This window comes from Lemur catta, chromosome 19 (genome assembly GCF_020740605.2).
Source record: "Lemur catta isolate mLemCat1 chromosome 19, mLemCat1.pri, whole genome shotgun sequence".
NCBI classification, from domain to species: Eukaryota; Metazoa; Chordata; class Mammalia; order Primates; family Lemuridae; genus Lemur; species Lemur catta.
This window is the reverse complement of record NC_059146.1, coordinates 5660664-5804842: the sequence shown is the minus strand read 5'-3', so window position 1 is coordinate 5804842 and position 144179 is coordinate 5660664. Positions and strand designations below refer to the sequence as shown.

Genomic DNA, 144179 nt, shown 5'->3' with positions numbered 1-144179 from the left:
GGTACTTTTGAGGTTTCTTGGTTTGGAAGATTGGAATCTTTCAACAAATAGTTACAGAAAATTCTGTTATTTTTTGTTCATATATACTTCTGTCAATTTTTTTTTTATCTCTTTCTGGAGTTCTAGACCATCTCACTCTACCCTCTATGTATTTTAACCTATCTCATCGTCTCTCTGTGATATCCTGGATAATTAAATGACATCTATTTTGCATTTCACTAATTCACTGCTCAGCTGTGTCAAATCTGTTTAACATATCCAATGAGTATTTTTATTGAAATTAAATTAAATTCACATAAGATAAAATTAACCATTTTAAAGTGCACAATTCAGTTGCTTTTAGTATATTCACAATATTGTGCAATGACTTCTATCTTGTTTCATTAAAACATTTTCATCAACCCAAAAGAAAACCCTATACTCATTAATCACTCACTCCCCGTTATTCCCTTCCTCCAGCCCCTGACAACCACCAATCTGCTTTCTGTCTCTGTGGATTTATCTATTCTGGATATTTCATATAAATAGAATCATACAATATGTGACCTGGTGTGTCTAACTTCTTTTCCTTAGCATAATGTTTTCAAGATTCATCCATGTTGTAGCATGTGTCAGAATTTCACTCTTCCTGTGGCTGAATAATATTCCACTGTATGTATGTACCACCTTTGGTTTATCCATTCATCTGTTGATTGACATTCGGGTTGTTTCCAGCTTTTGGCTATTGTGAATAGTGCTGCTATGAACATTTGTATACATATCTTTGTCTGAGTGCCTGCTTTGATGTTTTTTGAGGTAAATGGCTTTGGAGAATATTTGCTGGGTCAAATAGTATTATAATTCTATGTTTAAGATTTGAGTAACTGCCAACTGCAATGACTTTTTAAAGGTCAATTATTATAACTTTAATGTCTAGAAGTGTTCTTTGATTCTTTTTCAGAGTTCTTTGCTCATTTTTATGGTCTTTTGTAACTGCTCATATTTGCAAACCTCTCTTTAATTTTATGAAACTTACTATTAAATAGTCATATATAATAGCAACTTCAAGATTATTCTAATATCAAAAGTTTTATGAATCTGATTTTGCTGTCTATTGTTTCTACTGATTATCATTCATTTTGTTTAATTTGTGTATGTGTGTATTATAATTTTTGATTGAGAGATCATGTTCTGTGGAACTCTATTGGAATTCTTAGCAAGTAGGGTTATCTTTGCTTTTGCCAGTCATCTGGGTAGCCTATTAACCTAGAATCATGTTAAAATAAGCTCTCCACTATACCATACAGGTGGAACAAGTTTGGGATGCGTACCATGTGATGGAAGGTTTACAGTCATTCTCAGAGGAGAGGTATTTTTTCCTTGCCACCATCAGTAAGGTCAAGACAAGCAATGTCAAGAAAAGCAAGTTTCATGGCTCTACTCTTTTGTGCTCTGGGTTTACCTTTATTGAGTAAATAGGCCCCAAGGCAAAAAAAAAAAAATATTACCAGAGACAAAGGAAAACGATATAATAAAAAAGAGTTCAGTTCATATAATTCATAGCTTCCAAATATATAGAGCAAAGAATTGACAGAACTTTAAGAAAATGAGCAAATCAAATCCTTCCTCACAATCTGAAATTTTAATCTAACTCTCTCAGTAACTGATAGATCAAGCTAACAAAAATGTTATTAATAATAAGGACAAAGAACATTTGAATAGCACAGTCAACCAGCCTAATGGAATGTATTAATATACACATTGAACATTCCCTCTACCAATAGGAAAACACACACATTCCTTTCAAGGGGACATGGAACCTCGATGAAAACTGATCACATGCTAGGCCTAAGTTCATACTTATTGTGATGGCATTGTGATGTGTCAGTTTGGCTAGGCTGAACTACCTGTCTCAGAGTTCCCTTTCTTATAGGCTTCCAATTAGTGTGGGCCACATGGGAGAGTCACGTGCAATTTTAGGGGGCAGGAAGGAAGCAAAAGCCATTTTGCAGCTCACACAAAAGATCGTTGTTGCTGATCATTGTTGCCAGGTGTGCGTGTTTAGCTGTGTCAAAAGGCCGGCTTCAGCAGGACACCTTCATCACCATGATCAGATGATACAAGAACGGAATGGGTATCAATCAGTCTGTCCTCGTGGAAGTGCAGCCCATGCTTGTGCATTTCATCCTGACAGTGACCTTTCCATCCTGACTTCCTGCCCTGCAGACTTCACGCTCCAGCAGTGGACGAGAAGCAAACACCTTACAGAGGCTGCTTAACCAGCTCCCACATTGACTGTGGAAGACCCTCTCTTTGTAACAAATCTATACCTCCTGGCAGTGTCTTTCTCAGGTGAAGCTGTAATACACTCATGAAATGATATGAAGACTTGAGAAAATTAGTTAAATGGTTCAAGTCAGGCATATAATTCTTTAATTATGCAAGTGTTTTTAGACAAAATTGCAGACATTGGCTAAATACCTGGAAAATCACTCGAATTCTCACTTCTCTGCATTTGTAGAAACTGCCATTGGCAGTCTCCTTAAAAAGAACCTGATCCATGAATATGTACAATTATTATGTATCAATAAAAAAATTCAAAAAATACATTATAGTTATAATTAAATGTATAATTATAAAATAATAAAAGTTGCATAAGGGAAGTATATAAAAAATAAAAAAAAGAACCTGATGATACAACAAAAGCAAGTTATGCAGGCTTCTTTTAAAAATTCCACTTTAAACAATGATTTGTTACCGACCATTACACGTACATGTCTTCTTGGTTTCTTTTTAAAGAAGGGTCTTGCTGCTGGCTTGTGTTAAGTTCATTTAATAGTTCTAGGAGTGAGAAATCGATTGTTGTTGATTTAAGAACTAACATTCGGGAAGCATTTAATGCAAACACTATGCTAAAAACTTTAAATGTCTTGTCTTGTTAATCCTCATGAGAACCTATGAAACAGAGTATTTTACAGATGAAGAAACTGAGGTGTAGACCTAAGAAGCCATGTCTTCATGCATACAACTTGCATATGGCAGGGCTGGGAATGAAGCTCAATTCTTTCATCTCCAGAGCCTGTGCTCTTAGCCACCGCTGCTATTTCTTTGGGGCAAAAGATAAAGTTGTAAACATGTCTTACGGTTAATACTCTGTGGGCTTCAAAGCCTCAAAAGCTCTCAGTGTATCACTTCTCACACCAGGCCTGGTCCAGCCTTTTGTCTCACCAAGATACTTGTTCTTGTGTCAAAGTCACGTTCATGGGTATTTGTTGGCCAAACCAAGATATGTCAATGTGCAGTCAGATTCCAATGCCTCTGTGCCAGCAGTTCTCAAAGCATGATCCAATAATGCCTGGGGGTTCCCAGGATCCTTTCCAGGGGTTCGTGGAATTATGTGTTTTTTTTCCTCCCCAACATATCTGTGTGAAGCCAAATTTTCTTCCTGTACTCGAACCAAAACAACATATCACAACAGATTGAATGTGGAAGCAGATCTGAGAATCTAGCAGTCTTCTATTGAGCCAGACATTAAAGAGGTTTCCAAAAATGTAAGACAATGCCATTCTTCTCACTGATTTTTTGTTTTTAACATACAGGCATTTTTTGGTAAACTGTTATTTATATTAACATGTAATGGGGTTATTATTATTTAAAGAATTAATTATTAAATATTTAAATTTTTTTCCTATTTTTAATTTTTCATATGGTAAGTATTGAGAGATTTTAATCCTCACAAACAAAACCTCTTTGGGATTCTAAGTAATTTTCAAGAGTGTGCAGGGGTCCTAACACTACAAGGCTTGAGATCCTCTGTCCTGTGCAGCTTGAACACCGTTCCTGGGCATTAACTTTCCACCAATGTAACTTCTAGCTCTAGCCTTGTCCAACTCGAGCAAGATACTGAAATGAAGTCTGTGAACTGAGACCTATATTAAAATTATTCTTACCTTTATTCCTCACAATGACCCTGTGAGGCAAGTATGATTTTTTTGCAATGTAGGGTCAACACGACTAACTAAACCAAACCAAAAACCAATAAAATGAAACAAGAAAATTAAAAGAGTAACACTCCACAGCATATGTCATCAGGGCACTGCAAATTAAAACAACAATGAGATACCACTACATACATCATAGAAGGAAAGAAGTTTTTACTGAATATCTAAGCCTGTATTAAGCAGTATAATTGGTGTTGCCCCATTAGTCCTCCAGAACACACTTGAGGGTCGGTCGTATTCTCCCCACTTTGAGAGAAGAGGAAACTGAGGTTCTGAAAGGGTAAGCCACTGGTCCAAAGTCACAGGTGATGCATGTTCAGGCTGAGATTCTCCCCAGATCTGTCTGCCTGCAGAACTCCTGCTCTTCCCAGACTCCTCGTGAGCTTTCCCATTGGAGGGTCAAGGCAGGTAGAGGGTTCAAGGTCACAGCCCTCTTAAATACAAGACCTCCTTCTCTCAAAGGCTCTGACTTAGCCAACCCACCACACAAGGCAAAGAAGCAGGGAGAAGGCTGGGCTGGCCTCGTCGAGCTTTAGCTGAGTAATTTTTGATGATAACACTGGAAGACCAAGTATATCAGAAAGCGTGAGCCCCCAGATGACGGCAGACAGTCAAAGGAGACCCTGCCGCAGAGTAAGCCTTGTGTTCTCTGTTCTCGTACAATATAATTCGTCATTAAGTAGCTGCCAGTTTCTTCCAGATCACTGTATTATGCATGGGTTGCAGGGCTACCAATTAGTTTGAGCAAGTGCTAAAAATAAATAAATGATGAGGAGCCTTCTATTTTCATCCAGGATAATTAGGGCCTGCATTTGGGGTGACGAGGTGGCGTGGGGGCGGGGGGAGTCTGAGGAAACGTTAAAGACACCCTGTAGCCCTCCAACGCCACGCGGCAAAGCCAACGGTCCTCTCTGCAGCCTCTGTTTACAAATGGTCCAGTTGCCCCACCCGGGGCCCCTTCCTCGGGCCTGGGGCTGCAGCCTGGGGAGAGGCAGTTATGCGATGCTCATGATTTTATCCTTTCTTAAGATCCTCTTATATAACCGATTTGTTGTGCAATCGGGCAGTTGGCGGTTCGAGGAAGCTGGCCCGTACCTTAGATAAGAAATTGAATTATTCCAGGGGACGCTTGGAGTCAGGCAGGCTGGGAGACGCCGGGGCGAGAGCTGGGCCTCCCTCACAGGACAGGGCACCGTAGCTGAGAAGTTCCCTATACGTGAGCCACGTGGGTCCCCCGTTTCCTGAGCATCTGTATTTGGTGAGCCCTGGAAACCTCTTGCTTTCCCTCTGAAGGCCCCCTGCTTCCTCTTGGTAGAGTCAAAAACATGACCCAGTTGCAACAGAGGAACAAAATAGCAGTTTGGTAGGAGGAGGAGGAGAGGGGAGGGAGGCAGGGGGGTCAGAAGTCTCCATAATTAGAAGAAATGATCTCAGGGAATCACGCGAGTGTTCATGCACAAGTTCAAGGTCACATACCTGCAAGCACGTGCACACGCACACGCACAAACACACACGGCGGGACGATCGCTGGCAGCGGCAGACGCAGGGCAGAGGATGACAGGGGAGAAGCAGGAATCAAAGCTCATCAAGCTGAGAAGCCAAACGGTCTACAAATCGTCTGAGATGCTTTCTTTTCAGGAAAAAATTGGAACACATCCTGGAAACACTACATTAGAATGTTTATTTCCTGGCAGATTTGCTTCTCAGTCGTAATAGGATGGTAGTGGCCCTCAGTGCCCACGTCCCTACTGTCCCGCGTCCTCACGTGGGAGCTACCTGGAGCCCGGGGCTCCCGAGGGAGCTGCAGAGAAGCTGACACCTGTTCAGGGCCTTTTCGAAATCGGAGGTAATGACAGGGAAATGAATACAACAATTCATCCTCCCGTCATCTTATTTTAATTGAGCTCCATTTTCAAGTCCCGGGGGTGCGTGTGCCAGAATAAATGTCTTCTGTGTATGTGAGTTTTGATAAAAGAAGACAAGGCCACGCCATAAGATCCTACACCCAAGGGATCCCAGTGACATGATGGACACTCCAATCTCCGTATTTGTGGTCCCCACTGACCTTGAGTCATAGAGGGGTCACAATGTCCTGAGTTAGCCGTCTCTCCATTTGGCACTAGGTGTGCCTGTCCATAGCACCCTCCTCCTCTCCAAATAGAACCTGCTGGAAACCAAGTCCGGACCAGGAGGAGGGAGGCATCGGAACCTCGGGCTGCGAGGGTCACTTGCCCCAGGCCTTCTGCAAATAAAAAGCTGATGATTAGGACGAAGGGAGAAGACAGAAAGAGGAGGCTGCAAGAGACAGTGGTGTGGAGGTGAGAAAGGTAGAAAATGGAGGGGCGGGCGGAGCACGGCTGGAGGGGTATAAAGGAAGTGCGGGGACACCCTGGTGTGTAGGAATGAAACCAGATCCGGCTGGAATAAAACGACAAACCACTCTCACGAAAGGCAGCCCCCTAAGAGATGAGCTACCCCCAGGGCACAGCGCACACTGCACTCAGCACCACAACCTCTGTTTGCTGCGGGGACGACCCTCGTGCTCCCGACAGTGGCAGACTGTGGTCTTCCTGCGGGGATTTTCCAAGGCTTTTTAGGGGGAGAAAGTTGAAAAGAAGCAGAACAGCCAGGGAAAGACAAGAGGGGAAAGACTGAGATGTTAAAGGGGGTGTTCAGGGAGTTTTTCTCCAGGGATGTCTGCATGGTTCCCCAGGGCTTTGCAGTTGAAGCAGAATTTCAGGGGATGAGAAGAGGGGCTGAGTTTGGACCCAGTATGAGGTCGGCGAGGAGCAGAAGCCATCTGGGGAGGGCTCACATGATTTACGTGCAGGTTTCTCTCTGAAGACTGTGAGATGAGTTTTTAAAGCAAAATGATAATCCTTACAGCATCTCCTCTTGGTTTCTTAACTTCAGCAAGTACTTAGTTTGTCCTGAGGCCTGATTTCCAGCATATCTATCATATAATCTGTTAATAAATTCCTAAGTTTTAAGAGCCTGCTACACACCTGGAACCCAGCAAGGCAATTTGCAGGCTTTAAAACAAGCAGAAAAGATGGTAAATGGCCTCAGGCTGGTTATAGTCTCCTTGTACAGGACACAAAATATGGCAGTGCACGTGTGTATTATAATTATTCTAAGTACACGGGAGTTTAGAGAGTGGAAACAGCTGGAATAATATCCACCATTTGTTGATGACAAGGTCCTGTGCATATGCCAGTCTCAATGCTTTATAAACATATTAGTACTGTCAATCTTCCCAACAACCTAGCAGTATCGTTCTGCCCATTTCACAGGTAGGAAATTGAGGCTTAAAAAGGCCAGGGAAGTTTCCCATGTTCTCAACACAAGAAAGTATCTGAGGTGGGATTTAAAACTTACCAAGCTGACTTACACTGTGGTGTTTTAACCACGGTCAACACATCTACATTTCATGCGAGAGAAAAAAAAAAAAAGAAGGAAGAGGGAGGGACAAAGGCGTGTGCCGGTTGGGTTTTCCCTTTTATCAGGAAACAATGGCTCTCCCAGAATTTTCACCTAATAGAGTTGCTTGTTGGCGAAACTAAGTCATCCATCCCTAGATATAAACATAACAGGAAAGACATTTTTACCTGGGCCTATTGCTACCCATAACCCCCCTCCAAATAATTTGGAGCTCTTTTTTAAAAAAAATTATTTTTAATTATTATGGGTACATAATATTAATAGTTGTGTATCTTGCAGTTTTTTTAACAAGGGAGGAAGGGAAAATAGATACTTAACAGGCTACCAGAGGCATCTGCCTTGCTGAGCATCTTACACACATGATGCTGGAGTGAGGCGCTAAAGTCTGGGCAAGGATGTTGGAAGTAGGAATTAGAAGAAAATTTAAAAATTAAAATATTATGAAAGAAAAAATAACTCACTTGAAGATAGATTGAATCAAGGTCCTGAAAGAGAAGGATGAGTAAATGATTCCAAGGAGAATGGGAACGTGGAGGACAGTAAAAGGCAGACTGTATTGGTCAGAAGATGGGTGTGGCTTTGTCCGCGTCGAGTTTGAAATGAAGGTGGGACATCCAAGTAGGTACAGCCTCTGGGTAGGTGGAAATCACAAATCCTGAGGGCAAAGGGATCGCCAGGGCTGCAGATGCCAGCATTAAAATGATGCTGTAGTAATGGGTACGTTTTTCAAAGCAAAGAGCAAAACAGAAGAAAAACGGGGTCCAAGGACCTCAGAGCAGCAGCCCCTCTTAGATAAGAGGAAGAAAGTGACCTGAGAAAGTGAACAAAAAGTGTCTCCTAGAAATTCAGAGGAGCATCGGGACAGTGGGCTTTCACAGGGGACGGGGTGAGGGTGAGGTTCAAGGTGGAGGTGAATTGTCCAATGCAGTTGAGGAATTAAAGAGAAAGAGAACTAAGGCAGACCCCTGATTTGGCGAAAAGGAGATAATTATTATCTAGAGACAGCAGCATGAAGAAGAATGGAGGGGAACAGAAGTCAAAAGATAGCTGTTCTCAGCAGTGGCCCCGGGGGCTTTACGAAGTACATTTCGAATGACCGGTGGTTTGATTATGTCCCCTAATTATATATTAATTTGATGACACTGTGATTCTTTAAAATTTTGCTATTTTACACAGCGGGTCTGGCAACTCTTTATAAGCCTGAATATTCGTGAATCCCCTCATAGCAGTTCTCTGGTAATAGCAGAAAATATGTATTTTAGGAGATTACGTGGATTAGGTAAGGCGCAAGCGGAGAAGGAACGCTTTCGCATGCTGTGTTTTTGTTAATCCACAGTCCTCTTATGTGAAAAATCACCCACCTGCCCCGGCCCCGAAAGGCCCCCCCACGTGCTCCGTGCCCCACTTCAAAGACCTGGCACTTCCCGAAGTCCAGTTGCCTTTGAAGTCTTTGAAGTGTCTGCGGGAGAAACTGGGGAGATTTGAGACCAAAAGTGCCTCTAGGTCATCTGAGTGCCAAGTCGCCATCGCCACCTCTTGAGACTAAAGGCTATTTCTAAAGCATAACAGTTTTCCCCTTTTCTGTGAAAGAAGAACCATCCTGAGCTATGGATGCTGCAAGGGCAGGGGCCCAGCGTGTCGGCAAAGCTACAGACTGTGATTTGTCACCATGTGCAACATTCACACGTCTTTGAAATACCATTCAAATAATTTCTCAGTGAGCTGAGTCATTGGGAAAAGGCACAGATACCTCACAGTGGTCCCTCAGTTCAAGTCCTCAGAGGACATTAGGCAATGAGTTTCTCAAAGTGTTATTCTATAAGATGACTTTAGGTAACATAAGATGAACATGGATTAGTCAGCATAGGTTAAGTTGGGCTGCAGAAACAAAAGACCTATGAGAAAATCTTCAGCTTACAATAGCAAGCATTTATCTCTCACTCAGACATATATGGAGGCTGCCTGTGGGTTTCAGCTTTGCTTCATGTTTTCTTCATTTCAGGATGAGGCTGAAGCACAGCTCCTGTCTCACTCTTGAGGCAGAAGGAAAAAATCATGACAAGTCCAGCATCTTAAACTTCTGTTCAGCAGCAGCAGATGTCACTGGACAAAGCGAGTCCCGTCGCTGAGCCTTCCGCCACTAGAGCTGTAACTAGAACCTTCCCCAGCACAGCAGAGCTCAATAAGGCAGAGTAGTGAGCATTTTGAACAAATTACTTTAATTTTAATGTATTTGTTTTAATGTCTATCACAAAAATATAATCAAATCTTATTTCACAGGTAATTTTTTTCTAAAATACTTAAGTAAAAACATGAATCAATTTGAGGAGTAATTCTAAGTAAAAAAATGATACATTTGGTGTGAAAATATGACCAAAAAATCATGGCAGTGGTGTGCAAATGACTGGAGTTTGGAAAACACCACCCTAAAATGTCAGGTGGTGTCTCTTTTCCTATCTTAGTAAATAAAGCACATTCGACACACCTGGCTGCCTATTTGTTGACTAAGAAACCAACCACGACTCAGAATCCTTACCATGCACATCAGAGATTGTCTACCTGTACTTTAGATAGATACATATAGGAATCAAAGAACGTGTTATGGCCTGAATTGTGTGCCCCTAAAATTCATATATTGAATCCCTAACTTCCAATGTGACTGTATTTGAAGATAGGGTTTTTAGGGAGATAATTCAGATTAAACAAGATCATAAGATAGGACCCTAATCTACTAGGTCTGGTGACCTTACAAAAGAGGAAGAGATACCAGAGCTCTCTCTCTCTTTCTACACATACACAGAGAAGAGGTCATATGAGGACACAGTAGGAAGATGTCCTTCCACCAGCCAGGAAGTGGGGCCTCACTAGAAACCAAATTTTCTGCCACTTTGATCTTGGACTTCCAGCCTCCAGAACTGTGAGAACATAAATTTCTGTTGTTTAAACTACCCTGTCTTCGGGATTTTGCTATGACAGCCTGAGCTGACTAATACAGAGGGTAATATTAAACAAGCATTTGTAGAACCCTACTTATGTGCAAAAATGTTATACTAGCACCTGTAGAGGATATAGAAATAAATCGTATGTGTGCACTATCCTCAAGGGAAATTAAAGCATGTACATAAGCAATGATGAAGTTTACTTGCATAAAAACACAAGTACAGGTGCACCTTGTTTTATTGGGCTTCACTTTGTTGCATCTCACAGATTGCATTGTTTTCCCCAGGTTGAAGGTTTGTGTTAGCCTTGCATGGGTCAAGTTTATCAGTGCCATTTTTCTGACAGCATGTGCTCACTTCATGTCTTTGTGTCAGCATTTTTTAGCAATAAATTATTTTTTTAGTTAAGGTATATACATTTTTTAGACATAATGCTATTGCACATTTAATAGACTACAGTATGGTGTAAATGTAACTTTTATATGCACTGGGAAACCAAAGTGTGTGTGACTCGCTCTGTTGTAGTGTTTGCTTTACTGTGGTCTGGAACCAAACCCACAGTATCTCCGAAGTATGCCTGTACAGGTAAAATCCCCGAGAGTTCAGAGTGAGAGCCGGTGGAATTAAGGCAGGCTTGATAGCAGAGACGCCATTTTGAGTTTGGATGGAGTGTGGATAAGTGAAGTGCAGGAAAGAGCCTTCAGGGTGGAGGGCACAGAGGATGCACAGGCACAGGGTGGGGCAAGCTTGGGCAGGGAATGGAGTGGGAGAAGGGAACCTTAGGAGCCTAGTTGGAACCAGAGCATGAAGGGTCTTGAGCACATATGTTGGGAAATAAAGTGGGTGAAGAGGAATGAAGTGACAATGTAAGACAACCCAGAGTCTTCCAGACAATTCGCCCCGGAAGGCTGAGTCCTCCCACCCCCTCCCCACCACCACACCTTTCCACATCAACAGAGAGCTAACTCATCAGCTCCCAAGGCCTCCACCATATATGGCATTTTCAGGTATGGTCCAGCGTGGTGCCAGAGCCTATAGTAGCCTCTTTGCTGCCAGCTGTGCTCCACTCTGGCTGCACTTTGGAATTACGTAGGGAGCTTGGAAGAAAACACCACTGGTGTTCAGGCCTCATGCTAGACTAACTGAAACAAAACTCCTGCAGGTGGGAGCCAGGCATCGGCATTTTTTCCAGTCATCCTGATAATTCTGATGCACAGTGAGGGGTGAGAAAAAGTGAGCCAAGCCCTCCACGAGCACCGCATGACAATCGCACACTCTGTTGGTTGAGGATCTGGAGTGAGTCCTGCCAGCTGCCTCTGGCCCAGCTCTCTGCAGGGTGACTCAGCACCTCTCTGCATTTCAGGGATCTGGGAGTGTTCTTTATTTTACAATTTTTTTTAAAGTAAGGAAAATAAATATTTTTGCATAGAATCTGTACATCTAATGTATTTGGAAAAAAATACACCAAAATGTGGAGCATTCATTTTAGGGTAGTAGGATCGTAGGTAACTGTTACCTTTCTGTTTGCATGTTACATTTTCTATAGGCACCATGCATTCTAAAGCAGAAGTTAATTAAGCAATTACTTAATCGTATTTAGGAAACAATTCTGGAGTAACTTTTGACTTGAATGTGCAGGGAGCCCCCGAATCTCTAACAATATCCTAAGGAGAGCCTCCTGCCAGAAAGAAATTCTTGAGCCAAAAGAAAGTGAAGTTTGGGTGAAATTGGAAAAAAACAAAGAAGGAAGCAAAAGAGAAAACTTAAAAGGAGGTTAGAACAGAAAACCTAAGCAGTGCAGAACAGAATGGGAAAAATACAGGGGCTCGAAAGAATGAGAATTTCTCCTAAATGTGATGATGGTTCTGAGTCAGAGGTCAGCGGCAAATTTGATAACCACAATAAGAAATGTTTGGAATCCTAAACCCAGCACTGAACACGGAAAGTGAATTAATCTAGATCCTCAAACCGCAGGTCTCATTTATCTCGATGCTTCCCCTCCATCAAAACTGAGCTGATGAAAACTAAAGTTCAGCCCTCCAAGAAACGATTTGTTAAAGCCAAACTGGAGAGAACATTTGCAATTAAGAGAGGCATTTAGGTGGTAAATAGAACATGAATGATGGGCAGAGGAGAGAGAATTGGATAAAAAAAAAAATCTTCTAATGGCCATGATTTTATTCTTTAAATTATCTGGTTTGAGTAAAAATTTTCCAATCTGAAATACAGAAGCAACAAGAAAAGCTAACGCTGACAGCTTTATCCTTTGAAGATTAAATCTAAGCCACCAGCAATCCACAATCATCTCCCTGTCCAGTAGCTGAGTCCTTTTTCTAAGCCATGTCCTTTTGACACAAGTGACACGGACATGACTTTTAACCCAGTTAGAGTAGCTCTCTGGATGGCATTTTCTGTCCTTGCTCAGAGGGGACGTTTGCTGAAAGCTGACACTTCACCTTCTGGAAGGCAGAACAACTTTTGTGGTTCCTGGGCACCCTCGTCCCTTGTCACAGAATTGTCAGTGAACTGTCCCCAGCTGACGTTTGAACTGCTGGCTCCCTGGATCGGCAGAGAGCAATGTAAATTGGAGCTAAGGGGCTCTCCCCCGCTCATCTGGCTACCTCGGAGCAAAAAATTCTCAGTGCCCAGTTAGAAATTCCTCCGTAGAGGACTCTTCATGTCCTGCCCTGCCCTCCCCAAAGCCCACCCACATCACAAAGAGCTGGGGCCTGTTCAGTCCTGTCCCTGTATGAATAGACAGATGGAATAAGGGTGAGGGGTTTTTTGGGGGGGAAGGGGTTTGGTCAGTACTTTGTAGTAAGCACTCTGGGGAAAAATAGATTATTCCTAGTATTATATTCCCTTTATAACTCAATGCCTTAGTCCGTTTAGGCTGCTATAATAAAATATTATATCATAAACTGGGTAGCTCATAAACAACAAAAATTTATTTCTCATGGTTCTGGAGGCTGGGAAGTCCAAGATCAAGGCGCTGGCGGATTCAGTGTCTGGTGAGAGCCCCCTTTCTGGTTTGCAGATGGTGCCTTCTAGCTGTGTCCTCACGTGGTGGAAGGGTCCAGGCAGATCTCAGAGGTCTCTTTCATAAGGGCACTAATCCCATTCATGGGGCAGAGCCTCCCAACGGCCTTACCTCCTAATACCATCATATTGGCGATTAGGGTTCAACATATGAATTTGGGAGGGACACAAACATTCAGACCATAGCACCCAGTCTAACATGGGATAACCTTATTGCCACATAACATCATAGAAATTAGATGGAATCACGTTCTGTTTATGGTCTTCTGTGGATACAACAGAAATGCCAGGCTACAAGACTGGAAGGGACATTAAACATCAACTGGTTTGACCTTCCATACAGTGCTAACCTCCTTGGGCATTTTCCCAGCCTCTATCTTCATTAGTGGCAAGCTTCTTATATTCCACTATGATCCAGTTCTGGACAGCTGTGGGTGTTGGAAAATTCCTCTTTCCCTGTGTCTCCAAATTGGGGTTAGGTGCCCTTGTCTAGGTTCTTATTGCCACTTGTGTGACCATCATGACACTCATACCCATTGTCTTGTAATTGTTCCTTAGCATCCTGGGCTGCAGCCCCACCCTCTCCATGCTGTAAACTCCTTGAGGACAAGCACCACGTCCCTCTTCAACACCCACAGTGTATAGTACAAAGCATTTACTAGGTAATCAGGAGCTATTTGTTAGATGACTAAATAAATGAATGAATAGTGTTATCAAATGAAGACTAACCTAAAGCTGCCTCCTTGCATACTTTAAGTTTGGCCCAAAGGTTTCTGTGTGCACGGTGAACTGTAACCAAAGTGAATGTGTACACAGGCTACAGCCTACTCGTATGCCAATCACAAAGTGTCGGCCAATCGGACGCAGCCAGTTGTTGAGATGGTGCTCAAATAAGGCGAATGCTGAGCTGTGCCCAGTCCAGCTGTGTCTGAACCTCACTTCTGCTTTCTGCACAGCAGTTTCCCTTCGACGTCCATGAATTTCCTTCAACCATGCAGCAGCGCTGGAGTCTTTCTGATCCTATTCTGGTTTGGGAGCTGCCCAATCTGTGAATCATTCTTTGCTCAAACTCTGTTAAATTTAATTTGTCTAAGGGTTTTCATTTAACAATGTGCATGGGTCAGCATCCTTGTGTTCACCAGATAACACTAGGGGAGAATGACAGCTGTGTCAATATTATACAGCAAATTTGTGAGTACCTGCTAAGCCCTGTCTGCTCTGGGTGACTCAGTTTCCTATCTGTAACAAGAGGGGATTAGACTCCACTGTTTCCCACAAGAGGCAGTGGCAACCCTCCCTGGGGGGTGTATGGAAATATGTGGGGGCCTTTTTGGTTGTCACAAGGCTTCTCACCAGGATGCTACTGGCAGGGGCCAGGCATTCACAATGTCCCGAAATGTCTGGACAGTCTAACACCGCCACCCCTACCCCCACCAGTATCAACAGTGCCCCCATGAAGAACCACTGTGTAATGAACACAGGCTGTGAATCCGGGGCTAGGGTTCTAGTCCCACCAACTGGCTGTGTGACCTTGAGCATACTGACTCACCTCTCTGTGCGTGAACTTCTTTATCTGTCACAAGGGATTTCAAAAATTGCCTTATATTTTTACTTCCCAGTGTAAAATCAAATAATCATGGTGAAACCCTACAAAAAAATGTAGAAATGCCTCCTATTGTTACAGGAGGAGACAAGCAATTGGGCAGCATTTCTAGAAGTAGGAGGCATTGTCCGGAGCACTGCTGAGGGAGGAGTAGCATGGCACACGGACCACGCCCTCAGGGCCATGCTGTGATTGGAGGGAGAAGGGCGAGGGGCAGCAGGAAGGCAGGAAGTACCTCCCTGACCAGAGGAGGTGCTCACCTGGAAGGGGCACACTGCACCTCTGCCTGGAATTACCTTCCTTTGGATTTGTGCTGCAGACCTCCTGCTGCAGACACTGTTTAAAGCCGGAAATGAGATCATGCCACCCACTGCTTTAACCCCTGCAGTGGCTTCCCATTGCACAGAGGACACTGTCACGGCTCGCTAGGCAAAGAGACCTTTCTTTCCACCCTCATCTCAACCCGCCCTCTCTCCCTGCTCTCTGGCCACTGGGCTTCCAGCTGGTTTTAAACTTTGTTTTGTTTAGGATTAGACCAAGGTAGTTCTTGCCTCGGGGCCTTTCCTCATTTCCTCTGCCTGGAAGGCTCTGACTCCAGATCTTTGCATGGTCGCCTCCATCCCATCATTCAGGTCTAGACTCAATGTTACCTGCCGGAGAGACTTCCTGAAATAGCCTTCTCCAGCTCCGGGCTCGCCATCCTCCATCACTCCCCATTTTCTTCTTAGCATTTGTCTTGCTGTCTGAAGCTATTTGGATATTTATTTATTTACTTGCCTGTTTTCTGTCTCCTTTAAACAGGATGGAATTTGTATGAGAACAGAGACTGTCTACTTGTTCATTACTCTAACCTCGATGTTGAGAACGCTACTTGACAGAGAGTAAACATGCAGCATATATTTGATGAATAAAGAAATATTGAAAATATCCATGCATGGATGGATTCTTCCAGATTTAGCTCGGGCATCACCTCCTCCAGAAAGCTCTTCCTGACCGCTCCAAGTCCCTCATGCTCCAGGTTCACATGCCACTCACAGAGTTGACCAGCTCACCCAAAAGGGCAGGGACCATGTTTCTTTCATGTTTGTATCTTCCATTCCTCCATTCCATTCCAAGGCAATGGTCATTGCCTTGACCATATATCGTTGAACTAAACTGAACTGAACTAAGCCATGGCCATGGGCAGCTTTCGTTTTCTCCTTGGCAATATGGAATGAGGGAATTGTCTGCTCACCTCACAGTGAGCAAACCCCACAGCCCCCGAAGTCTTTAGCAGGGAGTCGCAAACGTGGCCAACTAACACCAAGCCATTAAGCAGTCAACTGCCTGGAAATTGCGAGTAGGATTGCAGACATTCCTAGCATCTGTTATAGACTTTCAGGATTTCCCTTTTTATTTTGATGAACAGATATGTTCTTAGAGAAATGCATGTAATTAAGATTTTGCCCTTTTAGATGGAAAATTATTTAAAATGCAAATTCAGAATTAACTCTGAAAGATTAATCTTTCAGATTAAAAGACTGAAAATATTTTCAATAGCTATTTTGTGCCAGACGCTATACTAGGTACTTGGAGATTTGTTACCTCACAACAGTTTAAAACATAAATTCTAAATATGCCCTGAGGATACGACGGAGGCTCCGAGTGGCTAAAAGCTTGCTCAAGGTCTCCCAGGTGACGTGAAGGAGAATCTGGGTGAGAATCCGTAACTCTTACATGTAAGTTCTGCATATCTTCAACAACAGCCTTGGAACCTAGCAGGAAATCACCCCTAACGCACCTGCTTTGTGGGTTTGCATTCTTGTGTGTTGGGCTTCCTTAGGGAGAGCAGCTCCAGAATTCTGGGAGCCCCACCCCGTAGTGCTCCATCCCCACGACTCAGCTCTTTTAACTGCTGGCAGGGATTTAGCACCAGAAACAAAACCGACTAGGTCTGACATATGGGTGTTCCTACTTGAACGACAGATCGTTTGTATTGCAAGTCCCTTTATAATAAAAATGAGGTACTTGGGAAGATCGAAAGCAATTTGGGCTTAAATCATTGTTGGCTTTGTGGACCAGGGAACATCAGCAAATAGACGAACATCTGCCTCCCTTAAAAATTATACCAAAAAAAAAAAAATGTCATCACTGGGCAAAAAACAAACCTCCACAAAATGGAATATTTTGGCTACAAATCCCTATAACAATAATCACATCGTCTGCAAATTCTGGCCATACATTATTAATACATTTTCAGAGAAAGGGTTTTTAGTAAGTGCAGGTTTTACGGAATTGACTTTCAGCCCCAATACTGTTTTATAGAGCTGTTGCAGGTTGAGTTTCCTCACTGGACGTGTTTTGGCAAGCGAGAGGTGAAGTGGTAGGTGAGACTGGAGAGAGAAGCTCAAGTTTGTTTTGGAATTCACGTATGTTTTAGAATGCTTGCATTACTACAATAACATATTAATCTTTAAAGCTAACATAAATGCCATATTCTCTTTAAATAGCCTTCCTGTTATTCCTCTTTGGCATCCCCTGTTCAGCATTCCTGTGGCATCCAGAGCAGTCAGGCAGTGTGGTGTCGTGAGCTGGGTCACAGGGTCTATCACCTGGGCACACTTCATTGTATAGAAAGTGTTGTGTCCAGATCTTGGCTCCACCCCTTGTCAATTGTGTGACCTAATGCAAGTTGCTTAACCTCTCTGAGCCTCAATTTCCTTACCTGTAAAATGGAGATAAAAGCACCTACTTCAGACTGTTGTTGCAAGAAGAAATGACATAATATATGTGAAAGTACCTGGAGTGGTTCTAGGACCTTGCAGACATCCCTTGTTTGCAAACTGTGGGATATAAAGTAACAGTTTGCGGGCAACTAAATCTTATATTAGCTCTTTGGACAAATTAGATGCATGGGTTCCTGTTGGACTCATCCATGGGCGGTCCTTGGGGTGTGTGTACATGTGTCCCTGGGGAAAAAGAGAGCTTGACTTATGGTGGATCCAGACCACCTGTGTAATGGTTAAGAGCATGAGTTCTGAAGACAGACTACATAGGTTTAAGTCCTTGCTTGGCCATGTACCTGCTGTGTGGCCTTTGGCACTTTTGCTACCCTCTCTGTACCACGGTTTCCTCATCTGTAGAAGGGGGGAAATAATTTAGGGTTGTTGTGAAGATCAGTGGAGTTTATATATATGCATATAAAGTACTTAGTGCCCACTGTTATCATTTAACCCTGTCTTTGTGGGTGAGCTGGAGACAGAGCTCTCTCTGGCTTCCAAACCCCCAAGGAAACAGCTGTGCCCTCTGTTTCTAGAATCAGCAGGAAGTGGCAGAGGAGAAAACTGTGGCAATTAAATGGACAGGGATTCCGGGAGACTCGTGCTCAAGGAAGTGCCAGGACGATGGTCCCCGTGGTGGCACAGGCAGTGGGACGATAGAAGCCCAGAGCCTAGGAGGGTGCAATAAGAGAGTCGGAACGGGACCAAGGATCTCTGCCAACACCCCGGGTGTAGTGGGCTGGGGACACAGGGACCCTCTCTGTCTACCACCGATGACTGTGGTGTTGAAAATAGGATATGAGGCTTGGGTTTGGGAACGTTGCAGGCTTCCAGGGTGACCCCAAGTGGAGATGCAGTTTGGACAGTGTAGAAGACCCCTGTGGATTCTCCGTGGCGTCTGCAGAAGTGATCAGACCTCTTTCCATAGCATTGTATTAAGGGCGCCAACGGTGGGGAGGGCAGAGTGTCCCAGTGGGTGCCTTTCCCCTGGGGCGGGAGGAACAAAGCAACCAGGACCTTTGTGGTGACATGGGGCGAAGGCCTCCAGTACAATAAGCAGGTGACAAATACTATATTTGGCTGCAGGCAACAGAAAAAGAATACAAGACTTAAGATAAAAACTATTTTTCTCTCTCCTGCCAACATCTGGAGACAGACTAGGGCAGTTATGGTACTCCACGATGTTAGGGACTTGAACTCTTTCTATTTTGTTAAATTGCTATGTGTAGGTTTCACCCAGTTCATCCAAGATGGCGGCGAGAGCCCCCACCATGCGTCCCGATTCCATCCAGGATGAAGGACAAGAGGATGCAGAAGTGCAACAACCTTCATTTTAAAGACGCTTCCAGGAAATTACACAGACCTCTTCTACTTGCTTTTCTTTGGCCATAACTTAGTCCCAGGGCTGCACTTAGCTGCCAGGGAAACTGAGAAATATAATCCTTACTCCAGGCAGCTACAAACCCAGCTAGAAATCTAAGACTGTATTATTGAGGACAAAGGGAGAAGAGATGTTTGGTAACGATAATTGGTCTCTGTCACAATGTGCAATATGTGTGCAGAGATTTTTGAAATAGGGATCATTATTATGTTACTTTTTATTCCAGGGTGGAAACTGAGGTTTGGTTTCTTCTTCAAGGGCCACACAGCTAGGAGGCAGCCAGGATTTGACCTGACCCTCAGTTTCTCTTGGATCCTAAAATCTCTGTTCTTAACGAGTAAGACTGACTGATTCTCACACAATCCAGGATCCTCCTCCTCCAGGCGATGGTGACAAACTACCCCAAATGCCCACTGGCGTCACCTTAGACTGCAGTCGCGGAGACCAGAGGTGAAGAAGAATGTTTTGTGTCTTACCACAATGGCGTGTGGAACCGGGTCTTGGAGAAAAGTATAGCGCCATCTTGCCAGCCCCGGGAGCCGCTCAGGGGCAGGCCAGAGAGAACAGTCTGGAATGTGTGTGGAGGGCTGTCCCACCTGAGAGTTAGGCCTCTATCGGATTTGTGACGAGAAAGCAAGGGGCTTGTCTACATGAAGAAACAAAAATAATGATCGCTGCATCTGGTTAGCTTACAGGTTTCCAGGGGAAAAGCAGTCTGACAGAAAAGTGGAAGGAGCAAATTTTAGACTGCGGTAGGAAAAAAAAGCTTTCACCAAAATGTCAGGGGAAAAAGAAGAGCCGGGAAGAGAGGCGTTAATAAGCGAGCCGGGGATAACGCTGGCAGCAGTGCTTAGAGGGGGAGCTGCTGGGCTGCTTTTTAAAAAAATGTTCATTTCTTTCTCTTTTTATTCAGCTCATTTATAGGTGTCCATTATAGAACACCCAATATTTTACAGGCAAATGGGATAAACAGAAAACATGGAAGGCGTCTCACTCCAATGAACGAGGCCGGGTCTGCCGCTAGAGGCGGCCGGGCGAGGGCGCAGGGTGTTGGAGAGAAAGAACATGTTCCCAAGGGGAAAAGCCGCCCCCTTCCACCCCGACAAGGGACGTGCTTGTACCTGAGTGAGGAAGGGCGGGTGCAGGGTGATCGGATCCAGACACCGCGGGGGCCGCAGGGTGAGAAACACCTAACGCTTACCCGGAAGCTACAACCTTTGCCAGATCTTTGTCCTAAGGGGGTCTTTACAGTGACTCTGGCTGGCGTTTTCTTTTTCTGGTCCAGAGGAGAGAAGAATGCCAGGACTCATCCACTGATGTTGCTCAAATGCGACAAATCCTTCCAGTGGCTGGGTGGGTGGGGGGTGAAGTAGTTGCCCTGGCGTGGTGTGCAGGGACTAGGGCGGTGGTGGCCCCCGCCCCCCGCCACGGATTCTCTGGCTGCTTGCCGGTATTGGAACACCTCCCTGTGCCGGCCCACCTTGGGGTTAAGGTATTGTTCGGCCAAAGCATCTGTTGAAAGGCAAGTGTCCCCTGTGTTTCTTAGATTACAGCACTAGAAAGGCCTGGAAGTTGGGCAGAGCTGGGAGGATACGGACAAGAGGAAGTAGCAGGAAAGGAGGAGGGCAAGGAGACGGGTCGGACCAGCACTGAACCCTTGAGATGGGAGGGGGTGGAGGAGGGTGGGACCAGTGTTATGAACGGGAAGGTGTGGGCGACCTAAAGGGTTGCAATTTCTGCCTCACAAGTTCTACCAGGGCCAGGCCTGTTCTCACCTAAGGGCTCTTGTTCTTCCTCCAGCCCACTTGTGAATTCACCTTTGAGTATACACCTCACTTTCTTTTAATTATTGAGACAATAAAATAGTAGCACAATCATTCACCACTGGTTCTTGGGAGGGAGGGATAATCAAACTCCTCTGAGAATCTGTTAAAAGCTGTGCTCTCACTTCTCAAAAAAGTAAATATATGCACAGCCACACAAAATATTATCTATATTTTCACTTGTTTTATGGACACCGTGGGAGCCCGTCTCTGGATCCCATAAGAGGCCTCTGTCTTTTGGTTAAAATCTTCTGATTTACTCTTTAATATCCCTGATACAGAGACTTCAATTTTTGTGCATTTCTTCTAAGCCTCCTTCCATATGCACACATAATTGTTATAGTGCAATCACAATCTACATACAATTTATGTGTTCTACTTTGTAAAATCTAACATTATCTTGTAAACATTTTTCTTTGTTGCTATATAGTCTTCATAATCATAAATTTGAAGGAATGTATAAAATTATATTGAATTGTTGCAGTATAATTTTCTTAACTGTTCCTCAATGATTAGGTGTTTAAATAGCTTCTAATTTTGTAGTATAAATAATACTGCATTGAATACCTTTATGCGTTTACCTTGCTTCTGTTGCATGTTTCCTTGAGACAAATTCTCAGCAGTGGTTTTACTGAATCAAAGGGTAAGAAATATGTTTATGGCTCCTAAAACAAGATGTCAGATTGCTTTCCAATGGGGTTATTATTTTTGCTACTTCCAGTAATATAGAAGTATCCAAATTTCACCACACCTTTACCTAAAATGGATATTATTACCGGGAAAAAAATTCTAATTTAACAGTGGTTAAAACATCAAGGGGACAGTCTGATATTGGGTTGCCAAGGGGTGAAGTGGAGAACGAGAAGGGTGTTGGGAGAGTGGGGAAGTCTGAGTCGATAACGGGAACGGATAAAGCTTCTCTGCTTTTAAATGGTAGGTGGAGCTGAGTGGGACATGTGAGTTGTGGAGCAGCACCCGCTGACTTAGCGAACAGTGCACTCCCACTGTCTGTCCAATCCCTCTCAGGCTTTCACTTCCAAATTCCACCAGTCAAAATGAAAACTGGGAGCTAGGGTTTGATCAGGACCAGCAGCGTTACTCTGTGCCACTTTATGAGGCCACTTTGACATAGTACATGTTGGTGGTCTGTCCTCATGAGCATCTTATTCTCTCAAAGTGCCTTCTGCTCTATAGCAACACGAGCCAATAGAAGCATAATGCAAGCCACGCATACGCAATTTTCAGTTTTCCAATAGCCAAGGGGAAAAAAGCAAAAAGAAACAAGTGAATTTCCTGACTTCAAAATATATTACAAAGCTATAGTTATTAAAATATTATGGTTCTGACATAAAGACAGACATATATATCAGTGGAACATAACAGAAAGCTCAGAAATAGATCTACACATATACAATCAACTGGTCTTTAACAAGGGTGCCAAGAATACACAATGGGGAAAGGACAGTGTCTTCAACAAGACACTGTTGGGAAAACTGGATTACAAAAGAATGAAATCAAGCCCTTATCTTACACCATACACAAAAATCAACTCAGAATGGATTGAAGACTCAAGTGTAAGACCTGAAACCATAAAACTCCTAGAAGGAAGAAAAGGTTTAGTACATAGGGCTTAACAGTGGTTTGGATATGAAACCAAACACAAACAAGAAAAGCAAAATAATGTACCGTGACTCATTTTAGTTTGTCTCAAACTAAAAACTCAAACTAAAAAGCCTTTGCACAACAAAGGAAACAATCGATAGAGTGAAAAGGCAACCTACAGAATTAAAAAAAGTATTTGCAAACCTTATCCAAAATAAATAATGAACTCCTACAACTCAATAGCAAAAAACCAAATAATCTGATTTAAAAATGGGCAAAGACAGATTTTTAAGTATAGATTTTAATACGATAACAAATGGTGCCTGTTATTAATAGGAGGACATTTCATCCCAGAGACAATAATCGACTCACTGATGTTCTCCTAGGTGGGGGGGCAGCCAGCCCTGGAACCCCGATCTGACCCACCTGCTGCCTTTCCATACAACCACACTCACGGCCAACTGTTCCTCCGGCACAATCCTTGCCAACAACACACCTGTTAGTGTGGGACAGGTATCAGCAGGCTGCAGGAACAGCCAAGGTAACTTTCTGAGAAAGTAAAATAGTTTTACCCAACTTACCCAAATTAGAGGAGGAAGAGTGGATTTCTTCCTCTAAACTGGCCGTGTCTCAGGCTGGAAGACTCTTCTGTCCAAACAGCTAGAAAATAACCATGTAATAAAATTAGTGGTCCAAAGTGACACTCACGGCCCATCTTTAACAGAATTTATGTCCTCACTCCCTTTCCTTGCTACCTTGGAAGAAATGTGCAGATGTACACATAGAGAGGGAGGTCAGTCGGAGCAGAGAATAGAACAGTGGTTACCAGGAGCCGGGGCAGGAGGCAGGGGGGAGATTGGAGCTGTTCTATTGCTATAAAGTTTCAGTTATGAAAAGTTAGTTCTAGAGATCGTCTGGACAGCATAATGGCTGTAGGGCAATACTGTATTATGCCCTTAAAATTTTATTAAGAGGGTAGATCTCATGTTAGGCGACTCCTATCACAAAAAAGTGTGTGTCCGCTGGGGCGGGAGCCAGGGACACAGGGAAACAAAAAGGGATGGGTATGTCTATGCCTTGGAGAAGTCTCAGTAAGGGAGAAAAGCTGGTCAAACTGCCTGCTCTGGCCACGGCCATGTGTTAATATGCTCTTCAGACCCAGGAGTGATCATGAAACAAGTACGGCAAGAACAGCAGGTCTGTAAACATCCCGATGACAATGGGAACAAACAGCTGGGCCGAGACCACGTGGGTTCAGGCAAATGTGCTCCTGCTCTCGATCCAAGTGCAAGATGAGCGGATGCAGGGGCGGCGGCAGCTGCGGCACAGCTGGACTCGGGAGGCAGGTGATAGCGTGACTTGCAAATCACGCTTGAAGAATTCATTCTACTGAGCTTGGACGTGAACACGGTCGCTCGGGCCCCAATCAGCTCACTCACTGCAGCCAAGAGGGAGGCAGAAACGCAAGCTGGCTAAGAGAGGCACCGGGCCGACTTCGGGTTGGACGTGGCTGTGTTTCAGGGAAGGAATGGCACAGGAAACGCACTATATTTGGAAATGGGTCTAAATTTAGCATGCTGGGCTGGCTGGGGGAGAGAGCGCGCTTGACTGAGAGACGCTTAAATGTATTCTGTAAGCGTGGAAGGCGTGTGTTGAGGCCTCTGCCACGGTGTTTCATAGAAAAGATTATTCTGACCTTTTCTGTCGGTCTAGCACTTTGGGTTTGCAAAGAGCCTTCTGTTCACTTCCACTTCACAAATGAGTAAATTAAGCTCAGAGAAACTAAGTAAACGCTGGATGTGTATGCATGCACGTAGACATGCTGTTAGTATATATGTATACTAATACTGTATTAATAATGTATCTATATACTATATGATAATACTATATATACATTTATTCAACAAATATTTGCTGCGTACAGCTGCCAGGCACTGAGCAGGCACCGAGTCAGCCAGGGTAAGGACATTGCCCCAGCTCTCAGGGAACTGAGAGTCTAGTAAGGAAGAAAACATTACGTAAACAATGACAACATAAATATACAACTAAAGTCCGGAGTAAGTGCTATGAAAGAAAAGCCGAAGGGGTCACAAGGGTGTCTAAGAAGAGGGTCTGGCCGTGCCTGGGGTGTCAGATGCTCCCCGGAGGAGGAAGGAGCCTGTGAGCTGAGTGACCCAGATGGGCAGGTGTTTACTGCGGTCTGTGTGCTGTGTCTGTTGAGAATCTGGAAATTAAAAACGCCGGTCTTGGGGGATTTCACCAGGTACAAGGGAGGAAGGAGGTCCTCCAAAAAGTACAAATTTCATCAAGTTAAATCATAACTCACAGCTCAAATCAAAAGGCGAGGACTTTGTGGAAGCCGAGGTCAATGTCCAGTGGGTTTTACTAAACGCCAAGAATGCAGCCTGCCGTAGAGCTGCCATGGAGTGCGGGTTCGCAACCTGTGCAGGTTGCAGAAAGATGGCAGCAAGAAGCACAAACCTTCCTTGTAGTTCTCAGAGTAATCCTTATTTTGATGTTTTCTGTAATCTCTCCTCTCCCTCCTCTCCTTTCTCTTCTCTGTGGCCATCCTCTTTCCTCTACCCCTTTTATTTTTCACTTCTATGGATTAGTATCAGCTATTCTATTAAGCTTGAATATAAATGCCTATTTTTTCATATTAAATTTTTCTCAGTGGTCTTTTAGGTTCCAAAATTTAGAAATGTATATATGACATTGCAAAACTTTTCCTAGATCAGAAAGGCAAGCTTTTATTTATATTTACGCACACACATACACACACTACAAAGAGTTAGGCTAGCATCAAAAAGTTTTCTAGTGTTCAACACTTCAGGTCATAAAAATTCTAGTAAGCTCAGCCCGCCTCTCCAAGCCTCTGTATGTTTACATCAATTAGCCTTGAGGGTCCTTTTTCTAAAGCAAACAGTAAAATCAACACGGTATTACAAGCTATTTTCTCAAGGGCAGAAAGTGTGAATTCTTGCTGCAGTAGCGCTTGAAGAAAGGGGAGCCTGCTTGCCCCTGGTTGCTCAAATTCAGCCATTTCCAGGAGGGAAGGGCATCCACAATTTGGCAGAGGAAGAAAAAAAAAAAAAGCCAGTGAAACCCAAGTGAAGTTTCAACACAGCGGTTGCCTTGGAACCCATTTGGAGGTTAACTTGCTCCTGTTTCTCCAGCATTTCCTTGCTTAAGGAAATTTGTACTCCAATTCCAGCCGCGTTCCAACTCCAATAAAACAGCGATAAGATGCCCTGGAGGGTTGCCGGCAAGCCTGCGGGTGCAAACGGGGTCAAATCACATCATGGGAACGAGACGGGATTTTTACATAGCTTGAGTGTTGACTGTTTTCCTCTTGCCAACAGTGGGGCATTTGTTCTCGTGGTTAAATAATTAAATAGGCAGTTTGTATTTATTTAACATACAGACTGCAGCCAATTCCCGCTGACAGCTACGAAAATAACCCCACATTTCCTGGTTCTGAATGGCTCAGAAGACTTCTCCCCGACTGCGGGGGGCATCACCGCAGAGCAAAACTCTCCTCCCAGTCTCTGAACACCTTTTTTCATCACTTCCAACAATAAATCAATTCACAGCATGGGATCCAAAAACAACAGCCTCCTGGGACTGGATGAGGGTCCTTCCTTTCTCTGACGCACTTCCCACTATCCTCACTGAGATGTCTTGAAACTACACTTGACCGTGGGTGGGAAAAAAAAGATCGACACGTTTTCCTCATTTGCACTTGTCCATTTAAAGAAAGTAAATTTTGAATTAATAATTTAAAGAGGAGGAAAAGGATGATAAGTTGGAGTAGAAAGTAGAAAGTGTGGAGAATTACGCCAATCAGGAAGTCAGGGATGAAAAGATAGTTAAATATCGGGGTGGGTAGTCTGTGGAGCTCTAGAACAATCCAAGACAGAGCAAGGGCTCTGGCTTTACCGAGGCAGTCATCGGGGGAGGGAAGAAACGGAGTAGCCAAGGACAGCGCCCTCTCCATGGGTGGAGGGTGGTGCTAAGAGAGATACTGGAACTGTTTACATACTATCAATGCTTTCACCCGATCACATGCACATAACATTTTTTCGGAAGAGATATAGACCAGATCCCTCTTGAAGTTTCCCGGGGCGCATAGTGTTTTCGGCAATTAGGCAGTATGTGCTAAAGACGTACCCCTAGAACCCCATTTAAGTGGGAGCAAGAGGCTATCTGCCCTGCCCCATTTGGCGACCCAACAGCCAGCTGCATGATGATGTGCAGGTACCACCACACCACATTGTCCTCCTGACGCGCCCACTGGCATGGCCACCATAGGACCCCCACGGGGGAAGATGCAACAAAAGGAAGCAGGAGAGGAGACCCCACAGCAGGAAGGAAGATGGCCTCATTCTTTTCCTTCTCACCGTTCCTCCTTGGCCTCTCACCCCATCTCCCTCCTGTGCAATTGACCTTTTGAGCGGTTGTTTCTGCAGATGGTAGATCCCGTGAAAGCCTCTTTGCTGACGATACTAAAACTAAGCATCGGGGAGTGAAAATGGCTCCACTTCGTCCTGATCAACTTCAGCAGCACCATAGAGACAAGAACTAAGGTAAATAAAACCATTTGCACAAGGAAGAAGGAGACGGCCTTTTAGGGTGGTACCGCAATTGCTCTGGAGTGTTGTGTCTGAAGCAGGTCTCTCTTCCTATGACCTGGGGATTTTCAACAGTCTGAATTCAGTTTCTTCATCTGTGAAATGGATCAACCCTACGTGTCCTTGTCACAGCATTGTTCTGAGGACTGAAAAGCACAGTGGAAATCAAAGTGCCCTGTGTTCTGTGATTCATCGCTAGTCATGTTCTATTAATTAACCTCACCCATAGTAGAGTTCATTTCTGTCTCTTCTGGAGATAGCAAACTATGGATCCAACTTTAGAAGGAGATTGTTTTTTAAGCTGTCACTCTTTCTCTCATTTTTTCCCTTGTAAAAAGCCCCCCAAAAGGCAGACGGTCCATTCATAGTGCATTCAGGAATGTCAATCATGAAGTCTTGACCTACTTTGGAATGAGAGGCAACATCTAAGTAAACCTTGGCATAATCTCTATTAGCTCAGCCACAGAAGCATATATTCTAGGCTTGGATGTCTCAGAAGCTGGGGCAGAGGACTCAGTGTGTTTCTAAAGCATAATAAAATAGATGTGGATGACAGAGGAGTGCATCACACCTGCTCATTATCTGGGGCCATAATCCTAGCAGGCCAGTTCCACTACTCACAGCCAAGAAACATTTCTGATTGCCGTCCAAATCTCCGTCCAGAAACCTGTTCCTGGCATATCACTCATGCCACTGTAATCAATTCCCTGGACCATGAATCAAGCAACTGCTGCCAGAAGCAACGGAGCCGCTGATTGTTGACTTTTTAAAGGGTCCCTCACTTCTCTCTGCATCTCATATCTTCCCTTCCCTCCTTCTTGCCCCACTACTGGGACCCTTCCTTTTCTCTCCATCTCTCTCTCCTCCCTCCAGTTTTTCCTTTTTCAGCACTTCAGCCGATCACAGATAATATTTTTCATATTTCTAAGCTTTCATCAGGATCAACACAGACAGCTTCACCCACAATTTCCATTTTCCTTCCATGTCCCACTAATTTCTTTCCAAGTAGGACTTGGGGACTGTGCCTAAATGGGGACTGAATACAACAAACCAGGAACCCAGTGATCCAAGCCCCAGCCCCGCTGTATAGCACACTCCAGCACAACACTCAGCAGAAAGCAAGTGTCCAGCCCTGCTCAAGAAGGAACATTTTTATTCCCTGCAGAGACTTAGCCTCTGTCAGAGGCATCCCCTGACATCCAGAATACAGAACTGGGAACTGGGTCATGCGCAAAGCAAGAAAAGACCCCAGGTTAGAGGTTATGGAAAACAAGGTAGGGAGAAAGAGCCAGTTAATCTACTGGCTGAGAGACAAAAAGCTAAATGGGATGGAGGAGCATTTTCTGGGGAGGAGTTTGGGAACAGGAACTGTGGAGCAAGGTGGGGCTACAGAAGAGCTGGGGAGAGGGAAAAAACAGATAGAAAAACTATTCCTGGGTTATAAGTTAGATCCTCATAACTTTTTTTAAGACATATAAATTAGAGGCTAAATTCTTTCCTGATGACTTTTGACTGTTGATCTGTAAGTCTTTGAATATAAGTCTGTCCAGAAACTGAGCCCCATGGTCAAGGAGACATAGAGGTTACACACTGGAGTTTAAGTAGTATAGAAACTTCCAAGCTGTCTCTGGATTAAGCTCAGACCAGTGAGGTTTAGGAAGGGTGATGATCTCAGGAATTTCCCCTACAATACCCTCTGATCAGATGAGTTTTTCACAGGACATCCATTTCAACACAATTGGAGAGAGACACATGGCAGCCCTGTGCATTTGATATTCGATACATCCTTCCTCCACTGAGAAGCTAATGCTCTAGTTCTGGGCTTACCTGAAGCCATCAGGAGATGTAAAACGTCCTAACAGTGTGCTGTGCTGAAAGTAAGTGGATTTTAGAGCTAGAAGGAGAATGGTCTCTCTCTGTAGTTCAGATGGCATTCAGAAATCCAATTACTGCTGGTTTTTTAAAGCAGAGTCTGTAATTGTGTTCAATACTACCAACTGCTCAGTTTAATAATAAAACAGGCTATTCTTAAGGCGGTCTGCAGTCATTAGGGAAAGTCTCGCTCTGTAGGATAAAATTTCTCTTTGGAGTAATGTACTTTATGTTTATATCATGTCTTTCATCCAAGCATTTTAAAATAGTTTGGGGTGATAGAAAATGTAATATTTAATAAATTAAGCGACATATGTCAATACGTAGCCCGGGCACAGAAACTAATTATTCCATGGAAGTGATGTTGGTATCTAATTTTATTCCATTTATGCTGTAAAAATATCATTATTAATAATTATGACAGCTATCATTTATGGAAAACAGAATGCTTATTCTGTTAAGTGTTAAGTACTTCACATGTATTGTCTTATTTAGTCTTCGTATGAATCTAATTCTGAATCTAATCCCACTCTACTGTGATTCTATGAGAAAAGCACTACTTTGAACCGTCTTTCAAGATGATATAAACTAGGGTCAGAGAGGTTAAGTAACTTTTCCTTTGTCACACAGCTATTAAAAGTGGTGGAGCATCTCTTATTGGGCAAGGACCAATTAATAAGAGTTCTGGTCATCAGTTTCCTTTTCCAATGTCATTTGCATGGCATGTCATGCAGACTCTCAGATCATGAAGAGATGGTCTCCTTAATCCTAGCACTGTGTGGCTGCAATCTTTGCCAATTCTTGAATGTGCCAAGGGCTCATTCTTTCCTTACACCTTGTAAGTAAATCACCCTGAAGGGTGATATTAAAAATATCGCAAATGACAACCCTTCTCAACTGTCAACCAGTTCTCTAGAATTACAGCTATGGCACATACTGTAGCCAAAAATTCCAAGATTTGAAGACATGAGGCTGTTATCTTTCCCCTGGATTGTTGCAATATCCTCCTGATTGGTCTGGCTTCTAGTTTTGTCTCCTACAACCTAATATTGATTGAGCATTTAGAATGATTGTCCTAAATGTAAAACCAAGTCAACTTCCCTCCTTAAAAGCCCCCAATGTTTCTCATCACATTTAGAATAAAATCCAGGGCGAAATGCTCTAAATGGTCTAGCCTCGCTTACCAATAATTTAAGCTCATCTCATGCCACTCCCTCCTTGGCCCACCCCGTTCCAGCCAGACTCACGCAGCTGGGCTCAGCTCTTCGCACACACCAGTTCTTCTTGCCTTCGTGCATACCATCCTCACCTCCTGCTGCAAGCTCTTACTTCTCTCCTCCCCATTCCCTCCCCCTATTTCTCAGGTCTCAAATGTTGTAAATGATCTTCAGTCTTGCACACACAATACCCGCATCGAAATTATATCCTTGCTACATTTTCTCTTAGCACTCTGTGCTTTTCCTCCATAAGCTTTTATCAATATTTATAGTTTTCTATTTTTTGAGCACTTCTTTGTCTAACGAGTGTCCCTCCAATGGGACTGTAAGGTCCATGAGGGACACTTCCACATCTCTTTGTTCACCACTGTATTCCCAGGGCCTGAGACATCGCCTGACTATATTAGAAGCCAATGAACTATGTGATACGTTGAGTGACTCTAAGTTTAATTGCTTATTGCCTCCTAATTGCTGTGCGATCTTTGGAAATGTATATTCAACTTCTTCTCTGAGTCTCAGTCTTTTCATCTGTTAAATGGGGCTCATAATACCTACATCCCAGGGTCTACATGGAGAAGATATATGATAATGTATATAAAATGCTTCATCAACTCTTAAACCTTGTATTATAAAATTTCGAACTTTAGAATCAGTATTACCCCACTGAAGCAAAGGGCATTTCCTCCAGGCTACTAGGCTAAACTTGCAGAGGGAGCAGGCTCTGGACAGCACGTTCGCAGGTTTCACAAGGCTTTAAACTGGGCTCGAGGCCCAGGACACGCGGAGGCTCAGCAAGGAGTGAAACAGGCCCAGCTTGTCCCCTGAGGAGCGCATGGGTCCCTTGCTTATTAATGGTTCATAAAGCCAGCCATCCCCTATCTGGCCTCTGGCCTCTTTCCTAACTGACTTCTCCCTCAGAGCACCAAGCCAAAGAGAAACCCACAAGGGCATGTGCATCAGCAGAGCGTACATCCTTGGAGGATCACAGTGGCTTGGGATTATTTTAAAGTACAAAAAAGTGGCAGAGCTCTGCAGGCACTTAACGCACACAGCTGCCATCGGTAATATCCATATGGACAGTAATCTCCATAACTATGTCCGGGAAAAGGGCAGGATGGAAACAGGCCACCTGACAGGGAAAGGGCCAGGGTGGGTACAGGTTCCCTTTAGAGACAAAGGTCTAATATGTATGTTTTCCTTTGACTTCCCTCTCCCCAGTGGGCAGACTGGTGCCCTGGGTATCAGCATTCTTGGAAACCCCTGGAAGTTCTCTAATCCCCTCCAGAACTTTGAGGTACACAGAGCACCTCAAAGCAGACTAGATCCATAGCCCTGTGTTTTTCCCTGGTTGATGTCTGATATACATGAGAAAATAATCCACGTTACAAATTGTATTCCAAAAACATAGTCATTTGGGATTCTTACCTGGTATTGAGGAGTAGACAGTATTTTTCCCAGCTTGCGGAAGAGCCCCAGGGTTTGCCAGACACTGGGAATCCATCCTCTCTTCCTCACCAATGTGGAATCCCACCCCCATGACCACGTCCTGCCTCAGACCCCTCACCTCTTGCTTGGGCCCCTGCAACGGACTCCTAACTAGACTCCCGGCTTCTGGTCTGGCCCCTGCTCCACGTCTCCCCCAGTCCATTCACACTTCGCCCAGAGTGACATTTCTGAAACAGCTCTGATCATGCAACTCCTGGCTTAAAGCACTTGGTTCTTGTGGTGAAGTCCACATGGTAACGTGGCCCATGAGGGCTGCCTCCTCACCAGCATCATCTCTTGTAATTCGTCCCCCCGACCCTGACCAACCGCCTGCCTCTACCCACCTCTTATTTTCAGCCATGGCTGCTCTTCCAGCTGGTCCCGAACAGGCTGTGCCTCTTGGGACTTTGGGTCCTCCTGTACCCATGAATTAGAAAGTTCACTTGCTCACTGTTCTTTATTCAAAATATTTTCCTTGAGCTCCTCCACTGTGCCTAACGTTGCACTTGGCAAATGCATAAGGCAAAATTCTTCCCTTGAGGAGCTGGCAGACCAGGGAGACAGATAGGTAAACAAATCATTAGAGTTCAAATGTTATAGAAGACAAAAGGGACAGATGGGATAGGAGCCCAGAAAAAGGGGCCACTGAGTTGGCCAGGAAGGGGACAAGGAAAGCTCCACAGGAAGAGAAGATGAATACCAATAATTAATAATAGCTTGTGTTTATTGAACATTTTGTGCTTTGTGCTCAGTGCTTTATGAACATTATCTTATCAAATTCAAAAGATAACCCTATGAGATGGATACTGTCAAGAGACGGGAGAACATTACGGTTGAGCACGTGAGCTGGACCTCAGTTCAAACCTTGGCTCTACCACTTAGAAAGCTTTTGGCTTCAGGTAAGTTATTTAACTCCCAGGACATTTCTGTCACCTCCAAAATGGAAATAATAATTTTCTAAAAACCAATTTTCTTATGTTTTTTAAACGAGAAAAATGTTTGTAAATACTCAGCATGGTACCTGGCACTTAGCAAGTGTTCATTAAAAGTTGGCTACTACTAACATCTTGGTCTGCAGAGAGGTTAAGTAATTTTCCCAAGGTCGCTCAGCTGGTAGATGCCAGACCCTGAATTCAAACCCAGAGCTGTCAGACTCCAGAGCACAGCTTCTAAACCAGGATGTTTCTTCTGGGTCTGAATGATGACTAGAACTTTGTGATGAGGATCTGAAAGTACTTCTCGATGTAGGAGTCGTAAAGAACAGAAGAGAAGGTAGTGCTGACACAGCGCCAGCCTGGGGACGGAGACTTGGAGCTGAAATCTGAAAATCGTGTGACTTGCCGGGAGAAGAAAGTGCTGAGGCCGACACTGCTCAGGCTGGGGGGCCATACCTGGTGGGAAGTGGCAGCAATTTACACTGTGCCCAAGGCTGGCTGCGGGCAGCTGGAGCAGCCTCTAGGACTGTAGAACCAACTCTCTCCCCGCCAGCTCCCTCTCACTCTGGTTGCTGCTGCTGGGGTCTGCCTTGACTGCTGAGCAGGACCCTCCCTGAACACCAGGGTGAGCCCCTCCCTGCCACTCTCACTAGCTCTAATAGGAGCTGCAGGGATGCATCAAAAAAAAAAAAAAAAAAAAAAACAGCAGAGCTGGGGATCCATTCTGCAAACTTTAATTGCTCCAACGGAGAAGTTATGGTGTAGCTATATAAAAGACCCTAATTATCTGTTACCCTAATAAAACAAGTTTCAAAGGGCCCACAAAGACCTATTTACCAAATGTGTAATCTGTAATTACAAATCATCCGTTGGGCAATGGATAGATGTTTTGAACCATGACTTGCAAGCTTATGTGCTTCTATGGAAGATGGTTTTCCTGAGTCCTTTTATGTTTGTTTCCAAACGGAATCATACGTTAAAAAGCTGATCATGGGAATAAGCTACCCACTGTTAGGGAACCCACATCAGGACGAAATATCTGAACTCCGATGAGTTTACTGATACAGATTATGATGTTGAGAATAGTCCCTGAATTGCAGTAAAGGCAATGGACTTGGGCCTTGAAAACTTGAAATGGGTTTGGGCCTTGCAATGGAGTCTACATTAATGAAATACTGTCTTAATTCAAAGACTGTCGGCTTTCAGTGTGTGTTATCCATGAAACCAGCTTATGCAGAATCTAGGCAAATAGATTCTGGCTTCTGAGATGAATGGGACCCCTGTGAGGTGGCTCATCCTTATATTCATTCATTCAGCCAATAAGTATTTGAATTGCACTTCACCTCTATGCCAGGTGCTGGCCAAGCAAGGAGGCTCCGACCGACAAGGTCCTGATCCCACGGAGCTTATATTTGGAAGTTGGAGTGAGATAGGGTAGATATAAGTTAACATATAATTTCAGAGATCGGTGATTGCTACTGAGAAACTAAAAAGCGGTAGTGGGATAGTGACTGTCCAGTAGGGGCTGGACAAACACTAAGAAAATGACTATTGGAACCCAGAGAAAAGGCAACCTGTATTGCATAGTTGCAGAAAGTTTGCCAAAACTGTCACCCACAGTCACAGGGAAAACAGAAAGGGTATTCAATTAATTAGTTGTTGTGGCTAAGAAAATTTCCAGATAGAATATTAAAAGTACCAATTTGTTTCATCTAGCTGCCTGTAATATATAAGAGAGAGGTTAACTAAAGAAAGAACTGTTCGATTTTCATGCAGAATTTAGAGAAATGCAGAAAGCTCAAATATTCTTTCTAGCCTGAAAAACATTCATAAATTAAGAGGTGTTCCTAAGCAAAAATCAAATCCAGGAAACTGCCTGTTAAAAATGGCCTCAGATTAAATTCAGATCAAATATGTGGTTGGAAAACTTTTTGTTAAGACCCATGGGATAATATAAGGTAGCACCTCGTAGATCCTCCCAGCTGGGCAGAAAGAGACATCTACTTCTATTCTTTAGACACTAAGAAACAAAGGCAAGTTTTTGAGTTTACATCTGATGAAATAAAAGGGATGCTTCTGAAAAACTCACCTGGCAGTACACTGTAGGATGGAGTTAGTGGAAAACCCTGAGAAGTGAGAAGACCAAATAGGAAATGCTCACCTTCCCGCTGATGATTCCTTCTGAAAGACAGTTGCATTCTGTCCATAACCCCTAGAATAACAGAAGATTCCACACCTATTAAAGTGCCTCCTATATAGTAGACAGACAAGAAGTATTGCTAATATTCACTTTATTGTGGTGGTCTGGAATCAAACCCACAATATCCCCAAGGCATGCCTGCAAGTGGAAATACATCCTGCGTTCATGGATTGGAAGACTCACTATTGTTAAGATGATGTTGTATAACAGGAAATATATGTGTCCCCTGCTCCAGGCACTAGGCTTCTGGAGTCCTTGAAATTTCTTAGGTGATAGGAGTGTCTTTTGTTATTCATAAGAAGCCCTTTTTGGTCATACTTGAGTTTACCCTAATGACTTAGGGTAAGGCCCCTAGATAGCCTCAGGATGGGGCTGGTCACCAAAAAGGCTTTCAGTCCCATGCACTGACCTCCAGGAAATGAGGCGGGGGTTGGAGTTAAGCTCTGTACAAACTCTTGAACATGGAGATTCGATGAGTTTCCAGGTTGGTGAAGGTGCTAGAGAGCTGGGTGTGCCTGGAGAGGGTGTGGAAGCTTTGTGTACCCCTCCCCCATACCTTGCCCTGTGCTTCTCTTCCACTTGGCTGTTCAGAGTTGTATCTTTTATAATAACTCAGTAAATATAAGTTTTTAAAAAATATTGTTAATGTAGAAGTGATCTTAAAATATTTTCAGAAGTTTTACCAGGAAGGATATGAATGGGACTAGACCAGCTCTCACAAAGACCCAGCTTCAAGTCAGCTTATGGGATTAGGATGATCCAACCCTATTCTAACAGCCTGCAGACCAAAAGCAAATCTTCAAAACGCATAAAGCAAAATTTGGCTCAACTAAAAGAGGAAACAGGAAAACTCCCAGCCACAGTGGGAGATTGTAACATATCTCTCTTAGTTATTGATAAAATAAGCAGACAAAAATGTTAATACAGACAGAAAGATTTCAATGACACTACTAATAAAATTGGCCTAATTTATAAATATAAGTAGATATAAATATATAAATGGATATTAATTGACCTACTTTATCTATATACTATACCCAACCACTGAGAATACATGTAGTTTTCAAACGCACAAGAAGCATTTACGTAAAGTGTCCAAATGCTGGACTACAAAGCAAGACTCAAAAATTTCAGAGGATTGAAATTTTATGAAGTATGTTCTCTGAGCACTGTAGAATTAAGCTAGACATCAATAACAAAAATCTCCCCAAATGTTTGGAAATTAAGTAAAAGATTAAATCAGAAAAAGAAGAGGAAATTAAAACTAAAGGGAGGAGAAGGCAGAAGATAATAAAGAGCAGAAATTAATGAAAGAAAAACAGATACAAAGGATTAAAAGTTGGTTCTCTGGAAAAATGAAAAAATTGTATAAACTGCTTGATAACCCAATTAAGAGAAAAAAAGTGATGCTCCAACAGCCAATCTTAATAATAATAAAAAAGTGAATGTCACTCTATACCTTGCAGACATTAAAAATATAATAAAAGGACATATTGAACAATTTTTGCCAATAAAGTACAAAGTTTAGATGGACTAGACAAATAGAAAAACAAAATCTACCAACACCCATCCTGGAATAAAAAGAAAATTGGAACAGGCATATATCTGTTAAAGTAATTGAATCTATAGTAAAATCCTTCCTGCAAAGAAAACTCAGACCCAGATGGCTTCATCAGTGAATTCTTCCAAATATTTAAGCTATTTTAGGAAGAAACAACATCAATCTTATATAAATTTTTCCTGAGAATAGAAAAAGAGGAAACATCTCCCAACTGGTTTTAGTAGACCAACAATACTTTGATATTAATTCCTAACAAGCACATTACAATGCAGGCCAGAGTCTCTCACAAACATAAATATAAAATTCCAAAAGTTGCAAAAAGAGTATTAGTAAATTGAATATGAGAAAGAATATACATCAAGGCTGAGCTGGGTTTATTCTAAGAATGCAAAGTTGATTTAACATTTGAAAACCAATAGCTGTGATTTACCATCTTAACAGAACAAAGGGAAAAATCATATGATCATCTTAATAGAAGCAGAAAAATCATTGCACAAAATTTAACAGCCACATATAATAAAAACTCTAAGCAAGCTAGAAATAGAAGTATGCTTCCTTAGCCTGGTGAAGACTATCTGAAAAAAGTCCTACAGAGCACTGAGCCTTGAACTCAGGAGTAAGGTAAGAATGCCCTTATCACTACTTCTAATCAATATTACACTGGAGGTCCTAGCCAGTACAGTATAATACATGCAATAAAGTAATAAAAAGAAATAAAAGGTAAAAGGATAAGGAGTCAAAAAATAGAGCTGTTATTATTTACAGATAGTATGATTTGTGTCCATACCCAAGAAATCTACATATAAATTTTTATAAACAGTAAGTTAATTTAGTATGATTTCTGAATATAAGATCAACAAAAGATCATTTGTATTTTTATATACCAGCCACAACTAGCAAATAAATTTTTCAAATATCTCAGCATCAAGACAATCAAATATCTAAGGCTAATTCTAATAAAAGCTGTTTAAGATCTATACACTGGAAAGTATAAAATGTTACTGAGAGAAATTAAAGAAATCCCAAATAAATTGAAGACTATGTCAGTTTTCATGAACCAGAAGATCAATATTATAAAGATGTTAATTCTCCTCAGATTGATCTACAGATTAAATGTGATGCCAATCAAAATCCCAGCAGGTAATTTTGTTAAAAATGAATGAGGCAATTCTAAATTTTATGTGAAATACAAAGGGTCAAGAATAGCCCCTTGCCCCCCAAAATTGTAAAGCATTTCAAATTTAGAGAACTTACGTTACCAGACATCTAGACTTATTACAAAGATCTGCTAATAATGGCAATGTAATATTTGTAAAACCATATACAAATTAACCAAAGAAACACAACCAAGAATACAGAACTAGATCTACACATACTTTATGGACAACAAAATACTTTATTGACAATAAAAGTGGCAAAGTAGAGCAGAGGAGAAGATATGGTCTTTTTGATAAATGGAGTCATGTCAACTGGATATCCATATGGGGGAAAAAATGCCTCCTGCCTCTTACCTTACACCATATACAAAAATCAATTCCAGGCAGATTGTAGTTTTAATGAGAAAGGTAAAACACTAAAGCTTCTAGAAAATAAAATATGAAACTATCTTCATGGCCTTGAAAAAGGAAAATATTTCTCAAACAGAACACAAAGAGCAATAATCATAAAGGCAACAATGAGTGTGTTATGCTGTCTTGAAACTTTGATATGCAAAAAGATATCAAGGTAGTGAAGAAGCAAGCAACAAAGAGAGATATTTGCAATCCATAAAACCAACAGAGGACTCCAATCCAGAATATTCAAAGACCTCCTTCAGGTCAGTAAGAAAATCTCAGAAAACTCAACACAGAAAACCCAATAAAACAATACACACAAAAGTCTTGGGCAGGAACTGTACAAACATGAATGGCCAAATGGCCAAAAGTCTAAGAAAAGGTCCTCAACCAAAGATATGCAGATTAAAACCACAATGAGATTATGTTACAAATGCTCCAGATTGGGTAAATTTTTAAAAGTCAGTAAATTACAGGTGGTAGAGAGATGTGGAGCAATAGGCACTCACTGGTGTGAGTGAAACTTAATGCAGCCACTCTGCTAGAATGTTTGGCATTATCTGCTACAGTTGAACACATGCATGCTCTGTGGACCCTGGAATGGCACTCCTAGAAATGCATGCCTGTGTTCAGGAAAGCATATGTATGAACGTGCTCATAGTAGTACTATCTTAGTTCAGGCTGCTACAACAAAAAACCATAGACCATAGACTCATTGGCTTAAACAACAGAAATGTATTTCTCTTTTTTTTTCTTTTTTTTTTGAGACAGAGTCTCACTCTGTTGCTCGGGCTAGAGTGCCATGGCGTCAGCCTAGCTCACAGCAACCTCAAACTCCTGGGCTCAAGAGATCCTCCTGCCTCAGCCTCCCGAGTAGCTGGGACTACACGCATGCGCCACCATGCCCAGCTTATTTTTCTATATATATTTTTAGCTGTCCATATAATTTCTTTCTATTTTTAGTAGAGAAGGGGTCTCGCTCTTGCTCAGGCTGGTCTCAAACTCCTGAGCTCAAACGATCCAGCCGCCTCGGGCTCCCAGAGTGCTAGGATTACAGGTGTGAGCCACCGCGCCTGGCCAGAAATGTATTTCTTACAGTTCTGGAGGCTGTTTTTCACACAGGAAGACTGAGGCACAGAAAAGTTAGTAACTTGCCCAAAGTCACACATCTGATAAAGGGATGGAGCTGGTATTCAATTCCAAGCCGTCTAGCTCCAAAGTCCCTCACCTCAAACATTATCTTGTTCAATAAATATTTATTGAGTAGCTACTATATTATAAGCATCATAAAGTCTCTTCCAGCTCCCCAGGGAGAACTAATTGTTCCCTTCTCTATGCTCCCAGCATTGTAAGATCCCCCAATCCCATTGTAAGAAATTATATATTTATAGGGCTGGGCAGTGGCTCACGCCTGTAATCCTAGCACTCTGGGAGGCCGAGGCAGGAGGATTGCTTGAGGCCAGGAGTTTGAGACCAGCCTGAGCAAGAATGAGACCCTGTCTCTACAAAAAATAGAAAAAATCATCTGGGCTTGGTGGTGTGCACCTGTAGTCCCAGCTACTTGGGAGGCTGAGGCAGGAGGGTTATTTGAGCCCAGGAGTTTGAGGTTGCAGTGAGCTATGATGATGCCACTGTACTCCAGCCAGGGCGACAGAGTGAGACTCTGTCTCAGAAAAAAAAAAAAAAAGAAAGAAAAGAAAAGAAATTATATATTTTATGTTTATATATTTCTGATCTGGCCCCCCCAGGAGCCCATGTACTTAAGGACACTGTCTATGCCCATCTATGACTGCCTGCCTCGCACCCAGTCTGGTGTCTCACACAGAACAGGTACACAGAAAACGTTTGTTGGATGGAAGACTGCTGAGATTAACAGATGGATTAATTAATTTCATTTCCTGCGACTTTGGAGCTAGTGCCTTAGATTCTAGACTTGTGGGCTTTCACATGGCTGGTATGGAAAATGCCAAAGCAGCAGTGAAGGACGCCAAAAGAGAAAGGGTGAGACTGCCCGTCTGTGTCCTGATTCATTTACCTCAAACACATGCATCCCAAGGCAAGTTTAGGGTAAAAAAAATTTTAATAAAAAAAAAAAAAGCAAAGGCAAGGGAGAAGGATCCCCAAAGCCAGGGTAGGAGGCATTGCACCATCGACTCCTGTTTCCCAAGGAGCTGTGCACATCCTAGAAGGGTCAGTTTTGTTGCTACATCTTTGGGTTCGGAGCCGATGGCTGGGGCCTCAGCTAGCACTTGCTGGCATCTAAGAGAGAAGCTTGTCGGGACAGCATGTAAGAGAAAGGTCACCACCTGTTCTCAGCAGCTTCAGCTGCGTTCTCAGCATCGCAGACCCTAGAGATCAACAAGTTCAGCGATTTTTCAAAACCTTTACTTGCTTTGAGTAGCAGAACTCCTCCTTCTAACCAGATATGTAAACCAGATGAATGTCGAGTACCTCTGGTCAAAACAAGGGTGGAGACCTGAGGCCCAGTGCACCCCTCTCCTCACACCCTCTGAGCGCGTTGAAAGCCGGCAGCTCACAGGTGGGATCAGACCGATCCGAAGGGTTTCCTCTGTTGTGCCTCTCTGCTTCCTTTCTAATAAATACGTCTGCTAAAAATAACAATTAAAACAATGCTGTATGTTTTCTAGTCTGTACAATTGTCAGGGCAACCTCTGAAGCCTACACCCAAAATGCTGCTGCTTGTTCTGCCAGACTAGCCTGAGATTAGACAGTGAAGCCCCGAGTTATGTCCTGCGCTTTTGCAGAATACTTGACAGGTCTAAAAACTCTTTTTCAGATGTGGCAGTATAATTTGTTCAGAGATTAATTTGTGTAACAGCACCTACCTTTTTTTTTTTTTTTTTTTTACATAGGCTTGCCTTCTAAAGCCTGGGTTCAGGCCAGGCACAGTGGCTCACGCCTGTAATCCTAGCACTCTGGGAGCCCGAGGCAGGAGAATCGCTTGAGGTCAGGAGTTCAAGACCAGCCTGAGCAAGAGCGAGACCCCGTCTCTACCAAAAATAGAAAAATTAGCTGGGCATCATGGCTTGTGCCTATAATCCCAGCTACTCGGGAGGTTGAGGCAGGAGGATTGCTTGAGCCCAGGAGTTTGAGGTTGCTGTGAGCTATGATAATGCCACTGCACTCTAGCCAAGGTAACAGCAAGACTCTGTCTCAAAAAAATAACTAAATAAATGAAGCTTGGGTTCAGAGAAGGCATTAACTAGGTTTTCCCAAAGGTGGTGAGGAGGCAAGTGGGACTTGAACAGAACAGTCAGTGAGTTTGGACATCAGTCTTTATGCTTCACAGAAGATCTAGAGGACACTGGTTAAAATAATGGCTGCTCCAGTAAGACCGTGTGTTCAGCACTGTACTGTCAACACTCAATATAGAGTCTCTCATTTAATTCTACAAACAGCCTATGAGCCAGGAGCTGTTCCTCGGAGAAGTTATATGAGTCCTCTAAAGTCTTATAGCCAATAGATGGCTGAGCTAGAATTAAAACTCAAGTCTTCCTGACTCCAAACGCTAATCATAACAATGTTCTTTTTACAATTTCCTTAATCTAGGGTATGAGTGCTCTGATTTGAGGATGTTGGATGACCCCAAAGTATAATTCGGCAAAAACATTTCTGGGGTTATGGCACGATATGACCTAATACATGAACACAGCTTTCTTCAATTCATGGATAGAACTTGAATTTCAAAGGAGAGGGCAGATGCACTGATGATTCTTTAGACAACTGTGCGTAACTATTGTTTCCATCAACCAGGTTTTCGATAGATTCTGAATGTCAGGGAGTCGGAGGTTACACCGCCTGACAAGTACCTGGAGTGTAGCTATTCTCGTTGTCAGTTAAGAGCAGGCTAATGCTTTACCGATCAGCCCAAACTGGAGTAAAGACTGACTGACATTCTTAGGAGGAGGGGGGTTGCATTCATTGGCGAGCAGTTCAAAACGAAAGTGATAACCTATTGTTATCTGAAGAGTGAATGTCTTATGCAACCCTGCTGTGGTTTGGTTTTATTTGAATCCTAGGCAGCCGATCCGTAGAAGCATGTGTGTGATGGGAAAATAATGCTTTTCTTCCAATTTCCTTTAGACATCTACAAAAAGCTAATAATCTCACTTTTAAAATACATTAAATAAAAACCAATCCGGGCACACTAATGTTCCTTCTACTTTCTTAGTCCATTTTTACTTACCAAAGTATACCATATTTTCAGATTTAACCTTCAGTGAGCACATGTACCTCAACTGACACTGCACTAGCCCTTCTCATATAAATTACCTTCATTTAATAAACTGAGTAAAATAGAATATCGCATACTCCCCCTGACTTAGTTTTAAACCCAAACAAGCAAATATATGCCATCCTCTACATTGGGTGGAAGTGAACCAAAAAAATATAAGACCTTAGACTTCCAATAGCCAATGTGACAAGGTCTTATATGAAAGCATCAGGTTTTTGGTATGTCTGTACTACAGGAAATTGTAAGTTTAATTTATATGTGGTGATCTGAAGTGCTAATCATGATGCATTATAAGTTAAAAATGTTAGTTGTAGAATATATATATATATATATAGCATGATCCTATTTCTTTAAATAACATACATATATGTATAAAAAGAAGAAAGGTATGGAAAGAACCATGTCAAAGTTAACATGGACAACCTAAAGGAGAATAAGAATTGAGAAAATCTTCTTAAAATAATAGTATATTACATAACGATTAAAAAGAAATTTGAAAACAAGAGCCTTCGTGCCAGAACAATCTGGAAAACCGGTAGGCACGGAAGACATGCTGCTTCTGCATCTTCTGGTGTGAGTCAACAGCGGAGTCTGGGTGCAAGTGGCTGGGGATGCCCCGAGGTGCCCACAAGACAGGAAGTCTTCCAGTAAGAGGAGACATCAGCCACAGTCCACCGCAGCGTGGCAGGGGGGCATTTTAAGCTGCTCAACTGCAGGGGACTTTTAGTGGTTTCCCGAACGTGGTCTGAAAAGCACTAGAATCTGAGGGGTAGCTGCGGGACAGGAGGAAGAGCTGGGTAAGAGGACTTCTGGGTCCCCTGTTGCTGCTGTCTGTTTTGCTTACTGGGATTTCACTTAACATGGGATTGAGGAGCAGCGATGACAACAAATGACCACAAACGTTGAAGTTGTCTGACTCCGCTGAGAGGGACCTTAGAGTCAAAGAAAATTCACTTAAACTCCTTGAATCTTAGTTTCCTCATCTTTGTAATGCAGAGAAATCCCTATCTCCTGGGGCTGTTGTGAGCATAAGATGAAATAATGCAGGTTAAGTGTGTAGTGCTTAATAAGTTGGGTCAGGGAAGTGGTAAATAATGGCACAGGTAAGGCCAGCCCATGGGCTTGGAACTCCTGACACTGTACCATTGTCTTCAGCTTCCCTGTCTCCCTCAGATATTATGCATTTCAGACACCTGGGTTAAATTATCACCAACATGTGCTCTGATTGTCTGTTCATCCTTGGAATTTCCTCTTTCTCTGTTTGAAAAATCCATCTCATTCTGCAGGGTCAGGAATCTAAATCCTTATCAGCCAGTCGAGTCCCGTGAAGCTCTGGTCCAGTAAGTGTCATGGTAGAGAAGACTCCCTCTTGCATCCTACGTCCAGGAATAATGTGAGGCCTGTTTGAACTGGGCTGACCTAGTAGTCTTTCTTGACCAAAATAGGAAAATAAATACACAGAGAGGCAGTTTGACATAGTGGTTCAGAATCCAAACTGTGAAGCCAGACACCTTGAATTTAAATCCTACCTTTGCCACTTCCTAGTTATGTAATCTTGGACAAGTTAATTGAACTCTCTCTGTCTTATTTTCCTCATCTGTAAAATAATAACTATTACATATTGTTGTTGAGAGGACTAGATTAATTAATGTATGTAAAGCACTGAGAATATAGTAAGAGCTATATACGGGTGCTACGTAAAAGTTAGCATGCACAATGAGTTCCCCATGCCCATGTCCAGGCAGACATCACTAATCAACTGCCACATTCTTTCTCATTGAACCTGCCTGAAGTCTCTGTATCCTTCTCAAGAAAGCCACCCAAGGTAGTTGCTAATTGATTAGCTCACCAAACCAAAACTATTTTTACATCACATTATAATGTCAACTGGAATATCTGGATGTAGCAGTAGAAAAAGTTAGTTCACCCATACCAGTTTTCTATACCAAACACTAAAATGTACCCGGAGTAGAGGACAATGATGCCATATAAGGGAGATTTGGCACACAGGCCTGCTGTGTGGACACAAGGTTTTCAGCTGCCCTAGATGCCTATTCACATGCTGAGACAAGCAGCCATGAAGAAAGTCCTTTTGCCTGTCCTCATTCTTCATTTGCTATAGAACAAGAGCGCCTGCTAAGCCACAGACCACAAAGAAAAAGGTCACTCTCATAAAACACACCATGGTCCTGCTGATGTGTTTGCAAAGGCACGCAAACTTCAAAGCCAACCATGTATGGAGACACGCAGGCGAGCCACTCAAGAACATTTATTTCAACTAGAAGCGTTTGCCCTGAGGACCCAGCCCTCGTGAGGTTAAACTCTTCACAGAAGAACCCACATCATAGACGCTGCATTTAACCAATGAACGTGGAATCAACAGCGGTGGAGACATATGGGTGAGAGCTTGTTAATTTACAACCAACAATAACGACTGTTGAATCGAGGGAAAGGCAGTATTTTCACCCCCACTCTCACTGCTCTGAAATCGCTGATTTGCCCTCTCTAGTGCTCCTCACTACACCGCAGACCCCACCCCTCTGTAAATCCAGCATTTCTTTTTCTCACAAGACTCCAATGAATAAGACTGTTCTTTGAAACAGAGAGGGCGAAACGTTCCTGGAGGACATGGGGAAGTTCACGTGGTACATAAGGAAGTCTGCAGACACACACTTGTGAAATCAACAGAAAATTCTGGAGCCTACATCAGTGTGGACTTCAGCCACATTCTCACCAACATTTTGGAGGAGTTAGTAATAGGTAGCAAATTGGTTGATTTGATTTTTTTACTTTCTCTTGTATTTTTGAAGGTAAGACAAAATGGCTGAAAAAATCACCCAAAGCTGAGAAGAGAACAATAAAGGACTTGTTCATATACCAACTAGATTGCTAAAGCTAGTGCACAGAATCCTAGGATTAGCGGTCAAACTAGAGCTTCCCTCTCAACTCCACCGCTCATAGCCACAAGGTTCAGAGCAAGATAGCAAACCTCCAGAGGCAAAGTAAAAGGGTGAATAATACATACCTCCTAGAATTGTTGTGAGGCTTCAATCAGGTAATGTGTATAAAATATAAAATATACAATAAGGATCCAGGTACATAATAAGCATTAGGTAAATGGTAGCTATCATTATCATCATCAGCATCACCACTGCTAATTATCCAACCAAGGCAACCTATCAATTGTCACTGTTATTTATGTGACCAAAACATCTAGAAAGATCCTAGAGATAATAAATGACCCAATGAGTGAGTGTGTGCTGTAAGAGAAAGTCAAATATGTGGTGTCATCTACTAGGGCAAAAATAAAGATGAAGTGCTGAAACACAGTCCAAGACCGAATATTCATCAAAAAAAGGTAATGGTGCCTGGTGGTTCAGCAATGGTATTATCCACTACAGCTTCAGGAAACCTGGTCAGTCAACTACAGCACATGTCTACTGCAACCAATTGGACAAAATGATGAGGATGCTTATGATTAAGCAGCCAAGATTGGTCAGTAGAGAAAGGCCAACCCTCTTACAAGACAACGCTCAATGACATGTCGTGAAAAACAACGCTGCTCAAAGTATAGCAGCTGGACTTGGAAACTCTGTCATCCACCATATTCACCAGACCTTGCACCAACTGACTACCCCTTCTTGCAGGCTTTGGATCACTTCCCTTTTTTTTTTTTTTTTTGAGACAGAGTCTCACTCTATTGCCAGGGCTAGAATGCCGTGGCATCAAATTAGCTCACAGCAACCTCAAACTCCTGGGCTCAAGGGATCCTCCTGCCTCAGCCTCCTAAGTAGCTGGGACTGCAGGCATGTGCCATCACACCCGGCTAATTTTTTTTTTTTTTTCCTATTTTAGTTGGTCACCTAACTTCTTTCAATTTTTTCAATAGAGACGGGGATCTTGCCTTGCTGAGGCGGGTCTTGAACTCCTGACCTCAAGTGATCCTACTGCCTCAGCCTCCCAAAATGCTAGGATTATAGGCATGAGCCACCATATCCGGCCTTTGGACCACTTCTTGCAAGGAAAAATACTCAATTCTCAACAAGTTGTAAAAAACACCTTTCAAGATTTCATTACCAGTCACTCTCCAGGCTTCTTCGCTGCTGGTATAAACAAGCTACCATTAAGATGGCAAAACTGTGTTAATAGTTCAGGCACATACTTTGATTAATTGTACTGCTTTTTGTTTGAAATATAATAAACTACACTTAATTAGAAATCAGACATTTCGTATTTGGTGGCCTAATGATTACATGTTGAGATTTAAATTTCACTGGGTATCCTCTATTTCATCTGGCAATCACAGTTTATACCAGGGGAGAGATATGAGAGCCAAAGATGGAGTTGGAAATTGTAGGTTGGTAGGTGACAGCCACATCCCAGAGATTGGATGAGACAGACCAGAGCTTAGGGAGAGCATGTCAGCTGAAAGAAAACAACCTTGGAACTCCAACTTTTAAAAGAGTGATGGTGGAAAACAGAGAGGAGGACCAGGGAGGGCAGGCAGGGAGTCAAGTTTGAAGAAGGAGGGGCCCCACATTGCATAAAGCCACATTTGTTCAGCAAGTACTGAGTGTCTATTATGTACCAGGTGCTGTTGTAAACATTGCTCTTGATAACGGAAGAAGAGAAAGTGCTCTGAAATAGGTATTTTGGAGATCATTCAAGAGTTTTTAGAGATCCAGTTTCATTACTCTGTTGAGGACCAAGTCACTGGCTGCAATCAAGGTTTTTGAGATTCTTCTTTTATGGGTTGAATTGTGTCCCTCTCAAATTCATATGTCGAACTCAAATCTATAACCTCCGGTACATCGGCATGTGACCTTATTGGAAATAAGGTCTTCGCAGATGCAATTAGTTAAGATTGGTAGGTAGGGATGCAGGTATGCGGGTGTCAAGGCAGGTGATGGGGGATGTGGTCAAGGGCCAAGGGTCGGGATCAATAAAAGCAGGGAAAAGAAGCCACCATCACAACAACTTGAAGTTAGGGACCTTTCCCGACTGGGAGCATGTGCAGGAGCTAGGAGCTCATGACCAAAGGTAACCTTTCCCTCATTAACATAGTAAAACTCACATCCCTAGTGCCATGACAGCTCCGGAGCCAGCCCTACAAGGACAGAAAATAGAAGGGTACATGATGCTGGGAATCTCCACCTACTTTCCCGAAAAGACATAAATATTCCATCCCCAGCTTAACATATTATTAGGGATTAGCATAAAGGACAGACCCTAACCCTGGAATGATGCTGTTCCTTTTTGGAGCAATTCACTCGCTCCTGACTTTGAGAGTGTTTTATTCTTTCTACAGTCTGTCTTTAAACTCAGGGTCGTCTCCACTCAAGGGACAGAAACGTTCCTGTCTCTGAAACTTACTTTTGCTTTGCGATAAAAGCTGCTTGTGTGGAAGCGTTGTCTGTCTGTCATCACCCTGTCACACTGGCCTTGCTTGCAGTTTTTCCAAGCAGGAGCCAAAGAACCAGTACAACACCTGTCAAAAACCACACCTGACAAGACGAGGTGATACAGAAATAGGGTGGGTCCCTAATCCGGTATCACTGGTGTCCTTATAAAAGGGGGACTGTGGACACAGACACACACAGGAGAGCACTATGCGAAGATGAAGGCAGAGTTCTAGAAGCCAAGGAATGCTAAAGACTGCCAGCAAACCACCAGAAGCTGTAAGAAAGGCATGGAATAGACCCTCACAAGCCTCAGAAAGGGGCTTCAACCCTGCTGACACCTCGACCTCAGACTTCCAGCCTCCAGAGCTGTGAGAGGATCAATTTCCATTGTGGAAGCCAGTCAGTCTGGAGTACTCTGTCATGGCAGCCCCAGCAGACCAACACTCTTTCCCTTCTAAAGGCTCCCTGGAGGGCTGCCCGGCTGGTCTCAAGCTCTCTCCTCTGGTGGGGTGTTCCCCATGCAGGTGCTGGTGCTGCTGACCTCCAAGGTCAAGTCTGGGCTGGTGTGGTCTTCCTCAGCCTTCAGCTTCTGCACCTCAAGCCCAGGGACTTCTTGGCAGCTTCAGCTCCTCTCCCCACGTCTGAACAAGGAAGGGAGCGCCTGCCACTTTCCCTTCCTCTCCGCCCTTCCCCACCTACCCAAGCCCTCCTGGTCTTTGCTTCTCTCCTCCTGGTTCCCACAAAGCAGCTGTGTGGGCCTTGGTAAGGCCGCCCAGGGGCACATTCGCAGTTCCCCTTTTCCTTCTCCCCAAAGCCCCTCGCCTCCCCAGTGTAAAGCGAAGCTACCCTCATGGGTCCCACTCTGGGTAAAAGTCGTCCTCTATGTCCTGTCTCTCCCTGACCGCCCTCTCCCAGGTGGCTCCCCTCACTCCCAACGCTGATGGAATGTTTAATTATTTATTGAGAAACCGTCAATTAACTACCCATGAAGCACTGTGCTAGCAGCTTCAGGGGTGTTTGAGATGAAGAGCACCTGCACCTCAAGCAAATGGAGACTTGGTAATAATTTAGGGGTGTCAGATAAGTCTGTCCTTGGGCTGAGTCCAGTTGACTTGTGTGGGCTGAGACTCCTAAAGCACCTTGGTTCAGGGGAAAGGACGGTGGCAGGTGAGTGGGACTAGCATGGGAAGACCCGGCATTTGCGATCACCCAAGTGCAGAGACTCAGATCCGGATGCAAACTCTGGCTCTGCGTACTGCTGAGCGAGCTTAGGCAAGTCTTAACTCCTGCAGCCTCTTGGGCAATTTAACCTGCGAGTGTGGATAATTCAATCCCTCAACAAGTAAATGATACCAGCAAAACCAGTGGCCCTGGCACATATGGGTATTTTATGTTAACTGACTTTAAATCTGGATATAGTGGGCACGGGACCACCTCAGACAAGAGCCAAAACAATTACAGTGCAAGGCAGGTATCGATTGTAAGAGCCAGAAATACGGAGAGGCGTGGGAATTCGGAGACAGCTTCCCAGTGAGATGATTTCACTGGTCTTGAAAGACTGGGGCGGGGGGGTTGGAGGGAAGAGGCAATGCAAAGTCCGAGAATGGGCACAGGGAAGAGCGTGGGGCTTATTCCTGGGCTTACGACGATGGGAGAGAAGCCGGGAAGAAAGGCCCGAGCAAGAGCAGGGAGAGCCTTGAACTCCTGGCTGAAACACTGGGATTTTAACAAAAACACAGGAATCTTTACAGCAAAGTCAAGTTTCGCAGCGCATTTGTACAATGTTGTTTGCATTTAAGAAAGACAACAACTAGAAGCAAATTTTTGACTGCATGATTCAATGCCAAGCAGTTAGCCTCTTCCTCCCTCCTACTTGACAAGGCTAATTGGCCGTGGCAAAACTTACCCATTAGGCATGTGGACAAGGTGGTCTTGACAGCTTCCTATTAATACACTGTGGCAGACACTCCTCTGGAACTGAGATTTCAGGAGCTCATCTGCCCAGGCTCACACAGCACAAGTGGTAGAGTCAGGGCTGGTACAGGGATTCAAACCAAGTTTAAGCCTGGGCACCAAGCACCTGATACTACTTTGCTATGAAAAGCTGGGCGGTGAGAGAAATTAGCTAGATTCGTAACACAGGGGCCTGGTGATTGCTTCTAACTCAAAATTTTACACACCAAAAAAGGCTAACTGACAGTGAAAACATTCGGAAAAAAAGACTTCTATGTTTTGTGATCCACTAGCGTTCATTGCTATCTTGTAATAAAATAATGGCGACCGCCTGAGTGAAGCGTGGGTCTGTTTGTCACTGATTGACACACTCCTGGCCACTCAGTGTCCTCCCGGCTTTACAAGAATTCTTTTCCACTACAGGTCACTGTTCACCCCTTCTGTTTTCTTTGAGGAGATGTTCTTTGCAGGTATAGATGTCACCTCAATAGAGGTGGTCGAGACTCAGGGTGTCTGGGTGCCTAACCCATTCTTTACGTAACTACGTGGTTCAGGGATGGTTCTGCGTTTCAGGCCGAGAACCCTCAGCCTCTAGAGCTTCCAGCGGTCCAGACAGTACTGCTTGGTCACCCAGAATGCTTCGCCCACGTGACAGTACCCAACTAAGAGGCAGAAAGCACGTTCCTCCAAGCAACTGAATGAAACTGAACTCTGTTCCAGAAGCAGCAGGAATAAGGATTGAGGTGGAGCAAGAATATCTCACTTTGAAATACCTCTCTTCACAACCCAAGCCAACCTCCTCCAACCACTTTCTTGGGATTCCTGAGGTCAGCTTTGTCAATCACTTTTTTCATATTAATTTTTAGATAATCTCATTTACGAGGAAATATGCCCATTGTATTAGATGAGACCATAAAATTGCTGTTATTTGACCATTATTTTGCCAACAAAAATGGTCATGTCACATGAATCAACCTAATAATAATCATGGCTATGTGTAAAATTTTCAACATGTCTTCTACATCTATTTTTCAATTTAAATAGAGACCTCGGATTTTAAGAATGAAATGAGAAAATACAGCACATATGAAAGTTCTTAATAAATGTTGGTTGAATCTTCAAGTCAATAAATCCTAGTGTGATTGGATAGCAGTGAATGTATTTTATGGAAACTGGGTATGAAACTTTCTAATGTTAAGGTGAATACACTTAAATATTTTAAAGTTTAACTTTCCCAAGCTTGTAATAATCAAAGAACCCATTTGATTTATATATTTACATTTTTATTAGAATTCTTCAGAACTGGCAACAATGGGACAACATTATAAGGAATAAAACACACGAAACACCAACATCCTTTAAACTTATACCGCTTACATATTTACACATAAAGTTACTGTATATATAAAAAATATTTTCAAGGACTCATGGGCTTGGGAATATTCCAAAGACATTATTGCTACATTTCAATATTTACAAAAAAAAGCCACAAAATAATCTCAAACAGTAAGCCACTGCAAAGAAACATCTGATGTAAGAAAAAATTATAAAAATATAAACTTTCAAGAATATCCAAGACAAAACTCTCAATGAAGTGCCCCTGAAGTACCTAGACATCTACAATAAACAACCACTTTTACTATAATCAAAGTCAATAGAAACGCAAAGGAATTTTACAGACAAAGTATGGCAAACAGCAACAATTTCTTAGATGACAACACAACCCCAAAACCTGTTAACTTTGGAAAAGGTGCGAGAGCATAGAACTTCAGTGCAAATGGTTACTTCCAGATAATGGTCACAGTTGTCTAAACGTAGTCTAAGGGACACAGGCGGGGGAAACCGCGAAGGCAGCATACCTGAATCTTGCAAGACAACACACAAACCTTGCCATGTGTACATTTACCTTTTATACTGGGCAGTGAGGAGGGGGAGAAACAGGTAGACTACAAGAATCATACCTAGGCTACAGTCTAAAGGGTAAAATTTATGTTTCAGTGGGACAGGAACATTACATAGGATCTAAGGAATGGGTACAGTATGCTGAGTCTAAATAACAGAGTGTCTTAAGTGCAGGTGGGCTGCAAGTAGGTACTGAAGCCTGCTTTGTATACGCTTTTATGGAAGCTTTTGGTAAGCTATTCTAGAAAGCTCTGTGAAGGGAAACAAGAGCAGTACGGATGATGAAAGCAAGTTACTTCTTGGGTACTGAAGGACCCTCTTGGACTTGGGGCAAGAATGCCCCCCTAAAATATCTGTCTACACGCACACACACACATACACACACACACTTCTACAGATACTGGCCTGGTGTCCAGGACATGCCTGTGAAGGAGGCTGAATCTACATTTTATCTCCTGCTACATTAGAATCCGAGCCAAGACAGCACCGTCTTCTCACTCCCAGGGAGCCAGGCAGTAAATCAGGAACTTTCTCAAACGACATCAAATCCATTGAGCACAATGCCATTCCGAAGCTCATAGGCTCGTTCTGGAGAATCTATAGAGCAAGTTCATCGGCTAAAAGAGGAGATTTTGTTAAGACTGTGCTTGGCTGTTACGTTTTTTTTTCCTTAAAAAAAAAAGTATTCTCTGTTTCCTTCAAACTTATATGGCTCGTGATCTGTCCCTACACACGGTGGCCATAATGCTAGGGTGGCACACAGAAACTAAACCTCGTGGGGTCCTGCCTCAAACACACGAACGTGGACAGTTTATAGATGAGTATATACAAACGCTGGCGGGGGAGGCCTTCTCTCCAATTCAACTCCCTAAAAGCAAACTCTGTGCAAAAACCAGGTCGGCAGTACAAAAGCCCATGCAGTGGTCTACAGCAGAGTATCTTTACTCATGCCTAGGGGACATTTTTTCATGCCCTGTGTCTCATTCCCAGCATGAAATTCTAGATTCCTTAAGCCCAGATGTTCACACGTCTGCCCTGTGTTCTAATCATGTTCTGTTTTCCATATAAAGGGTTTAGGTTTTAGCTTTTAATCTTGCTGCATCACCATAGCATCATGGATGGTTCTGAAGGCCAAATGTGACCACCACCACTTACTCACATAAACTATCAACCACACTCTTCGAACACAAACTGGAAAACCCTCGGAAAGAACGGCGGACATCTAGCCCATCCCTCCCTCTCTTTTTTCCAAATCAGAATTTTTTTTTCCTGTTTACAGTAGGAGCTACTTTGCTATTGGGAATATATACAGTTCGAACCTTTGCAAGGGGATGGTGGCTGACGACAAAAACCGTCAGCCACTAAAGTGTGCTTAGAAAGACAGGATTACAGTGGCTGCCCACCACCCTGGAGTAGGATGCGAGTCAAGGAAAACAAAAGAACCATCGTGGAAGCCAAAAGAATGGGGGATCGTTCCTGTACGGGGGACCCCGGACCCTCGTTCTGCTCAGACATCTTCCTGCACGAGCAGCGGCTGGGAGGAGGAAGCGGTGCTGCCGACAGAATTGATCCGCACGGAATGGTCCACCACGGCGTTCTGTGGGTTGGGGCTGCAGTTTGCTAAGTTGGAGTAAATCTGAGGAAGAGAAGTGCACAGTCAATACACCAGTCCCTACAGTGATACAGCGACAAAGGGCCCACTCACGGCATCAAAATCACAAATAACTGATGAAGACTCTTAAAAGAGAGGTGTTTTACAAGAACTCTGTGGCCCAAACCCAAGCCGTATTGACAAAACAAACCCAATCCCCCATTTTTCCCAAGGAAATCGCTTTACACAAGAAGTGGTGGCAAAACACGTGCCAGACTGGCTGTTCTGCTGGGACCCGTCTGGGAACAAGCACTATCTAACCTACTAAAAAGGGTTTATAAATCTCTACAGCCAACTACAACCCAGCAGCCCGTGTCATCTGAGAAACCCATGGCCCTTCCAGCACTGTCCTGCCAAGAATCAAAGCAACTGGGTGGAAAATGCTGTTTAAGTTGAAATATGCTTTGACACCCACAAAAACAAGCTTTAACCCAAAAATATCAGCGGTGTGCTATTGGCAAAGAGAGCTCCAAGCTCACAGCCCAGAAAAAAAAAAAAAGCAGCTTAAAAAAATCTGAGTCAAAGTAAGGATCACTAATTCTTCCTTAAAAGCAGGAGAGGAAATAATGGATTTGAGTTTTCCTTCCCCCATCCCCAAATCGCGGGGCGGGATCTTCCGACTTCAAACAGCTCCTCATTCTGTGTGGCTCTCGGCACGACAGCTATCTGCCATTGTCCCGCTATGCTTGTTTGATCAGAAGGCTTATTTCCCTGCAGTAACAAGCTGTCTTGTCTACGCTTTTCTTCTAGTTCATGTCACCCCAACCCTCCAGAGGATGAATGGCCCTGCCACGTGAGAGGGAGAACACACCAACCCCATGACCAGGATTTGGGGTGGGAGGGAAACATGGCAAATCTTTATGGAAACTTCTACTTCCACACTTCTGAGTACAAAGCCCTCCACCCCTTCCCCCTCCTCTTCTCACATCCTTCTTTGGCTCCGAGCAGGGGAGTCGGGCAGAAAAAACTGGTTTCCATTGCTTTACTTTCCCCCACCTGAAGCTGAATTTACAACCTAGGCCCTGGGAAGAAGGGGTGAGGAGGTTAGTCCTCACCCCTAAAACCTGCAAAGGAGGAACAGACCGAAAGGGGATTCTATGCCAGGCCAGAGGGTACTCACATGATTGGTGCTATCTGAAATCTGCTTCTCAATTAGCTGAACGATCTGCTTGAATGTTGGCCTTTTGAGAGGATCAGCATCCCAGCACGTCTTCATTATGTCATACCTGCAAAACCAGGGCCGTTTACTGTCCCTTCTCAGCGCCTTCAGACGTATGCCGTGCAAAAGCGTCCACAGTAATTCCAGAGCGAGGCAACTGGAATTACGTGTATGAAATGACACGTGCATAAAATAAAACACTGCACGTACGAACTGTTGCTGCAACTTTGTTTTTGGCGACAAGAGATTATGAAAATAAACGACAGAAATAAAAAGGAACCAAGTGACATTTCAAACTGTGCTGGTGAAAACCCTCAACATCTGGGTTTCTGTCTTTAAAAAGAAAACTAAAAGGGGAAACGTGATCTAGAGGAAAAACTTCTGGGCCCTCACATTTCGGCAGGTGCATGCTCAGGGCTGAGCATTCGGAAGCCTTCCTTGATCATCTTGTAGAACTTAGAATCGACCGGCATCCCAGGGTAAGGGCTGCTTCCTGAGGCACAAACAGTTTGCAAATCGAGTGTTAGTCACAACCAAGCAGGACACTAATAAAACCCCAGGAAGATGCTCAGTGTCTAACAAAGGTGTCTTTGGCAAGGATCATTTTACCTAAAGAAAACAGCTCCCACAGAAAAATCCCATAGGACCAGACATCGCTTTCAAATGTGTACACGCAGTTGAAAATGCTTTCGGGTGCCATCCACTTCACAGGCAGTCGAGCCTGCAATGGAAGCACAACAGATTCAAAAATATTAGTTAAAAAAAAAACCCTGAATATTAAAGATTCTTACAGATGTTACTCTGGACAATCCCCTGGCATAAAAGCAAGCGGTCGATCAGTAACAGTGACTTACGAAGACCGTGCCTATTCTGAGGTGGTGCAGTGGCAGGTTCAGAGCTGGAATTCAACAGCTGAACCGCACAACCTCAACTCTTTCCACTAAAATTCAGCTACACTTTCTGTGACTATTCCTCTTGGATATATTCTGGATCCCTGGATCTTATGATCTACCATAAAAAGCTAAATCAATCCTCCTCTTAATCCATTTAGGATTGAAAACTGGGAAGACAGTTTTTTTTTTTCTGGTCTTAAAGTTATTTTAGTCTTTTTTTTTTTTTTTAAAAGGCTTCCAGTATCCTTCCCCAGATCTTGTGCTAAAGCTGCTACTCGGGCTCTTAACCTGTGATCTATGGGTGTCCTGCATTCAGGAACCTGTGAACTTCAAAGAGAAAAAAATCACATCCTTATTTTCACTAACTTCTGAAGTCTAGCATTTCCTTGAATTACAAATGAAGGCAGTAATAAACCACAGTAGTATCAGCAGTTCCTGTAACTTTGTCACCAACAGTAATCACAGGTATCTTCACATCCTATTAGTGTTACAGGGGTCTCAATATTTACATTCGCCACCACTTGGAAAATACAGTAGTTTTTAGAACCACAGCTAGAACCTGTGACTTTATGTCATAAATACATGTGCCAACATATCACAAACTTACTTAATATTTTGATAACTACTGCAATTTAACTGCTTTTCTTGTTGATTCTATGTGTTTTATTTTAGGCATTGAAAACAGTATTATGACAAGGGCTCCCCAGGCTTCCCTGGACCGAAAGTGGCCACGGCATAAAAATGACCAAGAATTCACGTGAAATGGGAGAACTTTCAGAACACCTGACTCAACACCTGTCAGATTTCTCAAATGATGACAATGTAAATTTGGGGGTATAACTTGTGAGTTTCCTTGTTTTTAACTTGTCCCATAAATTCTTCTTACCCACCAGCCTGGTGAAAGTGATGTCTGTGATTGGTTAGTTTGACTGACTTGAGCTGGAGTCTAGGATCGGGAAGCCTGGTGGGGCCTAACCTCTCCTGCCAATTCCGACCAAGGTCGAAAACCAGTAGCAGGCTTGTAAGAAGCTGTGGCATAACCAACGTCACCATTATTTCCATTTCAAATAAAACACCTATAAAGAATAGTAAGAATGTGCTGGCACAGTCTAAGCACTTCACATACTGAACTCATTTAATTCTCACAACAACTTTACGAGGCTGGTGTCACTGTTATTCTCAAGTGGAGAAAATTATCCAACACCAAGACGCAGGTGTTGGATAATTCTTGACAATATTACACAGCCGCTAAATAATCTAAATAATGGAGCCAGATTAGGACTCGTCAAGACCGGACTTAGAGTTTGCTACCTTCCTCCTCTTGCCCTTTTGTAAATATTTAGAGACCTGGACAATGAACCACTTGTCATTCTTCCTTCCAAAATTGCACTGGGATGGAGAGAGGTTGTTTTTGTCAACACTCCTGATGATGCTATTTAGCCTCGGGGGAGTCTTTCCAGAAATGTGTGCTTTGGTCAGGAGCTAAACCCAGCGACACAGCTACAAAACCAAGTGGAGTGCAGCCTACCCCTCCAGATACCATGGTGATGAAGGAGAAAATATTATCTTATCATAAGGGACACAAAAATCTACCTCCAGGAATAAATCCGGACAGTGGAAATGGACCTAGGAAAACAGGCAGAGAAGAATCTACAGGGGGTTATGGTTTTCCATACCAGTGGGATGCAGCTCTGGAAATCATGGGCTCTGGGTTCAGCCTCTACTGACCTGTGTCACCTCTGATCAAAATCACTAAAACAGACTGCACCTTAGTTCTTCCAACTTTTAAAATAGGAAGACATTGTATTCTACGGGATGGGTCTGTTCTGAGGATACAATAAAAATTGGCAATAAAATAAAAGTACTCTGAAACAAAAATTACTATGTTCTATAAACCAATTATTACTTTTATTTATGAACCTATTTAATAGCTCTCCAATGATCACGAGTCCAACATTCTATACAGCTAACTTGAAACAGGATCTTCAATTTTAATCTTTTTCCTACAGCATGTCAATCTCAGGAAACTTCTCCTGCCATGACCTTCAGGCCCACATTTCTTACACTTGAGCAGAATCTAGTGCGTTGCTATTCTCAGGCTATGATGAAAATTAAGGCTATTTCTGTTTCCTTCACATGCCCCATAATTACACAATTAGAATTAGGAATTCTATTATTGAATTAGTTGTAGTAATGTTCAGCATGCCATGCACATTTTGCTGAAGTACCTTAATTTGACTGCTAAAATGTACGATATCTCAAGATAAGATTTGCATTATGAAAATCATGGGGGACAATTTTTATCCAAACTTGAAACTAGAAATCCTTTAGTTCGAGGTGGCAGTGAGCTATGATGCACTCCAGCCTGGGCGACAGAGGGAGACCTTCTCTTTAAAAAATAAATAAAATAAAAATCCTTTGCAGGACTGTCAAAGCAGAGAATAGGTACTCACGTTTCCTTTAACCACATAATTAGAATCATTCTTGATGTCTCTGGCTAGACCAAAGTCACAAATCTTTGTGATTCGACCATGGGTAAGGAGGATATTTCTGGCTGCCAAGTCTCTATGAATACACTATTAGGTTGGGGGAGAAAAGAAAACCATTTAAGTTCGTTTTTAACTTTTCACGAGTGAAAACTACTTTTTAATACTAGAGTGCTGCTTATATTATCAAAATCCAATACTTTTGTTTTACATTAAAGTATTTGGTATGCCAAAAATAAAAATCAAAATTATGCCTTGAATGATGTTCCCATTTTATGTTTCACATGATCAGGACCGTAATTACCATAATCGCTTTCAAAACCAATTCTAATAAATGCTTTTTTCTTGTCAGGACTGCTTTCATTCACGGGAAAATACATTGCAAAGAGCCATATCATATTTTTAAAACTGCAAATTCCTTTTGCATGCATCTCTTTGAATGTCCTTTCATAGAGTTCCTAAAATATCTTTGGAACTTCAATTTGACATCTCCCAAGGATGCAAGGAAGAGGATCTTTATTTCAGCCACCCTATATCCTCTTTTAGTTTGGTAATTGTTTGGAAATGTCACCAATGGCATTTAAGGGTAAGATCTAAAACCTCATTCTATTCGGTTAGTCCCGTTTCCTAGGGAATTCCTCTCACCCTTCCACAGACCACGTTCTTCCTTGCTTTGGTTCCATCATTCTCTTCCCATCCCCACCCCTTTACTTCCTGACACTTCATAAGCCATACAGACAATATTTGGGGTCTAACTTCAATAAAACTCAAGTATATGCTTCATCAAGCATGGCAACTATGAGGTACCCCCAGCATTTGCTGAAAAAAAAAAAAAAAATGATTCTCCGCTATCTTCTAAGAGCACAGCCTATATATCCTAAAAGCCAAAAGTTTTAAATGAATTCACTACATACAAGAAAAATTTCATGGAAAGCTCATTTAGACAGGCTTGCACTTTAAAGCTGATACGTTAGAACATGAATTCCAAAGACATAGCAGCTGAAACACGAAGAAACTAGATTTCCTCTGCTTTTGGTGACCACACTTCAAAATGACACTCTGCATTCTAACGCTCAGTTCTACGAATGACTCCCACTTACATTCTTGGAGGCGAGGAAAGCCATGCCCTTCGCCACCTGGTAAGAAAAGCTCAGCAAGTCTTCCAGGTCTAGGGCCAGCTCGTCGTCCTCCATGATGGCAGGAGTCACCTCTCTCTCTATGTATGAGCCTGTTCGGAAGAGAGAGGTTTTCTTAGCAATTAAAAGCTTAAAGGTTGAAAAGGAAAAGTGGTGAAATGACAATACCCAAGGCTGGTAAGGAATGCAATACTATGAACTTGCAGGCAAATCACCTCCCCAGTGCTGCGGGAAGGTAGATGTTGAATCACATAGTTAATATTCAACAATCCTGGGCTAGGTTACGATATCCTTAGAGGAGAGGAATGGTGGATTAATACAAAAATCCCATATCTAGAGTAAGACGTTCAGATAAAAACACACACACACACACACACACACACACACACACACACAGACACACACACACACACATGCTCTGACCCCAAACACCCTCTTGCAACTCTAACTCCTGCTGACCACTGGCATTGCCACAGGACTCTCTTGTAAAGGAGAAGTGGTCACTCTCAGGAATGACATCACATCTCACAGTGGTACGAGACATCCTCTGCCAGTGAACTTGCTTTTATTGCTTGGTAGGTACCCACCTATTCTCGCAGATCTCCTTTTGTCAGCCTTGGTTGGGACAACGTAAGAAACTCCAGGTTTCATGTCCATGTACTCATTGGTACTGTCATTGCTAGGAGAGAGGAAACATCCAAGTCACTACGGAGTCAAATGGGAAATACAGGGGACGCTGACAGGTCAGGCTCCCTCTCCTCGCCCCCTGTGGTACATAACGGACTGATTTTATTCAAGGAAAGTAATGTAAAGTTTGAATCCAAAGTTTGAAAATATTGTTCCATAAGACAGTTTTTAGTATTCAATATTAGGGTCCAATTCCTGGGAATTAGACGTCTGTCTTGTGTTCAATCACAGAGTAGATTCAGGTTAGGAATGTCCTATCTCTTTACACGTTGGATTTCATGGGAAACACAGAGCCAAAAACGTTACTTCAAACTCTCCTCTAAATTAGCCCCAGGAGACAAGATGAAAAAAAGACAAAGAACAAGAGCTTCCAAGATGTGTTGGGGGGAGACAGAGATCGTTAACATATAGCGACTGATGGAGGAAGGTTTAAAAAAACCAAGTTTAGTTCAGATAAACACCAATAATTTGGATGATTTTCTGAACCATCTGGACCTCTTGAATCTGCAACATTTGGCTGGAGACTCTTCAAGATTTCTAGTACTTCCTGCTCCTGATTAGCATAGAAACACCATGACAACAATCTCCTTCAGAGTGTGCTGGTGGTTCCAATCCCATATGGGATCCCAAAGCACAAAGAACATCACACAGGATTGAACAGTTGAGGCCATTATTTCAGAAAGTTAAAAAAATATGTACAGGGCCAAGGTTTCAAAAAGAAGGCAAAGTAGCTCATTTCTTCATGCAAAGAGCATATGCTCCGGGGAAACTAACAAAAGGTAGTTTGCACGGTATTTTTCTACCCCTTTTAACTACTTAGGTTTATAGGATTAAGAAAAAAAAAACATAAAAAAGCTTCACCTGGGGTTTTCAACTTTAGCTGGAAGTACAGAAAATGGCTTTAAGAGGGAGGTGCCAATCAATAATATTTACTGAGGTCTCCTTGGGGGCCCTGGTGTTACAAGTTCAGGAGATACAAGTCTTGCCGCCTCAAAACATAGGGGACACGGAGTGAATAAACAGGAGAGGAGAGATCCACCACACAACCGTATCGATATAAAGCACAGGGGCTGTGATGTCTGCTGGACCAGGTGCATCTAAGAAGTCCTCCTCGGGGGTGGACCATGACACCATCCAGAAGAAGGAACACGTATGGCAGAGAAGAATTCTACCCTGGCTATAAATCAAATTCCCCTTAAAGGAACTTGAAGCTCTACATACATCATTCAAACTCAGAATGGTATCAATGCTAAAAGAGATGAGAAGTAGGTCCGGAGTTTTAAAAAATATGCTCGGGTAGTTATGTCCTTTTACAGCATGATGAATTAAACAGGGTTGGAGCGGGGAGGAAGGGACGTAGAAATAGTTCAGAGGGACATGGCAAAAAGCCTGGTGCAGAGACACCTTCAGAGCTCTCTGCCACTCTGCTAAAGGTGTGAAAGGACTTTACTGTGACGACTTGACAGGCTCTAGCACTTTCCCTATAAACAGCATCTCACTGTAAAGATGCACGTACTATCGAGCTCACCAGCATAAATGGAAATGCACACAAGAGCAGAGCCGTAAGAGAAACAGATAGAAAATTCATTCAGTTGCACAGAACTAAAGCTGAGAGGAAAAAAAAAAAAAAACAACCCTAAAGATGCATTTTAAAAAACATCAGCAAATCTAAGTTTAACACAGTCTGAATCTTTAAAAACACTATTTGAACTTTCTAAACTGTTAATCACATTTAAATGATTTAATAATGGATGTCACACCTCAGAGCACCTCGGTTCATTTTCCAGAGAATCAGCCTTGATTGCAAATCCTTATGACCCCACAAACCGCCTGTCAACAGACGACTATTTATGTCAATCAGTCTTACCAGGAAGACTCCTTTGAATGTAGAAGGTTCTTATAAAGTGCCGCTTCTGCGTGATCCTCCTGCTTTGAGCAAATAAACGAATCACGTTTTCGTCTCAAAAAATTCAGAAGATCACCATAGCAACAATATTCTGTAATGACCAAGGTGGGCCCTGTGAGCACATAAGAAAAGGTTAGAAAGAGGTGAGGTATATAGATCATCCTGCCTCCCACAAAACCACCTGAGGGTGGTCACGGCCATGAACGTTCAGCTTCAGTGGATGAGCTTAGCTAGTCCCGATGTCACCCTATCTGTTAACACCACTTATCAGAAAAGCAGCATGACGTGGAGAAAACTAAAACAAGCACGCCTCTTTCCACCTGAATTTCTAAGTGACGTTAGCGCCTGGGGCCAGGCGTGACTGCTGGTTTCAGACAGAAGTCACTGCTCGCAAAGGTTCTGCTCTTATCAAGTTTCCTACGTGAGTGTTTTGATTCACTCCTGTTTACAGCAGGGCTGCGCGCGCTCTCCGTAAGGTTATTATGGATATGACGAAGAGACAAACTGTGGCACAGTAGGAAATCAGCCACACGGAGCAGCCGGCTGGGACAAGGGGGAAGTGGGTGGAAACCTGAAATGACCTGTGTTCCGAGCGCTACTAGTTGAAAAATTCTCTGCTGTTATGGATGCTTGACACTGCAGTTCTGAAGTAACAGGCAACTGTTTATTTAACTTGGTAGAAATTTCCTCATGAACAATTCATGATGTGGTGAGGCAACATTTATGGGCGTTGTTTTGAGACACTGTATGAAGCTGTTGACTTTAGCTCGGATCTCTCCAGAACACCTGGAACAGCTCCTCTTACGCATCTTGGTTCCTTCGGACCAAAATGCTTTCTGCAAACACCATGGACAGCCTCGATGGGAACCTCGACTGAGGCTTCACATCGGAAATTTATTTTTGCAGAAGTGAAACGTTTGCCTCGTTTGGTGTGTATTTGAGAACTGATAGGCTTAGAGGCCCGTTTTAAATTATGGTATGGAAATGAATATTAACCCTGTTAGTGACTACATCTGCTTCAGCAATACATAAAGCTTGCAAGGTAAGAAAAGCCTTCCAGCTGAGATGAGACATTCAAGAGGTCAAGGTTGTCCATGTTACACACATGACAATAACTAGGACAGTAACTAGGTTGTCCTACCCCATGATAAAACTAAAATCTACATTTTTTTTTTTTTTTTTTTTTGAGACAGGGTCTTGCTCTGTCACCCAGGCTAGCACACAGTGGCATCATCAAAGCTTACTGCAACCTCAAACTTCTAGGCTCAAGCGATCCTCTTGCTTTAGCCTCCAGAGTAGCTGGGACTATAGGCATGTGCCACCACACCCGGCTCATTTTTCTATTTTTTGTAGAAACAGGGTCTTGTTCTTCCTCAGCCTGGTCTCAAACTCTTGACCTCAAACAATCCTCCAGGCTCAGCCTCCCAAAGTGCTAGGATTACAGGCGTGAGCCACCACACCCAGCCTAAATCTACATTCTTAAGAACAATAAGGAAAACAAAATCTAGCAAGAGAGAACAGTCTGGGTAAAAATCTTGCAAGCAGTTTTTAATCAAGCATTCTCGAAATCATATGAAAACGTCACCCTTTGATAACCTGACAGCTAATAAAAGGCAATAGAAGACATGGCTTTACCTCCGATGGTGCATGCTCCAAGAAGATTCACAATGTTCATGTGATTGCCCAGGTAACTCAGGACTTTGAGTTCAGACATGAGGGCTTCTCGTTCCGTTAAATGGGCACTTGCTAAAATTAGAAAGGTCTTCTTTAAGCAAAAATCAAACTTGGCAAACTGATGCTTTGCATGCAGGAGCTTGCAGAAACTTACGTTTAAGCATCTTCACAGCGACAGTCATGGCCGAGTCCGACTTAATTAAGCCATATGCAGTCGCCTCAACAACCTTCCCGAAGGCACCAGCACCCAAGGTTTTCCCTTTAGGAAGGAGGACAACAAGGTAAGCGGTGGCAGGGGTGGTGGGACCGAAGGGCCATATGTGTAATTTCAAAATCAAAAAAGGAATCAAAGACAATTTGTCTAGAATCATTTCCCTATGTTTTCTATGCCAAACCTATCAAAGGTAGTAGAGAAATTTCACAGAAAACATTTACTGTTTCAGGTGGAAGAAAACAAAGGAAACCATCGGGGTTCCCTAAAGTCATTGTTATGTGTACACAGAGAGGTCATGTGGAAAGCCCCAGTTTCATACTGACCAAAACTCAGCCTGTTTCTGGGAAACTCCCACTTGTGATCATAAGGAAGTTGCGTTGGGTCTATGTAAACATAATTGTTTCCATTTATCTCCTCAACAACCTTCCACTGCACTTCGTACATAGGTTTCTGGATGGGAGAGAGAGAAAGCGAGATTATCTTTGAATGATTAACGTCTTGGTCATGACAGCACTCAGGGGAGAGAACAGGTAAATGGTTACCTGCAAATATTTGTAGGTCAGAATCATCACGACAATGCACATCATACCAGCGACGATTACGAAACCAATCAGCAAAGGCGTGAACAGGGTGTGGGGATGGATTTGTTCTAAAATAAAACAGAAATGTGGAATCACAAATTATTAGACGGATAGGATCTTCGCCGTAACTACTCATCCCGAAACTGAGCCACCTCCCACCTCACAGCCCGTGGCAGGATGCAAAGCTATGAGTCTCAGATCCTCACGTTGGCTATGCCGTACTTGTTATTCAAATGACTTTAGAAATACAACGTTAAACCAGAAGACTGTGGAACAGAAGTTGAGACTTCTGTAGCAGAAGAATAATTTCATGCTGTTTTTCAATGAAAAGCAACATCTGAATGAATTTTGTATTTCAATCAAATTCCTGCCCTGTACAACTTTGAAAAAGGAGCTTCCTTTATGGATGGTTTATATTTTCTTCTCTATGTCTGTCCTGTATATTCCAAATTCTACACTGGGCATGACTGTCTTTTACAACCAAGAAAAACATTTTTAAAGTATTCTTTTCATTACCCTGTCTGAAAAAAAAATCAATGATGTAGAACAATGTAAGATTCTTCCACTTACTACTCAAAAACTGAGAAAATGTAGCATCATTTGGCGCTAGTCTTTGCCAATTCAAAAAAAAAAAAAAAACAAAAAACAAAAAACTGAGCCCTAAAAATGTAGGTGCCCAGTTTCTTTGTCTTCTAACTTTGTACCAATTCATCAAACCGTCTACAAGGATCATTTAACTTATGTTAGGAGAACTAGTCACTCATGAATCAAATTTTAAAGATTTTAAAGAAATCACTTGCTAAAGAGATTTCATAAAAGACAGTGTTAACTTTCTGATACACTGTCTAGCAAAGTGTTAAAACAACTCATTTTAAATATCTGAAATTTTAAACCGAATTTAAATTTTAAATTGTTCTATTTGGGTATAAGGTAAATAGATTCCTCTATGTGCCTTCCCTATCCATTTTCAATGCAGACAACTGTAAACGTACAATTAATTATATACATATAGAAGACACACGTGCGCACACATGCACACATGTAAAATGTAGAAAGTAGCATGGGTTAAATGACTCTGGTAGAAGCATAAATTCTATTAACAAACTGGAACGAAATGAAACAAGATGACAGTACGAGGACAGCATGGTGGGATGATGCATTACCAGAAATGACACGGCTAATGTTGGAATGGATTTAGAATCATGACTGATATGGTAGACAGAGCCTCAACATCCCCTTAAATTGGATTAAAAAGAAATATACCTTTGCTGTTACCTTTAAATGCAAAGTTAAAATAGGCAGAAGTCTTGCCCACATCGTTGTAGGCCTTACACTCAACCGTGCCATTGTGCTTGAAGGCACCTGAATCTATGGAGCTCTGAACCACCAGTTTTCCAAAGGCTGGCCCAGAAGAGTTCTGTATCTGCACATCCACGGGCAGTACAGGAGCAGAGCACCTAGGGAAGAAAACAACCACCCAGGCTTACTCTAGGAAAAGAAATAAACACGTGCAATACTTAAAACAAAGCTAGACGTTCATAATCAATAAAAAATTTCCTTTTACAATTGTCAGCGTGTGACGAGGAATGGGCACTTCCGCGGCCTAGGAGGCAAGAAAAGCACCGTGGACGAGAAGAAAGACGAGAGGAGGCTTTGGAGTCACGTGTGGGCTTGAATCCTGACAAGTTGCTTAAACTCTGCACGATGCAGTTCCTACAGATGTAAACACCCAGACGGGGCGATGGTAACACCCCTCGTGAGCAGTTACTGAAAGGATTCGAAATGCAGTACATAAATGGCTGGCATAGACGCTAGTACACAGGAGATCCTTATACGTAAAAAATATTTGAAAGGGTGTGTGAATGGCTGACATGAAATAGCGTGAACTATCTACAAGGTTGAGGACCGGAAGAGACTCAAAGCAAGGACTGGAGTTGGAGGTTCTAAGAAGGGAGGGCCAGTCGAACCGCAGGTGACAAAGACCGCTGCCACCATGAGCCGTCCTTTTCAGGGGCCACACCCTGACCACTCTCTGCTAAACTTAGCCACTTCCTATTCCCTTCTTGACACCTACTTGTTAGCTGTTTATTCTGTCTCTCGTCTGTCTCTACATACTGGAATATAAACTCATAAGGCAGAGACTCGGGTGTGTTCTGTTCGTTAGAACGGCGCCCAGCACACCGCTGGCACTCTATAAACATGTGCTGAATGACTGTCACTGCTGGGCTTGCTTCTATTGTGGGCATCCTCTCCTGGGGTCTTGAACTCTCCTTATGATTTCTCGAAAGAAAATATTCTACTAAAACTCAGCTGAAAACAACAATCCTATGTCACCTCTCCAACTTACTGTGTGACAAAGAGGTCTATTCTATGAAAAATAACATTTCCACTATGATCCGGACGCACATCCAATTGTGATGTTAAACTGGGCTTTTAAAGCCCGAGCATAAAATAGCAATTGATGGATAAAAACAGCGCTGTTGACCCCGTTTTCAACTTCAGGTAATGCGAAAGGACAATTTAAGGCTTAAGTGCGGCTTGTGCGGGAGAAGCACCCGGTGCCAGATGTTCTCTGCTCAGGAGCTGGGCACCTAATCAAGGAGAAACCCTTTCGAAAACAGGTCGCTTACAAACGCCATATGTACGTTGTAATTGTGCGATCATTACTTTTTTGGTAACTTGGCAATTAACTTCCGAGGTAATTTTTTCATGATAACTACAGCCACGCTTCCCACACACATTACCCCCTGTGTATAGAATGGAAATCTAATTACTCTGTCCTGCAAAATTGCTTTATCTACCTGCAGGCTAGAAATTGCATGATAAATCCAGAAAGATAACCACCAAAATAGAGAAAGTCATTCCGTAATCATTTTTCAGCAAACAAAATTAATGTTGACCATGAAAAATACAGCAATTATCCCCTCTAAAAAGCCACATGGCTAGAAAAAAAAAAAAATCATCAAAACAAAGCTTTTGCAAAAAAAAAAGTCTGGAAAACATTTGAAATTCAACTGAATTGCACAGTCCTTCCCCTCTGCATTTTAAGCAGTGCCAAAAATAGTCATCTCACCTCTGCTCAGTTCCTGGACAAAAATACCAATCTATTGTGGGCTCGGGAAACCCTGCTGCCACACACTGGAGCATGCCATTCACCAGCCTGTCGTAAGTCAGGATTTCTGGTTTTGCTGCAAGAAAAGAGAAATGGCCATATGTCAGACTGCTGGAAAACCTCTGCAAGATTCCCTCCACTCCCTTTCTAGTCCTTAGAACCTTCCTGAGGTCAGGGTCCCCCTCCAAGCCCCCAGAAAGGCTTTCACAGCTCCAGCTGCCCAGCCCCAGCAGGGACCATCCACACCCTGCAGATGTACAGGTCTCCTAGAACCCTCTATTCCAGGGATGGTGGCTGATAGAGGTTGCAGGGCCACCTGGCAGGGCTTCTGCTTCCAGTGGGGGGACTCTAGAAAGACTGCTTGTCATCAAGGCTCTCGGCTTCCCAGCTGCTGTAAAGGCGAAAGTCCTGCTTAACGATTCCCGCCAATGGGGTTTCAAGTTCTTGTACCTGCCACGGGCGCTTCAAGTTATTGTGGGAACTGGCATGGATGAGATTAGGAGCTGTTACAGGAAAAGAAAAGCCCCACTCTTTCTCTTTCTCACAAATTTTCTCCTTTAACAGGGTGGAAGGGGTGGCACCGTTAAAGATCTGAATCGCTCTATTTAGAAGGAAGTGAAAACATGAGAGCAAAATACAATATGGGCTTTTAACACCAAATCTTTGTTTCAAATGCAAAACATGAACAGAAAATTAGACGAGAAAAACCAGCCCAAGAGTTTTTGCTCATCCGTATATCTGAAACTGAATATAACCATCTTTGCAAATTGTATCAGCAGGAATGCTCTAATTTGCCATTTCTGTGTAACTACAGTAATCAACTGATATTCAAGAATTCCAAATGTTTGAAGTTATTTCTAAAGGGAAAGCAAGACGAACTTCTGTTCAGTTGTTCTAATGGCAATTTGCTGAAGGATTCTGACCCTTGGAGAATGAGTAGGCTAAGCTGGAGGCATCCTGATGGCAGGGACGGTGACGTGGGCACCCTGTACTTGGAGGGGCAGCATTCGTTGTGCCAAGTCTAAGCACAGAACCACAGGGGGCCATGTGCACAGCAGACAGATCTGAGCACGAGCTCCTACACCTCGCAGTTCTCTGACCTTGAGAAAGCTTCTGAATCTCTCTCTAAATTTGTTTGCTCAACAGAAATGGGAGGAAAATGTAAACTGGGAATCATAACAGTGCCCATCTCCTAGGGATGTTGAGACAATTAAATGAGATGGAGCATATCAAGAGCTAACAATGAGCCATAGAAATGAACCAACCCATTTATTATTAATTATTATTACTGATTCCATGATTCTTTTCTAAGCGGAGCACTCATTCTCCTTGGTTAATCAAGTTTGCTACAGATTAAGTTAACTGTATTTGCCACTCTAAATACTCTCTTCCATGATCTAAAAATTGTTTAAGATAGTCTGGTAATGTGTATGTCTAAACCTGATGCACTGGGAATTAAACACCAATTATGTGGCAACTGATAGGGAAAATAGACGTGGTGTGAGAAGGACAGACTAACAGATCAGAAGCTTAGGAAGTTTATTTCCCCAAAGGAAGGGGACACTGATAAATGACATCTTTGTAGAGCTACCTCTCAGCACCTCACCTCCTTGGAGGCAAAGGAGTTGGCAGGGATCAGAGTGTCCACATGCATGACACACCCACCTGTCACTCAACCTGGCCCTGCTGATGGGCAGGCCATTTGGCTACTACACACAAAAGAGCAACTCTCCAAAACAATCTCAAGGTAGGGGCATCCTTGAGAGTTTGGCTCCGATGCCAGCTTTCACAAATAGAGCAAGAAGACAAGCCATCATCTTGCAAAAGCATCCATCTGGCAAGTTTCATTTAATTATCACGGGCAACTGTGTGATCGGGCTGAAAAGTAGGGCATAACACACACAAAAAAATCAGTGGACCCTTAGGAGAATGCTACCTGTTGGAGATTGAAGGTGCCATACGGTGGGTCTCTCCAGACTCAGTTTAAGTGTCACCTTTTTTTCAAAGGAACTCCCAACTCTCTGAAGCCAAGTTGATTGGTCTCTCTCCTTATTTCCGAAGCACTTCAGAGCACCTGACACTGTCATGCAAGATCTCGGTCTGCCTCCTCCATCTGACTAGATGTTCTCAAGGGCAAGAACCACATCCTATTGACTGACTGAGGCTTTGACTCCTAGCTCAGAGTCTGACCCACGGCAGACACACAGTAAGAGCTGCTGAATGAGTTAGGTCCTACCCAAAGGAACAAGTCTCTTAGATCCCAAAGGCATTCAGTGAGAGTCACAAGAAGGGACCTGGGAGAAGAGCCTAATGGTGACTGTCCTAGGTAGGGGCCCTATTTCTACTATTCTTGCAATAGAGGGCCATGAGATAAGAAATCCACAAGTATGCATGAGCATGTGAATTTCTTAATACCAAGATTAATGATTAAAGGGTCTACACATAGAGAGCAGAGATAACTGGATAGAACTCAAATGGGAATCACGTTCATAACACAGACTTACTCCTAACTACATTTCCTTTTATATGCATACTTCCTAATGCCCCTAATGCTACATGATGGGTTTTCAGTAGAATTAACTTGAACTCCATAGGGGAAAAAAGGGTGAAAGGATACCTTAGACATTAACAATGATAAGTTATCTCTGGGTGGTGGACTTACGGATAGTTTCTATTTTATTCTTTTGCCTTTATTTTCTAATTTTATTTTACAATGGACCTGTAGCTAAATATGAATCTATAAAACATTTTTTAATTAAAAAATTGGAACAGCTCAAAATTATATAATCGATTACATTTAGCTTTGGTTACAAGGGCGCTAATATCCAAGCCTTCTAGCATGACACCTGGTGGCAGTTATACAACAGCCGTGGCTGGCACCGGTGCAGTCCGGCTGGCCTATTTGTTCCCGTGTACCGGCTAATTAAGCAGTTTTTTTTTTTTAAGCTACTATTCCAGGTGGGTCATAACCTGAGGCTAATTGAGCAGCTTTTATCCTGTTAGGTCTTAGGTTGGCCAACCAAGCTCACAGGGTCCTAAACTTTCAATGTGCATTAGATTCACCAAGGGAAGAGGTTAAATGCAGATTCCTGGGCCCCACCTGCCGAGAGTCAGTAAGCTGAGGATCTGATCCAGAAATGCGCTTTTTAAAAGTACAGTTAAGGGATCCAGTCGGGGCCAGGACTACAGTGAGGCAAGAGAAGCACTTAGGACAGAAAATCTAAGAAGGCACTAACCCTAAAGGCCTCGCGAATGGGTACCTGGGAGCCAGCACCTCCTTAAATTTTGCACCCTGGGTGCTCTTTCTCGGCTCGCCCTCGCCCTGGCCTTGTCTGTAATGTTGGTGATGAGAGACCTCAATCTGAAAAGGCTAAGTTGCACTGGCACAGTGTAGGCTGTACGTGGCAAGTTGCATTATGAAAATGTTTAATGCATAAAGAGTGAGCTAGGTAGATATCTAATTCCTAAAAATGAAAATCTGGGCTCATCTGCATTTTTTAAGTGCTTCAGTGCACCGCGTTCGGCATTAAATATACATTTTGCTTTCAAAGATACATAACTCTCCGCAGTTCTTTAGGTTAAATCTGAGCTGTGGTCTCTTAGATATTCTACAATACGCAGTATACCAAATGACACGTTCCTTAATTCCTCCCAAGTTGGAGGTTTAGATAAGCCTAAGAGGTGTCTAAGTTATCCATTTCCTGCAGAGATTTAAAAAAAATAGCCTTTTTTCTTTCAAAAACATGGTGGGCCTGAATTATTCCGGTATCTCTCACAGCACTGGTCAGCTTGTAGGCAGATTTCAGAATGCTTGTAACTCTACTGAGAATTTATCACTCATGCAGTTACAACTCCTAAACATCCAGTGATTCACCCCAACAGATTTGTGATCTTGAAAAACAATCCTTTTCATCACCATCAGGTCCACGAGGAAGGCAAGAACAGAATAAATTTTAAGAGCACAGCACAAATACCGAAGCTGAGGGCTGGCAGCGGCTGGGAGGCGGTACACGTAAGTGGGGGGGCAGGTCTTTCCTCACGTAAGCACGGGGAAGGGTCTTTGAGTAGAGCTCTTCTCTCACCCAACCACCTCACCCAACTCCTGCTATAAAGGTGCGTTCTACAGTCAGCAGGACAAAGAACACAGACTCAAATCTCCCCATGATAAAAGACTAAATGGAGGAGCATGAAGGTGAATTCCTATTTTTGCGATTCCAGGTTTGCCGGTGGTTAACCGTGATGCAGCAACACTTTTCTGCAAATTTGTCACTATCCTGGTTTTGGTCTGGGTGAAACCTACATTCATGCCATAATACCATTATAATAGAGGAATTTAAGTCAGCTAAAATAGGAGTATAAAAATAACTCAAGTTAACTTTACTTATAATGAAAGGAATATTATACTTTTTAAAAAATCCCCGGAATAGATATTTTGGAAACCTACTGTGTTTTATACATTCTTAAAGATATCCAGAAATTGAATGTATGGGCACTTTAACAGAAGTCTAACAAACAAAACAAAACTTCCAACTACAATCTCCTGCACTCAGATATTAACAGAGTGTCTATCATTTTAAAAAGCAAAAAAGTCATTCTCTTAATGCAGTGATGCTCTAAAGCAGGGGTGGGCAAACTTACTTGCTGTAAAGGGAAGATAAATTATTTCAGGAAATACTATCGACTTGTGGGCCATAAGGTCTCTCTTGCAACTCAACTCTGCAGCCGTGGTACACATGTAGCCATAGACATTATATAAACCAGTGGGCAGGGGCTATGTTCCAATAAAACTTTACTTACGGACACTGAAATCTGAATTCATCTCATGAAATCACCTCCTGGTTTTTCTTTTTTTCAAATATTAAAAATTAAAAAAAAAAAATTCTTAGTTCGTAGGCCATTCAAAAACAGGCTGTGGGTCAAATCTGGCCTGCAGGCTGTAGTTGGCCAAGCCGTGTTCTAAATAGCAATCAAAAAGAAACCCCAATCATGAGATTAAGTTGAAAAATGATGAAAGTGCTTGGAGAAAGCCTTGCTCAGTCAGAATCACTGTGTTCAATTTACACGAGCACAGCTGCTGTGTCACCCAGACTTGGGGAGGAAGACGTGTACACACATCACCATGCAGCTCTGCTTGCTGCCAAAGAGTGCTGGCATGGATAAAAGGCTATTTTTCTACTCTGTGAAAGTAGCTAATTCATTAGGCCCCATAATTCAGAAGTGGAGGAGAAGGGTACTGACAGAATGCCCATGGAAACATTATGTACCTATTCTTGGATTAATTTAAATTTCACCACATTACAGCGACCCTGTAGACATCTGTAAATGAAGGAGGCTAACTTGATGTAAAAACACATGGCTCAATTGAAAAGAAAATTCCCCCAGAGTGGGAGTTCCACAATTTAAAAGGGACTGACTGCATATGCTGCTTTTAGGGAAGAATATATGTATGAAGTTCAGGGTCAAGTCCAGCAGAAGTTTACATAGTTGCATACCTAAGCCTGTTTCTCCTGCTTCTTCCCATAAACATAAAAAATATGGCCAGATCTCAGAAACAGGGGCAACGAAGGGCCTATAGATCCAGAGAGGTTACCTTATTCTCTAACAGGTTCAGTGCTAAAATAAATTCCCCCAAATTGGCAACACCCCCCCCCAAGACCAAATTTCTTATGAGATATGAAGGGAACAGTAATGATACCAACCCTGCATGCGGGAAAAGCATTTTGTTTAGTTCAGAGCTACATCTGTTAAATGTTTTGCAGGATAGAAGAGAATCTACTTTAAAATGTCCATACGACCTAAAGTGATCTACAGAATTAATGTAATCCTTATGAAAATATCATCCTCATTCTTTACAGATCTAGAAAAAAATAATTCTACGTTTTGTATGAAACCAGAGAAGACCTCGTATAGCCAAAGCAATCTTAAGCAAAAAGAACAAATGGGGAGGCATCAGTCTACCAGACTTCAAGTTTTACTACAAGACTATAGTAACCAAAACAGCATGGTACTGGCAAAAGAACAGAGATATAGACCTTTGGAACAAGACTGAGAACCCAGACATAAAACTATCTTCATATTGTCATCTAATATTCAACAAAGCAGACAAAAATATACATTGGGGAAAAGACTCTCTATTCAATAAATGGTACTGGGAAAACTGAATAACCACATGCAGAAGATTGAAACTGGATCCTCACCTCTCACAAAAATCAATTCACAATGGATAACAGACTTAAACCTAAGGCATGAAACCATAAGAATTCTAGAAAAAAATGTAGGGAAAACTCTTAGAGTCATCGGCCTAGGCAAACAATTTATGAAGAAGACCCCAAAGCAATCACAGCTGCAACAAAAATAAACAAATGGGACCTGATCAAATTAAAAAGCTTCTGTATAGCCAAGGAAACTATTATTAGAGTGGATAGACAACCTACAGAATGGGAGAAAATATTTGCATTCTACATATACAATAAAGAGTTGATAACAAGAATCTATATAGAACTTAAGAAAATTAACAAGAAAAAAAATCAAACAACCCCATCAATAAATGGGCAAAGGACATGAACAGAAACTTTTCAAAAGAAGACAGAATAACGGCCAGCAAACATATAAAAAAGTGCTCAACATCTCTAATCATTAGGGAAATGCAAATAAAAACCACAATGAGATATCACCTAACTCCAGTGAGAATGGCCTTTATCAAAAAGTCTCAAAACAATAAATGCTGGCATGGATGTGGAGAGACTGGAACACTCACACAGTGCTGGTGGGACTGCAAATTAGCACAACCCGTGTGGAAAGTAATTTGGAGATAGCTCAAAGAGCTAAAAATAGAACTACCATTTGATCCAGCAATCCCACTACTAGGCATCTACACAAAGGAAAAAAAGACATTCTATAATAAAGACATCTGCACTTGAATGTTTATAGCAGCACAATTCACAATTGCAAAGATGTGGAAACAATCCAAGTGCCCATCAATATATGAGTGGATTAATAAAATGTGGTATATGTATACCATAGAATACTACTCAACTACAAATACAATGGTGAACTAGCACGTCTTATATTATCCTGGATAGAGCTGGAGCCCATCCTTCGAAGTGAAGTATCACAAGGATGGAAAAACATGCACCACATGTACTCACCATCAAATTGGTACTAACTGATCAACACTAAGGTGCTCACATGGACGTAATATTCATCGGGTGCCAGTCAGGTGGGAGGGGGGTAGTGGGGATGGATAAACTCACAACTAATGGATGCGGAGTGCATTGTATGGGGGAAGGACATGCTTGTAGCCCTGGCTTGGGTGAGGCAAAGGTATTACATGTAACTAAAATGCTTGTATCCCCATAATATTCTGAAATTAAAAAGTAAGTTGCCAATACACCTTTTTTTTCCCAGTTTAAATGTCTATAACAACTCTTGCATCCACAGAGATTCTCTTTATAAGGAGAAAGAGATTAGAGGTGTCACATCAAAAACAACACTTATAGTTCCCAAGCAATTTGACAACAAAAACTCATTTCAAGTTCAGGAAGAGAAAATAAAAACAGAGTTCAAACACTGTCAGACATCTCAAATGAACACACATTATCCATGAAAAGATTAATGTGAAAAGGCGAGCACCTATTTTTACATCGATTAGCTACCACACCAAGAAGATCTGAAAATTATTCCTTAATTTAGAACTGTCCTGAAAGCTAGCACAGTGTATCTGTCACCTCCCGTGTAGAAGACCCAGAGCGTACGACAGATGATAACCTTATTAACTTCCAGGCACTTAAGCAAGGTCACTCATTGGAGATTAAACAAGATAATTAGGAACTTTAAAATTCAGTCACATCATCTTAGGAGGTCCTGCCTCACTCCTTCATGTCTCGAGATTGCGTCAGACATGGACTAAAGAAATTACGAAAGGTGCAAACAATGAGATCCCAAATGATGCTGTAGGAGAGTATTTTATGACATGGGAAGGTATTCACAGTGCCTTTGTTGTGCAGCTCCAAAAAACTTGGTTACGAAGCAATATGACCTCATTTTTGTTAAAAAAAAAAAAAACCACTTCTAAAAATGGTCTGTAAGAATATACATAAGGACTATTAGTAATGGTAATCTATAAAATGTAAATAAACATAGAAAGTTAAACTTAAAACTTGCGTGATTTTTATTTTTGCTTATTTACATTTTCTAGTTTTTCTATCCTTCAGATAACACTTTCGTAATAAGAAAAAATTAACCCACGTCCACAAACGTTTGCACTAACCAAGCTATATCCCAGTCACTGGGGCAGCCTTACAGCAAGCTCTCAAAAGCAAGTCAGTAAATCAGAAAGGAATTCTACTGAGCACTAGCTTTATTAATATTTAAAAATATTGTTTACGATAGAAGTTTAAAAGAATCCATGTAATGGGGAATCCATGTAATGGGGGGGCAACGCTAAAAAGCAAAGATCAAAAATCGATAAATGTGTTAGTAGCAAGTTGTAAAATTTTTAGCCTCTAACACAAGTAATGGTTTGGGCACCCATGTGTTTGGAAGGTCCTATCATTTTTTAAAAATGGAAATAGAAAACAAACAGGTTAAGTAGTAGGAAAATACTTTTTGCCTTCCAAAAACAGTAAAGTTTTAGTAACTTTGCTCTCTTTGCTTTGTAAGGATATTGAAAGGCACAGTGGACCAACGGCCCAAAACTGAGCAGTCCTCGAAGGTAAGTCTGCCGTTAATGTTTTAGTCTGGGTGACAGTCTCTGAGGTTCCAGCCAGGTAGGGGACCCAGAGGGCTGGCGAACAGGTGGAGCCATCCACATGGCTGGCTCCACAGGTCCACCTGTGATCACTTTTGGCAACTGGCAGGTTGGCCACTTGCTCTACTTGCAGGACTTTGCACTTACAGTGGCTTCTCCCTAGAATTGGTTCACCCATCCATAACTGGATTTAACTATGACCAAAAATACAAAAAAGGCAGCCCAGACTTTGCAAATGTGATCAAAGGGGAACTTTCGCCTCAGGAGGTCTTATTCTGGGTCATTTATTGCTTTGGCCGATTTTGGCATACTGTGTGATCTATAAATAATCACTAACACCAGACAGGATGTTAATTACATGAGGCAGTGATTTAGACATAATACGTTATTTAGCATTTCCTTAAATTGTTTAATTGTTTCTCAATCCCCTGTTAACACTCTTCCATAAATGGAGTGAAATGGTGACTTTGAGAGTTAATCCGTTGCAGTTCAGCAGTCGTTCGGGTGTCTAATCTAGCTCAACATTAAGTGTGTCCTACACGTAAGCCCCGTGATGAAAGGTGAGCCTTTAGTTCTTAATGTCTGCCTCCCTATACCATCACCTGAGGACCATCACTCCCGCCCCACTGGCTGAGGGTTGTCATGAAAGGATCAACCTTGAAGATCAGAGAGAGATGTATTCATGACCTCCAAATACCACTTGTCACACATTTTAAATGCATAACACTGATCTGGAAATGCTATCAGATAATGTTTGGAAGTATTATTTTAAGGTTACTGGATCTTCTTACAATCATTCCAGAGATTTGAAAAATAATTGATTTATCATATCAATCATAATTTCTTTCTATAATTATGTAGATTACTTCAGGATTCACAAGGGTATTTGAAATTAGAAGCCAAAATAACTTACAGAATATGTATTTTACAGATTGCCATTTAAGTACACAATACAGTTTGTTATTTGTCCAAGAAATATTGGATGAAGTGGGAAAAAAGCCAAGTGGATAAATTAGGCTTAAAGCGAATATTTGGTAAAAACTTTATGTATGACAATTTAATGTAACCAAAGAGATCATAGGATCCTATACAAGTAGCACAGGCATCTTGGTGATGTCATTTTTTCTAATATCTCTAGGAATTTTGGAAAGAGTATTGCCTCTTAAGAACGCATTGGGGGTAAGGTTTGAGGTTTTTAGAATTCTATATTCCTTTGAATTTTCATTTGCAAGAAAAACAAATCACCATTTTCACTGAAGGGTATCAAACATTTTAGAACTAAGAATTTGATTTCTATATACGTCTTAGATAAGCAATTCCAAGAATAATTATAATAATGCAAATTCAATGCAAAGAAGCACTGATTTTGCTTTTTTTTTTTTTTTTTAATGAAAGTTCCCATCAGTGTCCACTGGAAGTTCTACTTGAAGATGGCAAACATGTTACAGCTCTTGGTCATTATAAACCACTTTGAATGTCACTGAGACACGTTAACAGACCCATGTATCTCATGGCTTGGTTAGAGAGGTTAAAAAGAGTATTAAAACATTTTCAAGCTTACCATGCTATATATTTAATTGTTCTCTTAACACAAATCATCAGGGCACAAGTTAAGTCTTCCATGTAAGTGATTAAGACACACCTCCCCCCATATATTCAAATCTACATGTGGAATTTTCAAAACAAATGGATTTTTCAATCACCAAACATTTAACCATTCCAAATCAAGGATTTTCACTAGCATCTCCTGTAGCTGAATCTATCAAGCAATTATGCATCAGTGGCACTGAGTTAAGAGTAACCTAAATTTCTGCACTAATGACATGCATTCATTATTCTGATATTTATTAATTCTAATTTTTGCAGAACACAATTCCTTCCGTCCTTGAACCTGAGTTTATTCACAGAATAAACCGTATAGTACACCTATGCATGTAATTGGCTCAGCTAAAATGATGTCAAAATGAACACAACTGTTCCAAGTTTTAAACTTTGAAACTATTTTAGCTTTTGGTTTTAAAATTTAACACACAAAAAAATCCGACCCTATAATAATGTTAACTAAAATTTTTTTCAACCTCCCCTCCGCCAAAAAAAAAAAAAAAAAAAATCAACAAACAAATCAGCTAACTCTATTTGTAAAGAGCAACTTGGACATACTTCACATGAGGCAGACAATTTAAGGTTCACACAAAAATGCTACCTCTGTCAAAGCATTTGGCAATCAAGATATCCAATGTGCTAAGTAAGTGAACTAAATGCCTTTGTCAGTTTACTCTCTGTAACAAACTGACATCAAGAAGACTTTCAGAAGAGCTTAACCTGAGAAGACAGAGCCTATGTTATCTTCATCCCCATCTCCGGCAAGATGAAGCAGGACCTCAGTGAACGCCGGGTGGGTATCTGAGACTCAGGCTCCGGAATATAGGAAAGGCCTCCTATTAACAGGGAATCCGAGAAGAGATCATTCTGGAAGATTCACGGCATACCCCATCTAGTTTCAAACAGGCATGAGTTCACCAGCAGAAGTGATTAAAACTGATCCTGTCGGATGGCAAATTAGCCTGGTGAGTAAAATGGTAGTTATTCTGTCCCCCAGAGAAAAGCCGGAAACGTCTTTCTGAGGTCAATGTCTCGTGACCAACCGGTAGACCACACACTGGCAAACGGAAGCACGAAAGAGACATGTCCAAATGCCGCGCTGGCCTGGACGCCAGGGGAAGAGCGCTGGCACAGGGCACCTGACTCGATAAAGCTCCCAAATGCTGAGCTGCTCACAGTGAGGTCTGCAGTGCAGGCCACGCCCGTGATCTGCTGTCACCCGTCACACAAGAGAGAAGGACAGAAACCGAGAGAAGCATTCAGAACGAGCAATTTGACAGAGTAACTTTTATATCTGCGAAATCTAAAAAACAAAAAATCCCAATCTTGTATTTTGGATATGTCTACTCTTTTTCATTTCACTTTTCTACTAATGGGTTTTTACTGTATTTTTACAAGACGTATTGATCCACAATGAAGTGGGAATCTTAGGGGAAAGAAATCTTTCACCATAGCCAGGTGGAGAAACACCGCACAATAAAGTTCTGCGTGAACAATATGTGTATGATGCTTGCAAGGATACTGATTTACCTGCAGTCATCTCTGAAATCAGTTGAATATTAAGATTTTTCAGATGCAGATAATTTTGCCTGTGTGTAATACACTAAGCTCCTCTGATTAACATTGAAATTAATGAGGGCCAATGAGATACCACATAATCAAAACTGTTCCCTGGAACTGAGATAATAATTAACACGATTCCCTTGGAAGGGCAGAGTCCCGTGGTCAAACAAGTCTGGGATATATGTTGCATCCCATAGTCCCTCCTGGGGAGGCGTGATACACATCAGCATATTAAAGATTCTGGGAAGGCCAGTAATAAAGAAATGTGTTTAATTACACGAATCTGACCCTCTTTATCTAAACTCCTATTAACATCTTATTCAGAAAACACAATTTTTGAAATGCTGATAGAGTCAAACAACTCCAGATTAGCAATTAAAAAATCTGTCCCGGTGTCTCTCATGAGCTGATTCTTTTCTTCATGTATAAATGGATCACTCCACCCACCCCGCCATCCTTGCAGAGCCACAGCACGAAAGGAGGTAATTGTGTGAAATCACCTCCTACAGCAGGTAGGAGCCTTCGGAGCAAGGAATTGGCCCCAACACCCCCTTGTAGCCAACACACATAAAGCGCTCGGCATGGTTCCTAAGTTGTCCTCTAGGAAATGTTCCAGGCTGTCTCCTCATCCCCCCACAGCCAGGATGGCCAATTCCAGTGGTCACCTGTTGAGCCACTCCCCGGGAATTCCGAGTCTTTGGAGGCCTCCCTTACTCTGTCTGGCAGGTATGTGGCGCCTGCCCGCCCTTCCAGGGAAATGCAGATGGGACCCAGAGCAGAGTCAGGAGGATGCCTTGCACTTGGCCAAAGACTCCAGCCAGTAATCGGGTTCCCTCGGCCTCAACCTCAGCACAGATATTTCTCTAAGAAGTGGTGGGGGTGGGGGGGGTGGGAACCACGGCCACGCAGGACTCAGGTGCCCAAGACCACAGCCATCTCCATCCTCAATGACCTGCTACCTTCTCCCACAGTACCCACACGGGACTCGGTCGTGACCCGCTCAGCTGGATCGATACCGCAATCATTTAGTGGAAGAACAATCTAAAGACAAATAATATCACAACCTGGGAAAAAAAAGCCCTATAACAAAGAAATCATGTCAAAGCTTGACAGCATCTCTTTCCCACCTAACACCGTAACCTGGCTCCTATTCCCCCTCTAGCTCCCCATTTCAACAATCAATAATAATGCATTTTCCCTCAAACAGCTGCTATTTTCAACTTCTATGGCTCCTCTGTTTGCTTCAGAGGCAGCACCCAGAATTCGAGCGACTTCTGCAAGGTCATGTGGTCAGCGAAATGTAGGACAAGGAATCGGTTTTCTTACATACTCTTGTAACCACCAAACCACGAGGTCTTTGTTAAGGTCAAAATTATCATGAAACGTTATTTACATAGTACACAACGGAGTTCAGTCCTGCAGCTGTTACAAACACGCGCCTCGACTGAAAATAATAAAACATAAAAAGATAAGCAGCCCTTCGTGTTACTTACTGTTCACGTAAACATTGAATGCTACGGAAGCATTGACGTCAGAATTGGACGCCAGAAATGTGTAAGTGCCTCCTTCGGTCCCTTTTAATCTGGTTAAGTGAAGTTCACTGACGTATCTACGAAGCAAGGACAACAAATCAATCACCTGCGGATGGCCTGCCTTGGAGGGCATGTCTGTTGCAGTTTCTACCTAGAAAAACATGCCGTGTATGGGCAAAAATATGACCCATTTAATTCAGTGTTAACAAAATCTGCAATAACAAATACAAACACACACCCACATTCATATCCCACTGGGACACGTGCCTGTCGTGTGAGCATGCAAAGTGGCGAAAGGCAAAACCCCGTGGAGACCACGGCCGCTCCTGCCCACGGTGCCAGCTTCGACTTCCCTCTCGCCACTGCCCTCAGCTCACCTGCCCGCACCCACCTGTGCCCCGCCTTCACGCAGACACTGCCAGGCACTCTGAGCACGGTCTACACTGCTGCCCTCACCTTCCTTCTGGCCACACCACAAACTCCCGGTTAGGACCCCGAGACTTCTTCCCAGGGTCCGTTGCAGCATATGCTGCTCAAGCTTCTGTTTTACTGTAGGGCCCGTGGATTCGGCTGTGTAGACCGAGCACTCTGCAGCCCTCAGGAGCGTTACAGGCATGGGCTCCAGTGGGGACATGTCGCCTGGGGAGCCCACGACCCACGCCATGCACATGCGTTTCGCACGAGCTGCACACGCAGCGCAGCACACGCAGGGGCCTTGTGCAGACTCCTCACACCGCGGAGCTCCCCGCAGCCCACCCTCCCTCACTCCCACGCTGACTACTGGCTGCTGGCTCACGGCTCTCAAATCCTCACCTCCAGCGCAGACTCCTCTGTCCTACGCCTGCCATATAGAGCAACTCTCCTGCCCCCCAAGCCCACTGCCAGCTAGTAACGACTCTCCCTGCAACCTTCGCCCAAAGATTGTCCCCTGGGGGCTCAGACCCACTTGGGAGTCAACTGCCCGGCCAGGTCCACCGCCCATGAGTGGCTGGCCACCGACAGGGACAGGGCACAGCCCAGCTCAGAGCTCCTGAGGACCACCCTGAGGCTCAGCACCACCCGACCCCATCCTTGCTGTGTCTCCTTGCCTTCCCACCCTGCTTCCTCACCCCCTGGGCAGGTCTCTCTCCTCATAAATCTCTGGCCTCCAAATCCCTGTCTCAGGCTCTGCTTCTAGAGGACTTGACCTCAGATACCTCCTACCTGGACATCTCCACTTGAGAGCCCACTGTCAACCTCAAAGCCCACAAACCCCAGACTGAACTCACCATCCTGCCTCAGAAACGTGCCCCTCTTCCTCCTCCTCTTCCTCTCCTCAGGGGTATGGCCCCCCACCTCCCCAACCTACGAGCATCTTCAGCTCCTCCCTCCTTTTTACAAACAAGAAAACTGAGGCCGAGGTCGTGTGTGCACCTGTGTGCATGCTCTAAACACACAGCACGATGGAATACTCAGACGAGGATGGAAGAGGCAGCCCTGGGCTTCCTTTCTTCACCAGGTGTCTTCTCATGCATTTATGGGCCAGAGAAATCAGATCTGGTGAGTGCAGCGGAAAAGCAGGGAACAAAAGTAGTCCCCAGCAAGGGTCCTCTTCTTACCTGATGTTACTTTCATTCTGAGACTTGGGGTAATCTTCCCATTTATCAGTGAAGCTTCTGTTCATATATATCCACTGCTGGTGCTCAGGTTTGGGGTATGCCTCGTATTCAACAACCAAGTCGACATTTTCTCCATCGTTTACAAATATCGTAGTGTTCATCATGGGGAAGAGATGAATGAATCCTTTATCTAATTAGAACAGAGTAAGACAGAAACCGTCATCCACAACTACCCAACAAAACACACCACCTCATGTTGGAATGACAAAGATAATTGACTGATTTCTGGTATGAACTGGCAGTAACAAGTAAGAGAATTTTAACTAGCCATTTTACGTTGTATTTTGCTCTTTTAATAGAATCACTGTCATACAGTGAGCAAGGATCCACATTTGAAATACTGATTCTCCCATCTCTGTCTCAGAAGCAATTCTCTTAAAGACCTGTCACCCTAAAGCCTTCTAAATCCACCAGTCCTGATGTTTATTAGGTTAAAAAGTATTTGGACTAAACAGTTAGCCCACACCCAGACCCATTATAATTGTGTATGTGTTAAGGGGCCATAAATCTGCAAGGAAAAGAGCACTCTAATGCTTAATAAAAATGTTAAAAGAATGTCCTTTAGTACTTGAGGAAAAATAAACTTAGGTCTTCTAATCATATTGCATATCACAGATAAATCAGAGACAGCATTTTAACAATCAAATTGTATTTTTAACTAAACAACAGAATGGACTCCTGTCAAACTTCTACAGAAGAGGTCATCTTTTGGGCTTTATGGAAGCAAGAGAAGAAAAAAAATTGTAACAGACAAATTTGAATATGTAAACATTGTCAAATGTCTATATAGTAAAATTAATTAAGGTAACAGGAAAAGAGGACAGTAACATATAGAAGGAAAAATGTTCAGCTAAACTAGTAATTAAAATAAGACATCACTTTACACTTTTTAAAAATAGCAAAACTAATTTTAAATAAACTCAGTAATTTTGCAAGTGTGATAAAAAGTAGCACACTGAATTATACACTCTCAACTGGCACAACTCTTTTAGGAAGCACTTAGCAATATAGATTTTTAAAAAATGATCTACTCTTCAATTTAATCCTGTAATTTCCATATGAGAAATCTTCTTAAAAATGGGACAGATAGCTACATGTCAGAAAAAAAGTGCTTTTTATACTAGTTATAACAATTATGAAAATGACAAAATAAGAGAGCTGGTAAATAAATAATGCAGCCCTTAGAAATGCTTATATAATAAAATTAAAAAGTGCTTTAAAAAAGAGCAATAAAATAATCGCCAATCTTATTTTTATAAGCACCATTTATGGAATGTTTACTATGAGCCAAGAACTGCCCTAAGCACTTTAGCACACATTTTACTTAATAATTATGATAAACATTTAATCTTACAATAATACTGAGAGACAGAGCTTATAACCTCTAATTTTTAGATGAAAAAAAATCAAGGCCTTAAAAGCTATCTAGCAGAGCCTAGATTTGATCACAGGTCTGGGAGAAGCCAAGTCTGGCCTCTTCTTGCTATAGTATACCCTCGAGTCTCTGTCTATGTACTTCACGTGAAAGAGAGTGAGAATATGAACAAAATTGTATCTATAGTTAAAACTCTTTAAATAAAAAAATATAATCAATATACCAAAATCTTAAAAATGATTATATCAAGTTAGTAGGAATGCAGGAGAATTTTAACTTTATTTTTCTACATTTTTAAAATTTTTAAATTAATTATAAAATTGAAAATTATCATTCATTAACTTTGGTGCTATCTGGTTAAGTACATTGAAGGTTGGCATTATAGTTTTTACTGCTCTTTAATTTCCTACAGATTCAGAATTGAAAACACAGTCCAAATATGCTTTGTCCATGGTGGCGATAAAGAAAGGATTTTTCAGGTGAGAATGAAAAAAATCATCCAAATGAAAATTAGAAAGAGATGGAAACCACCACCCTGTTTTGATAGCTGAATCATAGAGGATATACCCTCTTAGCATCCTTTAAGGAAATTTAGATTAATTTGGAGGGAATAAATATTTTATCTGAATGCTACCTTGAATTTTCAGATTCTCAAGGTCTTAAAGTCAGCACACAATACAAAATATTCAAATAGTTCACATAATATCTGCAATGAAATTATTTCTCACAATAACCATATACAAAATACTTAAGTGCTGCTGAGTTTCCTACAGTCTAGTTTGCACAATGTTATAATACGTCCTATAGTGGAGCAGAGCTTCCAATTCACGAAGTGTATGAATTACTAGAAGATGGCCAGGCATAGGGGCACACACCTACAATCCCAGCTATTTGGGAGGCAGAGGTAGAAGGATCGCTTGAGCCCAGGAGTTTGAGACCAGCCTGGGCAACATAGGGAGACCTTATCTCTAAAAGATTTTTAAAAAATTAGCCAGACATGGTGACATGCGCCTGTAGTCCCAGCTACTCAGGAGGCGGAGGTGGGAGGATCACTTAAGCCCAGGAGTTACGAGCTATGATCCCACCATGACACTCCAGCCTGGGTGACGGAGCAAGAAACCGTCTCAAAAAAAAAAAAAAAAAATTATTAGAACTCCACTTAGATTGTTGTAACATAAAGAATCAAAGAACTCAGGTTGTTATGACATAAAGTTTAATGTTTTTTTCAAGCAACTCTCCATTAAGAAACTGGTGCTGCTGTAACATTTAATCAAGTGCAACCTCTACGCCTGACACTTCTACAACATCTGTTGCCTTTTCTCCTTTCCACAGCCCTGGGAGTTAGAGGCTGTGTTCCTCGGAAGAGAAAATGCAGTCAGAGGTAAAGCAGGACGCATCAGAAAGCTAAGTGGCAGAGCCCCCGGCTCAAAACCAGGTCAGATTTTAGCTGCTTTTGCCACAAAAGCAAACAAAAACTGGGTAACTATGTCAGATGATGGAGATGTTAATTAGCTTCACAATAGTAATCTTGCTATCTATATGTATCTGGTAACACCATGTTGTATACCTTAAATGTACACAATAAAAAAATTATTTTAAAAGAACCAACCAGGTTGGGGTGGTCCCAAAGCCTCGCTCTCTTCGCCACGCCATGTATCCAAATCCTACTCCCAGCCACTGAAGATTCCTTTGCTCGTTGTCTCTTCCTGTTCCTGTCCCACCTCAACCCACTCCCCAGACCATACAAAGGCAGACTCAGGTTTCACAGCCACAAGTCTTTCCAGTCATACAGTTACAATTCTTAGAAATTGATGAATGGATTTTAAAAATCTGATTACATACAACAATATGCTCAAAACATCCTTACTAATTGCTTTCTGGAGCTAAAGCTGAAGCTGATATATCAACATGCTCCCTAATCAACTTAGCAAATTAGTGCTTATGGAGTTTAATATTTTAAAAGCATAGCCTTCTATTCAAATTAGTAAATGGTTCACAATCACGTTTAGGGACAAAGTAGTACACTTTCTGTGTGCTGACTCTATAATTGCAAGCAAAGTGTCTTTTCTGTGTTCAGGCTGGTGAGATACTTTCCATTAGAACATGGGCAGAGACACCAAAATTTTTATGAGATTATTGTGGGATAAATCACAGAGCTTGAACACTGCTACATGAATTATTGAAGAAATTTGGGGAGAGGGAAAAGGAGAGACACGAAAACAAATATTGCATCATTTTCTTATTGTTCATGATGAAGAATTTCACCACCCTAGAAGTACTTAATCAAAGTCAAGCACGAGGAATATGGCTGCAATACAAAGACAGGAAAATAGATTCAATTCAAACAATACTCAAAAGACAAAAAAATCTGCAAATGAAGTAATTTAAAATTAATTATTATTGTTCTCAATAAATCAAAAGCATGAAGAAACTATGCTCTGCTCTCTTCTAAGGAGATGCTTGGAACGTAAGCATTTACTGAGATTTGGAAGACAAGCCTAAACCAGTTGTGCATAGCAGATATGACAGGGTGAGGGGACTAACTTAGTATGCTCTGTGGAATCAATGACCCATGTCCCAGTGAAACTTTTTCCTGAAGGTTTATGCTACAATCTTTAAGGCTGCAGAATAGGGTGAGGCGAGGAAGTCAAGGGTACTAGGGGAGGCAAGGCCCAATTCAGCCCTTACTACAAATGAACTAGAGCCAGTGAATGGCAAAACCATAAACAAAAGGGAAGAAGGCCCCACCAAAAGATTTAGAGAAACACCTGAGGCTCTAACACATTTGTGCTCCCCGATAGAGTCTACAACCATTTCCAAACTCAAGTCATTCAGCAAGGCTTAGAATTTTTGAAAAAGTTCCACTTCTCTTTTGCTTGTTTGGTGGGGTGGGTAGCACAGAGGAAAACGGGTTTGAAAAACTTCAGGAAGAGCTTCCCACTTTCCTCTATTAAACTGGTAGAATCTGCTTTTAAAGTGCTCTCGTTTCAAAAGGCTACAACGGTAATTTTTATTCATTCATTCATTCAGTGATAACGAAATTCTAAGAAGCTGTTCAACATTCCATTTACATAAAAAGGAAACCATCTAGTAATTTCTTCTTTCACTCCTGCCAGTAATTTATACATTCCCAGAGAGATATTTACCTACGACTTCCAAGGTTGTTGTGACATTCGCTGATCCAAAAGTATTACTGGCATAACACATGAACACTCCAGAATCATTAACTCTTGCTGAGCTGATAGTCAGCGTTTCCTGACGTTCATAATTGAAGTCACCATGATGCCAGCTATTCTGTTTTAGCTGTGCTTTAGTCTGCTGGTTTCAGAAGACGAAGAAAAAAAGTCAAAGATTACCATGTAATTTATATTCAGGATCTTTCCTAGATAAATTAAAAATAGCAGCAATTAACTTCTCCATATTAGCTTTCATTATACACTACTTAGGTAAGAATAATAAAGCATCATGACAAGCCTGTCATTGGAACACTTCATATTACAGGATTATACTGAAAGACAGTCATTATTAATGACTGGGAAAAATATGAAAATTCATTTCTTAACCATGGTATGTCTAATTCCAAATTCTCTGCAGTGCTAAATTTTAAGTTACTATATAAGAAATATGGAATACTGATACTTTATTAGATGAGTCAGCATGCTTATGTCATGTCCTGTTATATTACCTTTTTCTATTCTATATCCCAATGATTAAAAAAACCACATTGTTAATAACAACAGTGTTCTATTTTTATTATTTGCAGGAATGAAAACAGAATCACAATGTCTACAACTAACTTGGAAATTCGTCCTACAGGTCTTAGCCAGCAGAATTTTGGCAACTACTGAAGAGAATTCCAAGGTACATGAGACATCTAAGACCAAGCCCAAAACTATTTAAGTATGAGCTGAAGATAAAAAGTTGTGAATTTACCCTTGTGACATCACCATCCCACTCTTATTATTTGTCTGCAGACAAGACATGGAGAGACTCCTTGTATTTACTACAAAATGTCATGGGAAAACCATGATACAAACTAGAGAAGCTCTCTGAAAAGATTAAAAAGAGTCGAATATAGCTTTTTGCATCTTCTAAATTTTCTGCAATGTGCACACATTCCTATTACAATGGAAAAAAAAACAACTAAAAAATGAAAATAAGCAGGAGCTGCTATTGACATGGAATGAGATCAAAGGTGATTCGTTGGCCTGGCTATGAAGAACCTAATAGAGTTAGACTATCTGACAGTATTGTAAATCAGAACAGTCTTTCTGAAAAGCAGCTTGGCAGTTATGTTCATAACCTCTGATCAACTCCAGCAAATTTATCTCAAGGAAATTACTCAATAGAAAGCAAAAGCTCTGAGATGTTGCCTATGCTGAAAACTCAGAAATGACCTAACTGTATACCAGCTATAGGTAGAATAAGAATTATGACTATGGAGACTATAAAGAGAGGTGTTCATATTATTTAAAAAGCATAAATTGAGTGTACATTAAAATTGTAACCATGTGATCATACGTATGGATGGGTGAAAAGAGAAAAGAAATATGAAAAAAAAATTCAGGCTGTATAACACTGATAAGGATTAGCCACGTTTGGCTACTGATCATTTGAAACATAGTAGTCCAAATTGAGTTGTGCTATAAATATGTGTCTCCGATGTTGAAGATTTAGTATGAAAAAAATAATGTAAAACATCTCATGAATAACTTTTATGTTAATCACATGATGAAATGATAATGTTTTGGATATATTAGGTCAAATAAAATATATTATTAAAATCAACTTTACCTTTTCATTTTTTGTAATGTGCTTACTAGAAAATTACATATGAAGTTCAGGTTTTATTTCTATTACACAGCATTGCTCTCTATAATGGGATTACGCCTACTTCTCTTTGATACCTCATTCTAAGAGATTCTTCTAACAATTGGCAGAAATCTGCCATTGCACAGCATAAGATCAATTGTCAAGAGGATGCAAAAGTAAGGTCAAGTGACATTTTCACACTGCCCTTTCCCAGTCTGTAGTTTCACAGGCTTCTCCTTTACAAAGGCAGAGTGGCAACGGGCAGACAACATACCAAATTCTAGACTTAGGGAATCTTCCTTCCAGTTCTTTCACAAGCCCAAGAGTTCACAATAGGGACCAAAACAGGGACACTGAACTTGTCAGTACCAACAGGAATAGCTTGGTCCTAAGTGATGCAGTATCAACACCCAAACTCCAAGACTGTAATTTAGGATACTGCCAAAGATCATAACTAAATGCAAGTAAAAATACTAGGGTTTAGAAGCATTAGAAAAGCTAACCAGATTAACAGCGTTGAATAAACTCCAAGACTCTCTTATGCTTAAACAAACAATTCCAACCACTCTAAATAATCATTTTCACCCTAAATTTCATTGTGAATTAAACTTATTCCAAATAGAATCAAATATTATGGATTTTTAAAATAATTTAATGCTGCTAACAGTATTCCAAATTAAGCCAAAAGATATCAATAAAAGATTCATGGATGAACCTTGGCAGAAAGCCACGAGCCCCATCTGCAAGTCACACATTACATATTGTTTGCACGTGATTTGGTTTTCCTTAACCCTTGGAGGTGCACACTGGGATTCCCCAAAGGGCTCCCAACACTAAAGGCTTATCTACCAGCATCAGTGGATTAATTGGGAATGGCATGCAGGGCTCCTGGGAAACATGGTTCAGAACAAAACTGCCTAGGGCAATTTAATTTCTCATCTCAAAAAGGCTAATTTTCAAGTTAGGCAGAGGCTCAAATGCACACACAGTCTAAATTGTTCTCTCATCTGAAATCAAGGATTATAGAAAGCCAATTAATATGGGATTGTATTCTGTAAGGTTAGCCAAAAATCCATACATAAGCTATTGCTTTTATTACATTAGATGACAGGAAAACTGAAACTTGTTTCTCTGAGCCATTGGTTTGAAAGAGCAAGTCCATGGTACAATCTATTCTAGTCAACGGCAGGCTTCGTTTAGCAGGATTATCATCCATCACAGGTCTACACGAATCCCATCACAGTGTCTTCCATTACGCTCAACACCATGGTTATTTGTTTAGCAAATAATTTTTTAAACAGGCATGAAATTGCCAATGTTGAAAATAGGGCATGATGAGGAGAAGGAAGAGGGGAGGAAGAGGAAGAGAAGGAAAACATAGTATTTCTTTTTCTCAATTTAATGCATGCATGTGTAATGAAGGAAAACCACTGTGATAGCTAATTAACTATTAATAGATGGCCAAGATTACTCAAACAAAAATTACCGAAAACTCAATGAATGGGAATTTTAAAGCAGAATATTCGGGAAACTAAGATAGTTTAAAGACCCTGCTATTAATGCGAATATTTAGAGAGAGAAAAGACTTCAACTATAACTGGCTAAAATTTATTTAATTTTATAATAAGATACGCTTAATTTGGTATCTGAGATATAGTTGGCATTCAGTATGCATTTGTTAAATGAATGAAAACCTAAAAATGCCCAAATATTTCAGATTAGTGATAACCATTTTATTAGCAGCAACTAAAACAAATAGAAAACCATTAGGAACTTAATCTCTGGTAACCAGCTTCAAAGTAGGAAATCAGATACAACCAAAAAGAAACCTCCTCTCTCTCAAATGGATAGGCCATTTTGTGGAAGAGGGAAGAGCTTTCTGGCTAATATCTGAGACTATTTATTCTTTTTAAAAATGTTAGAAAAAAAATTGGCGATTCTTTCCAAGATTTTAAATGATCTTGCCTAAACAGTATCAATAATAGCTTTAAATCAAGGCATTTACCCAGTTAACCATTCTTTTTTTTTTTTAATTTCCCTACTAAAGTCTTTCAAAGAAATTTCATGAAATAATAAATGTGAATCTGAAGTCCTCTCTTCAATTTTCTCAAAATAAATTTACAAAGTGACACTTATTTGTTACTAATAGTAAATGTACTGATCTACATGTGGAGGTATGGAAGGGGAAAATATGCATGTCTACACACTCCCAGGTAATCCAGCTCTGACGACACACCTGTGGAGTCATCCTCAGGACAGACTCTGTAAAAAAAAAAACAATTTCCACACAGAGAAAACAATATAGAGAAGAATGAAGGAAAGAGTTCACTCACCTGACTGTTTCCCCCTATCCACATTGAGTCCACAGAACTAGACACATCTTTTATTGTGCACGTCACTGTGAATTCTTCCCCTTCTCTGAGAAGATATCTTGCTTTGGACACAGACACAACTGGTATAGCTTTGAAGGCTGGAGTAAAAAGAAACATGGCCCTCAGACAACGGGTTCTACTATAGCAGGAAATTTTAACTTACCATTTTTCAGTCCAGCTTACTTTGTCATCTTTTAAATAAAATACAAAGTGTGGTACTAACCTACCTGTATTACGTGTATATCTGAAGAAACCAGCAATTAAGTCATGTATCCTTCAAATAAATTCATTAATATTGAATGGTAAAGATAGGAAAGGTTACTATGAGATTATAATGCTTCTAGAAGATGCTTTCTCAAAACAGGTTGAAGCCTTAGCATAGTGAAGCAGTTTTAATCTTTACCTAGAGCACCTCAATGGTGTGGGGGAGGATGTGACCTACAACTTATTACACTCTTTTGACCAAACAGGTATCTTATCTTGCCCATGCATTGCGAAAATACTACCTTCCTTGCTTCTGGAAACCCCAAGTTTTAAATAATCAAACTCTCCTTAATTCCCGTAAGTATACTTTTTCAAAAGCATTAATAGAAACTGTACTCAATAGCTGAATACCAACTGGTGTTGAATTAGATGATCTCTGAGATACAAAACCTATATTATCTTCCAACTAACGAAACAGCCTACATAATGCCACAGTAATAACAAGGTCCATTCTCAAACTGTTCGAGATCTCAGATCAACTAGTACTTTCCTTCTCAGATCTCGAACAGTTTGAGAATGCGTTAAAATTAATCAGCTAAAGAGAAAGTCAGTTCACATGTCAATAGTAAATCAAAGACTGCTTCTCAGCCTTTTGGCTAAAGTCAAATGTAAATCAAAGAACGAATAATCTGTATGCTAATCCTCGCAACCAGTGTAATTAAGGCCTCCCAACGGGTTTCCCTTGGACGGAATACTTGGTGCAGTTATGAAACTTTGGGGTAACCGAAGTCAGCCCAGTCTAAACGCCAATCTACACAGGCACACCCAGCTCTGCCAGAGGCCGTCATGGACCCGCCACATGGGGTGGGGATGGTAAGATAAGGAATTCACGTGCAGCTGACAGTACTTTGAAGCCGGGGGAGCTGCTGAAGAGCCAGCTCCCAACAGACTACACTACGGTGCACCAGCGAGAAGAGAGAAGTCTTTGGACGAGCAGATTCTCGACTCCCAGAAGAAACAAGACGGGGCCAGTACCTGGCCTCACTTTGAGGATGATTTTGTCCGACAGCACCGACTTGCCCTCCTGGTCAGCAGAGCAATGCAGACAGAGCCGATGGTAGGCGCGTTTCACACTTCGGATTGTGATGCCAGCCTTGGGATCGGGGACAAACCTCAGGTCCTTGGGAAGAGGCTTCCCCTGGCACCCCTTGAGGGAGTAATTGGTCACCTCCGGGTCTGTCAAAGGACAGCGGACCAGTGTATCGGTGTCTTCTTTCCCATACAAGGACCGGTCAACCAGGAAAAGCTTCTCAGGATCTAGAAGCATATCAGAAATTAGTAGTTTAAATGCCTGGTCACAGACACTGAGAACATTTCAAAAGCTCTAAAATGTTGCCTTTTGTGCCTCGTGGCCCGAATGGCTGTTGATTTTTTTTTTTCTGTGCAAGCAAAAGCAAAATTTATCCAAATAGTACTAACAAGTGAGAGTTAACCTTAATTAAACACTTTCCACGTATCAGGCTTGGACCATCACACACTTTATCACATTTAATCTTCAAAGCACCCCTATATAATCAACACTATCATTATCACCATTTCAGAAATAAAACCGAGGTCTCGAAAAAGCAACTTTCCTAAAGTGACACGACTTGGAAACAGCTGAGGGGAACGCAAGCCCAGGTCTGACTGATATCAAAATTTGAGTTCTTACAACCCTGAGAATATTTTATTACAAAGGTAACTCTTTTTCTACAACAGGCAATACTCCAAGGATCACCAGCAAAGAAGAAGCCAGTCTGATGATTCCTGGTGAGGGCAGGAAAAGGTTTCCTGTCCTCTGACCCCTCTGTGTGGGACCCTTCCCAGTTTCTAGTCTCCAGAGGTTCAGCTTCTCAAGAGAATCTAGAAAACTCTTGCCAGGCCACTCGGAACAAATAACACGTGAGCCTCACTCTATTCATATTCTTCGAAAGAATTGTGTCAATAAATCTTCCAGAAATCAAATAATTTCAAACGCACGAGGGGAGCTTATGAGTTTCAGTAATGCTGTGGCAAACACATGAGCCCAAGCCAGGGCACTTGTGAGTGAGAGGGGACACAATTAGTCACTATGCCAGGACACCAGGGACAGACTGGGAGTGGCTCCGGCTGACTGGGGCCTCATATAAGCAAAGACAAACCCGATTCTGCAGACACAATGTGCTGCCACCCCTGCTGTGTAAGGACAACACAGATATATGTTCAGGCCAATGGATTACATTTAAAATCTGTTTTTTAATCGTCCTTTCCATCTAGAAATCGGGCGTTCCACTGAAGCGCATTTGACATCATTGAAACAGACTTCTGTTCTATCATTTGCTTCTGACCAATTTTGAAAAAAATTTCCCAAAATGAATTACACGTCTCCCAGCCTTATTAGTTTATTCTGCAAATAAATCACCTCACAATGGCTAAACTATGTGTGGGGAGGGTCCTAGGCCCATAGTTAGTTATTTTTCCATCTACTCTTTCTCTGTCACTTGCTCCTACAACAATGGTCCTCTTTCTTTCATTGCTGTAACATAGATTACTTAAGTATCCCAACATCTTAACTCAGTGACAACTGAGGATAGTTCTAAGTTACACAAGTTGACTTCCCCTATAAAGAAAGTTTGTGAGCTCTGTTAGAGTGATTTGGCTAATTCGGCAGTTTTCCTTTATTTCTTCAGTTGTCATGACACTTCATCACCACCTGGCAATTGCAGAATACCTTCTTCAATGCCAAAGAACAGCACATGGGTTAGCTCAACAATGACAGAGCCATACCCTGAAAGGAAGCTGCAGTTTATTATTGTGTCCACTTAGGAAAAGACGACTGACGAACCAAGCTGAGAGGCATGGTCAGTTTCGTGCAACCTTCTTTACAGCGAACATATGAGTTGGTTTTATTAACCCTTGATAGAGCATGCTAGAATTTATGCAATCCTGGCTCCCTAACAACAACTATGTAAGGAAGACAGAGAAGTTCATCTTATCCAAAAACTGCAGTGAGGAAACCGATCTCTAGTCTAGGATAACCGCATCCATTATTCGTTCACAATACCATGGATAAGGCCTCTTACCTCCGGCCAGTTTCAAAGACAGCCCCAGTCCAAGAACAACCAGGACTAGAAACTAGGACTCCACCTCTCCTCCTGTGACTTGGACACATCCCTTAAGCTGTTGACAGCTCAGATTTTACATCAACCAAAAGATACACCTCAACCCAGCACACCTACTCTTGACGAGGCTATTAAAGCACAAACACAGACAAATCACTGAATTTGTCATAGGAAATAAACACAGAAATCCAGCTATCATATTTCTTTTTCTTTTGTTTCTAAGCGGTCACGATTTTTGAGATGACTCAGCTTTACAAAGGACCTATGACAGACATGTGATGCTTAGCTGACCACATAATTTTTCTGGAATTTACTCCCTAAGAGTGAGCCAAATCTTTTGAAGTGTCGGTCTGGTTAGGGCTTTAGAGGTCTTTGGTTCCCAGAAGTGTTTTTACTAAGTGGGAGTATCTAGTATCTTAAGGCATTAAAATGCAGCTTTCCCAAAGGGCCTCATTGATTCTGAGGGTTTACTCAGAGCACCAGCACAAATGGGCTAAACCTACTGTAATCCCATTAGGAAGAGCATCAGGGTCTCTCAGACCTCCAGCTGGGGCCATCCCCACAGCCACTCTGTAGCAAAAGATGGGGCAACCAGCAAAGAAACACGTGTTTTAGGCTTTCTAGACCTAACCAGTACTATTTTATCTATGGCTCAGTCACCCATATGTCATCCAAAATTAAGAACAGGGTATAAAGTTTTCTAAAGCATAGCAACACAGAAAGCCAAGAATTTACCTCTAACAAACACATAAATGGAACTGCTTAAGCCTCCTTCGTTGGTGCACGTGTATTTGCCCGTGTTGCTGGCCTCTGCTTTTTCTGTGATCCATTCATTGTGCTTATTCTCACTCACTTCATCCAGGATCTCAAAAGTCCATTTGACAAAGCCCGGATCGGTGCATAACAGCCTAATCTCGTTGCCAACGGTGACTATTAACTCTGATTTTGCTGGATGGATGGATGGTGGAGACAGTTCCCCTGGACTCACAGATGGTTGAGAAGAGCCTGCCAAGAAAAATAAGAATCATGTTGAGTAGGAGCCTCTTCCTTGGCGAAATAAAGCATTTCTTCCAATGCTGAGTTCCATCTTCTGTGTACTCTACAATAAAAATAGGACAAAGCTGCCCTGCTATTTATGGCTGGAAAGAGAGCTCTGCCTAAAGTTTCTTAAGTTCATCCAGAAAATTAAGCTACTTTCTGCAACCCTCGACTAATCCTAAGGGTCACATTTGGTGTCTAAGCCAGGATGCTGGACACCATGGCCTCCTTTGGGTTAAACATACAACTAGGTCAAGTGTCCATTCCGAATATGGGCCATCGTCATGGCATGGGCATGCAATGCTTGGCTTAGGAACAACAGAAACAAAATTTCACACTATGGAAAAAAAAAACTGTTGGCCTGTCACTCTTTTGGCAGAATGTACATGACCATGACATAGCTTGTCTTTTTCTTAAGCTTAGTGAATTCAGTTATTTCTGTGTAATTCTCCTTACATGGCCGTGTTCATGAAAAGGAGAACTATTCACAAATCTCCAAACAGTAAGGCAGAAAACGACAATCCCATTTTAAAGATCAGACCATGAGATATTTTGTGGCCTATGCTGGGTTTCAACTTGATCAACCTAATGCCTAGATAGGTTTCCTAGATAGGAAACTAGTTTATCTAGTTTATAAAGGTGCAAACTTTAGACTCTGAATATGAAACTTGAACCTTAGAACATTTACAATGGCCAATTCATTCATTCGTGTATGCATCCATGTATCCAAATATCTGTTCATCAATTATGATCAACAAAAGCATCATGCTAGGTGCTGGGAAAAAGTCCACGTGGGTGTTACACTGGGTGTTACACGTGGTCCTTACACATAGTTCAGGGCTTAAAGAACAACTGCTGACATGAAACATAGCCACAGGACACAGTGTCGAGCTAAAGAAAAGAGGTGGGCTGGATCTTGACCGTATCAGAAGAGGCAAAGGCGGAAGGAGGAGAAGGAAGAAGCATGAAGACAGGGCTGGCACTGAGGTCAACACATGAGGCCTTTGGAGCTGCAAAGAAACCAGCCTGGCTGGAAAACAGGCTGCTTGTGGAGAAGGTGGGAGGTAAGACTAGATGTCGGGGTGTAAATACTGGGATGCACCTCAGGGACCAGGAACACCTACTGTAGATTTTTCAGCAGCAAGTGGCATGCACAGTGAGACACCAGAGAATCAACTAGATTCAAGGAAATGAGTGAAAAGACTGGTCTACAGGCAGAAGTAATGAGGACCTACAGTAAGGATTGCGGATAAAGAGGAAGAGACACAACAGATTGTCAGAGAAAGAACATGAGAATGGTTACAGGGTACAGTGGCATGAGAAAGCAAGAGGTTGACTCGGGGACAGCCTGAGTTAGGGGCAGAAGGAAGGGTCCCTGGGTGGGGGGGAGGGCAGTAAGATGTCAGGATTCCCCAGGGGCTTTCTGTCACCTCTGTGGGATCGTGGGGGGCACGATGCATGCACACAGGATTTGTGATTTGTGCCACCTTCCACACACATACAAGGCTGGAGACAAGGACTGACCTGAGTTCTTAAGAAGGAACAAAGGCCATTCCAGCCAGGTGAAAAAAGGGGCTGGCGGAAGGCAAAGAGAGGTGCTATAAAGGCCGCAAGTGTGAGCCACCCAAATCCAGGATAGCTGGGGGTGGAGGACAGGGACGTGCTCAGAGTGGGTGGGACAGGAAAGGAGGGACCTGCTTCAGGTGCTACCTGCTCGGAGCACAGACTTCTCAGCAGTGGGCTGCTTGCAACCTGAAGTTCATGGTCGTGGTACAGTGAAGTGATGACTGGTGAAGTGAAAAACAGGATCAGGTCATCAGAGGAAAGGGTTATGGAAAAAAGGAGGAATGAACCAAGCACCAATTTTTTTTTCTTTCTAAATCAGCAGACTTTAAGATCCACCAATCTCAAAGAACTCTTCTAGCCAAGAGAAAGTAGGAAAGAATCATGAGAGAAGTAAGAAAAAGAACCAGCAGAAAGAAAGGGGAGAGGCTACAGTGGCAAAGACGGCAATCGGTGTGTTAGAAACCTTCAGAGAGAGAGTGGTGGTCCTACGGCCAGATGCCACAACAAGGTCATAGGGAATGAGCAAAAGTCCCCTGATTTAGTTACAAAGAGCTCCCTGGAAATCCAAGAGTACAATTTCAGTTGAGTGGGTGTGGCCCTGTGCTGGGGTGGGGGTGGGGTAGTTACAGGCTGCGACTGTAGAGCTCTCCTTGGATGGCCATGGGTGCACAAGACACAAAAATAAATCTGGAGCCAAAGGAGGCTGAAGGGAAAGACAACAGGAGCCCTACTCACAGCGTGAAGATGGAAGGAGCGTCTGTGGACAGGGACAGAACGGAACGCTATGGAAGGGCCGGAACTGTTCCCTGCAAGCGTGTGTACAGAGGACCAGTCTCCATTCCTATTTCCTATCCAGACAAGTATCTCACCCGGTGGCATCAAGTGTGGCCCCATTATGTCACATAAATTATGGTAACAGTAAGGTCAATTATAATCATTAAATGATATTAAGCACCAGCAACATGGGAAAGAGAGAGGCTCCTTGTGTGCCCGAGGTGTAGCATCCAAATGGAGCAGCCAGAATACGGACATGGAGAGGCTGGGGTTACTCTCAGAGTCGTACAAAGCGTTAAATAATGAAAATGGCAGCAGCAATAAGTAGAGATGCTATTATTTCAATTATTTATCCCTTTTTAAACAGCGGTAGTTCCAAGTGAATATGTGGGACATTGATAGTAAATTTGATGCAAAAATTTCTCAAGAATTTAGATTGCAATATATTTCAGTCAATTCCATTTTCTCATGAGTCAATCCTAAGGATATAGATAATTACAATCCAGTCAAATAAATATCGTTGACTTCCCCAGGCCTCCCCAGCCAGTGTGGGCAAGTCCTGGGGGTGTGACCCAAGGCAGATCACCCGAACTCTGTGTCCAAGCGTCCACAACTGGAAAAGGAGGATAAAAATACCCTCATCTCATAGAGATCTTACGGGAATCAAGTGAAGTGATACACGCAAGGAGCTCCAAACAGGACCGGGCAGTTTTTAACAATGCTACTGTGGAAAAGCAGTGAAGTATTTCAGCACAGTAAGTAAGGTCCATCAGCTGAAAACAACACGGTTGTTACCAACCCCACCCCAGCCGCAAAAACCATACAGGGGCGGCAGCAGCTAACAGTGACGTCATGTGCAACTTGAAACGCACTTTCATGGGATTAATTTCTAGCTGCTTTCCTCACACCCAACCTGCCTCTTCTCTGGCCAACTAAGGATGCTGAGAACGTTCTTCAACCCTTGCCATGCCCATCTTTCAGCCTGTGTTCCTCAGATGCACCTACTGCACCAGTCACCTCCTTGTCATGGGGAAAGCCCAGCTGAGGGACAGTCTCCTCATGGATGCTGCTCCCTAACCCACTCCAGGTCAAGACAACCTGTCCTCTCGAAATCCCGCCACCAGGTCAGCCCCGTCACCATTCGGCTTGTACTGATGCTCTGTGGTGTTCTATGTCTAGACACCCACTCCAAGGTCTTAGGGCCCTCAAGTAAGGATCCTAAATTATACTTCTCCCCCTGGAGTAGTCACAGAAACATGCCCCTCAGTCCCTGAACATATAAAAGAATGAAGAGAAGGCAGGCTCCTAAACACCCAGTCCCTATCTATAACAGATGTCAACAGTCTATGCCCCATCCCCAAAAGATGACCTAGGTCAATTCTGCTGCTCTACTAAGAAAAATGTGGCTTAATTCATTAATTAAAATAGCTATGGATGCCTCCAAAAATAAAGGGGCTTCTAAATTTGAGATCATTAGTTTATGCTGTGCTTCTAGAATTTAAAAAATTAAATTTTTAAAATAATCGTCACCATAAGCATTCAGGGCTTTATTTTCAAAATAAATGATTTATAAGTTCAACCCCCAAACTCACCTTATAAAATGAAAATAGAGCTTTCATTAGGGTGAGACTGTGGGTGATGTTTATTCTCTTTTTTCTAAACTGTCTTGAATATTGTTATAATAGTCTCACAATAAGAAAAGTAAAGATTCATGATTCTTTTTTTAAAAAAAGAGTACAGATTCATATTAAAGTAACACCTTTCAAAAAGGTGTTCCTACTGAGCTTTGAAATTGGTCTGAAATTGCATTTTGAAATACGTCTGGTAGGTAGATAGCAAGTTCTCAACAAACGTTTGTTGAATTGTGTTTTATCTACACCAGGATTTTTTGCATTAGCAAATGTACTTCCCTAAATATGTTTGGCTAAGGCTAATGTTAAGAGTTGTTTTCTGTTCCCTGAACACATGTTAATTAATGAGCCAAAAAAAAAAAAAAAAAAAGAAAGAGAGAGATGGCAAAACCCACCCACTCTAGGGACCAACCAGTACTATAATGAATGATGGCTCTAAGCTAGGAGACTCAGAACTCCAGAACTATTCAGTAAATACTAATCCCAGGTGCCCTGCTAAGTGCTGAACTAGAAGACAGTCCTTGCTCTCAAAAGAACATAAATGAGGGAGGAAGAGGGGGGACTTACAGTCAACAATGCAAGACTTTAATGATAATTCAAAATAACAGAAATGCCAACATACCCTCTGCTTCTAACCTCTCCAGGTACTTGCGATGTCTCCCCATCACCAGTGTAAAGTTCAACCATACCCCAAAAAATTGAAAGCAGGGACTCAGATATTTGCTCGCCAATGTTCACAGCAGCATAGTTCACGATAACCAACAGGCAGAAACAACCTGTGTGTGGCCGTCAACAGACGAATGGATAAACCACATGTAGAATATACACACGATGGAATATTACTGAGCCACAAAAAGGAGTGAAATTCTGATACACGCTACAGCACAGATGTGCCTTGAAAACAGTACGTTAGGTCAAACAAGCCAGACACAAAAGAATACTGTACGAGTCCACATGTATGAAGTACCTAGAGAAGGTTAATTCACAGAGACAGGAAGCAGAAAGGTTACCAGGCGCTGGGGGAGGAAAGAAGGGAGAGTTATCGTTTAATGAGTGGAGTTTCTGTTTGGGATGATGAAAAAGTTCTGGAAATGGATAGTGCTGATGGATGCACAACATTGGGAAGATATTAGACTTACTGCCACAGAATTGGACACTTAAAATGGTATATTTTATGTTATATGTATTTTCAAACAATTTTTCTTAAAAACTACAATAAAAAAAAAAAACCCTCAACAATGCTTCAAGTCCCAGCGAGAGCCGAAAACCTCCCCCAACCACCCTAGCTTGCTCTCATCTGACCATGGGGACCTCTAGTATTAGCCTCTGTGAGCCAATGTTGCTTTAAATCGCTTCATTAAAAAAATTAATTGTCATTATTTGTAGTTGTTCCCTACAGTCGTGCTTGAAGGCACGACCCTCAGCTTCTTCCCCATGTCTCATACTACTTTACACGAAGCAGGCACCGACAGTGGAAGCTCTTCCAACTCTCGGAGCTGACCGAGGTAGAACCTGTTGCTTTAGACCACACTGACCACTACCCAAGGCACTTCTAATGCCCAAGACTCTCAGCCTCTTCTCTCGTGTATCTCTGCTCTTCTACTCACAGCATCTGAGTCATCTGGTTTCATTCTTAAACCTACTTATGGGTGTTATACTGGGTACTTTATTACATACAAATTACAAGTGTAAAGGACATGTTATGAAAATTAATGAAAAATGACTATGTGTGCTGCTGATTCTTTGATAGCTGAGAAAGACTTTATAAGCGTGGCCCAAATTTTAACAGTCTACTGTTGAACTGAACATGGGTAAACACTGGTAGATTAGCAGAAGATTGGGGGAGGACCTCCAATTCCCCCAAAACTTAAGGAATTCTGGTTCGGATTGTTTCACAAGTACTCCAGTTGAGGACACTGAAATTAGAAATTCCTTGCATTATGGGTGTGTGTATGGGCAGGATGGCACCTCAGAACTCTCCTGAGAACTCCCACCAGTTGAACAAAGCTCATAGAAAAGGTTTGGGTCCTCCATCAAAAGATATGCACCTGTCTATCTTCCAATGTTTAAGGGAAAATAAAATATTCAAGGCATACCTGTATTTTTTACAGTGTGTCAATTAGCAAACCAATTGGGAATCCAGTTTGCAATTCTAGACTCAACGACCTGTGTCAGTAGGAGCCACCTGTTGGCTACACACAGGGGCACTTCCCAAGCACCCACAGGGCCTGGCCCATGCCCACTGTGACTGCAAGGCCTTCGCCCCCTTCACAAATGTCTAAAGCTGCACCGACAGGATTTATAGCTGGAGATAAAAGTAAGGAAGTCATTTCAAAACCTTTCCTCCTTTGGACACAAATATAAGGAACCAGGCAAAGTTATGGGGGGGAAGAAAACCCACGCAGAGCGGCCCATTCTCATTTTGGGGAAGTAGAGCAGGAAGAACTTGGACGAAGGCAAAGCCTCTACGTTGTAGTTCAACTACTCTTCGGTTCACATTCTGTTTAACCACAACTCATAATTAAAAAGCTAATGATTTGTATATCATAACTGTTTCTGACATACTTTTATATCCCCATAGGAATAAACTGGATAAAAACCAAGATGGAAGGATCCTAGTAATCGCCCACAACACCCAAGAGGCTTTGAAAACAAAGAGATATACTGGAAATAGAATGAAGCTGGGGGAAGGGGAGTGTGAGCTCAGTGAAAAGCACGTAAGTCCTCAGAAATGCTCTTGCCCAGTAGCAGGGGGACGACATCCACTCTGGGTCACCCACACAAACTGAAGGAAGCCATGCAATGGAGACTTCCAGAACTGTCCACATTCTTCTGTGGTGAGGCCGTGGCACCGTCATCATTAAAGACTTTCCTTTCAAGACGCACCTACTGCGTCGCTAGAACTAGATGTTGGTGGGAAACTCTCAGCCTGTGTAGGGGACAGACACAACGCGAAGGAAACAAATACTGACAGGTGATGAACATGCCACGGGACTCAAAGGAGGCAGGTATTATGCTGCCCGGAGGGACCACGAGAGGCTCCAGGGGAAAGAGCTGGGCCAGGAAGCCTTCGTATGTGTGTTTGCATGTGTATGCGTTTGTCTGTGTATTCAAGGAAAGCAGAGGCAAAGGCAAAGTTCTCAGAGTACGAAGGCGCGGTGCTTCAGGAAAGTCCAGTCCTGTAAGGACGTCCAGCTCCACCCTCCAAAGTGCAAACTCTCTGAATCCAAACCAAGGTCTCTATCTACCTCCGTCTCCTCACTGCCTCAGACTGCCAGGAATACAGACTGTGCTCCATAAGTGCACAGGGAAGGGATGACCACAGTATAGGAAATGTGAAGGTGCAGAAAGGGGAAGAAAAATGCAGCATGGTTAAATAATTTGGGACATCATCCTGCAGAGCAGTGCTTGTCCCATCTAGGGTATTTGCTTGTGAGTCTTCTTGAAGGTCATCTTCACTCAGTGACAAATAATTTTAAACATTCTTTTATGCTGTTTTACATAGGATAAGCTAGAAGGTAAAATCAAATGCATTTTTTTCAGGGGGAAAAACATGCGCTTTTGAAGAAAGTGAACTACCTTACAACTACATATGCCCAAATACCCTATCCAAACCCGAAACACCTCCAGCCTCTAAAAGGAGCTCCCTGGACAAGTTCGAGAACACTCTGCGTGGATCGCACATTCTCTTTCCAAAGACTTTTCTGGGTAAGAGAGTTCAGATATATCTTTAATCCAGCAATACAGAGATTAAAGTACTTATCTGGGTAGAACTCACCACTAAAATCTACTCAGGTTTAGACATGAAGTAAATAATAAGTAACTGTTTGACATCAACTCCTGTCTCTGACTGTAATACTCCTATGTCTGGGCCTGAAAAATCAATTCCTTTGGACAATGCAAATCTTTGTTTAGCTTTTAAAAATTACAGAAATTTTCTATCTGCACGCCAGGTCTCAGTGCTATATCAGGTACAGGATATTTAGAAGCAATAGCAATATGTCACTGTCAAACGATCAGCCATTTGAAAGTGGGTTTTAAAAAAAATCATAAAATAACAAAGACTTCACTGCAGTAGTTTTTTTTAAAAGACAGCTCCTTAAGTTTATTTCAAGGTTGGCCTAAGATAATGAACTAATTGACACGAGGGACTCACAGGACAGAGAAATAACGCTAAAGCGGGAGCTTCAGTAATTAATGGCAAACAAGGCTGGGTCAGTAACAAAGCAAGGGCTTCTGAAAAGGGTCTTCATTGATGAAATGGGATTTGAGCTCCCACCGTGTGGCCTGGGAGGGGCTGGGGGCTGGGAGTACAAGGAAGGGGCTCCCAGCCCAGCGGGGGAGACAGACTCACACAAGTTATTACCGTGGGGGACACAGGGCAGTGTATGGCGGAGAACTGAGCTGGGACACCAGGGGGCCGGCGAGGGGAAGCGGGCTCAGAAAAGGATTCCTAGAGCTCGAAAGGAGAGGTGTGTGGCCAGGCTGAGGGGCAGAAGAGGCCAAAGGAATATTTCCTGGGGTGGGGTGGAGGGGTAGACACGTAAGAGCAAATATCACAGAACTAGTGAAGTGAGTGCTTGGGAGCCATAAGATCGTTCAGAGTTGCTGCAGGTGTGAGGCCAGAGAGGGACGGAAGGCGGGACGGCCGTGGGGCCCCCTCTGCCATGGTAAGGGGGTGCCCCTGCCCCGACGTGGAGGTACGGATGTATGTTTGCGGGACTCCTTTAGGATCCGGAAATAGCAGTGCTCAGGGGAACAGGACTGGAGACAGGGTCGGCCAAGGGACAGCTAGTGATCCAGACAGGAGTGACAACAGCATCGGCCAGAGCTGGTGGGGATGGAGGGGAGAAGGGGGTATTACCAGGGGACAGAGCTCGGGGCGGGACAGACCTGGGCAGCAAGGAAGCAAGAGGGAGGAGGCACCACGGGTCCACTTACACGGTGGGGAGAGGGGGTGCCAACAGGCCGCGGGAGGGATAGCTCGTAGGCAGCAGCGAAAGGTCCTGGAGACTGGGACGGGGGTGTGGGGGGCAGGCTCAGACGCACTCTGAAGTCTCACCCGCACATAGGGCGGGGTAGTGACCAGGGTGACCATGAAGTCACCCAGGGAGGGAGTGGCCAGTACAAAGTGCCGAGGCCCAAGCTGGCTGAGGTTGGGTAGAGACGACGGCGAATCGACTGGCAAAGAGAACCAGTAACTGCGGACCAGACGGTGCAGGGGACCTTCTAGACGGACGCCAGAATCTCTGAGGACGTGGCAGCCGGTGGAGACCGAAAGAGCATGGGTGCCGGCCCCCAAGTCCTCAGTGCACGGGACTGGCCACCAACAGCAGGGAGGAGGGACGGTCACGTAACTCACACCACTCACTCACAACCCTGGCTGCACACCAGTGTCACCAACAGAGCTTAGACATGAAAGCTCCGGCACCCTAGCCCTGCCGGGGCAGCCAAACCGGCGTCCCTAGGTGCCAGCAAGAGTGGGGTGTGGGAGGAGGGAGCCTCAGCCTGCCTGTGCTGCTGGGAGCGACCACCTCAGGGGCCGGGGGGGTGTTCTTGGGGTCGAGGAGGTGAAGGAGGGTCCTTGGAGCTTGTGAGGGCGGGGGACAGCAGCTGATGGTGGCATGGAAGACACAGGGTACTCCAGAGGGCTCAGAATGAAGAGTAGGCAGATGGGTATCCACAGAGGCAGGTGGCAATAAAGACAGAAGGAATTGGGGGTGGTGACATCGAGAGGAGTGACCTGCCTGAGGCTCCCGGGCAGCTGCTGCTGCTGGCCTAGGGCGGATGCGTGTGGCTCTAAGGTGCAGAAGCCCACCTGGGGCTTGAGGGACCCAAAGGCAGGGCAAAAACACGATTTTTAAGCCCCCCTTTCTTTGGACTGGCTCTTTTCAGCAACTTATCTGTGGCACAAAGGAGCCTGGGGTTTGGCATGTGGGTCCCACCTTCCTAAGGACATTCGGACATTGGAGGGAGAGTGGTTCCCAGGTCCCCAGGCTGGAGAGGCATGCCCACTGCAAACCAAGGTGCCCTCCTTGGGTCAGGCTGCACCTCCCACCCCACCCACCCCTTCTGTGCCGGCTCCTTCCGCCTGGGTGGATTCACCTGTGGTTTGGGCCTTTCCTGCCTCTGCTACCGAGAGCAGCTTCCTCCTCAGCACCAAGCCAGCCCCTCCATTTTCTGCCTTAACCACACAGACTCAGCGCTAATAAATCACCTGTGCTGATCCTGCTTTTCCTTTAGAATTTGCCTTTTCTGCTTCTCTAGCTGTTTTTGTGATCCCTGGGTACATCAGACAGACCTCACTCTGCTACACAGCATTGCCCTACTTGCATTCCTGAGCATAGTCCAACCGGGAGCTTCCCTGTAGTAGAACCCTCTCCAAAACTCAAGCCTTCCCCGTTCCGGACTCGCAAACGTGCCATCTGGTGGCAAGAGAAGACGCCCTCGGGTGGCTTTTGCTTTTTGAAACACACACCCAAGATCAAGGAGATGTTAAATGCGTGCTTCTAAGGAAACCTGCTAAGAGGACCGGGCAGCAAGGGTTCCAGCTTGCAATGAGTGCCTCTGAAAGACAGGACATCCGGCAAAGCTTTCCTTAGGTTGGAGATGAGCAAAATTATTAAATGTCTGGTGTCTGCTAAGACAGGTAATATTTGTATGTTTTAGATAAAATGTATAACTGCGTAATTTTGCTCCTAAGCAATCAGTGAAGGATGTGAAGGGGTGGATGTGCTGGTGGAGACATACACGAGTTCTGGATTCTAGATTGTGGGCAAGTCACGTAGGTTCTCTAGGCCTCCACTTCCTCATCTGAAAAAAATAAATGTAACCAGTTCCACGAACCCCTATATGATTTTTATAATCCTCTCCCTTACCTAACTACTTGACGCTTTGAGTGGTTTTCCAGAAGGAACTCCTGGCCTCAAGCGATCCTTCAGCCTTGGCCTCCCTAAATGCCCGGGATTAAATGTGTGAGCCACCATCGAACCTGGCCTGAAAAGATGGATTTTCTACAAGACAAAGGAGTTGAGATTTTGAATGCCCCAGGGCAGACTTCCTGCCACCAAGACTCACCTCCCCCCACAAACCGCCCCCCAATGCACGTACCCCTTGTGAGATACACCAGGACCTGCCCCAAAGCACGTGGCCCCTTCTTCAAAAGCCCCTGGTATCCCTTAGAGAGACTGATTTGAGGCAACTTCTCTCATTCTCCTGGCAAGACATCTGTCTTATTAAAAATTCCTTTCGTCCGTGGCAATCCTTGCTGTCTCAATAATTGGATTTTTGTGCAAGAAGTAGCTGGACCTAGACCGAAACCCTCTTGCAGTTTCGACCAATAAAGTGGTAGTCTAAAGCCACCAAAAGCTCTAAAATTCTAGGATCTGTAATCCAATAAGATTGGTCAAGATAAAGAAACCCCTCTGTTTGTGGCAAGAGTGAATAGCAGTGACTGTCTGCTATTCATTTATGTCATTTTTATATATATGTAGACAGATAGCTAAATCATATCATTTATATGATATAAGTAATATAACTATTATCATCTACTCTGGTTTTACATTACTCTTTGGACAGAGAATTAGAATAAGGGAACATAGAATTTGATCCATGGCTCTGAGATCCTAAAGTTAATAACAACTGTGAAGATGCATGTATTATGCAAAATTCAAAGAAGGATCTTCCTCAGCTAATTATGTTTCAAAATTTCTTCTAGACACGCAAACCTTACCAGCAGCAGAGACTGCTGAATATATTCCCTACTCACTCATCCTAAGAAAAATACAACCCGATGTCTGAGGAAGCGGGACTTCCCTTTTGATCTCAAAGATATGCACAGAGAGGAAACCTCTCTCGGCCGGTCTTTGGGGACTTAGATAAGGTCTAGCTTTGACCAAGCACAATATATTAGGATCCATCCCCAAGCAGAAAGGAGGAACCTTCTCATTTCCAGCGGGTTTTTCCCAAAGGCCCAGTACAGCTCCTGTTGTAAATATGTAGATTTCCATGTTTGGGTTTCTAGAAAGCACTTACTGAAATGTGAACCAGATAAGAAACACTAAGGATTCGGATCCGGTAAACTCCAGAAGAAGGCCCTCACCATCTGTGAAGTCTGGGGGGCGGGGGAGAACTCTTCACTTCTTTCAACACTAACTTCCTTAACCTAAAGAACAACGGAGAACAAAGTAAAAAGGAACAGGTCAAGAAGAACATGGCAAAGGTCAGACCCACCAGTCAAAGGCAGCTTTATTCCAGACCTAGCCAGCACCTCCACGCAGATCCGCTTGGTGGCACGTGCCACAGACAGGTGGCTGTAGCCAGGTACCACCACACCATTGCTTCCTATCAGGAAATGTAGAATTCTGCAAAATGCCACTTCCCGCAGGTTCAGGAGGGGGAAATGAGGTTGTTGTAATGGTGACAAATGAAAACTTCGAGAAATAAAAAAGCATGACACCCTAAGTTCTAGTTGGAATCCTATGGCATCAAACTCTTGTATGAAAGGAAACATCAATAAGTGAAAGACGAATTGGTTAACACGTATACACACACATATGTATGTAACACACATACGTATACGGCAACTGGGGCGTTTAAGACTTTTTTATTATGGTAAAATGTACATAACATAAAATTTACCATTTTAACCACTTGTAAGTACACAGTTGAGTGGCATTAAGTACATTCACATTGTTGTGCAGCCATCACCATCATCCATTTCCAGAACTTTTTCATCATCCCAAATAGAAACGCTGTACCCATTGGATAATAACTCCCCATTCTCTCCTCCCCCAACCCCTGGTCACCAAGGTTCTACTTTCTGTCTCTATGAATTTGATTATTCTAGGTAGCTCATATAGGTGGATTCAGGTAATATCTGTCCTTTTGTGTCTCACTTATGTAATTCAGTATGTCTTCAAAGTTCATCCATGTCGTAGCGGGGCAAGATTTCCTTCCTTTTTAAGGCTGAGTAATATTCCATGGTCAGCATATACCACATTTTTGTTTATCCATTCATCTTGACATTTGAATTGTTTCCCTGGGCATTTTTTTAAACCCTGTCTTCAACTATGGTCTGCATTTTGGAGAAGTCTCTCTGATTTTCTAGCTCTTAAAAATGCTAGGAATTATACTTGACAAATAGATATGTAAGCTAATTCTCAATGTAATGGGTAAATCAATACCTTTTACTCGTGAATATACTCTAAAATCCTGCTTTTAACAGAAATCGCAACCTTCCCCTCCACCCCACACCCTGAGCACACAGGACCTTTTTCCTTCTGTTTCCACTTTCAGAAATGTCCTTTTCCACCCACAGGGCTGGTTTATACCAAAGGAAGTAAAAACAAAAGTATTAATAATAATAATCAAAGCATTTTATCTGAGGCAGTTGCTGGAGAAAAGTTTCCTGGCGTTGATAACTGTCCCGCAGACAGACATGAGCGAGCAGGGGCAGAACAGTTTACCTGCAGCTCCGGATAACAGGCTGAGGGGAACTGCCTTCCCCCCTCCTTCTTCTCAGAATAGGTAGGAACATTCAGGAAGCCCCTTTTCACTTGCCTTCATGTCACCTTGCCATAGAAGAGAATCCGTTTTTTAGGTGCTAGAGAGAACCAATTTCCAGGAAGGCAGGGAATGTGTTTTAGGATCTGAGTTTAATTTAAAGGACTCAGGCAGAGCTGCGGGGCTCATAAGTGAGAAGCTCAGAGTGTCCCTCCTTGGAGCAGGGCTCTCAGCCCCAGGGGCTGGGGGAGAGAAAGCCAGCACTTGTGAACCTTCTCATAGGATACAAGGCTGAGTCTGCTTCAGTGGGTCTTACAAGCTGCGAGTTAGCAACTTTACTCTAACTGAAGAGTTCAGAAAAAAATAATATGTATACAAACAGACAAGGTAAATGTGGCAAAATGTTAACAATCAGTGTCTTGGAGTTCTCTGTACTCATTTGCAACTTTTCTGTAAGTCTGAAATTATTCCCTAAAAAGGAGCTTTTTTAAAAAAAAAAAAAGAGTGATGAATCCAGCTTTGCAACTTTATTCAGCAATATTTTCAAGTCTAGAAGCAGGATCAGAGGCTGGAAAGTATGATGCTTCTCTGAGCTTGGGTGAGCAAGAGAAAACAACAGGAATATCATGAACACAGTTGTGGGTTTTAGAGCCAGACATGCATGGGTTCCAATCCAAGCAAACTGAGACTTGGGAAGCTAATTTGACCTCTACAAGCCTCAGTTTTGACATCTATAAATTAGGAGTAAAACAGTTTGGGACCCTTATATCACCTCTAAATCCTTTAAGTACCTAATACTCAATAAATGTTCTCACTACGGCTGCAATTACTGTGCTGACAGCAAGAAAGGGGGAGGGAGGAGTAAGGCAATCCAGGGTTCCAGAGAAAAAAGTATCAGGAATAACACCCTCACTGGGATCTGGGATAGGAGGCAAGGCAGGGGGAGGGGGAGGGGGGAGCGTGGAATGAATTGCAGTTATGGGGAAAAATAGCAGATAAATAAAACAAAAAAAAGAAAAATTTAGATAAATAAAATAAAGAACATAGGTACCAAAGCACAAAATTATAGCTCTTCCCGCATCAACACTTGTGGCCAGCTCAGCAGATGGTAGCTACGGTATTCTGACAGCAAGTGAAGAATTGTGTTTAAGACTTTTGTTCCCAAACTTACTGTGTTTTATTACATTCCCTTAATCTAGCAGGAGTTTACAATAGGTATAAGAGAGTACGTTGAACCCCAAATGTACAAAACAAAAAAACCAAACAACAAATCAATTTGCAAATAGTCAACAGATTATCAGTTCCTCTATCAAAAGCAAGATTCCCATAAGCTTATCAGCCTCTTTACCCTCTAGGTCTTGAAACCTTTACCTTACAAAAAAAGAGAAACACCTTGAGCCCTCACTCTCAATGCATGTATTTTCGTAAGTTATGCACACGTATGCTTTTGTCAATCCTGACTTATATTAAATCCCAAGGGCTGAGTTTCTTATTTTAGACAAAGCCCCCACCTTGGAGCTGTAGCCTCTGGAGGGCAACTCCCAAGTCTTCACCTTCTAGAATAGGAATGAAAAGCCCTAGCTTCATCCAGACCAAAGCAAATTGACTAGAATAGGCAAAGGGGTGCCTATCTCTGTTCTTCTATTAAATGGATTTGGAAATGGGGCGGGGAGCCATACGGCACCCCTCCCACTCCAACATCAACTTCTGTGCACTAAGGAGCCAGTGCTTCCAAGATAGAAGCCCCGAGGAGAGAGGGGACAACAGGCATTGCCCTGAAAACTTCCCAGGGGCCACCTTTACTACCCTGGGGGGCTGCTGGCTTCTGACCCAGGTATTGGGAAGTCGCCAAGAGCAAAGGATTTTTCTCCTTTCCCGTGTGCCTGGAATACTAATACTCAAGAACTTCTCTGAGGTGTCCCCCAGGCCAGACCCCAAGTTAGAACCAAGTTACAAAACTCTGCTGCCACTGTGCCAGGGACTTGCCTTTCCAATGGCAGGATTAGATGGTGGTGGTATGCCCCCAGTGGCCTTCCTAGGGTGACACCTCTATCAAAATTGGATACCTATGTCCTTGGAATAAAGCTGGGGACTGCCCCCCCCAATCCATTCTTCCAAAAATACTTAGTGGATGCTTGCTGTGTGCTCGGCCTTTGGGCGGCAGTGAAGTTGCAAAGCCCTCCCCACCCCCACCCAAGGAGTTTATATTTAGCTACACGGTGAGCAATAAACCAAAAATTATACATTATATAATTACAATGTGATGAGTGGGTAGAAGCACACACGGTACAATGAGAGCTGACCTGCCCTGGGAGGTCGCAGGGGATTGCAAAGCAGAGGTGGGAGCTGGGAGGAGACGTCCACTGGGACGCCAGAGACCCTCAGGGTGTCCCTGGCAGTGGGCAGCAAGGAGCTAGACACCTCTGGGGAGTGGCAGGAGCACTGAGCGCCAAGGAGGAGACAGGTGCTCTGTGCAAAGTGGGGATCAAAAGGAGACGCTGGAGGCCTTGAAGGGGATCTACAGGGACAGACTGTCCTCCAAGCGTGCTGGGCAGTCTCTGGAAGGTTTCTATCCAAGCGGGACACAATCCTATTTGTCCTTTTAAAATACCGCCCTGCCCCTGCCCCCTCCACACGTGCACGCTTCTCAAGCCTCTGCAGCGGCCCTGTCCCACGGCACTGCAGTTGTCTGTTTTCCTGTCTGGACTAACCGAAACCCGTATCTATCTGTCTTCGTCTGACAGAAGGAGAACTGAGAATTGCACCCGCGTCTTGACATTCTCACATGGAGGGGACTGAAGAGGCCACAAGGGCTTTAACTTTGTCACTACCACAGGCTGATGCTGTGACAAAGCCTAGTAATTTTTACACTGGCGAGAGTGGTTCTCAAAGCTCAGCCTGCAACAGAATCACCTGGAGAGCTCCTTACAACAGATCGCGGGCCCTGCTTTCAGAGTTCCCAACCCAGCAGCAGGTCTGGGGTGGGGACAGAGAGTTTGCATTTCTAACAAGTCCCCCGGGCTGGTCCAGGCCACACGCGGGGAACCAGCTCCCAGGAAAAAACCCAGGGCATTAGTACAGCAAAATTTTTTTTTACCAAGATCTGCATCTTGGAACTCAAAGGAAACCTGCAAAAACAGATTTTCTTGAGTGAGCAAATCTGCCTGGCTTTTACACCTAGAAATCGGCCTAGCACTGGGTCTCCCTGACAAGCTTTGGCAGCCAGTCGGGCACAGATTTCTCGAATCCCCAAGCTTTAGAAGTGGGAAATGTTGCAGAATTCTCCAGTCACAGCCACAGGACTCCAGAATAGTGGCACTGGGTGGCAAATACAACTTCTGCAGCACATCAGACCTCAATCTGGTGCACTACGTTGGAGGGCCCTGAGCCCACACCCACAGCCCATGCTAATGCATTTGCACCGTTGAGTCTCAAGGCAAATTTTCTCCTTAGACCGTCTGTGTTCTTGCACACAGCCCCGTCAAACACCAGACATTTCTTGGTGAGCAGTCAGATACCATTCACCAATTTTCTAAATTGCTAATCAGATAATTGCTGCAATAGTTAATTTTGCAGCCATTCTACATTTGAATAAGCAAAATAGAAAATAATTAGACCCAAACAATCACATCGGTTTAAAAGCACACTAATGGACAAAATTAGTTTATTCAAATTTGTTTCAACATTCATCAGAACGCTTGCTGGTCAATTTGCTTAATGAGTGTTCACTTTTCCGTTAATTTTTCTTGGGTGACATTCACTTAGAGCAATACATTAAGCCTGCTTCCCCCTTTGCAAAGAATTCTTAATGACCAGCCCCATGTTTGAAATGATTTCTTCTCAATTTCTTTGTAGAAAACAAGCAGAAATGTCTGAAAACAATCTTGCTCTGTTTTCCAGAATTAAAAAAAAATTGCAATACGTTCATTGAGAAAGTTTTACTTATTCCTTATAAGGTATTAGGATAATGGCCATCGCTAAAAAGCATGGGGGTAAAAGGCCAATTCTAAAATTGTAACCTTTTAGTATAATAATTTCAATCAATGGCCAATTGGAGGGAACTCAAGTTGGAGGAAGGAAATTTAGTATTTTTTGAAATCTACATTAATATTATGTCAAGTCGTAGCAGCATTTTTTCCAAATGACTATAATTAGAGATAAGCAAATTTTTCACTGGGAAAAAAAGCTGAGAAACAAAAATGCACCTAATTAAGTAATGATGTTATCTTTGTTAGACGGTATAAAAAGTATAAATGTGGTTTAACGCTTTTAAAACTATAAAATAGCACTGTCTCCCTTCAGAACTCAAGGAATCACACACCAAACAGATAATGGCAAGAGTGTGTCACTTCTCATAAATTTTCCTCAGAAACAACAGTAAGCAACGAGCTTCCTGGCACTCAGATGATTTCAACCATTACGTTTTGTCATAAACAATAGCTTAGAAATCTAATGTTAAGTAGGCCGTAAAGTGTTCATTTCCATGGTCATCGGTTTTCAGAGAGTGACAACCACTAACTTTTGTCTCCACAACAAATTTTTAATAACTTATTTTGGAAGAAAATTATTTTTTAAAACAGCCACCAGTGATTTAATATTTGAAGACTTTACTTTGGTCCAGATGTGGCAGACTCAAAGGTTGCTAAATTTTATGTTTAAAAAGTCAATACAGATTCTGGGAAGATGGAGGTGGTGGTAGCGTAATTATTGACTCTCCCCCACCATAAAAGTGGCAAATAGAGCAGATTCCAAAGCTACGGATAACATCCACAACAAAATTAGGTGAGATAAGGTACCCCAGGACCCTGACTATGAGGAGGGAGGGACAAACTACTGACAGCTCCAGGGATCACCACCTACTGATGGTGGTGGAGCTTTCTAGCACTCACTAGAAAGCTCAGAGGGTCATCCTGAGAGCAGCCACAGAAGCTAGGGGAAGACTCTGCAGGTTCCAGTTTTACTATAAGTGCAGAGGCAATTGTGCTGCATGCATGGCTAATGTGCCGGAACATTCTGGAGTGGGGGAGGTCTGATCCCTGTGCACTAATAAGCCAGGACAAAGCCCCACACTGAGGAGAAACTGCTGGGGATGGGGTCTAAGATGAGGAAAACTGGGGCACAGTCTGGAGGGGGGAGCAGTGGGAGTAGGAACCCAAAAAAGGAAGATAGATCTTAGGATGTGGGAAAGGAGAGTCCACGTTTTTTACCACCTACACCTGTGACACTAGGAAAGCGACACTCGCCTTCCTAAAAGTACAGGAAAACTCAGTGAGCAATGGAAAAGCATCACAGTTGAACTCCAAATGGTCATTTTGTAAGAAAAAGGAGCAGAGTGACAACCCTGGTCTGAATAAAATCATGCCAGAAGGATACTAAAGGAAAAAAGAAAATGTATGGTCTAATATTTCAAAATTAGCCCAAAGAAATTAAGTAAACAAAAGAAGCTACAAACAACAGCATAAATCAGAATGTTAAAAACTTAGAAATGAGTTGATTGGAGAAAAGGATTTGAAAATGGAGGTGAAAGAACTAAGATTTGAAATAAAACCATTTCAGAAATGACAGGTAAAAAGAAAGAACACGAGAACAATAAAAACTGAATCGTGCCTTAAATGAAAAGAAGATGGAAAGGAGGAAAATTTTTAAATTTGTACAAATTACAAACGGATTAAAAGGATTTGAAAGGGACAGATATAGAAAACAGGCAGAGAAGATCTAACATATGCACAATGGGAGTCCCTAGACCCAAAAAAGAAAAACAGAACAAATAGTAAACACTAAACTTCAAGAAATCTTTATTGGGGGAAATAAAAAGGACTCTTGAAATTACATATCAAAGCAGTACATCCTGTCCCTGGGGAAAAAAAATCAACTCCCAGCAGCCAACACTATAAAACTACCAGACTTCAAAGAATAAAGGTAAAAACCATTCCTTTGGGTATTTAGGCAAATATACCAAGTTAAGTGTGAGAGAAAAATCAAATGATCACCAGACTTTGACAACACTTTATGGCAAAAGATAATACAATAAAATAACAAAGATACTTGAGCAAAGATAAGATGGGCCAAGGATTTTATATCAGTCAACCTGACCTTTAAGTGTAAAGACCACAGACAAGCTGTTGTGAACGTACAATTCAGGAAATACTTTCCACGAGCGCTTGGTGAAGCACCTATCAGAGGATGAGCTTCAAAAAGCCAAAATGTCAGGAAAAGTATGATAAAAGGACCGGTTTCCAGCATTGAATATATTTACCTGTACAACTAACTCTAAATGATGGTAACAAAGGAGACAGCAAGAGCATGTGACTGCTGTACACGCTGACAAAGTCGTTTTAGTACAGCCATCAGAAAAATGAAGCATGGGGAAGGTCTGAAATTGGAATGTGCTTGCTGTCTGCCTTACAGATGTTCACTGGGAGTAAAAGAATATTGCCTCAAATCCCTGGCTTGAGGGAGAAAAGAGAGAGGAAAGAATAGCTGTTGGCTAATTTAAATGTTACAGCAGGAAACCAGTAGAAAATAGTCCCCAAAAAAGAGGGGACAAGGGGATTACAGTAAGGTATAAGTATAAAGGCAACCATTAGAACAAATATACATCTAACCAAAAATACAAATCTCTGCAAATACCCAAAGTTATACCAAAAAAACAAAAAAAAGAAAGTAGAAAAACACACCACTTATGCAGTACTCTTGTTTAAAAACAAACAAACAAACAAACAAAAAACCTGAATATGATCAAACTTCTAAATCACCAATTTACAGGGAACAGAACATGTTAACACCACAGGAAAGCAATCAGCAGAATTCAGCCTGGAAAACTGCACAGGACAAATGCCCGGTTTCTTCAACAAAAACAACGGGCTAAAACCTAGATAAGAAATGACTTAAGGGACATATCAACCAATTGCAATGTGTGGATCTTGTCTGGTTTCTTTCAAATATTTATATATTTGTTTATATTTTTATATGTATTGAGGGTTCATTACACTATTCTCTGTTTGAAATGTTCCATAAATAAAAATAAATTTTTTTTTTAAAAAGTTCAATTCTTCCATGTTGAATACAATAGCTGCTAAAAGATTATCAACCAAGCCAGGGAATAGCCCCTTAGGCTCCCTACAGCTTTTTTTTTTTTTTTTTTTTTTTTTTACCCTTCCCTGGTCAACTGATAGTAGATTTAAACAAGGTCCATTTAAATGCAAACCCTGAAATTCTCACCCAAAACAATAGGTGCTAACCTATGATAATTACACCAGATAAAAGTAATGGCAAACCTGGAGCAAGCACATTAAAGCAACTGAGTTCCTAATTACTGAAGTGCCCATACCTGTACACCTAAAGCTGGAACACCTGAAGCTGGGGATGCCGTCTTGCCCGGATCTCAGGAGGGTACCACTTTCTGTCCCAAGACAGCCTTTATCCTGGAATCCTTCCCAAGGACATGAACTAACAATACCATAGGTGGCAAGAGTCCGACTGCAGTGCCCAAAATGGACAGAGAAGGAACTTTCCAGTCCCGAGTAATTCACCAGCGTCAATTCTCATTTTGGGGAGTCCTCCATTGAAACCTGAGAGCTTATCACCTCGTGGACCTCTGAAAGCCACCGTAACACCAGCTGCGGAAGCAGCAGCGTTGAAACTCCATGCACAGTAGGAGCGACAGTAGTTAAACAGCACCTGGTCGATCACAACGTGCAATCACAACGTGTCACAGTTATTATTAAAACCCAAGTTGGTCAGATTTTGACAAGAAAAAAGATGAAGGAATTGTAAAAGGAGGTGCAGGACCTCCAGTCCTTGCAGAGATACCAAAGAGCATTCAGCCTGGACTCCTGAAACATCTCTCTTCACTGTGAAAGAACATTCTAGTACATTCTGGAAAAAAATGGTTCCAAACCTACAAACTAACAATGCACCTTGGCACATTAAAAGCTCCAAAAGTCACAAGGTGAGGACACCTGTCAGTGTGTCACACACTTATCCAATCCTCTTCAGTGCATCCTCCATCAGGGACAACCTGCGGAGTCTAGAGGACTTCGGCTCCGGAGTTAACAAAGATTGGGGCGTGGAAAAGCCAGGGCAGCAACTGACCCTCAGCCCTCCCGGGGGCAGGAGGGGTGGCAGCTAGTGACAAGCACCTCACAAGCTTCCACTGAGGCCTGCCTGCCCCGTCTCCCCTGTGCCCTTGAAGCAAGTCTCAAACCCATCTCCTTTCTCTGCTGCCCTGGTTACCTTCTCTGCTTTTCCTCCCGAATGAACCAGTCCCCTCTGACCCTGCAACTGCTCCTTTCTCTGCTTTCTTCCCTTGTGACCATAATACGGAACTGAAATAAATCTAAATTAAACTGCTTTCTAGGAGAGACCTTCAACTTTCTTTCCATTTTTTTTTTTTTTCTTTCTTTCTGGCTTCTTAGACCTAAGGTCTTGAGAGAAAAAGAATTCGCTAGAACATAAGCCCCAAGAGAGAGCAAGGATGTTTGCCTGATGTTCCCTGCTACATCCCCGACGCTTCAGTAATTATCTGTGAATAAATCTATGGAGTCCCGGTACAGGGTCAGTTTAGAGATTCCACAGGGGACCAAGAGACTGCAGCTGTCATCTCAAGCTCCACCTCTCGACGGCCAGAGCTGCTGTCCCAGGTGTCCCATATGGAGAGAGAAGCCACCAGACACTGCCCAGGACTCACCTCCCTGCGGGCACCCACTCGCCCGGCCAGCCTCTCTGGCAGGCAGTGGTTCCGAAACTAAGATTATCATTTTAAATAATATCCCTTGAAATTGCTGGAATGTAAATTAGGCAACACATTCAGATCTACTAAAAAAACTCACTAACCCTTCTGCATATGCTAGTTTATTTTAAAAAAGCGGAGGGGGGGGGTTCTCTTTTATCAAAGAGATTCTTTTTGGTTCAGCTAAAAACGTATCTACTATTTCCCTGTGGCAAATAGACAGGCAATACTAAAATAAGCGGAAAAACACTTAAACATCCCACTTAAGCATTTTTATTAGCTACTCTAATGATATATTTTAGATTTAGAATCCTAGTTTAATTTAGCAATGACAAAAATCCTAAAAAACAGTCCATGTGGCGTTTTACCAGCCAATTAAGTATCACCCATTTCTTAAACTGAAAATCTTTCCAGGGTACCTTCTCTCAACATCAGCCATTAAAAAGGAAATCTGCATTGTGAAAATGAGGATGGAAATGCACTTAAAGTATTTTATAAGCTAAAAGTTATATCACTCTAAAAGTTCTCATACTACCTTTATTCTAGTGTAAGTAGAATTCTCAGGGTTGTTTTTAACATAGTCTTGTTTTCTTTTAAGGCATGCACTAGGCAAGTAGAATAATAGCCAGTGTCCCCAGCCACCTTTCACACTTCTAAAATCTTCAGTAAATATTTACCCCAGAAACCCTTACTTACATTGGATCCTTTTCTATAAATACTTCTTTCCAATAGAGACACATTAACTTCCAAAGTTCTCTGTGATAATCCTTTCCTTTGTTCTAACTCTGTCAAGTAACTCCTCTGCTTAAGAGCCTACATGGGCTATTATATTTAAATTACTAGGAGTCCCTGATTGTTTGGAAGAATTTTCTAACACCTTCTGAAATAACCTGAGTTACCTCGGGTAAATAAACCCAAATGAAGTGGGAAATTTTGCCTCGCTCAGTAAACAATTTTAAAGATACAAGGTCAAAGAGCTTTGCCTCTTTTTCATTTTCTCTCTTATCTTTTTCTCTACTTGGTCAAGGACACGCCATTCACCGGTCCCTAAGGGTTAAAGTTCTCCCACCACAGCCACCTCTTCCTCTCCAAGATCTCTGCTTTGGAGAGGACAGTCATTAGTGCCCCTAACTGCCTTGCAGTGCAGGCCTGGGGGGATGCAGGGAAGAATCTCCAGATGTCCCAAGTCACACAAGACCCATAGCAAGGTTTGGGGGTTTGTCTGTTGCTGTTTTTGCCTCGAGGAATGAACTGGCATAAACAAAGTTTGTAAACTGCAGGTTTATCATTTTACTGTTTAAAATCTGTTAAGAATCAAAGATCATCTATTGCCACTATCAGATGTTGAGCCCACCAGATCTGTAATCTTGGCTGGCGGCAGGGGTGGAGGGTAGGAAGGTAGGAGAGAGTAATTAGCCTTGGACTTCAAAACAACTCAAAGTACACATCTGTACTGGATTTGCATTGAACATACAACATAGGCAATGCATACAGAAGTGACACCAGTACCTTTCCATTTTTAAAAGTCATTTCTTGGAATAAGCAACTATAGGATATAGGAACAGCTCTACAGGAAATACTTCAATTACTGAAGAATAAAAAAAAAAACCAAGTGGCCTAAAAATTATCCTATCTCATCTTCTGATAGTCTCTGAAGAGATTCTTTCTAGTGAGCCTTTGGCTAACTCTAACCCTTTGTTTTTGCTGTTCACATTTTGACCAAATCCTGTCCCACTCTTGAAGATTGAATTCAGGCCCCATATCTTCCCCTGAACCAGCCATTCTACTCAAGAAATGATGCCTACTCACCACGCAATGGGTAAGGAATAGGACCAGAACTGTTACATAAATCTTACTGCAAATCCTGTAACATTAGCATGCACCCAGCATTCATCTTCCTGCAGATCCTAGCCTCCCGAAAGGCAGAGATCCCACCTGAGACACAGGACCAGTAAAATGATGTTATCAACCAAAAGTGAGTGTTGAATTGCAATTTTGTTTCTACCACCTTCCCCCACTGGAAGCCTCGCTGATCTAGAACATGCCACTGAGCCATGGCCATGAAATGACCAGAGGGAAAGGACAGACGGGAAGGGAAGTCCGACTGATGGGTCAACCAGAGTGGATAATCCATCCCTGAGGAACCCAGGGGAAAGGACTTCAGTGGCACGGCCTTCGTCCTGACACACCTTTCAGCCTAGATGCCGCGTCGGGTAATCACAGAGCACAACCATTCTTAACTTAGGACTGAACGATCAATTATGGATTTCTCTAGACCTCGATCTTCCTTTTATGTTTCTTACTTTGACACTCGGTTTAAGTTATCACACTGTATAGTTTGTTCTGTGGTTAAATTCCTCCCACTCCCAAAAGATCAGTAACCCCTTTTCAGGCTGGGTTCTTTGTTGGCTGTTTTCAATATAGCCAAAATTGTGACTATGGTAGTAGATCATGTTAGAATCTGCCCAGTATTTATGAGAAACACCACCCCATAGCCAAGACAGTGAGGAAAGAAAAATGGCTGGTTATTTTCCCATTTCCAAATTATCCAGAAAGGATTTCAAACAGGCCCTTAAAGGGTCATCAAACCAACTGAGTTGGACAGGACCTAAGAACCACTTCAAAATGACAATTATTTGGCTTTCCCCATACCTCCGGTGAAGATCCTGTAACTATCTCTGCTAACACAATGAAGTCTTTTCCAACCCTTCCAAGGAAAGAATTTCTCCTAAAAATAAAATCTCAATTTCTTTCTGGGGCAATTTAAACTACTCTCGTTTTGTTCCATTCTTCGTTCGCACAGTACAAATATTTGAAGACTGCCATTCACTAAACCCTCCCTTACCTTATCTTCTCCAGGCTTAATAAATCCAATTTCTTTCAGTTGTCTTCCAAGGGCCTGTTTCCCAAAGCTTTCATCAACCCTATATCCTCCTCTGCACCCAAAATATCCATTTTATTCTCTGAGAAAAACAAAAAAAAACATATCTTAAAAATGGTCTAATGCAAAGAAGAAACATAGGATAACCAACCTTCCCACTATGTATTTCTTTCCATGAAAACTGACTTTTCATCCTATGACTGGTACACAGTTAACACACTACTCTTTATAATCCCCAAATGCTACCATAATAATATACAGCCACGTTCTGCGACATTGGGGGGTAGTTTTATCTCTTATATGGACCTGACCCTAAGAAGAATTTTCACTGTGTCTATGATTGGAGTTTCAAGTAAATGCAGCCCATCAATAGTCCATGAACACACATCACATTCCCTCCCTCAAGCAGGCCACCCCTCCTCTTGGCTTGATTTCCACTAATTCCACAGTACAGCCTTTATTCCCAGTTACCTACCCCCACAATAACTCTTCTTCCCCTCAATCTCATCAGTGCCTGACATGCAGAAGGTCCCGTAAACATGCCTGTGAATGAAGTCCTGAACCTCTCTCCTCCTTGTGTCTCTTAAACACTCTCCCTTCGTTCCAGAGCGTGCACCCTAACACCCGCCCCTTCATCCAGAAATGATCTAAAGTGTGTCCTGCCCAGCTCTCCGCCAACACAGAGCTCTCAACCATGAGGTCAACCATCCTAAAAGAGGCTCCACACAACTTTGCTTCAGATACCTAGCGTGCCGATGTTCACGGCAGCGCTGCTCACAACAGCCAAAAGGTGGAAGCAACTCCAATGTCCATCAAAGGTGGAGTGGATAAACAAAATGTGGTCTATACACACATGCAGTGGAATATTATTCAGCCTTAAAAAGGAAGAAAAGCTCTGCTACAACACGGATGAACCTTGAGGACATTATGCTAAGTGCAATAAAACAGTCAGAAACAGACGAATACTACATGGCTCCACCGCATGGCTCCACTTATAGGAGGTACCTAAAATAGTCAAATTCAGAGACAGAAAGTAGAATGGTGGTAGCCAGGGCCTGGGGATGACGAAGGGGGAGTTGTTGTAAAGGGTAAAGAGTTTCAGTTTTGCAAGATGAAAAGAGTTCTGGAGAATGGATGCACAACAATGTAAATGTACTTAACACTGTTTAACTTAAAAATGGTTAAGATAGTAAATTTTATATTATGTGCATTTCATTAACCTCTCCCTTGGTCTTGGCCACCCACAGCAAGGCGGGGAGTGGCCAAGTTTGGGGACAGGACTTGGCATCTTGCTTTCCCAGACTGTGGGGCAGGTTGGGAAGTGTGCGCACCTGGACGGAACGGTGGAGCAGGTGGCTTTGGACTAGTGAGAAAAGCCTGGAGTCAAGTCCACCTTGGCCTTGACTTCAAAGCCTTCTTCATAACCCGGACCACACTCAACACTAAATACACCCTCCGTCCAATGCTCCTGGAGGTTAATCAGAGGCATCCACTTTCCCAGCCCCTTCCCTCCAATTCCCCACCCCCAGCCATCATAACAATCCCAAAATAAGGTCTCAGCGTGGTTCCACATTTCTTCTACTTTTTTCAACTGAAGATTCAACTACAGACCCTCTACCCTCCTCCTTTAAGGTGCAGAAATTAATCTCAAGTACTAGCTCCCACGTGGACACTTACACTGACCCCTGATCTCCACCACCTGCCCACGAGACTTCAGCTCCTCTCCTTTACCATCCTGCCCTGAGCACTTGGCACTTGGGCCCCAGGCTACACTCAATCAGTGGCTGTGCTCTTGGAGTCCCTCTGAGGACTAAGGCATGGGGACTGATGAACCTTTGTCAGACTGAATCCAAAATGTACACAGAGTATATACTATGTTTAAAGCTTGGTGTAAGTGCTAGAGAATAGGAGAGATGTCAAACCAATATTTACTGAGCACCACAGTGTCTAGCCTACGGCAATGGGCAAGTTCAGCTTGGTCCCTGAACTCCTAGGAAAACCAGTCAAGGAAAAGCTCCTCACTCGGGGAGTTTTCAATGCCACTTTGTAAGGAAACAGGATTCATGGCCCCTACCTACTTGCCTAGGGAAAATGGCCATCTACACACATCCCCGCAACTACACACACCATCATCGAGAAATCTGTATCTGCTTTGGTGGAAAGTAACCGAAGGTTAAAAAGAACCAGGCAGAGAAGTATCCATTACCATTAACTGTGGACTTCTAAAAAAACTAGACATTCAATATATAAACTTCATCTTAATAAAAAAAATCCTACATAATTTGTTTTTATACCATTTCCAATTTTTTCCTAAGAGCGAGAGTTCAAAGAGGAACGTAAAATCAGCCTGATAGTGGAGTCCACACACTTCCTCTGCAAGAAGCACTGTGCTAAGCATGCTATGTGCAGAAACTCCTTTAATCCTCCCAGGAGCCCTATGTCATGATCCCCATTTTACAGATGAGGAAATAAAGCTTAAGCAGAGGTTAAGTGTCTTGGCCCAGATGACACCACAGGCAAGTGGCAGAACTGGAATAAAAACCCAGCCTGTCAATTTCAGAGCCCAAGCTCTTAACCCTGATGCCACATGCACTGCATAATAATTTGGCTTAAACCTTAAATTTTGCAAAAATGTCGAACACCTAGCTGTCAGAAAGGTATGCCCTGGAAGATATCTAACAAAAGTATGTCATGACCGAAATGTAAGGAAGAAGGCTAACAAGTAAGATTCCTCTTTAGTCTTCTGAAAGGAAAAGTATCAGGTGTGAATGTTTCTGTTGGAGAAATCATCTGAGATGTGTGGGTTTTTTCTTGGGGAAAAAAAGTCCAAGATCTGTTCAATCTCTAAGACCAATGATTCCCAACTCTTACCAAATGCTAAATCAAACTCAAGGAAAAAAATTAAAGTTTATTTCATTTTAAAAACTGTCAAGTTAATACTTATTGGTACCTATGTACAAGGATCATAAAGATAAATAGTCAAATTCTACACATATGAAGAATTCACTCATTTATTAAGTGCCTATCCTGTCCCAGGTCCTGTGCCAAGCACCTTTATAAAAGTCTCTTTCTAATCTTTAGGGCAATCCTATTAAGAGTAGGTACTATTCCCATTTTAGGGAGAATAATAATTCTAAATTTACAGATAATAATTATGGCTAACATATATTGGACACATAGTATGGTATGCTATTCTAAAAGCTTTCTATGTAAGAATACATTTACTGGCACAGAGAGGTTAAGTAATTTGCCCCAAGTCACAGAGCTAGTAAATGGCAAAACTAGGATGAAAAACTAAAGTAGAAAGATAAAGCAACTTGCTCTAAGGCCACAGCACTGTCAGCCAGGGAGCCATCAGACTAACACAAGCAGCCCACCCATGTTCCCTCCACATGTCACCTGCCTAGTCCCACCTGTGTTTACCAGGGCCTGGCAGTAGAGAGTTGTAGAGCCTAATGTGACCTGAAGAGCACAGGCCCCATATCTAAAAGGGCCAGGGTCTTCAATTCAAAAGGAGAGAGAAATAGAGATCTTGATAAAAATTCTCTAGATTTTTAAATATTGCCTCAACATTTTCTAAAAAACAATACATACACCAAAAAAAAAAAAAAAAAACATATGCATGGGCCATTGGTTTACAACTGCTCTTTACTTATTAAGACTTTTAAGTCAAAAGATGAGCTGTATGACCATGTTCAACAACATCAGAAACCAGAGCTGCTAGGCCATGCTGACTCACAAGTCCTCTCTCCTTTCAACACAGACAGACACTGGGTTTGCCCTCACGTCAAACTTTTACCTCCGCTAACTCCTTTCTGGGCCCTCCTTACTCTGAGCTTGCAAACTATGTATTCAAGTTACTGAAACCGCATATGAAATTTTGCATATTTGGATTCCCGCAAATGTCTTTTAATCCCACTTTTTTAAAGTTACCACACATGAATGCAGCAAAATAAAAAGCACTTCCCACATCTGAGCCTGCCAACTCTTAAACTAAATTAACTCTGGAGAAAATGCCGCTGCAGCCTTGACCACTACCTTGACAGAGTCCCCACACTGCAGTCCAGCTGCGAGAATTGCGCTTGGGCCACCGTGGCTCATTTCCTCGTGTCCTTCTTTAATCAGCTGGAGGAGACTTGAGGAAATGAGTCAAAATCCTAAGGGTAACTTCGAACGGCTGTCAACAACAGCAGCAAAATCCATCACCACAACAACATCTGCACATAAATGTGCTCCAAGGGAAGCCCACGGAATACTTGGCACATTGCTGATGAGAATTTCTTTGGGGAGAAAAAAAGGCTTTGAGTAGTAAATTGTCGTTATTTCTCACCGTGCTCATCCAGGGTAAATAGCCAATGCGATCAGCCGTTACTGGAGGTTTTCTTGTTCACAACTATGCACAAGTGCAGGAAGCTAACACCATTTTTATTTTTTGCAGTGAGAGATGGATTTCAATTGACTTAACGTCATCATTTTAGAGTCAGCTTATCTTCACTTCTAAGGGACCCTCACTGGAATGGGACAGTTAATACCTAAAGCCCTCGGACTGCAGGGTCAAATGCCTACACCCTCTCTTCTAAGCTATAATTTAATGAATCCTCCCCTCAGTGAATACTTCTCTAAAATTAAGAACATTCTAACTAGGGCAATTCTAGGTCTTTTTCACCCAAACTGGGAAGGTAGTGACCTTGGCCATCCTGCATTCCCAGAACCTCCAGCAATGCCTGGCGGATAGGAATATTTCTGAATGAGTCTTGCTTTACAACAGATTCTAGTGAATCATGTAAATGGATATATGGGCATATGGGGCCGAGAGCAGGCTTCACCACTGATTATTTTGGGCTCATCCTCAGCCAGTTATGCCAGTTGTCAAATAGCAGGGGTGGTGACAGTACTACCTCCTGGCCCTGTTGAAAGTACTAGAAATAGCAGGTAAAGCCCCCAGCCCAGAGCCTGGCACACAGTTTCCAATTAAAGAGCAACAACTAGGTACAACAGACATGTAATGTGAAATTCAAGGCACATTAGAAATCGTGTTGGGAATGCACAGCATCCATGATTTATACAGTCAAGAAAAAAGTGTGTGGATGGGCGGGAAAGACCAGCATAGGGATAAATGAATTATCTGGGATCCCTCTACAAAACCATCACATTACTTCCAGCAGGATAATAAGTCAGAATGCCTTGTGTCCAGCTGCTGAGGATAGCTGGAGCCTCACATCTGCAGGAAAAAGGGGAAGGTATGATTCACTCCCCCTTCCAGGTTCATCCTGTTGGGCCCAGGAGCCATAAATACTGAGGAGGGGGGCAGAGATGAGGGTTATTACAGAGTTGGCACCTCCCAGCCATCAAGGGGCCCTGCAGAGGAGCACGTGGGCATCCAGGGGTGGGTGGTATAAAACACAGCTCCTTGCTTAGCCAGGGCAAACTAGTAAAATGCACCCATACACCAATCAGCCCCTGTAACAAGCAGAGACAGAGAAATTTCAAAGAGGCGGGAAGGGATCAGGGAAAGAGTGGAACAAGAGTGCTGGGTCTACACTCAGAACCCTGGAGGGGGAGCATTCTGCACCCACAGGATCCTTCAAGGTGCAGATGCCTCATTGTACTCCAGAGGAAATTGGACTCCCCAGAATTTAAGCGACCTGCCCTAAGCAACCTGCCCAAGGGCATGAGCCAATGAATGGCAGAGGACAGAACACAGGGGCAGAGCAAGGATTAGTCACTGTACCACACTGCCCCCAAGGAGACAGACCTCAAAATTCCCTTTGCCAGAAAGCTATTGGAAGGAGCAGGCTAATTAGGAGGAAGAAGGAAACCATTGATTCGTTTAAATTTTAGAAAGGGAAATATTCAGTGTGGTCTGTCTTTCTAGTGTCCTACTGGGGTCTAGTTCACATATCTTAACCGATATTATTAACAAAAACGCCAAGGCACAAAATCATAAGGACCAAATGTGCCATTTTAAGTAAGCTAGGCGATCAATCCGCCCAGGAATCCGAACACTCCCTCGTGACCCCTGCTGACCCTCGTACCGCACAGGGGTCCAAACGCAAGGCTGCTCTTCCCCCACAGGAAAGCTTCACAATGCCTCGGAAGACTGGGTCGGGGAGGCCGTGTCTTGGGACTTTATAGAGAAACCGACTGGGAGTCGACAGTCACAACAACAGTTCATTGCGATGCTTCCTTGGGCGCTCTAGATTCCAGTTCAGACTCACTTTCTACCCTAACATCAGCAGGGTGACCGTAAAGGTTTTTTTGATTTTTTTTTTTTTTAATGACCTGGGAGAGGTCAGGGCTTCAGGGATTAGCCCGGCGACCCGCGCTCGCGCGCGCACCAGCGACACCTGGAAAAATGGGAGCGGGAGGCAGTAATCTGGCAGAGGCTCCGGGAACCTGCAATATTAATAAATCCTTCACCGTAAGACCCAAGTTCCCGCGCGGATAGAACCGGATTTTCCCAACGGCTTGAAGAACCAGTGAGATTTGCAACAAAAAGTTCCACTCCATCTCCCACACCCCCCCCACTAGCAGCCCTGAAGTACAGATATCCAGGGGGACTGGGTGGGGGGGCGGTCTCGAATCTCAAAATTCCCGATAAAAACAGGGACCTGCGATTGCAGGTCGCACACTCCGGGACAAGGGGCTTCCGGAGCCCGTCAGGCTGGCCGGGTACACTGGCGGGGCGCGCGAGGCGGCCGGGGTCTGCACCACGGCGTCCCAGCGCGCTGTCCCTGCCTCCCCCGAGCAGGCGGCAAACGCAGCCTCCAGCCGCGCCGGGGCGCGTGGCAGGAACGGGCGAGCAGGAGACTCAGAAAAGCAAAAAGTCTGCAACCTAGCGGCTGCTTCCCACACGCCCTTCCCAAGTTGTCCCTTTCGCCACCACCCCGAGGGTCGCGGGGTCCGGCCCCCGAGCCGCACGCCGCGCGCTCCCGGTGCACAAGCGTAACCAGGAGGCCGGCAAGCGCCGCAGCCTTCGGGTGGCGCCGCGAGCAGAGGCAGCAGCGGGTCGGTCCCCAGCTCTGGGCACAAAGAGCGCCTGCGGTTGGAAAGCGGCCGCCGCAGAGCGAAGGAAAGGCTCTCCAACTTTGCCCTCGGCGCGGCGGGGAACCTGCGGGCCGGTCCCCCCGTGCCCCGGTCACACACGCAACTTTTAACAAAAGGAAGCTGCGGCCGCGCCTCGCACGGCGAGATAAGGCGCTCGGAGCGAACCCCCAAGCCGCCCGCCCCGGCCACCCGCAGACCGTCGGCACAAAAGCAACCCCAAACTCGCACGCAGCCTGCAGCCTCGCTCACGCCTCAGCCCCCTCGCTGCCCCCGATTCCCCAAGACCCCCGGCTTCGCGCCCCTCACCGCCAGCAGCTAGGGGCCCCTCGCGCAGGTGAGCGAGGCAGGGCGCGGGAGAGTCCCCGGGCCGCCTCGAATCTTCCCGGAGGCTGGAAGGCATGAGCACTGAGGGCCCACGGCCCCCTCTCCGGGCGCACCCCGGGGTGCACAGCCCCTCCCGGGCACAGGCTGCGGCGGGGGGCGCGGCCTGGGTGCCCGCAGCGGGGTCCCACCTGTCTGGACGCGGAGCAGGAGGAGCAGAAGGCAGAGAAAATCCCAGGCGCCGCGAGCGCCTCTCATCGCGGAGGCTGCGCTGGGATCGGAGCTCCGGTCCACGCTCCAGCTCTCGCCCAAGTGCACCGCGCGCGGCAAAGCCGAGCCCCCAAGCCGCGAGCGCCGAGCTGCAGCCCCTCCTCCCGGCGCCCTTCCCCTGCGCGCCGGCCACGCCCCTCCCCGGCGCCCCTCCTCGCCTCCCCTCTCGCTCCCGCCCGGGTCTCGCTCCTCCGCGGTGGCGTCTGGCCCCGGCTCTTGCGACGCGCTAATCCCGGGGGGCCGTGCCCGCGGGGAGGGGCAGGGTGCGCGCGCCCTCGCCGCCCGCTCCTGAACCCGGAGCCCCTTCATCTCCCCACCTCTCCGCCCCTGCTTTGCGGTACGCCCGCCCCAGGCGGCTCCCGGACGAGGGGGGTGCTGCCCGCTGGCTTTGTGAGGCTGGGCACCGCGCGCACTTAAGGACGCGGGCCGCCACCCGGCAGGTGCTCCCCAGACAATACAGGTGGGCTGCCGGCCCCTCCGGCACGCTCGGGAGGGAGGAGGCTGGACGCCGCTGGTGGCGGAGGTGGTGTGGGGACGGGAAGGGGACGGTGTCTGAAATCGGGGCCCGACATTCTTCTGCACAGCTGTTAGGAGAGGGGGACCGAGCGTGGCGCCTGGCACCGCGGCAAAAAGCCGAGCTGGGGCTTAGGTAATTCTTTCTGCTCCGCTTCTCCACCTGCTCCGTAACCTGTAAGAACACAGTTGGTTTCTATTGGTCGGCGTGGCCTCCGCCCAAGAAGCCCCTGTCGCCTCGGTGGAGACTGGGGCGGTGGAAGGAGGAGGGCGCCTTGCGAAGTTTGCTCTGGTAGCCCGGATTTTTGCACACATTTGTCTCTGGGCGCTTTTTTTTTTCTTTCTTTCTTTCCTGTATGATTTCCCTGCCTCTGTATCAGACGACAGTTACAAGGCTGGGGATCCCTGCGTTCCCTTTAGCTGCCCTTGCACGTCCCAGGAGCAAAATAAAAGTAAAATGATTCTCTCAAGTCAGGTTTCACTGCCCAGAAAGTGCTTTTACCCACTTGCTCATGGTGGCAGTTCTTGATTGGAGGATAATAGCAGTATCTGTACAGGCTTTTCTAGTTCTTCCCCACACTGACTATTCTTTCATGCTCACAATAACAGCTTTGTGAGGTGGGTAGATAGATATGTTTATTATTGTAGTTCTAAAAGTAACCCAAGATCACATAGCCAATAGAGGGGAGACCCAGGGTTTGAACCCTCGTTTGAAGACCTACTCCACGTATGGTGAGCTTTTCCTATACATTCTGATAAACCAATAAAAACATCCCTCTAGAAAGCTTAAGAATGGAAAATAAATGGGAAATGCCCATCAGAAAAAGAGATAGAATAATTTAGATGCAGCTAGACTCTTCTCTAAAGTGTAACCCTAGATATACAGTTGCCCAACTCCCCCACTTCATTCAGCACTGAAAGCTCTCCTGTTTGATGGTGACAGGACCCAGATGGTTTGAGAAAAATGATTTTTAAAGCTAATCACTTAAAAATTATCATTACTAGAGGATGACCAAATGATCAATGTGTGTTATTGCCTCTCTTTAAATTTATGTCTTTATTCACTCAACAAGCATTTTACACGTCTATGATGAGGCAAAGAGGAGCTAGACACTGAGAATGCTATTGTTAACAGACCAAAGTGGGCTCTGTCCTTACAGTTCCTTACAGTCAGGTATAGGACCCCACTCTCCAGTATCCTAGCAGATGGCTTCAATCATACGGCTGTGGGACAACTGACACTCAAAAGGTCTCTGTGCCCTGGGCCATCAGATCTCATGCTTTTCTTAGGATGACAGATAAAAAGATACCACTCAAAGCAATCATAAGTTTCTGGGAACTTGATTTATTTCTAAAATCCATTTTGTATTGAGAAAAAAAAATCACTGTGAGTTAAAATATCAATGTTATGCCTGAGAGAGAAAATTTACAATTTTCTTCTTCCATCAGCTGATATTGGAAAGGATAACATCTTCAAAAGAGTGGGTGAAAAGAGACCATATTGCAATTTGATTCTAGGCAAGAAACGTCTATCAGAGAAAAAAAAATACTGAATAGGGAATTCTACAATGCTGGACTGTCATTCTGTTTGTCATTCAACAAACATTTATTGGGCACCTAGGGAGGCACAAGCTCTACAAAAGTAAGACAAAGTCCCCGCGGAGGGGAGTTCACAGTCCCGCAGGGAACACAGGCATCCAGATAAGAAACTATAATAGCTGCTACCAGAGCCCACGTTCAGCCAGTACACACCAATTTGGCTATATTGATTGGTGGAATATTGGAATCTTTCTGTACTGATTACAAAAAGTCATTCCCCAAACACCTCCTAAGTGCCTCCTTACCCAACCCACCCTTGAGACACCCAAATCACCTTAGATCCAGCAATTAAAGGTCTAATGCTGAGCACAGCAGAGAGCCTCCAGTTACCTGTGCCTTCAGGGTTGTTTGCTATTTTTAACAATACCCCTTGCCTGTTTTGTACTGAGAGAAGGCATATTTATAAGGTACTATGAGTGAACTGCTATGGGAATGAACTAGATTGTAGATCAGCACTGTCCAATAGAACATTTGCAATGACGGAAATGTTTTCTTTCTCAGGCAGGATATATGGGTCATGCTGTACTGTATTTTGTGATAGTCCCGGGCTCTTTCACAGATTTTACTGTTTTAAGAATTGTTTTAGGGAGGACTCTTGATTGCAACTTGTAGAAACCCAGCTCAAACTGACCTTAAGTCAAGCAAACAAAGAAACGTAGAATTTAATGGCTCTTATAAGTGGGAAGTCTAGGGATGATAGTATTTCAGACTTTCCTAGATCCAAAGTCATCAGGACCTAAAGGGTGTGTGTGTGTGCGTGTGTGTGTGCGCACGCAATTGCATGCACATTTTTCTCTATTTATCCTTCAGCAATGCTTCCCTGTGTTGCGTTGCTGTCCTTTGGTACATTCAGGCAGCTCTAGGCTTACAGCTCGTTAGTACTGATGGAAGCACACCTTTCCCGCCCCATAAACATCTCCTATGAAAGTACTGAAGGTGAGTCTCCCTGACCTGGCTGAGTTACACGCCCATCCAGAACCACCCACGGAAGCCAGAGGGATGGAGCGTGACCATTCCCCCCCACGGGAGCCGGGGTTGGGAGTCCGCTTCATCCACACCACCTGGCCTAAGATGGGGAGGGTGCGTCCCCAAAGAAAAATGGAGGTACTGTCACCAGAAAAAGGAGGAATGATGCTATACAAATAGAACTAACGATGTTTACTAGTCTCACACAGCCAAAATCTCTAACTTGAAAAAAATGTTATTATATTTCTGATTGTAAAAGTAAAGATGCGTATTGTAGAAGATTTGGAAAATACCAAAATTGTAAAGAAACAAAGAATCACCCAAGGTATAATCACTGAAGAGTTTGTTTTAGTATGTTCCTTTCTAATTTTTTTTCTCTGCCTATGTGTGAGATTTTTTTACTGTACATAATTAAAAATCCTACTATATTTGCTAGTTTTCTAACCATCTTTTTCATTAAGAACATGAGCATTGTCCCAGATCATTACAAATTCTTTGGAAACATAATGTATAATGGCGGTGTAATGTTCAATTGTGTGGATGTACCATAATTCTGGATGTTTAATAATTTCTCTGTTGTTTTTTACTTTTTTTTCACTTTCTACTATCATAAATTTCTTGATGATTAATATCTTGGTGAATAAAACTTGTCTGCCTCTGATTATTTATTTACTATAGATTCCTATAGGTGAAATTACTACACCAAGGGTATAATCCTTTTCAGGTTTGCTTTTTAATAGTCCTCGTTTTTCGGTAATCATTTGAAAGTCTTTTGTCCATGAAGTTTAAAAAATGAATATACAATCATCATTGTTAGACTGTCCTAACAATAACCACCCCACAGTTTGTGAGGATGAAAGGAGGAAATACACGATCTTCGTTCCAGCTTTCCTTCAGTATTTATTGAACACCTTCAGGGTGCCAGGTGGACTCCACTAGGTGCCCAGAATATAGCATTAGATAAGACACAGATGCTGCTTTCCTGGGATTTACAGGGAAAGAGGAGACAGAGAGAGAAAGAGAGAGAGAGACATGTAAAGGGGGCAAAGATTATATTGTTTTAAGTACTCCAACAGAGGTATGCACAGGGCAATGTTTGAACGCAGAGGACACTTAAATCATGTGTATGGTGATCTCATGAGGCTTCCCAAAGAGGTGGCCATTAGATTCCGAGGGATCAGGAGGAGAGAAGAACGGGTGAGCCGTGGGAAGTGCCCATGCAGAGGACGAGACGCAGGAAACAGCACAAGGAATACAAAGAACGACTAGTTCAGCAGAGTTAGGGGAATGCGACTTGGGGGGCGGTGGAGACCACAGAGATGGACTGCAACTATACATGCCAAGACACGGGAACTTCATCCTCCGAGCTTGGAAGAGTCACTAAAGGACTTTCAACGGGGGCCTGATGCAAGGTTTACATTTTGTGGGAAAGCTCAGGGAAGGATGCGTTGAAAAGGGACAGAACTCAAGACAGGAAGAAAATGGTTAGGAGCCCGATGCAGTGATCCACGGGGGACGTGGGGAACTGAATTAAGTCCTCCCAGGTGAGAATGGTGAGAGGCGATGAATAAGAGACATATTAAGTAGACTCAGTAGGTCTTGGCAACTCACAGTGTTGTGGAAGGAGAGTGGAAGAGGGACTCTGGGATGATGACCCGATTTCTGGTGTGAGCTACACGTGCTCACTTCCAGCAAGACATGGAGGTAGTTTGGTAGTGAAGGGGAGGGACTTGGAGTTGAGCATGTTGGATGTAAGGTGCCCATGGGTGTCATAAAGCTAGATGTGCAGGCCTGGGACTCAGCACAGGACCAAGCTCGAGTGAGGGTGCTGTCGTATCAGATTCGGTTGACGGCAGTCCAGATAGAATGCCTATTGCAAGGAAAGCAGAGGGAAGATGTCATCTCCTTGGGGAATATCCACATTTAAGGGACAGGCAGAAAAAGCATCAATGGGAGTTTGTAATCATAATGAGAAGTGACAACACCTACCACTGTCCTGAATTTTTTCTGTATACTAATTCATTTAATCTTCGCGATAACTCTACCATCAGGTACTCTTGTTCTCCCCATTTTGCAAACAAGGAAACTGAGCCACAAGGAAGTTGTGGAACTTGCACAAAATTTGAAGCAAGACTGGACCCCTTGGCATAGCTCCTGTGCTTAATTACTATAATATCTGACTTCCCTAGTTAACCTAGAGGTCTTTGGTGACGTTAAGCACATATTCTCACCACCCGCACACACACACGTGTTTTGTGGGGCCAGAATTCAGACTGCAGCGGGTTGAGCAATACATTAGCAGTAAAGAGGTTTCAAGAAGTTTAGTGTTATGAGGAAGGAGGGGATGAGGCAGGAGATTAAGGGGAGCTTCGGGGAGCCCTGGCAGTTTGTAGGCTGGACTGAAAGGACCAGAAGAGGGAGATCTTAAAGATCTAGATGAGGAGGAAGATGATTTAAAAAGGGAAATGGAAACACGATCTAAAGCCAAGATAGAAGAAGGAACATTAGAAAACAGAAGAAACAAGTCATACACACACACACACACACACACACACACACACACACACACACTCTTAAACTGTTATACTAAAAAATTAGTTTTTCATAATTATCAACAATCATTGCTGAGAACTTCCTGCAACACGGGCATTGTACATACATGCATACATACATACAAAATAGGGCCTTTTATCTAAATCCATGTCATGTTGCTTCCCAGAATTAGGAGGAGTATTTGTAAACTTTAGAGTTCCATAAATCCTCTTAGCGCAAGGTTCGGCTATCTTTTAAGTCATGTATCTTTCTTTGGCTTATATTAGAATTATTTGTAACCTTGTCAGAGCCTCTCTACTAAATAATAAATTCTTCGAGGAAACTGCACTATAACTCAACTGTGAGTCCCACTGAAGGGCTTGCCCAAAACAAAGCCATGTACCCAGTAGGCACTGCATGTTTGCAAAACTGATTTACTGACAAATTATGCATCTGGGGGCTTTCTCCTCTGCTTTTTATTTCATCAGGATTTGTTTTGCTTCAGAAAATCCGTGGTTATAAATTTTTATAATTCAAATTCTATGTTAATCTTATAGTGAATACTATGATTTTTTTTTACCTTTTTACATTTTCCTTCTGATCTGATAAAGAAGTCACTTAGCATTGCTACAGAAGAAAAACTTGCCTTAAGACTAAAAGTCTTAAATGGTTGAATAAATACATGGAGTAAATATGTGTTTAACACAAGAAAGAGGACAAATATATCCAGTTTCCTGATTGGTGGGGAGCTGAGGAGGCAAAATTGCTTATAATCTATGTGCAGTTCTTAAAATTTTCAACTGAAAGATCTCCGGTTAGGCACCACCCTTCATTCTTGATCAATAGAAACTATTTTCGCACTGGAAAAATAGCAGTGTAATCCTGGCCTTTATTCTACAGGTGCTGTGGCATAAGCCATTCTCAGCAACAGAAGGAGTTCTGGTCCTGGCTTGTCCACAGGTCCCGGGTGGTCAAAGTGACTCTGCAGATGGTGGTATTTACCCAGCAGGGCCTGGGGGCAAGAGGACGGAGATAAATGGGAGAAGGTTGTTTTTTTAAAAACACACCTAATGGTTTCAGTTGGGTATAGGTAGGGTGATCCTATAATTTATAGGAACACTTCTAGGAGGGAAAGGGGACCACAGGCATACACTGGGCAAGCCAGGATGAGTGGTTATCTGAGCATACACGTTATAGTAACCCCTCCGCTGCTACCCATTTCAATTAGGAACTAGATCTCTTCTATCCCTTAGGCCCTTTAGGACAGAAATACCTTGGCAAGGTGGCTACAGGGACTTAGTGCTTCTGACTTCAGCTTGGCGAGGGTGTTAGGTTGGAGGGGGTGGGGAGAGAGAGAAGGAGAACACACAAGAGTGAGCTTGAGCAGAGTGAAAAAACACCGATAGCATTGACTTGCACATTAAAAAAATAATTTCTGGCCAAAATTATCATCCTCATTGTTATAATAATATCTAATGACATAATTATAAATAATGTATTCTTATTATTCGCGGCATAATGACCAGATCTACCCAAATTTTTTACTGTCATATTCCTTTAAGATTTATTAAATTCATTACCGTGTCAGAATATAATATTAATACTAGCTAATGTTTATTATCATGATGTTTCATGTGCTGATCTAAGTGTTTGTATTATCTCAGTTCTCCTTCCAATAACCCTTTGAGGTAAGTCTATTGTTAGCCCCATCTTACAGGTAAGGAAGAGAAGGCACTGATAGGTCAAGTGACTTACATAAGGTCACCTGGCTAGTACATGGCAGATGTGGGCTTAGAACCCAGGAGCCCAGGAGCAAGCCTCTACCCTCGCTCTGCACCACGGGACTGTGGTGCACTACTGCTCCATTTCAATACTAGGTTTTCAACTTCACTCTTGAGTGTTCAGAACCAAAGGGAAGGAATTGTCTTTAGCCATCCCTGTATCCTCCGCAGTGTCTTTATAAAAGTTCAAAACATGCTTGCTGCAAACCAGCTATAAAAAATAAATGCATGTGGCAAAGGGGCAATTTGAACACTGACACAACATTTGATGATTTTAAGCAAGATCGCTATTTTTAAGCTGTGATAATAGCATTGTGCTAATATTAAAACTGGAGTCCTGGCCCGGCATGGTGGCTCACGCCTGTAATTCTAGCACTCTGGGAGGCCAAGGCGGGCGGATTGTTTGAGCTCAGGAGTTCGAGATCAGCCTGAGCAAGAGCCAGACATCGCCTCTACTAAAAATAGAAAGAAATTATATGGACAGCTAAAAATATATATAGAAAAAATTAGCCAGGCATGGTGGCACATGCCTGTAGTCTCAGCTACTCGGGAGGCTGAGGCAGGAGGATCGCTTGAGCCCAGGAGTTTGAGGTTGCTGTGAGCTAGGCTGATGCCATGGCACTCTAGCCCGGGCAACAGAGCGAGACTCTGTCTCAAAAAAAATAAAAAATAATAAATAAATAAATAAATAAAACTGGAGTCCTTATAGTTTAGAGATGTATACCGTATTTATAACGGAATGCCATGATGCCTAAGATTCACTTCAAAATTTTCCAGTAGGGGGTAGGTGGGAATATAGATAAAGCAAGACTGGCCAAGTGGTTGTTGAAGCTGGATGGTGGGATATGGGGCTCCGTTATACTATTGTAGATGTTTAACTTTTTTCACAGTAAACAGTTGTTTTTAATTATTTGTGGTGTTTAACCGAATGGGGGAAACCATGGGAATGACAGAGCCAAAGGCAGCAAAGCCTGTGGCCGGCACCTCCACCAGCAAGCTTGAACCTTGCCAGAGTCCCTTAAATGCACTGGGCCCCATGTCTTCCTGCCTTAAAATGAGAGGTTTGCCCCTGACAATTTCTGATGTTCCATCCAGCTCTAAAATTTTGATTCTCTGATCTGAGTGCAATAGTTAAAGGAAAAAACAGTTCACCAAGCCTTTGCCCTGGCTACCTCTGTTGGCCAAGAAGAGCTGCTAAAACTATTCCTACTTCTCTCTTTATTCCTCTTCAAACACTGTACCTCTTGCTTTCCTTCCTCTTACTCCCTAGCTGTGTGACCTTGGGCAAGTTATTTAACCTCTCTGTCTCTCAGTTTCCTCATCTGTAAAATGGGGTAAGAACAGGCTCATAACCACCTCCTAGGGCTGTGATGACAATTATATGAGTTAATATAGGCAGTGCCTGGCATATAGGAAGCGCCCAATAAATGACAGATATATTCTTTCACTATTCCAACTTTATGGCTGTTAAAACTAATTGTGGCTCAGTGAGGATATGGGATTTAGCCAAAGTCTATTAGTTTTAATAAACAGTGGAGGGAGCAGACGTTTAAATGCAAGTTTCTGACCATAAATCCGGTGTTGTTTCCACTCAAATTGCCCTCTGAGGGCATTATTATGAAAAATAGCAAATTATGAAAAATTATACTAGACGACAATCTAGTAGGATCAGGTAGTATCCTAGGACTCCAGTCGTCATCAGAAAATAAGTTAACATTTGTTGTTAACACAAAAACTTAGTCTGAGTCGCAGACTAGTCTCTGGGTCTTGGAGCCAGCCAGCCTCTCTCCCAGACAGCCTGGAGCCCGGGCACAGTGCCGTTGGAGAGTGCTGGGTGGCTGAAAGGTAAATTACCCCAGCCAGCAAGAGTCAGCCCAGCAGGGAGAAGGGGACAGGGGCGTTCTTTTGTTTGCATACTGAAAAGCTTAACTGGGCCTCTGTGCTGACCTCAGGTGACCAGGAATTATTTTTCAGTGGCCCCTTATTATGAGCAATTTTACCAGCAGCTCTGCCATCAGCAGCATATCCTCTGCAGCAGGAATCTAGCCTCTCCAGAGCATTTTTTAATAATACTTGTAGAGATGTTACGTGCCAAAGAAACAAGATTGATCTTCACTGGTTCACATAAAGTTGAAAGATATCTTGTTAAAGGAAAAGAAGAAGTCACAGAATAATGCAGGACAGTGAGAATTAGACTAAATATTAAGCTGAATCATACAAAGTTGCTGATAATTCAACCATCTTTGACCAACAAAAACAGCAAATTTATAAGGTTCCACCTAATATATAAATATATCTCTGAAAGGACATGCACCAACCTGTTAATTGTTCATCTTTGGCTAGGAGGGTAAAATTGAGGAGGGAGGTGGTGGGTGGGTAGGGGACTTCACTTCTTCCTCTGGTTCTGTATTGCTTGAACTTTTATTCACATAGGTTCATGTATTACTTTTATAATTTAAAAATTTTTTAAATTTGCTATTTGCCCTATTTAGCTATGTCAAATATCTTCTGGAATGAATTTAGGAATTAACAAATATTTATGTCAAATTAAACATTCCTATCCTCAAACGCGATTGCATTTTGCAGCATGAGGGCTACATACTTCAGAAGTCACAAACTTCCAAGTTTCCATCTGATTTCATTCTGTATTTTTCTCAGTCTGACTATTTATTTATTTGGGGGGAGGTTAGCAGGGATAGTTCTCTTTTCATTTATTTTTAAATGGAGGAAACATTTCTAAGCCCCGAAGACCCACTGGGGGGATGTGTTTCAATTGTCCCCTATGTACCTGCTGACACACAACTTGTGCGTCTTAGCAGTTCTCACACTGCATTGCAATCCCCCACTGACTCTTGTCTCCCAAGCCTCCTATCTCCCCTCCGCCCCCCACCACAGCAACTGGAAAATAAACACCGTGTCTGTTCATTGTGACCTCCCTAGCCTAGAACGTCCAGCAAAATAGCAGCTCATCAACATTCGCTAAGTGAATGAAAGCTTGCATGGCACAGTGGAGGGGGGAAATTTCTTCTCCATAAATTGTTCCTTTTTATCTTAAAGAAAATACATACCAGTTATAGCAATGACAGAGCAGGACTTTAAAGAATTACTCATGTAATGGCTCAAGGGCAAAGAATTAAAAGCAAATTGGAAACTTCATGTTTTGTTCAAAGCCCACTAACATTTCAACATGTATTAAATGTTAATAAGCAGCTCTCTGGGTCAGTGGGTTAAGTAATAGCAATGGTGGAAGGTGAGAGGTGAAGAAATACACGGAAATTACATTCGGGATGGCTGGGTTCACCAGAGCGCAACTTGTATAATAGCATGCAAGCGATTTAACCATGTTATCTCCCTCCCTCTTCTCGTACAGCAGGCTTGGTGCAGTGACAGCATTCTCTTCACTCAGGCATCCAAAGAGCCTGGTAAAACTTGGAAAAGAACAGAAAGTATCCAAGGGTTAGATATTGGGTCACCTTCTTCTCCTTAGTGAAAGACAAAAAGAAAATCACTGCATTTAAAAAAAAAAAAAACTGTTCGGGAGCTGATTATACAGTTGTAGCTCATCCTTTTTCTCTCCTTGCGTTTTACCATTTTTCTACACATTTGCATGGAGGCCAAGAAAAGAAACAGAGATTTTGTAAGCACAAAAATTGCTGCTCCTTAACAACAGTACAAACTAATAATAATAATAATAATAATAATAATGATAGTAGCTAGTGTTTTCTGAACATTTACTATGTGCCAGGTGCATTCCTAAAAATCACTGGTTGGGGATGGGGAGTGGTTTTCCTCACCAGGAGATACTTGGCAATGCCCAGAGACCTTTTTAATTGTCACAGCTAGGGAAGAGGGGAGAGTGGGCAGTTGATACTTGCAGTTAGTGGATGGAGGCCAGGCATGCTGCTGAACATCCTGCAAGGCACAGGTCAACTCCCCATGACAAAGAATTATCCAGCCCAAAATGCCAATAGTGCTAAGGTCGATAAATCCTGCTTTTTGATGAATATCTCATTTGAACTCAAAATAAGCCTAGGATATTTTCATCTCCATTTTACAGATGAGGAAACTGAGGCACAGGAAGGTTAGGTAGCTTGCTTCAGACCACACAGCTCGTAAGCAACAGCTCAGCTTTCCAGTGCAAGCCTGTCTGACTCTGGAGGTCTTAACCTTGACTGTGGTGTGTTGGTGGGAAAGGAGGAGACAACAGAGAATTGCTGCCATAGGGTCCTAATGTCCCTCACTGTCACCTTTTAGGAACTTGGAGGCAGGTGCTTTCAACTTCACCTGCTCTCTTTGCTCACAATGTGAGTGTGCTAACTGCTCTTTGCCATCTTTCCAACTATTTTTACTAAGATAGTATTGATTTCCAATTATGAATAGTCATATTTAATAAAAATATTCACAAAGGAGTTTATGAGTAGTTCAAAATAATAAAAGAATTTACAAAATAATGAAATACTAAATTCAGCCTTTCCTCATTCCATGGAATTTTTCTTCAGCCGTGCATATCAGGGGGCAGAATGTGTGCAAGGTTATGCGAAATTTCTGCAACAGCCTTCTGTTCCTTAGAAGTTGTTGTTTTCCATATTTTATAGGAATTGGACATTTAAGTATGTCTCTACCAGAGCGGCACAACAATACCAGGCCCACAATAAGACATTTCACGTTTTATACGTAAACGCTCCCTTTTCCCTTAAAGTCCCCAAAGGCCTGTCATTGGTAGACTTTGCTGGAAATCATTCATTTTCCATGAGTCCAAAACAGCTCATGTATATAATGGACGGATGTAAAACATTCTAGAAATATTAGTATGTCCATAGGTTTTGTCTGCTTGATGGTTATGCTTCTTTTTCATTGCTCCTTCTTGTCATAATCAGATTTCTTGCTTATTGGCTTATTACTATATTTGGCTTAATAGTTTCCATTCTGTATGTTGTACAATACTGTCAGCTTCCTGCAGCAAGAGAGAGCAGGGATACCAAGCACTATTCAGGCTCCTCCGCTAACTGTATCTGAAACAGCCATTACTGCTTCAATGCCCAAATTTTGTTGTCCAGCTCATAAAATAACACAAAATTGCTTCAACAACAGTGAAAGAGGAAAAGAGAAGGAAGGGGAAAAGGGCCCAGGAAATTCACAAAGAAAGTGGGGGAAAGCCTTAAAGAGTGGAACCATGATTATTATTTTATGTATACTTTTTAATGAAGGAGTATATTATTGGTAGAATAAAATAATATAAACCTTCTTTTTTTTTTTTTGAGACAGGGTCTCGCTCTGTCACCCTGGCTAGAGTACAGTGGTGTCATCATAGCTCACTGCAACCTTGAACTCCTGGGCTCGAGTAATCCTCCTGCCTCAGCTTCCTGAGTAGCTGGGACTACAGGTGTGCAACACCACACCCAGGTAATTTTTTCTATTTTTTGTAGAGACCAGGTCTTGCTCTTGCTCAGACTAGTCCCGAACTCCTGACCTAAGCAATCCTCCTGCCTCCACCTCCCAAAGTGCTAGGATTATAGACGTGAGCTACCTCGCCCGGCCTATATCCTTTATTTTTAACAAAATAACTAAATTTACTGAGAGGGCTGTTACTCAGATATAGCCTTAAATTAACACTAAACCACATCATTGAACAAAATATGAATGGATATTTTATTTTTTAGATTTAAGGCAAAAGATAATGACAAACCCAAGTTAGGAACCTCAAAATAACTTTGATTCTTCCTCCCTGCTCTCCTACCCCATGTCCCATCACACCTGCCTCTCCTATCCATGCTGCAGACTGCAGGGAGAGTTATTTTTCTAAGATAAAAATGTGATAATTCTGATGCCTATCTCAAAAACCTTCAATGACGTCCACTATTGCCTAAAAATAATATTCCGATGCTTTAGCATGGCATTCGAGACCCTTCTCAATTTGGCTAGAACTAAGCCTTAGTTTTTGCCAATTCTCATTCCTTTTTATTTCTGTCATCACGCAAGAAGCTCCGATTCCAGTCATAGCAGACCACTCAGGGTCCCCCAAACACATGTTGCTCTTGTTAGACCCCTTGCCTAAATGCTGTTTGTCATTTATCACCCAACTCAGCTCAGTCTTCCAGGCCCAGTCTAAATGATATCCTTCTCCCATTTCCATAGCATGTCATTTATTTCTCAACAATAGGCTCCTTTAGAACACTCAATGGCTAATTTTGTCACACGCATAGATATCTGTAACATACCCTAGCTTCTGGGCTCAACTTCTATCCCTCTTTTGTAACATACAATCATGACTATAACTGGGGACTAAGAATATTTGAATTAAATGACCACAGGATGTGTGCTTTTGACACAAATTTGCCTTGGGAAGCTGAGGATAATATCTACAGTGACCACTCTTTGACTTTGGCACATTTTGAAAGAGTTTGGTGGAAGTGGTCTGAAAAACACACCCTGAATAGTTCAATCCCTCCAATAACTGTGAGATGAATTCACAACCAGGTCTCCATCAGTTCAATAGCCTCCCAAACACAAGTCCCTCAACCCGAACTGCCCCACCTTGAGGCTTAAGATGCTTCTGAAAAAGCTTAAACAATGTTCCCACTTTTTGTTTTCTCAGAAAAGCCACTTCCTTTCTGTAATTCCAGTCACACAGTAATTATTATATTGGTACAAAGATTTTAGACTCTGTGCCATGCAATTTTCATTACAGCTTGCAAAAAACCTGGCAATTTAGTAATCTCTTTGCTCTTGTTGGAACTGTACATAATCTGGGGTACAAACATTCGGCCTAAATAAGACCCACGTGGGTATATCGTACTTAGGAATTTTGGAAACATAGATATTTTTGTTCTTTGGCTCATTTCTGAAGAAGCAGCCACCACAATCCTTCAGTCCTCTCTTCTCTTACCTCTTCCTTAAAGACTCCCTATGCCCTGAAAAAGGAACAACAGAAATTGTTTTCCCTGACACAAAAATTAAGGAGGAACAAGCTGCCACTGAGGGTGCCAATCAAGCACAGGCCTGGTCCCAGGATCCAGCCCTCACCCAGACGCAATCTGGACAATCAAGGAAGGTTAGCCCTAAAAATGACCTTGGAGTAAGTCAACAGCGCCAGCATCTCTGGGGCCAAGCAGGAAACATCCGTGGACGAGCAGGCTGGTGGGGAGAGGTGAGGCTGCTGTTGGAATACAAGAACTCAGGGCCCTTTGCACAAGAGCAAACACTACTCTACCCGGGCAACATAGTTACTGGTTAAGACTGAGAGGCCCAGTGTTGCCCAGAATTTCCAGTTTTCCAAGGGAAGCTGAAAATCCAGATTTTTATCAGGGGTGAAATATCCCTATGTGGAATCTAATTGGAAATCATTTTCCAGTACCATGTAGGCCCAGGTAAAATCAGTCTGTAGGTTGAGAATGACCTGGTGCCAGTGGTTTGCAATCCTTGTTTGAGGGACCATCTATCCCACCTCCTTTATTTTGTAGATGGTGATACCGAGGATGAGATTGATTTCACACCGCCGGTCGGAAGCAAGAGGATAACTAGAACCCAAGTCCTCTGATTGCCAATCTCTATAAAATCACCTTAGAGTAGGCGTTTGAATCTGAGACTATTGGAATGGAAGTGCCAAATCAGCCTGGAAGGTTCCTGCCTGGTTCAGATCCGGAGTTCCAGGCTCACCTGAGTTTGAAGGACAACAGGATGACAGATTCATTTTGGGTCACTTTAGTGTCTCTAAAATCCTCTGGAACTAGACAAGTACTTCCCTAATCTGACTGATCATTAAATACACCTAGGGAGACTTATAAAATATAGATTTCCAGTTTCCAACCTAGAACTAAGCAATCAGAACCTCGAGGGACATGTATAATTTTAAACTCCATCAATGATTCTGAAGCTCAGCTGCTCTAGGCTGGGGAGTCCACATGGACCAGAAATTCCAGATTAATCCCAATCCAAGGTAGAGGTCTTTCAACATGGAGCAGTGTTCCTATTCCAGTGAGTGACTACATGTTAATTTTTTCCATGTTTTAAAAATCATTCTTTTCCAATTTCCTAAATTCTTATTTTCTTACATTTTTAAGAAGAAAAAACAGGAGCAAACCCTGTTGTGATAAAACTCTGGTTTTGCACAGTACTGCTGGAGCAAGATATTTTTATGCAGGAATGAACCTGAACAGCTGCAAAGAACTACTTAATTAAATCATGAATGATAAATTCCTCCTAAGTCATACTTAAACATTTTATAATTTTGCTAGTTCTTATTTTTTTTACTATAATCTGTAAACATTTAAGTGGAATCTATGAATTAGATTTCAAAATAGATGAGTAATTTTAGACTGTGACATTCCAGTTTATTTTAAGGGACAATTAGTAGCACTTATAAAACTGTATCTAATTGCTAGGCTAAATCAAACTCAGCAGTACTGGATGTTTGTGCCCTCGTCAAGCCTATTTTTTTCCACGGTGACCAAAACAAGGGAAGAGAGGCAAAAAATAAAATTCTAAAAGCAAAATGCATATAACAAACTTAATTATCATTTTGAAGTCAGCCCAGATTTACTTGGGCCAACAACTCATTTCTAGGTCTCAAAAATCTCTTCTTCTTTTGACCCTATTGCCTACATAGATGAAGTATTTCCTGATCACATATAACTTGAACGCTTTTATAGCAAGCTCAAAGCATTGCTTACATTGTTTGGGTGCTTAACTAGTTTGCAAATGTGTATATTCAAACTCAGAGTTCCACAATGATGGTGGTGGTGATGGTAGTGATACCGTGCTGCTGCTAAATTCATCCTCAGTTGATAGACGATGCACTTTGTCTTGTCAAGGCATCAGTTGTTTGCCAATTTTCAAGGCATACGATCCAGGAATAGTTTTAAATATTGCCTTAATTTTATTTCCTCCCTTCTTTGAAGGTGGTGGTGGTGGTGGGGGGGGTGGTGTCCTTGCATAATTATGAGCTTGATCCTGAGAGGGAGAAATCAGTTTAGCTTCTTACTCCATG

General features: G+C 42.9%; 1 protein-coding gene across 2 annotated transcripts; it reads right to left on the bottom strand.

The window, feature by feature from the left end:
• Positions 1–50892: 50892 nt before the first annotated feature.
• On the bottom strand, positions 50893–127852 carry KIT (KIT proto-oncogene, receptor tyrosine kinase). 2 transcript variants are annotated; one of them, XM_045533041.1, is made up of 21 exons: positions 127724–127852; positions 94775–95044; positions 91935–92216; positions 90657–90793; positions 86658–86826; positions 82077–82266; positions 80440–80555; positions 66994–67108; positions 65184–65377; positions 63882–63988; positions 63663–63789; positions 63280–63384; positions 63087–63197; positions 61413–61563; positions 59446–59537; positions 58823–58950; positions 57690–57812; positions 54953–55064; positions 54737–54836; positions 54305–54410; positions 50893–53169 (listed from the first exon to the last, which is right to left on the bottom strand). In XM_045533041.1, exons 1-21 carry the CDS (start codon positions 127788–127790, stop codon positions 53041–53043), a joined length of 2931 nt encoding a protein of 976 aa, XP_045388997.1. In that variant the 5' UTR covers positions 127791–127852; the 3' UTR covers positions 50893–53040. The 2 variants fall into 2 exon arrangements, with proteins under 2 accessions (XP_045388997.1, XP_045388998.1); XM_045533042.1 differs by having other exon boundaries at positions 65196–65377.
• Positions 127853–144179: the final 16327 nt, after the last annotated feature.

What these genes read in the sequence shown, in the direction of transcription:
- KIT (XM_045533041.1), bottom strand. Translation starts at nt 127,790, where the DNA reads ATGAGAGGCGCTCGCGGCGCCTGGGATTTTCTCTGCCTTCTGCTCCTC. An exon ending in CCTGCTCCGCGTCCAGACAG is followed by an intron (nt 95,045 to 127,723) that starts GTGGGACCCCGC and finishes TTTTCTTGGCAG; the next exon opens with GCTCTTCTCAACCATCTGTG. An exon ending in TTTCAGATAGCACCAATCAT is followed by an intron (nt 53,170 to 54,304) that starts GTGAGTACCCTC and finishes TCTCTTCCTCAG; the next exon opens with ATTTACTCCAACTTAGCAAA.